The following is a 144,179-nucleotide window of genomic DNA, read 5'->3' as shown; positions in this document are numbered from 1 at the left end:
TTTATATTGATATTCATATTCATATACTCGTGGAATATCGTTTGGCTTTTTGATTCAGAACTGATTTCGAATGTTTACTCGACTTACAGACATGTTGATATACACACATAAGTATGTTTATATATATATATATATATATATATATATATATATATGTGTGTGTTTGTGTGTGTGTGTGTGTGTGTGTAGTAGCGTATATCAATAACAACATAAACATGCAGTTACAACAACAATAATAAAGCGGCCGACAGACAGGTATGTGTAAGCCGCTGCATATTTATATATTTACTTAACTTTTACTGCAATGCCCCTCTCTGTGTGTGTGTGTCTGTGTATTTGTTTTTCCCATACTTGCACAATACATTTGCATAATATTATGCACAACAGTTCACACACACACACACACACGAACAGGCACACACCCATCAATATTTGCATATGTCATACGCACAAACAGAGACATCAGCCATACGGGGTGTATGAGGAATGTCAGCCAGCCAGCGTTGCCTACACTTTTTGCTGTACCACAAACAGTTCAGATACAAGCTGCGATTACAAAAAAAAATTATGTATATATAATTATATCGACTTAATGCCAGACAAATGAGTGATAAACAATTGAATTAAAGTTTCTCAAATGAAAAATGTTTTTTAAATTAACCGCTTTCATATGTAAATGTATAAAAAATTCCATCTAAATGTAACTTTATGCAGGCAATAAATATTCATTGAATTAAGTCGTTAAATATATGCGTTCACAAACTCTTTCATGGACTTTGTGCATTCAAAAAGTTTTTAAACAACTTTGCCGCAATTTTTACATAAATCCAATTTCTTTATTATACCAACCAAAAGCCAATACCGATAGCTGTTAATTACTAGATTCATTGTCTAAGCTGGATCAGGAGTTATCAGGGCCTTATAAACTCAAATCAAATAGCCGCAGTGGCTGTCGTTCCACCTCAAATGAAATTAGTTATTATAAAAATTTTCGACGGGACTTTATTGAAACATCAGCATGTCCTGCGTTAGGTCAATGTGGGCGCCTTTGTAAATGTAAGAACAGAAGAACAAAGATGAGCATCGCAACTAGTGTACACCAGACGGGAAACAGTCCGGCACTATAGATATCGTTGTACATCTCCACAACTTGTCCTTGACGAGCGCCCGCGCCGACTCTAGTGTGGGCCATGCTGAAATCTTACTTTAGTTTCAACATACAATTTTGAAAATTTTCCCAATTTTTATTCAAGAGACAGAACACTGACAAAACTGTGTTTACTTACATTTAAGCAACCCACCTCTCCTCATACAAAGTGAAAGGTGCCAAATTTAACAATGATGAATCATCATTAGATGTCAACCAGCCGCTGACTGACTGACTTTCCGGCAGCCCAACTGGTAATTTAATTGAATTTAGTGCTAATGATGGCATTGACGATAATACATAATATTCAACATTAATTCAGGCAGACATTAATTGATTGATTGTTTGATTGCATTATTGTCATATCGCAATTGTAATTTGGCCAACCGAATGCCTGCCAACGTGTCCCGTCAACGAACCTCATCCCTTTGTCCCTGTTATTACTGCTGTCTATGTTCTTTTGACATGCTTCCACACATGTGAGTGCTGTTCGCTTATCGCTGCCAACAGTATTGATAATAATTTAGCAAAATTTACACGATGACAGGCTTAATTAATCGTTGCGCTTCTGCGACACTTGTTGGCGATCCAACAGATATAAATTAATTGGTTTAATATTACTTACATCGTTGCTAAAAGCATCTAAAGGACTCCAAAAAGTTTATATACATCCACAGACAAACTTTGTTTAGTACTTGCAATTCACAAAACTATTCTAATTGAATTATTTATATTCCACAACTTTGATTCAATTATTGGCGAAACTGTTTCAAGATATATCTCAGGTAAATCAAGAGAGATGAGAATTCTTTTCTAAAGTGCTGAATCTGACATACCCTGGCGGGAATTTTTCAGATTTTGCATAGAGTATTTAAAATGTTGAAAGTATTTAACAATTGTTGAAGGTATTCTCAAAAAACGATACATTTTCGACAGATTGTGAACCTTAGGCGCATGTGGTCCTTGGGATTTATTTGTTAGTTAAACTTTAATTCCAGTTGTATAAAAACTGCAATACCCTGCTTTAGTTGTCTTCTTCTTGTTCTAAGTTTTGTTACCTTGATTGATTAATTCTAATTTATAATTTGGATGCGCAAACTTTGTTTGCCGAGATATTTGCTAAATTATAGTTACTTTAATTGTATTTTATTGTTGGACTGGGAGTCAAGTGTCCCAGCTTACAACTGGCAATTTATATTCAAATATATATATTTACCACACACACACACACACACACATACACACAGAAGAGACCGACATTGAATGTCATGGCATGACATTTGTGTAAAGTTCTTAGTTGATGCAGGCAGCCAACCGTGCGTATGCTTAATCTTATGCACACACGTTGCGTATACGTCAAGCCACAAAAGTTGAGGAAACTAGGAAAATAGCAAAACAGGAAAATGGTGAAAACAGCAAACGGCAATATTTTCGTAAGCAACAACAATGCCAGCTAACAAAAACATATTTGCTGCAAATTTAACACAATTATGTTTCTGAAGCCTGACATGTTTTCGTTTTCTATTTCGCTTGCCAGCGTCTGCATCATCAGCAGCAGCAGCAGCAGCAGCAACAGCAGCGGCAAAAGTGTTGCAAGGCGAGCTGCGTGCCTCAAGCTGTTGTGCGGAATGCACATTAATTAAGCTCTGCTTCACTTGGCTCTTGTGTAGCTTAGTTTCCCACCATGTTGTTGTTGTTGCTGTTGTTGTTAGTCTATGTGTGTGCCGTGTAATGTTATATGCAATTTCCTGGCCGTAATGAGCTTTATGACTCGCAACTTAAGCAATAAAATCAGACAACAACAAGAAATTGTCGCCATGTCGACTTAACCGAAAGCTACAGCACTTGGCTTGCATCTTGTGGTCGGCTTGGTGTTGCATAAAAATCTCATTTACACTTCATTCGGCTGCTGCACAAGGACACATGACACTGAGCCGACCGGCGGCTGCTCAACAGCCTGCAACAGCGAGTGGCTGGATAAGGGGCATTTTACATGGGGGCATAGACTTGCGGTGGCCGCTGCGGCTATGACTTTTGCTATTGTGGTTTCAAGTGCAAATTAGTTTTGTGCACGCTACAAAACTGTCGACTGAGGCCACAGTCTGAAATTTCATTGCACACTAAAAATGACACATAAATTTGCATTTAATCTATCCTAGGGTGTCTGTCTGCGTGTCGTTAAAGGGCAACTTTTAAAACAGCTTAAAACTAATAAGCTCAAATAAAAAAACAAATTCATAAACTAAATAAAACTAATCCATAAGATTAGATATTACAGCCTGATAAATGCATAATATTTATCCAAACAAGATATATTAATTTTTTTAAGCGCAAACTTAAAGCACTTAAATTTATGGTCATATTAAGACCGAAAAGGCCAGACAAATTAAACTTATTGCGGGCTTTAATTTATTGTAATACAACTTCAATTGTTTTGCGGAGCATTAAACGAAACTCATTTCAGCGACAAATGCGGTTTCGAATTTCAATTAAATATAATTAAAAGGCCGTGAACAGGCGCCAAGTGCAACATGTGACGCCGACAATTTTTCGGCCAGAAGGCAACGCCAACTTTATGGCGACGACTTTCCAATGTCTTTGGCCCTGCCGCCTGCTGCAAATGTTGCCAATTTGTAGACAATTAAAAAACTTTACATGTTTTGGCATTAAACGAACAAATTGTTTTCAAATTACTTGACACACAGCCACACACTCCGCAACAGTTAGAGAAAGATATAAAAATTTGCTTTGTGTGTGTGTGTGTGTGTGTGTGTGTGTGTGTTAGAGAGACAAGGAGGTTGAGCTAGGGGGGAGACATGGGTGGAGGGGGGAAGGGCAACAAAGGGTGTGTGCGGCGACAAATTCAATTCGCCTGCCGCTGCCAAAACTGATTCCAATCGCGCACATGTGTCCTGGCAACAAGAACAAGAATTCCACAACAACCCCGTTCTCGTGCTTGGGCTTCCCTGCCAGAAACTTTGTTTTGGAAATTGTGTACATTAATTCAATTAGTAAGCAATGCCACAAAAGTAAAAGCATAACCAAACTCGGCACCTTTCACAGACACACACACACACGCACACACACGCCCTCACACGAATGCAGCCTAAATTTGTGCCACGTGACATGGCGGCGGCTTCTCTTGGTGCCAGCTTCTGTGGCAGCTTGTCTGAAATTTACACAAAGTGCCGCAAAATCGTTTAAGCTTTGAAAGCGTATTTGATTGCAGCTGACACATGTCATCGGTAACTAAGCCACAGCGCAAACGCAAACTGTTGCCACGATTATATGTGCGGCACAGTTTAGGCTATTCATTAAATCATTTTCGTTTCTTATTGCAGTTTTGCAAATAACTAGTTAATGATACAATGTATTTAAATATAACAACAGCAATCGATTGCACAAATGATTCATAATCAAAACAAAAGAGACTCGAGTCAAGCGCAGAGAATCATTTTAAATCGAGAAAAAGCTTCGAAGAAATTGTATTTCGAATCAATATAACTTAAAAGCAGAAATAATCTAGAATATGTGTAGCACAGCTTTGGCTATTCATTAAATAATTTTCGATTCGCATTGCAGTTTTTAAAATTTTATTGAAATATAACAACTGCAATCGATGATCGATACAGGCAAATTTATTTTAAAAAAACTTGGGAAATTACAAATGTCAACATTTTTATACCCTGAACCCATGAAAAATGGGTATGAGGGTATATTGTATTTGTGCAAAATCCAAATGTATGTAACAGGCAGAAGGAAGCATATCCGACCCCATAAAGTATATATATTCTTGATCAGCATCAATAGCCGAGTCGATCTAACCATGTCATTCTGTCTGTCTGTCCGTCCGTGTGTCTGTCTGTCTGTTTGTCTGTCCGTCCGTCCGTCCGACCGTCCGTCCGTATGTATGAACGCAAGGATCTCAGAACCTATTTGAGCTAGAGACTTAAAATTTTATATGTAGATGCTCCTAGTTCCCGCGCAGATCGAGTTTGTTTCCGATAATCAATAACTTACTCCGTTTCCAAGCCATCGATAAAAATCGATATCGATATCCTGTTTTTTGGGCAATTTTGGTAAATAATAAGAACGAGAGTCACCAAACTTGACATATAGCTTCTAAAATATAATATATGTATATAAGAAGAGGGTTCAGGGTATCCTCTAGTCGGGAGCTACCGACTAGAACCTCTTACTTGTTGTAATTTTTTACGTGAGGGTTCCTCCGAAACTCTTTATGGCAGCTATTGTCACTGGCTGGCAAGTTGTCAGCTTGTAATTCGAGTTGTTAACTAAATCAGAGACACGTGAAAATGTAATATAAATGTAAGTCGTAAAGGTGAACGTATGCAACAAGGAAACTTTTATTATGCAGCACTTGTCTGGCCGTAGGCACAAATAACATGACAATGGCAATGACCACAAGGACAGGACCGTGCCTTAAAGTGGGCTTAGAGTATTTGCGTTGGATAGTGGCAGAAGTAGAACAAGAAGAAGAGGGGCAGCCATAACAAGACCAACAACAATATTGGCCAAGAGCAGCTGAAAAATGTACTTCTAAAGTCAACAGCGAACTGAATTGCTGCTTGGCAGCACGAAATGAGCTGCCCTCGTCCCGAAGTGAGTTTTCATGCAACTGCTGGGGAATGTAATTTAAAAGAAAACGAGAAAGAACGGCTATCTACGGCACGCCGAAAATGTAATACCCTTGCAGACCTAACCTATTCATGCCCCGTTCATTGTGCTTTGCCGGTATCTAAGAAGCACAGGGAAAATAGTTATTGCCGAGTACGATTTAGAAAAACAAAAAAGTTTTTCATACAAAAGCTACTTTTCGACCGATCGTTCCTATGGCAGCTATATGATATTGTCGTCCAAAGTTTCATGACGATAGCTTTAAAGCTAAGAGACTAGTTCGCATTAAAACAAATAGTTGGACTATATCGACTGGACTGTTGATAATGATGATAATGGAGATGTGTCCTACTATGCGTTACATAAATCATGACAAAATTATAATACCCTCTGCAAGGGTATAATTAATTAAGTGTTCTGGCTTACGCATAAAGTGTCGAAGTGAGAGTCTGATTGCAACTTCCCAGAGACTAGCCAGCAGTAATTTTGGGTGCATTTTAATTGCATTGTGCTGGACTCTTTTGCATTTGCATAATGTCTGTGGGCGTGGCTAACGAAGGCAGGGAAAGCAACTCAAAGTCCAAGTCCATGCATCAGCCGTTTGTCTCAATAAGGGCGCGCACGCGTCAACTTTCATTTGTCATTGTGTGTGCGAGTGTGTGTGTGTGTGTGCAAGGGCGTAATGTCGCCAAAGCAAACAAAATGCATTAATGCAAGGCGTGGCAGCAGACAAGCATAAAGAACAGTCGAGTGCTCCGACTTGGCCTGTCTCACGCAGTTTCTTGGCAGCTGACCCGAACCGAAAAAAAGAAAAAATAACCCAAGCTAGACACAAACACAACACACACACACACACGCACGCACACATAGACAGGCTGCCTGCTTCGTACAAAATCCATTAGCAACTAAAGTGAAATTCATTGTTTCAAAAGTACATGTTGAAATAAATTGAGTTGTGGCAGCAGCAAAAACAACAGCAAAAAAATGCTGCTGCCTGCACCTGTTACACAGCCAAAAGGAGACAGACGAGGGGCAGGGACAGGGACAGGGGCAGGGACAGGGGCAGGGGGCAGTGGGCAGGGGGCGTAGCTAGAGCAAAAGGCACTCCAGCATGCATCTGCTGTCGACAAGCAGCCAACAACTGCTTGAAATGCATTGAAAATGGCCAAAATGGCTAAAATGGCTGAAATGGCATTGCGGCAGCATTTCAATGCGCTTCCATTGTCATTTACAGCCAAAATTGAAGAGCACATGCTAGTCGTAGCATATGACTTGTCAAATTAATCTAAGCATTTCTTTCAAGGGAAATAATTTTCCAAAACAAATCTGGAATGTGCCATGTAAATAATTTCTCTCAACAACAAGCTGTTGCAGCTGGTCTGCGTAATTGCGTATACGCTACGTGCGCCATATAAAAGTTCAATTGCGACAAGCTCTGCAAGTTCGGCCGCAAAATTGCAACAGTTTTTGGCCAGCGACGAGCTGAAGCTACACCAAAAAATGTTATTTTAATTTGCGTGGACATGAGCCGCTGTGTACGAGTGCAGCCTACTTAATTGGGCAAATACAGTTAGGCACACACACACACAGACACATTCGCCTGCCCCAAATTGTGTCATCTTTGGTTTTGGCTGTGTGCATATTTGAATTTAGCCGGCCATCTGAACAGCTGCTGGCGCGTGCAACTAGGCCTAAACAATTTGTGGCTAATTACACAGCATTGCCATCAATTGAACCCCGCCTTCTGTAGGACAGTGTATTGCTGCTGCTGCTGCTGTTGTGGCCCATACGTAATTCTTTTGCACATGCACAACACGGTCTGCGCCTGCAAAACTAGCCAAAGTTATTTTATAATTAGAAACTTGTTGACCAACGGCGGCCGAGTGCCAACACTCCTGAAAATCTTGCAGCTTTAACTTGCAAAAGTGAGGAAGAATTTAAAAGGGTAAAAGTGCATAAAATTAATAGAGTTCATTTATGTTTGAAGTTCCAAAGATATAAATACCAAGATTTATTTACTGCGAATAGATTAGGAAAGCTGCCTCTTCAGGCATAACAACATTTTGATGATGACAGATTTGTAAAGCTGCCTAAACAGGCTCTGGTCGGGTCTACAAAAGTTGAGTGCCTACAAATTGGGTAAAATTGTCACTACTCTATTCCCAAAGCATTTGTTTGCGCTCAAGAACTGAAGTAAATTCCATGAATTTTCCATGAATTAGCCACTCGCTTGACATTTCCTCAGCCGGAGAAGTTGTAATGTCTCTGCCCGCATGGAGTTCTTAATTTGCCTGGGTGCCAGGCCCTGAGAAATTAAGGCAACAACTTCCTGCCTCGCCAACAGCAATTCATATGAAGTTAAGCACATTTAGTTGCAGGCTGCCAGCGCACAAAAGTGCAGCCGGAAAGTTTAATCAGGCGCCTGCCATAAAATGCATAACTTTACAGGTGGAAAAAAAAAAGTTTTTTTTTTTTTTTTTGAAAACGGTTGAGATTTTTCTTGTGGCCGTCGCTTAATTAGCAATTTTCATTTCTCCTGTTGCACTTGAAATTTATGCCAGCAACTTTTTATCGCTACCCTGCCCCCAAAAACACTTTGAAAAGGAATGCACAGAAATTGCGTATTGTGTATAGCCAAAATGTAATCGGACCTTATCGACATGTTGGGCTGCTCACAGGCCAGACAAAAGTTGCGCTTTTAATGTACCTTTGTGGCATGTCATAAAATCAGCACAAAATTGCCAAATTATTTAGATTTACCAGCAGCAGCAACAGCAGCACAACGCAAAATCCGCAAGGGGTGCAGGCGAGCATATTGTCAAATGAGCAATAAAAGCGCTTTTATGGCCAGCATATACGCAAGCCCTGTCAAAGCTCTGGGCCTGCATAGAGCTACTCTGATATATAGCAGGTTGGCCTAGCTCTCCGCAGTCGACTGGATTGGGGGTTAGGAGAAATGGGCCGTTAAGGGTTGCCATTTCATTATATAACTGCCAGGTATACCTATGTTTTTTAAATTGCTTTTTTATTGAAATAAAAGACAAAATTAAAAATTATACTATGTAAACAAGTCAGATGATATGCTGGTAAATGCCCATATAACAAAAAACCTTTACAAGGTAGAAGCAATACAAGAAGCGCAGCGAGAAGCAGAGCTTAAAGGAAAATGAGATAAGTGAAATGAAATGGGAAGGGAAATCAAATGAAAGAAGATATGATAATAAGCAACACGAGAAGCAAAAAACCTTTCCAAGTGAGAAGCAAAGCAAGAAGCGAGTCCTGTGACGGAGCAGCGAAAAGCACAGCTCAAAGGAAAATATGAGAAGTGAAATGAAGTGAGCCTCAGATTGAAAGCAAATGTTAAGCAAAATACGAGAGAGAAGTGAAATCAAAATAAAGACCCAAAGCGAGAATCAGCAGGCATTAAAGAAGTTAAAGAGAAGTTGAAGAGAAGCTGTGCGGATAAAAGGACACAACCGAGCGAAAGGCAAACAAACGGATTGTAAAATGTTTTCGTCGTTTAAAAAAATAGACATGAAATTGAGTAGAAACTAGATGAAAAACAAAAACAACAACATTCCGCAACGAAAATCCAAGTCAGCATAAATAACAATTCAGCTGCAGAAGAAAACTTATGCTGCAAAAATAAATAATGCACGAAATTGCCGCTGGCTATCGGCAAGCGTGAAAGCGACGCCAAAGAACTTTACCGCATTGTTTTGTGGTTCGATAAATAAATATGACAAGGCACAACCATACAACCACACAACCACCCAGGCCAGATAGCAGAGCAGAGCAGAGAGTGTGAAGCAAGCGCAGCCGCTATAAACTTGGCATATTTGCATAAAAAATGCGATGCTCTGACACCGAAACATAAACAGGCAACGGCAACGGCAACGGCAACGAGCAGGTAAAATGCAAAACAACAAAAAGAAAAAAAAAAAGAGAAGCGAACCCCATATAAATATTGTCAACAGCAAAAGCGGGCCATAAACAATGCGAGGTGTGTGCGAGAAACACAATATTTTATTTAACAGATTTTACTGCACATAATTATATAGCAGGAGTTTTCTAAGCCCGAACTGCTCGCAGCTGCCAAAAACAACAACGGGCAATGCCACGACCAGGCACACCCTGTAAACTAGAGCTGGAAAAACATCGATATCTGAAAGCAAATAATTAGAAGATATCAGTTATATTAACAAGAAACAAATTAAGTAAAGATTTTGAAAGGAAAATAATTAACCCATCCTCATCATTATAGATTAGCAACAGGCCTATATACTCTGCTTGTAGAAACATGCTAACGTTTTGGAGCCGTATTCTAACCCATTTTATGGCTGCAGGGTATGGCAACAAGAATAAGAAGCAAAACAGCAATAACTGCAATCAAAATGAAAAGCCTCACAGCTTGGCAAGCATCAAATGCAATATTTACATGCTTTCGCATTGTGATCCATTGTTGTAAATGTTTTACATGCCAAATTATGCAAAAACACCAAATGCAATACATATTCAAATAAGTGCACAAATACACACACACACACACACACACACTTGCACAGCTGCCATAAACGGCATGATGCAAATTGTTGTTCAGAATCGTGTTCATGACGCGCCCTGTGGCCGAAACAATCCTTTTTCAGTTTTCGATTCTGCTGTCAAAACAATATAATGACATCTAACAGTCTATATATACATAAATACATATAAACATATATATACTTTTATATTTATGTTGGTATTTGGGAATTTGTGATATTTTTTTTGCGTTGACTTTCAGCGAACGATTTCGTTTAGTTTTTGCACACGGCGCAAGGTCATGATGCGGTTGATGTGAATTCAGTTGATTTGATAAGCTCGTTTGTTGTTTAATGCACTAACATTTAAATGTTTAATTAGAGGATTGACAAATCGCTTGAATTGCTAAGCGCAATCAAATAAAAGACTGAACGTTACACAGATAACTGAGTACATGCAAAAATCTATTTGTCGCGCGAACCGGAATAATCCGGTATACCTTGTTTCTTAAATAATAAATTAAAACCTTTTAACCCATTTTGCCATAGAAATTGGTTACTTGTGTTTATTAATTGAATTTAATTAAACTTTTAACATTTCGTATGCGTGTAACATGCATGCATGTTGATCTCATGTGCTGCATTTTGTTTTTACTTCGTCTCATGCAAATATTTGGGCTCTGCTAGAAAAAGTAAACCAATTTTATGATGCTGTCTGTGGCAATATTTGATATTCTACATGCAAAATATGCTTCTGGTCATGATTATTTTATTCAACAAAAGAATACAATTTCTGTAGCATACTTTTAGGCTTTTTGGGCAGCAAGGCTTTAAATAGCCGCACGATTTGTTGGCTCTCTAAACCAACGCATGACTTTGCTTTACATATCTACGCCTGGCCCAGCCCCTGCTCCTAAACACCCCTCCCTTCCCGAACCCTATCCCCCTCGTCCATCAATTCAGGCAACTGTCAACGTCTCTGCATCTGCCTCTGCCTCTGCCTCGGCTGTTGCTGTTGCTGCCCAAAGACCATTAAAAATATTTTTTCTGCCCATTCAGCATTCAATAGAAATTTACATCACGTCTGAGTTTTTACATATATGGCAGCTACTGCACACACAAACACACGCTCACACACACACACACACACACACTTATATGTATGCGTAAAAGGACATTTCTGATGGCAGAGTACCGCGCGCTGAGCATACTAACACTTTTTTGCATGTTGGCCAGCATGTTTGCTTAGCTTACGTTATACCTGACAAAAAAAAAAAGAAAAGAAAAACCAGCCTAGCAGACCCCAAGTAACAACAATAAATGCAGGGAAAAAAATATAAATGTGTGCTCCAAGGAGGGAGAAACTATTGCCACATAGGCAATTCGATTGTGCGTTTTATATGGCTGCCTGCCAAAATTGGTTACCCTTTTCACTTCATTTTATGCTGCCAACAAATTGTTGTTGACAATGGGGCAAATAGGAAGCTGCCACGCTGTGGCAAAAGGTGTGCAGATAGCAGGCGCCACGGGGCGTGGCTAGCCGAGGCGCCAATTTGCTAATTAGCACAATCAAAGTTTATGCGCATATTCCCTAAACAATGCGCCCAACTTCAAAGTCGAACTTTGGCCCACAGTCGATAAATTATAAATTAAAGTGAATATTTGAAAGTACGCCGCGCCACTTAAATGTTTAATACCCTGTTGTAACAAGCTAACTGAAAGGGGCATCGAGGGGCAACTTTATATAACCTAAATAAATAAAGAAATAAATTATAAAGCGATTTAATAAATTAAAGCTATTTTATTATATTTAAATATTTCAATATATAAATATTAAAAAAATATATATAATAATACATATTTCTTTATATAAATACAATAAATAAATAAATACATTTTTAAGCGATACAATAACTAAAAGGTATAATCCAATATATAAATATTCCGCATATAAATATAATAAATAAATTAATAAATAAACTTTATAGCGTTACAATAATACTATTTAAATATTATTTTATATAAATATACAAAATGACTTACAACAATATTATTATACCCTGAACCCATTAAAAATGGCTAAAAAAAGGTATGTCACCGGCAGAAGGAAGCATCTCCGACCCCATAAAGTATATATATTCTTGATCAGCACCAATAGCCGAGTCGTCAGTCTGTCTGTCTGTCCATCTGTCCGTCCGTCCGTATGTATGAACGCAAGGATCGTAAGAGCTAGAGACTTGAAATTTTAGATGTCCGTGCTCCTAGTGCCTGCGCAGGTCGAGTTTGTTTCCGATAATCGATAACTTAGTCCGCTGCCAAGCAATCGATAAAAATCGATATCGATATCCTGTTTTCTGGGCAATTTTGGTAAATAATAAGACTAGAGTCACCAAACTTAACATATAGCTTCTAATATAGAATATATATATGCATTTGATGTTGGAAGAAGAGGGTTCAGGGTATCGCCTAGTCGGGAGCTCCCGACTAGAACCTCTTACTTGTTCATTTAATATCAGCTCAGATAATTTGTTATATTGGGTTATTTTCGATAGCATTTATTACGCATCCTCAATATCCATTTGTTGAGCAACTGAACACCTGGTTGCAGGGCAGCTGCCCGTCGAGCACAGCCGAAGTGTACAACTTTTAATTGTTTTCTTTGCCTGCTGCTTGCATAATATAAAAATTCGGTCGACAGCCAGTCGCAACTGTCAATATTTCAATTACAGCCCTGCCTACACTTCCACATGACTTCAATTGTGCCACGTCGAGTGCTGAGAAGTGGGCGGATTTGTCTGGGGGCGAAATTAGTGGCCAAAATGTGGCAGATTACAGAGCGCCAAAAAGGTTGCTCAAATATTTATTAATGCTTTTAATTTACAGCCAGCAAGTCAAGTCAAACTCTCCAACGCCCTGCATTCGCTTTCATTTTCTCAGTTAGTCTCATGAATTATGCAGCACAGTGTCAAAAAGTGTCTTGCCTAATTGACTGGCACATAAATTGGTCAGCATCTGAAATGAGGCATTTGCTCGCTTTGAGTTTTCAACAATTTTTAGCTTAGACTAAGAGCCACTGCAATTAGAGGCAGAAATATGTGTGTGTGTGTGTGCAGCTTGTCATTATCCTTTATGCCGCATGAAATACTCAAAGTGCTCGCGTCGTGGCCTTCTCGCAGCTGCCACATGTCTTGGACTTGCCTCGAGCTTTGAGAGCGGAGCACAGCTGAGGCAAGTCCGCGTGGCATTGAGGCTGGCGTGTTGCATGTCCTTGGCAGGAACTTTTAAATTACAACATGCGGCAAGCTGCATGCTGTCTGGTTTTGTTTTTGATTTCATTTATTATGCAAATGCGCTTATGTGTGTGTGTGTGTGTGTGTGTGTGTGTGTGCGTATGTATATGTGAGCTTGCGTTTGACTTCTTCTCCTTTTAACAAAGACAGCTGTCATTATTCAAAGCGAGAGAGAGAGTGCTGCCTGTACAGCCTAGACTGCGTACAAATGACAGCCACGTCAAAGATTTCACACCTCGATTTTTCATTTCATTTGTGAGCGCTGCCCATCCTTGTGTGTGTGAGCCTTGCTCATTTTCTTGCGCTTATCAGTCACATAATGCCAACACGCTGACATCATAACTTATAACATGATAAATAACTAAACCTTTTAACCCTTTTTTTTTGGCGAGCCCGAAACGAGCGCTGATGAGACGCGCTCCGCATTCAGGCAGACAAATGACTCGACTACACATCCTTAAGAGCACGCATGTGTGTGAGTGTGTGTGTGTAAGTGTGTGTAGCTTTAGTCAGCTGCAGTGTGTGGAATTTCTCATTGTCTGGCATTGTCTGCGCAGTTTGTTTTGTGTCTGCCTCGCTGCGTCTTAGACACGCAGTGCGATAATTTTTTACCTTGGCTTTTTACAACCTACACAAGTTGTTGCTCCTTGAGTCCTTAAAGGCGTACATGGTACTGCTTCAGGATTTCAAATTAATTTAATGCATGTATTTTAAATATATAAATCTGACTACTGTTAAGCCCCGATAACTGGCCAGTTGGCAGCTCCTCAGACTTAACTTATGTCGCAGCTTTGAGGATCTTCATTAAGTCGGATGCTTGACATGTCATTTAAATATATATACAGCCATCTTTCTTTACAGAAAGGCGCTTTTAACATACAGTTAACAGTCACCTCTCGGCTTGCAAAGTCTGAGCCTTGCTTACCTACAAAACGTATATTTAAATCAAATGCCTCTATTCTTTTGACCTAATGAACTGCTCACATGCTTAGCCTGCGCTGGGGCAGCAGAGCAAATATATACATATTATTATTAGTTGCATTTTGGACTCATATGGTTTTTATTTATATAACCAGAGTAAAGTACCAAAGTGGGTGTGCCGTCTGTCTGGGCGCCGGGAGAGGGTAGCGTGAAGACGAGTGTTGCAAGTATTTGTGGGTCAGACAGAGCAGGGGAAGCGAAGTTTTAATGAGCTATGTTGACTGGAGAGCTGCTGGCTTCTCTAATATAGGCAGCAGCAAAAAGTAACCAAGAGCTGCCTTCGAACTTGGCTAATATGCCGCAACAGTCGGGCAGGAGGGCAAGCCGGGTTCCACACTCCGCTGTGAAATATGAAAAACATTAAAATGTTGTTTACTACTTTGGCAGCAGGAATCTCCAGTGTGGCGAATAAAAAACGAAACAAACATTTATTCATGCGCTGCAGCTGGGAACTAATGAAATGAACGTCGACATTATGCATAAACTATGAGTTAGTAATGCACAGGGAAATGTTCAACTCTCTCTCTCTCTCATAATTGCAATTGCACATTGCACATTGTGCAATGCGCATTAAACAAGTCAAAGACTACAACAACAATATCATGAAAGGGAAAAGTTTCTGTTACGCTCGTACTTTAAATGCGATACTTTTTAGAAGGAAGGGGCAAATAAACAGCATTAAAAGTTTCACACACACACACACAGCAAAAGGGTGTGTGTGGGAAAACACAAAATCCACTTAAATGTGTTTTCCAATTAAAAAAGTTTTTTCTACACTTGAAAATTGTGGAGCATGCGCGAAAATCTTTTATGCGAAAGCCATTCGCAACGGGCAATAGCCACAGTCAGAATCCGACTCAAAAGTCTCAGCCACAAAACCTAATGAAAAGTGATTACAAACATGATAGATAAACGCACACACACACACACACACACACACACACACACCAATATACACGTATATCATTTCGGTTCTTAAGTAAAACATCTTTGCTGGCTTTGGCCAGACGCCACTAAATGGCCAAATAAACTTTTGGCCAGTTGCCTCTTTGCTTGCCATCACTGTAATCAACTTCTTAAGAGCTTTCCATTCTCTGAGATTCCCTCGCCCTTCCTCTCAATCTTTTTACTTAATGAAAATCCATTAAAAACTACAACAATGTTGTGCACTGCAACGGTATCCCGGCCCTGATCTGAAATAGCGACTGCCAGCTTCTGGCATTGTCGCCGCGTGTGTGCAACCTGACGTATGCGTAATGTGCTTCTGCTTGACTTGAAGTACTTGGCTCGCAGGCAATTGCCAGCTTGTTACCAAAATTGTCTCAAGGGCAAAAAAAAAAACTTAAATAGCTCGGCTAAATATTTAAAATACGATTTCAAAATATTTCGCATATAATTCATATTTAAGTCTACGCTTATGTTATTCATGTTGCCGAAAATGACTGTACTCAAAGGCAAAAAACTTACATTTTTGATACAATTTAATTTTATTTCGCATGTTCTTTATATTTAAGTGTAAGTTTTTGATTCATTTTGAAATTTTTAACCATTTATTTACGGCGCAAATTGCTGTAAATAAAATTGCAAAATTAGCATAAAATTTCAGGTAGAAATAATTTATGTGTTGCCGCCTGAAACAAAATACTAAATTTTCGGCAGCAATAAAAGCAGAATAAAAAAAATGTTGGAACCAGCTTTTTACGCACCATTTCGATATATTTTAGACTCGCTTGAAGCGGCATTAAATTACGGGCGCCCACACAAAATGCCAGCATGCTCGAGAGCCTGCGCTGGATACACATGCTTACACGTGCTGTAAGGTGGGATCAAATATATAAAACAAAGCGGAATCGTTGTTGTCACTTTGAAGCCGTTTGAACTCTCAAAGTGTCCTTTTCACTCGCCATTATGAAATGTTGAGCGGGCAACCTTTTTTCCAAGCAGCTGGGGGGCAACGGGTCAGCGGGTCAGCGGGCGAAGGGCAAACAAATCGGAAAAGCACACACATCGAGCCAATAAAAGTTTAAAGACGTAAAAATGTCAACTGCATTTGTCCTGCTCTTTGAAATATGAATTTTATCCAAGCTCGGTGCAAAACTTGCCCAAAATAACATGGGACAAGAAAATCAGGAACAACAATTTATTGAAAAGGAGACACGCAAAAGTTTTGAGCACAGTTTCAAGAATTTGTCTCAAATTTTGAAGGGAAATAGTTCCACTTCAGATCATTTTCATAAAATATTTTCTATTTGCTTTCAATTTTTGCTTAGCTTAACTTAAGTATAGAAATTTCTATTTCGATTTGAGGTTTTTCCTAGAATACAGCACAATTCTGCGAGGAAATCGGGATATGTACTCGACTACTTAACGTTTTCTTTCCATTTCTATCTAGGATATATCTAGGACGCCTAAAATGTATTTAAGGTTCTTCAATATTGAAGAAGCTACTGAGCTGCCTAGCCAAAATGTCAATTTAGCCGCCCTCACGGCAGCCGCTAAGTAACCGATATTAGCAAACACACTTGGCACACACACACACACACAACACACACACGCACACACATAGAGAGAGTTATTTATAGTCGAGCTGATATCAGTTCTAGTGCCTTTTGGCATAATCGAGTGACAGTCAGTGCCAATATTGACGCTGATGCATTGCCAAGTGTCGCTTTGCTGTTGCATACTTTCGGGCGCGACAGACGGAAATGACAAACAACAACAACAGCAAGAACATGAACTGAACACACACACACAAACAAATATCAAGCACAACTATGCAATTTAATGTGACCTCAGCTGATTTTTGAGCTTAGAGCAGAGCCCGCGACCACGACCACGACCACGACCCCGACCAGGAGCATGACCACGACCACGACCACGACCCCAGCTGCTGCTCTGTTTGCCCAACCAGATTCTGTCAAACAATTAGACACTCTCTCATACATACACAAACACACTCAGGTGCTTCAGGTAAATTTACTTTAATCACTGTAAAGTGCAAAGCGGCAGGCAAAGAGCGCAACACTTAAAACTGGACTCGCTGCCTTTTGTCTTATGTTAATTACTGGTGTCAACTTGCGCCCCCCCACCACCCCGCCTGCCATCCTGCGCCATAAAATGCACAAAACGCAACTTTGAGTGCGCACTCGTATATCCTTTGAGCAGCCCCCAGCCCCCATCTCGTTTCTTTTGCCAGTTTCCGTGTTTGAAATTAAAAACCAACAGTGGCCAAGGCCCGAGCCACGCTTAACCTACAATAACAACAACATGGGCATAGCTTGTTGACATTTTTCCATAATTACCGTGCGCAAAGTGAAGCATAATTGTTGATTTTATTTTGCATTATGCTGTGCACTTTTCTTTTTTTACATTATTCTTTTCTTTTCAACATTCTTTTTTTTGTTGCTGCAAATTACTTATGGGTAAAGCTGCGAGCGGCCATTGCAATCTTTTTAACAGGAGCGGCGGCAGCGCTGATAATGCTTTAACGTTAACAGAACCTTTAACAGCTGCTGTTGCTACTGCTGCTGCTACTGCTGTTACCCCAGCCTGGAAGCGTAGCCCCTTAGCAGTGTTCATTTCTGGAAACCGCGCACTGTTACGCGTACAGTACGTGGCGCTGTTAACGTGCTGCTAACACGCACATGAGCTCTGCCAATACAGACGCAATTGTTCAACTTTAACAGTGGCTGTGCTGTTAAGCAGCTGCTGTCACGCACATGAGTTCTACCATTGTGCTGTTAAGCGGCGCACACACACACACGCACACACACGCACACACACTTGTTAAGCCAATTGCGGGCGTCTTTTGGCGCTTGCGGAACTGCATTTAAAAATTATGCGCAAAGTCGGCTGAAAATGAATATATATTCACTTATACTCATACTCATGCCCACACTCATTGAGTGTATCACTAGCAGCTCCTGCTATTTGCTGCCCGCCCATTGTCAGCCCACCCGTTGCGTCCTGCCCCCCTCCCCATCACCTTACCCCCACGCAGCCTTATGCATATTTGCATAATGGTTCCAGTGTTTCAAAAACTTGCTAAACACTCTTGATAGACAAGATAAAACACTGGCGCTGGTATTTTTCCGCATAATTTATGTTGTTGCTATGTAGATTTTTCATGCCACACGCAACGCAGTCGTCGCGTCGCCGTCGCGTCGCGTTGCGGGGGCATGCCCCACCTGCCCCAACAAGGTGTGCAGCTATTCACCTGCTCGTTCGGCATGCTACATATATTTTTGTCGCGCAGCTTGCAAATTATTTTAATTGTTTTAATTAACTAAACATTGTAGCTACTAGAGATTTGCGGCTTTAGCAAAGAAGCTGACTTTTCTTGGGGCTTAGCTAAAATACTTATTATAATATAAAAATGTGAAAAGATTTCAAAGACAAGTGCGAAACTCTCTTTAAATAAATATCAATTTATTGCTAAAGTCAAGGCAACAAGAATTTTTGAAGATCCGCTTGCAGCAAATTTCCTTGGTTTAGTTCAATTTCATGCTTTTTGCCATTGCGTTTCAATTGCGGCAATAATATCACATTTTTTTCCAAATATATCTTGAAACAATCAATAAAATAGATTTGCAAACGAAATCAACTAAATTTCATTCAAGTGCGCAGGCTACAAAAATGGGAATATTTATTTTGATTGAAAAATAAATCGAATTTATGAATTTATTATGATAACATAAGCACCAACAATGGCAAAACGACAGTGACGACCTGCTACCCCCCGTCACCCGCCCCCTCTCCACCCACCCCCACCCACCAGTTAAAAGCCCGCCCGCATGGCAGTGCAAATTTTCGCATATGTAGTTGATTTTCTTTTGGGACAACAAATTCTGCAGCCCAACCCAACTTGGCCCACTTGGCCAGAGTGAAATTTGGCATGTGAATTTTCATCTGCTTTCCTTTTTTTTCTGCCATGCTGTCTGACGTTGTCGTTAGGCTAAAGTAAGGCCAATGAATATTTACTTTAAGCAAAACATACGACAATTTACTTTTTCTTCTTTGTATATTTGCTGGGGCACACACACTCACACACACACACCTGTGCAGGTGTTTGGGCCCATAATAAACTGTTAGCTTGTACAACACTTGTAATTCCATTGAGTTTATTTGCCTAATCACAAATTCAATATGCCAAAGTGTATTGGAATAAATTGCATTTCCAGCCGCATTTGCACTTGAACTTTGAGTGCCAATGACACTTGTCGTTGTCGTTGTTGTTGTTGTTGTTGCTGTTCTTATTGTTATTAAAAATGTAACATGAAATTTATGTTTATTAACAATGGAGCTGCAAATTGTTGTCCATGGGCGACAATTTTTGCAGGTAAGTGCCTGCTGCATTTTAAAAGCCGAAACATTTGTTGTGCGATTTTATTTTCACGAATATTTAAATTTAATACCTGAAGTAGAATTGGAGTACTCCAAAATTCATTCTTATATTTATTTGTAGCCTAATTTTTCGGACCATGCCTGGATTTATTTAATGTAAAGAAACATGTTTCTTCTATTTAAAACATAAATACGTATATATGTATGCAAAGGTGCCTTAAGCAATATGTTATTAAATTAAAACCGAACTCAAGAGTCAAACAGAAAATACTTGTGGAAACAGTTGCCTAATAACCAGAGGCTGGCACGTGTGGCAAGTCAACAGCGCAGATGAAAGTGCATTTAAATTGTGGCAAAAAGAGAAAAGAAAAACTCGGACTTTTATTTGAAGTTGAAATATTTTCGACTATGTCTACTTTGATAAAAGATTAGATTGTTGTAAGCACATATTTTAGTAGAGTTCTCTCTATTTGCTGTTCGGCTCTGCTCTGGGCAAATGCCAGCGGCCCTTTAATTTGTTAAATTGCCAGAGCTTCTGCTTTTTTATGGCCTTCATCCGCAAGAGTAAATAGTGTTTGTGGCAAAGTGAATTGAAAATATTTGCAGCTTGGCCTATTTGCATATGCCACTGAAAAAGACAATGTTGCAATATAGAAACTGTGTCTATTAATCAGACAGTACAGAGATTTGTCATATCGAAAAACTGCTCGATATTGATGATAACATGATTTTCATGTGGATTCCTTTCACTTGTTGTGCATCGCTTATGCGATTGTTACATTTGCTGCTGGAGCTTGCTGATAGAATTTGCCAGTAAATGCGCTTAAAACCTTTACTTATGGCTTGCCAACACAGGCGGACAGACAAATAGAGACATATCCAGGGAGAATCCAGAATCTCGGTGAACAGTGCAGGCCAAAGCTTACAATGTATACAAAGTCGGGACAGACAGATGTGCATAAGCAAACATATTGCGCATACGCCATGTTAACCATACGCTTGGCTCCTTGTCAACAGCTGTTTCTTTGTTATTGTTGGACAACCTTCTCCCCTCCTTCGCGTCCTCCCCCACTGGGTTTAATGACAAATGACATGGGCCACTGCACAACAGCTTCTCTCAGTGGCATTTTGTACTATTCTGCTGTGTTGTGTGGAAAATGCACAGATGAGTGGCGAGAGGGCCCAAAAAATTTAATGAAACATAGAAGACAGTTCTGAAGATGCCAGGACTCGAGGGTGCCAGAGTACAATGCTGACCCCAAAGCTGGCAGCAGCATGCATACATTGTCTGGCTTCGGGTTGAGAGACAGCTGAGATTGATTTGCATGCGACAGTTTTTGCAAAATGTCTTCTCTCATCCAACAGCAGCAGCAGCAGCAGCAGCAGCAACAAAAGCAACAGCAACGCAATTAGAAAATTTTAAATTAAAATCTATAGAGCCATAAAATGTTGTTGGTCAAGTTATTTGTCAAAGAATTGCATTGCCAGCAATTTAAGCGCAATTCTTCTTCTCTCAATACACTTATATCAATTTAATTTTTTCTAACTAGTTATTTAGAGATAATAGAATAGTAGCTTTCTTCTCTTCAAACATATAAATTTCAATTTTTTTTTCTTTTTTCTGATTATCTGTGTTTCTCTTATGCATTGCACCAAAATTCAATTCTGTGTCTTCTACCACCTCTCGGAGAATATTGAAAAACGATTTTGTGGGAACGTCAGAAAGGCTTTTGCCACATCGTTGGGTTTTATGGTTTCGCGCACGCACAAAACTTTGGCCAACAGGCAACAGAATGAAAAACAACAAGAACAACAACAAGAACAACAACTAGGCCAACTTCTGGCTTGCAGTTTAGAGTTTATAGCGCCGAAAATGTTCATTTTCATTTTCATATTGCTGCTCCTTGAGGCGCGGCCGACCTGCAGCAACTGTTTCCTCTGTTTGCATTTGGCTGCTGCACAAAACTTTTCCGGGCAGCCAATCAAATTGCGGTTAAGCGTGCGTAACCAAGCACCTGCGCGGCCAGCCAGACGATAGGGTGTGGCTGGGGCTGAACGTTGTTTTACTAGTTGGCAATCAAAAATTTATGGCTAGCATAAAGCGGCGGATGCTTTAAATTACCGCAGCAGAGCCGCCTTCTGGGCCTGGTCCAGCATTAAGTGCCACATAATTGCTTAATCTCTGCGGCTTTTACACGACAGCGTAATAATTTATTTGACTGTCAGTTGCGAGCACAAAAATTAAGAGACAGCGACCGAGAGACATGAAAATTAAAACGAAAAATTGCCAGCGGAAAACGACAACGCAAATTATGCAGTCATGTCCCCTTGCGCCACAAAAAAAAACAGGGGTGGGGTTATTATTTTCGCCCCTTTTTTTTTGTTCTTTTGGTTCAGTAAAGGATTTATGGCCAGGCTGAACCAACCAGCCAGCCAGGCAGTTGGTAGGTCAGTCTATGAGTAACTGTTGCTGTTTGCCGGCCAATTGCACATTGTGCATACTTGAACTCAACAGCTGATGACTTTTATTCAATTACATTTGTTAACGCAAAAAAAGGACATGCTAGACGTGTTGTGCTTCGAAAGTATCGAAGCTTTGCTTGCCTTCTTTTTAGGCTTCGGAGAGAAGTGAAGAGCTGCAATTCTAATTGAATTAGTCTATTAATAAATAAATGCACATTTAATTAAATTGATTTAATCGATATGCTTCTTGTTTGCAGTTGAGTCGAGAATATATACCTTGAGGAAAATATGCATGAAAAGCGAGAGCACGGCATGTGCCAGAAATTGATGCACAACATACTTGGTATACCTCGAATTTTCAACAATATTTAACCAGGACAAAGTCAGGTAAGTTTTAATATATATAGATATATTTTTCCTATCAAAAACTATTTGACGACATTCGGCACAGACTATAGCTAGGATATGGTGCGGCATAGGTGAAGTGCAACAAGACCTTTAGATAAGTTCATTTGATAATTGATATATTTAAGCCAAACACACAACCCACAGAGTTAAGATATGACCACGACGTGAGCGGCACTTTAATATCTGGTTTATCAAATCTCCGCAATGTGCTGAAAACCAGGAAATTTACTCAACTGTTTAAACGGAAACAATGCACAGCAAAACAAAGCTATTTAGAGATTCGAGCTTAAGTTGAATGAGGGCTTGCTCTCACACTTAAGTATTCGCACGGCAAAGGAATCACAAATCAAGTTCTCTTAACCACAATTCTCGTAAAGTTCAGATAAAGGCACGTGCATAAATTAAGCGCAAATTGCTTCAAAACAACAAAAACAACAAGTGCAAGTGCGAGACATCATATGCACAGTGCATAAATTTACACCTAATCAAGGCAATGCTGAAAGGAATTCGACAGAGCGCCAGGAAGTAGGCAACAATAACTTGAAAATACGCAAGTGTGTGTGTGTGTATGCAACATAATAACGTGCATATTTTGAAGATTAATTGATTTTAATTAGTGCAGGAATAAATAGTAAGTCAAGTGGTCGGTGGCAATCGCAGCCTCCACACACACACACACGGAATCCTCTCAAATACGATTGATTGATCGCCACAAGGACTGAATTATACATGTGTATATCCTTTTAGGTTATGGCAGGCAGTCCGCCATGTTTGTTTATAACAGCATTTAATTACAAAATCATAAGCTGTCAGCAGACCCACACACACACACACACACACACACACTCACACACACACACACACGGTAAACTCCTTTTCAGCTCTCTGCACTTGACAGTTGCCTGCCTAAGGCGTTTATCTGTGCAACATAATGATGATGTCCTCCTGCCAGGAGGACCCAGCCCCCTACCCGATGGTGGGGTGGGCCGCATAAAATATGCACAACACTGCACTTTGATATATGCGATGCCACGCTGTCGCATTTATTTACCCAAGCATCGGGCTCTGCCCCAAACCAGTTGCAGCAACCAGCATCAGGCAACCGCCAGCAGCAGCGACAACAACAAAAACAACAACAACTTACACGCACGTCGAAAAGCGCAAAAAACTGCATATTTTCAATATGATGCCGTGTCAATAACAGTTATAGTGCCCCGCCCACAATCAAGTACATGCACATTTGGCGCGAATCGGGGTATATACGGATCGGGGTGCGGCTTGTTACTTTCATGCAGGCGTCCCAATGCGCTGCCATTTTGCATGAAGAGAAAACTTAAATAGGGACTTTTTTCTGTAAGATTAAACACAAATATCGAACTCAGGGCTTGTTCGTTACGTGACGCTTACAATTCTCAAATTGTTATAGCAGCAAAAGGCCAAGCTAAATATTAGTAATTTATTTCCGAATTTCCACCTCTTATTAATCTTAATATGTTTTATATGACAAACAACAATTATAGGCTAAAAATTGATATATTTTTTTAATTTGGATTGGTTGCAGATATTCGAAAGTAACTCTAATATATACCCTTAAATACGGAATACTAAGCCACTGAGTGATTTACCCCGGCTAAGTAACTTTATTCCATGAAAGCGAGAAAAACACTTCACATTAATCACATAAAACAGTTGCAGGTGCCATGATATTATCTTCATCTGGTGGATATCCAAGGAGTGCAGCGCATTCGAAGACAATCAGCACCTTACAAGATGAGCAGAGTTGGAAAATGCCAGCGGGGGTGTGGGGGAGTGAGTGGCGGGGACATCTGGCAAGTAATGCCAGCTGTTTGGTTTTCATGAGAACTTCCTTCAACTTCCGCTTTGATGGTAAGCAAAAGGTTCTCGCTTTCGGTTGCAGCCACAAAGTGAAAAACGCTACAAGCGCCAAATATTTCATGGCAGCTGCATGCACGACACGCCCCCACGCCCACAAGTGGGTGGCTTGGGTGGGTGTGGCGCATGTCTAGAGGCATGTTTGTTTATTTGCATCGGCTAAACATTGCCCGGCGGAGGAGGAGAGCTGCAAGATTTTGGATGGCAGCCAAAAGAAAAAGCGCAACACAAATACGCATATCAAATGTTTGTCAGCTAGCAGAAAAATTCCAGCTAAAAAAAGCAACACATTTTGCCAAAGTGAACGTATTTATGTGTGTGTGTGTGTGTGTGTGTGTGTGCTCAAAGAGACTTTTGACTTTGCATGCAACTGAGCATATGAGCGTGATTTCTGCATTTGAGCTTTTTGCCGGGGCATAAAACGAAACTGGAACTGAACGGAACAGAACGGAGCTGCGACTACGACCCCTAGGAAGAGGAGCATGAGGAAGAGACTGTCCAGTTTTGCCCCAGTTCTACTTGAACTCTCCTCCATTCCGCCCCTGGTGCGCCGCACTGTTCGTCTGTCTATCTGTAAAGCCTGCTGAAATTTCAAGCACTTTTGACACTTTTACACCGACTACACGCACACACACAGACACATGCAGAGCGAGAGAGAGAGAGAGATAGGCAGAGAGAGAGGGAGATAGCAACATGTAAGCTATACCACCCAGGCGGACAGTGTCCTAGTGTGCGACAGCCGAGGACACCCCTGAACCCGGGGCAAAGCGTTTGGCATAGTCTTACACAAAGATTTACGTACAACATGTTGACATAAAGTGCGCAAAAGTGGAATTGCATTTCGTATGAAACTTGAGTATGCTCTTTTGTTAACACGATGATGACACGCACACACACATACACACACACACGCACATCAACGCACACAAACAGATATGCACAACTTTCCGCTTCAGTCTTTGTGGTCCTTTCACTCTTTGGGCATTTTTAACAAGGCATAATGTGGCACACACAGATAACCCTCACCCATACACGCACACACACACACTCTTCACACTTTAAGTGTTGCGGCTTAAAATTGCTGGCATTATTGTGCGCAGCAGTTGGCATAGTTGAACTTGAATGCCGAATTGCTCATTCCTGATCGAAAACTCAATCACATAAGCTCCAATTAGGCATAAATGACGCACTAAACAATGCAACAACAATGAAATGGATTGTATTTAATTAAGGAACTTGCATTCTTATTTTATTTAAAGGTTTTTTTTTTAATTTATATTTTACTAGCAATAAATAAACTATAGATTCTATACAAATCTTATAATAGTGAGCTTATAAGGAACAAAGTATATAATAATACAGGTATTTTTAACAAGTGCATATAAGTATTTAATAACTGTGTGTGTATGCATGTGTGTGTGTGTGGGCGTTTGTGTGTGTTAGTGTATGCATGCATGTATGTGTGCATTTATGTATATATATACGCATGCATGTTGGTTTTCCAATACCAAACACAGACCAAGCTTATTTATTGCTGTGCTGCAAATTTAAATAAAACGAACTTCTACCAAGTGCTTTACTCCTCGATTCTCAAGAATTTAAGTAGGCTCTGCAGTTTTCGTGCTTGGGCTAGTAGTGTAGTGTTTTTTTTTGGTGCTTTTTTTTTGTTTTTTTTTTGTGTTTTTTTGTTTTTGGTGTTTTTTTTTGGTGTTTTTTTTTGGTGTTTTTTTTTTGGTGTTTTTTTTTTTGGTGTTTTTTTTTGGTGTTTTTTTTTTTTTTGTGTTTTTTCTTGTTTTTTTTTGGTGTTTTTTTTTGTTTTTTTTTTTTGTGTTTTTTTTTGGTGTGAATGTGTTTATATGTATGTATATTTACGTGTGTATAAATATGTATGTATGTATGCTTGCATGCATGCATGCGTGCATGTATGCATGTGTGCATGTATGTATGTATGCATGTATGCATGTATGCATGTATGCATGTATGTATGCATGTATGTATGTATGTATATATGCATGTTTGCAGTATGTATGCATGCATGTAAGCATGTATGCATGCATGTAAGCATGTATGCATGCATGTAAGCATGTATGCATGCATGTAAGCATGTATGCATGCATGTAAGCATGTATGGTGTATATATATATGTATACAAAACAAAAATGCATACAAGCATTATAAACAAATAGGCATGCATATGCTAACTTCAAACAAAACCAAAAAGTCTATTATTCGCATTTCCCACTGAGGAAGCTTGGAATCTGCAAACACATCTCAAGTGATTTCCACCAAGGAGGTATGGATCCAAAAACTGCGAAAAAACCCTTTAGATGAATTTTGACAAAAATGTTTGAAAATATCTTTGAAGCTGATCGCATGGTAAGTAAACCCTTTCATACCACCTTATTTCGCTAATTATATTATGACATGATATTTCCCAAATCTCTGAAACATATATAAAACATAACTGAAAAGTGAAAGTTTCAGGCACATGATATGAAAATTCTCAGCATTAGGAGTAAACAATACTGTGTTCGAGCTTTGACTCCATCTTTGCTCACACAAAGATGCTTGGCTCGCTTTGCTTTCCATTAAGCCTAAACTGATTTTGAACATTTTTTCGTATATTTCGTTAAAAAATAAAAGTGGTTTCAAGGCAGCCTGTGGTACACTCTAGATTCAATTTGTTTGTGCATTAACCTAGACACCTTCAACACTTTGGATAGCTCGAAATGGCGGGTAATTACGCCAGCTGGACCAGCCAGGTGGGTCCTGGCTGCTGGCTCCCAACATTTTTCAGCACTTAAGTGGCCTTTAACACCTGATGGTGGTGGGGCTGCTGCTGCTGCTGGTCGTCTAGGTAGTTTGTGTAGCTTGTTTGTGGCCATTAGGAAAAATCTAAAGCAAAATTGAAACGCTACGTGACCATAAATAAAATTGACAAATGTCGCTCGGGTTCTTCTCTGCACACTCTGCTCATATTTTCGTCATTTTTCAGGGCCAGGCGACGGCATTTGGCGCAAATTGAGTTTGCGGATTTGGAGCTGAGCATATTTGTTATGCAAAACTGTGCGTGATAGATATCAAAATATATGTATATACATATATAAAATTCAGTTATCGCGATGGCAATGTCTGCCCAGAGCAAAACTCTTAACTCAATTAGAAGAAACGCTCTCTCGCATATGCACACACAGACACGAATACAAAATGCAAATCACATAAAAGGCGTTGAGCATAAGATTTGCCATAATGATTGCATAATCATAATCACAAGCTTCTGGCTATGCCCGACGGACACAAAATTTTGATTTCATTGGCCACTTGATTGGCATAAGTAAGAATTACCAAATTGCCAATTCGCATTGTCGATGATCGGCCCCGGGAGCGGGTCTTCTTTGTTCGGGTAGGGTTCGGCTTCGGGTCCGTGTGAAGCAGCTCTTTAAAAGCGTACATAACATTTAATTTGATTGCCGCATACTTTCAGGCGCTCAAATGGCCATGAAAATACATATTGAGCTCAGCTCCATAAAAGGCAGTTTTATTAACTTCAGTACAAATAGAAGAGCGGGCAGGGGGCAATGACTGCAGCCACAGCAACAACAATAGCCACCAGCCACAACACAGCAACAACAAAGTGGCCTACAGGCACACACGCACACAGACACAAACGTCCCGATAGCGGGGTGTGCCAGCCGACAAAGCTGTCAGTGCTGGTATTAAAACAGGCGACAAAATTGGTATAATATTTTCATACAATATATTTTACTGGCATATATGGCATATATATTTTTAATGAGGAAGGATATTTTTCAACTTAATTTTACGTTCACATCTCCTTAGGGGCTATTACCCGGCTTAGTCCGGGCAGAGTATATTTAGGCGTATTGACATATATGTAAACATAAATAATGCATGTTTAATATTATGTTTGCTTTCTGGTTTACGCTTTAGGTATTGTTTTTAAAGCCAAAAATCAACAAATACAGTTTACCCATTTCCTAGACAATCCAAAATCCCGTACCTTACAAACATTCTGCCTCTATAAAAAATAGACCATTGCATCTAATGTCAACATTTTTGTCGGCTGCACGCGTATCTGGTTTAGGAAGCACATTGATATATACACACAAATACGTGCGCATGTGTGTGCATGCATGAAGGTATAAGCACATACAATTCAATTTCCTCAAATGTTGTATTTATTATTTCCTCATTGCACTGTTGACGACGACGTCCTTGTCGGAGTTAGTCCGTAAATCGCAACAGTTAAACAAGCGGGCGCACACAGACAGATAGTAATACAGGAATACAGACAAAAGCACACACACACACACACACACACACAATATATATACTTGTGTATGAAATTTGACAATATTGTCGGCGAGCACACACACAAAAAGGCAACATGAGGCACGCTTGCAGGCAGGTAATCGGTCCGTCTGTGTGGCTCAAATGGAGGCAGGATGGCAGCCAGCAGGCAAGCAGCACCCTGCCTCTGATCCCGGCTCCCCGTTTCTGCGCCTGCTGCTATTATATCCTGTGCACATTGCAGTGCTTCATGCTTTAAACAATGCGATAAAATGGTATTAGTCACGTTAAATTGAATTTATTTAAGCGCGCTTTTAGGCGCATACCCGGGCAAGACTCGGCATAAGCTTCTGTTGCCTGCATCCCAACCCCTCGTGCCTGAAACAACAACATTGCAGCCGCTTTATGACACACTCACTGTGTATGTGTGTGTGTGTGTGTGTGTGCGAGTTAAGCCTCATTGTCAGCATATCCTTTGAGTGTTTTATGTTGGGCGCACAGCAACAAAGCGATGCGACACGAGCCGCTGCCAGTGCTTGGGGTAGTGGGAGCTGGTGCCGGAGTGGGAGCTGCTGCCGGAGCCGGAGCCGGATCCAGAGGCTGACGATTACCAGCCACGACTGCGGCGGATTCAATTGCTTTGGCTACCTGTGCTGCGCTGCCTGCCACGCCTGTCTATTAAATACGAGAATTATGCAAATTATGCGGGCGTTATTAGATTTATTTGCGGCATTATGTGCCCGTCAAGTAGCTTGAATATGTGTGTGGGGGCGTGGGCGTGATTATGGGCGTGGCAAGACAATTGCTCGCTATAAGTAACTCGAAGGCAACTCACGCACCGGCCATGATTTACTCGTTCGCCTTCGCGACATTCTTATGGGACAGTAAATTATGGCAGTAGTCACATTCGCCGGCAAACTCGCTTGCCGACTATCTTAGTGAGAGAAAAGGAGAGCGAGAGCGGAAGGTGGAGAGCAAAAAGTTAAAGAAGTGAAAAGATGAGCGTACGTGAAACTTCGAATCAGTCAAGATCTGTGTTTTGTGGATGCAGTCACATAAACAGACGCAATAGAATACATTGCACCTGCTGAAAATTGGATGAGTTTTGACCGAGTCTATGTAGGATAGAAAAATGGAAATAAGACCAGGGAACGATTCCTCAATTAGTTGGCATAACTATCACAATATCGAAAATGGAAATAGCAAAAAATGAAGCAAAATAAATATGTTTTTATTGTTTTGCAGTATTGTGCACTCAATTCCGCACTCAATCATAAATAAATAATACAATTTGTTAGGTTTCGCAAACAAAGAACTATGCGAGTGTTTGTTATGCGGGCATTTGACTCGTAAGAATTGTAAATCCCATGTTATTTTCCCAATTGTTTTCTTCAACCATTCGAAACGGGCATTGTGCATGTGTTTCTTCCGCTTCTCCGACAGTCTTTGCACAATTACAATTTATTCCGGTTACTTTGTAGCCTGCGGCTAGTCCTATAAATACCACAGATGGATACAAAAGCTGATCAGCATGATATGCAGACCTTATGCTAATCCTTACACACACACACACACACACACACACACACACACACACACGCACACAATGGTGAATGGAAACAGAAGCGGATTAAACCATTTGGTTGGAATTGTTTTGTTGCAAGTGCTGGGGCAGCAACATTTTTGTGCTGTTGCTGCAGCTGCATAAATATTTAAAATTTAATTGAAATTGCATTTGCGAGAGGCGTGCGCCATGGAGGCGTGAAGGCGTGGCAGCGGGCCAGCGAGGCCATGGCAAGATCAAAAGACAAGCGTTTGGCACTTGTGGAAATCAACGCCTGAAAGCATGCAGCATACAGGCAGAAACGCACACACTCACACACACACACACATACATAGGAGCTGGAAAAGCACAAAAGCGCCGGCTGCCAGGCAGTGGACAGCGTTGACAGGCGCCAAAGCTGTCCCCCAGCGCAGAGGGCAGGGCCAAAGAGCAGGAGATGAGGTCATGCGGTAGTCTCTATCTCTGCGTGCTTGTTTACTGTTGTCCGGGCTTTGCGAGGCGATTGCGTTACTTGCACGCGCACACACACACACACACAAACTCGCGCACACATGCACATCGTTGAGGGCTGCGCTTCCTTTTTGCATAAGCAACGCACGGCATGCACTTTGGGCATACAGTGCGTATGCGTTATATGGCTTGTTATTTATCTTTAGCTCATTGCTCTCGGGCACTGTCACTGGCATGCCAATAAACTCCCAGGCACACACACATACACACACGCCCACCCAGAGGCGTGGCCGGCACTCAAGGGCGTTTAATTGAATGTACGTGCCCCGGAACATAGCCGTAGACGCATTAACAGTGCATCGCCGTCTGCCGCATGCCACCTTGACATCGTTTCAGTTGCAGGTTACCGTTGCAGGTTGCAATTGTGCACCTTTCAGCCGAGCATAAATCAATGCAAATTACGCAGCGCGAACTCTGACATCGCTTAAAGCTCAACACATGGCTGCCGAAAGGTAGACTCAAATGTGAGCGCGAGTGCCAGTTGCTATTGTGACAATCTCTTAGCCCCCCTCCTATCTGTTCCCATTTTGAATTTAACATTTGACATGCACGCATTTTAATCACTCACTCAAAGAATGCTTACAACGATAATCTTTGGGTTCGTTTTATTTTTGTTGCCAGGTTGTCTGTGGCCATTCTTATTTTATTATTTTTTTTTGTTGTACACGAACGAATGCAAATGCGTATTGCATATGCATCTGTCTGTGTGTGTATATGCAATTCCCATGCATGTTCAACATGATTAATTTCTGTAATAACTCGATTGGAATCACGCGCCAGCAGCAACTTTTCCATCATACATTACATGCACGCTGGCGCTGCGCTGCGAGGGCTGCTCCAAAACTATGCAAAGTAGAATTGAATTAAGCCATTAGCTAAGATTTAATAGATAAAAAGCACTTTAGTCACATTGTTTAGATATATGGAATAAAAATAATTGACTTAACTTACTAAGAAGAATATACACATATATACTTGAGCAACTGTTCAAGGCTTAGAACTTTTTAGGAAACCCTCGTATTTGATCTGTGAGTATATTTATATCTGTTTCTGCTGGCTGTCCCTGGTGCTGGGGCACGTCCCTGTTCCTGTTCTGCGTAGTACGTGAGTCCGGAATATCTGTGAAAGTGTGAGTATCTGAGTTTGGTTGTGTGTATGTATGTAAGCATGTATGGATGTGTGCGTGTGTGTGTTTGAGTGAAGCTGCCTCTGTGGCGGCGTTTAGCATTTGACTGTAGTCAACGAGGCGAACGACACAAATGCTCCGACGGGCAGACGCAGAGCCCGTGTGCTAGTTAAATAATTTTGCATCCAGCTGGCAAGTGCTGGCAAGTCCCTGGCACCATGTCCTGTTCCCAACTGCAGCTGCTGCTCTGTGTTGCAAACTCGATCCGACTCCTTTTTCATATAGTTCAATAAGTTTTAATGCACTTAATTAATTCCCGCTGCGTCTGAAGTATGTGTGTGTGTGTGTGTGTGTGAGGGGGGCCAGGAGCAACATTTGCCATTTCAAATTCGATTTTGAAAATACATTTTTTTTTCCTTTTAATTATTGTCAACAGCATTAGCATCGCTTCGCCTCGTTCTCCCTGCCGTATGTTTACCTAATTTAAGTTATTCGAATTCAATTAGTTCATCATCTAATTAATCGCGGTCGCGTTTTCTGTGGTCGCTTCTACTCGGCGCCGCGCCCAATCGCAAGTCAATTGGAAAATGCAATTTCGTTGAGTAAATATCAAATTCGTTAGTTTCAGATGCTGACACAACGCTCCACGAACGGCGTTTAAATGATTTGAAGGCTTCTATATATAATATGTGCTATTATCTTTATTTAAAGCACAGCGAGTACACTTTATTTTTTATAAAATGCGGCAGCAATCTAATCGACCCACAGTCTAGACAGCATACAAACATATAAGAGGTCATAAGGTTACAGTTGAAGAAAGGTTAAACCTAAACCTTAACCTAATTATAGTAGTTTTGCTTCACTTATATTTATATTATATATTTTTTCACGTTGTTCATATATTTTCGCGGGAGTACGAGGAATTCCGAGCGACTCTCCCTTACGACTCAAACTGACCAGTTCATTGGCTGTATATTTTTTACAGTTGTTGATATTATTATTGCGCTTCTTCTTGGGATCGTCAAAGTTGAGAGAAGCCAGATTGACTGTTATCAGGAGAAGCGCTCACCCGAATATTGTCAGATAAGAGTACATTGTTTGGCTGTTGAGCAGCAACTGAATGGATCTCTACGGAAATCAGTTATATATATTATATTCCAAAAAAAGGCGACAACAACATTCATATTCACAAATTGTATAATTCTCTTTCTATTGTCTTTCCATTCAATATTACAAACGGTAATACACCCAATATAATATGATAAAGTGTAATATTTAAATTATTATAAGTTGATTTCACACATGTTTTTATGAAGACTTAAATCATATGCGGCTTGTTATCTTTGTCTCACAAGTTGCCATATTTAAATACACGGAAATTGCGCCGATTCTGGCCAAAAGATATTCTCTCCTCAATGGAAACTGGTACTTGTGGCACGAAGCTTGTTTGATTCATTTGTGGGTCAGCTTTAAATTCACTTTTAAGTTTTGCTGTTGCCTCACGAGCTGCAGACTGATAGCACGCCGTTGTGCATCCCATTGCGGAAATACTTTCAGATGTCGCTGAGCAGCATTTCTTTAGGTGCTCGTCCTTAAGCTCGTTCCAGCGATGCACCAGATCCATACAGCGTTCCTTGTGCTGGCTGTCAACCTGATCGCAGTGCTTGACGGCTTCAATGCTTGTAAATACCAGGAGCAGATAAATGGCGCGGTATGAATATGTCGTCATCTTATCAGCTGTTGTTCTCGACTGAGTTACAACTAACTAGTGGAGCAACGTTTTAACTCTTATCAAAGTTTGCCAGCTTTAAGCCGGATTTTTCCCACTCTCATTCTCTCTCTCTCTCTCTCTCTCTCTTAATCTTTGCCACCCTTTTTCTCTGTTTAAAAACTGGTTCCAGAGAAACAAGCTTAAGTTTATAGTTCTCTTTTTATTTAATATTGTATATTACAGCGTGGATTACTCATATAAAAACATTAAAAAACTGCGTACAAATGATAATGCAACCCGATAAAGTACGATATATATATATATATAATTGGTATTAAAAGTGTGCATATGTTGTCTGAAATCGTGTTTAGTTTAAGTTGTTGAGTGGTTGATTCGTTTAAATATACGGAACTGGGAACGATTGGGGCCAAACGATACCCTATCCTCATTGGGAACTGGCATTTGTGGCTTTAGGTCCGTTTGACTCATTGTTTTGTCGGCTCTTAATTCACTTATAAGTTTTTCGGTTGCCTCGCGAATTGCTGATTTATTGCACACATTTTTGCAATCGTTATCAGAAATACTTGCAGCAATTTCTGAGCAGCATTTTTTCAGAAACTCATCCTTCAGCTCGTGCCAGCGCTGCATCGCAGCCAGACAGCGATCCTTGTCATGGCTTTTAACCTGATCGCAGCTCTTAAAACCGTTAATGCTCGCAATTAATAAGAGCAGGCAAATGCTCCGATACAAATATGCCTTCATCTTGGCAGCTGTTGTTTTGAACTGAATCCAATCAAAATTGTGAAGGTATTTTTTATTCTCAACGAAAGACAACACTCTGGCCTGATCTCTCTCTCTCAGTTTCCCTTATCTGACTAGGTCTCTTTCTCTCTCTCTCTCTCTCTCTGTTGAGATTTATTTTATATTTGCATTCAATATTTACCTTTTCTTCAATATAAATGTATTCTTAACCAGACTCTGGCCCATAAAAATACATACCGGAAATTCTTGCGTACTTTGCGAATAAATTTTCATTTGAGTATTCGATAAAGACGTTTCTATTATTAGAAAATGATTGCTAATACTTAATAAATTAATCTAGTTTAAGTTAACTGGTGGGCTAAAACCGCAAATAATTTTATAATTGCACGATCGTGAGTTGAGGCTTTGGTAAATACAAGTTTTCAGTTTGCGCTCACATCTGGCTTAACGCGTGCCAGCATGGGATTGTGCAATTTCTATTTATAATAAAAGCTACATCCACACTTGATGTCAAATAGGTCAGTCTAGATTAAGCAAATGGGCCTTGAGATTATTATAAAATTCACGTTCGATTGCAAACTATGAATGAATGTGTAAGCTGACAGAGTAAAAATAACGTATTTCTAGGGAAGACCCTATGTCAGAAACATAAACAATGTAAGGTTTATTGCAAATTCTGACGTTGAATGATTGAAACTAATTGGTAATCAAAGTCCTATAAGCCGCATTAGCTGAGCCTGTACTGTACTTTGATACGTTTTGCTCCATGATGCTGGACAAACACAATGTTCAACGAGGCGGCCATTCATACAACTTGCCCTTATACGTATTCCCTCCTTCGTACCCCCATATATGCACATCTGTAATTAATCATGATTTATACAATTTCTTTCTGTGATTGCAAAAGTCGCCTTGCAAGTGCAGCTCTAGCTAACTTACTCATTCTTCATTCATTCTTCTCCTACTATTGGATGATTGACTTACGTCCAAACCCGACACGAACCTCAAATATGCCCATTTCCAACTGACCACAGAGAATTTTTTCGATGTTTTCTATAAACCTTCATTTCGATTGTGAATTTGCGTATATCGATTTCCCCCATAGAGATCTCAAAGATCTGCATACCTCGAGCGCTCACAAAGAATTTGTTTCATGGACCTTCTTTTCGATTCTGAATTTGTTGCCCAGACAGTTCGCCAGCCAGTTCGAAAAATCGCAGTTCTCTTAAATTGAAAGCAAAGTTACAACTGCAGCAACAAATTGCTGAAGAAGCGTTTATTTGTCATAGGATTTGGCCGGCCAGAGCCGGCAGTGACCAAAGCAGCAGAACAAACAAATGCATTGACAAGCAACAAAAGGGTTGCAACTGCAGCAGCACAAAAAAAAAGAAGTCGACACCAGGCAACGGCCACAGCGGTTGGCAGTGGCGATGACTTAACGGATTTCCAATCTCAGCCGGCTGCTGGCCAACCGTTGGGTGTGGCATGGTGGGCGGTGGGCATGGTGGGCAGCTGTGGGCAGCTGTGGGCTGCGGTTGCCGCTTCCTCAACGTGTCCCTGCCTCTGTCCCTGTTGCTGCCACGGCCACTTTGCAGCCGATATTTATTTATATTTATTTTATTTTTATATTTACACTGGCATACATGTTTGCTTGTCCGTCTGTCTGTCTGTCTGTCTGTTGCTCTGTTTGTTTGCAGCGTCAACTTTTGCCAGCCAAAGAGCGGGGCTTGGTGCTTCGGGGGCTCGGTGTGAGGTTTTGGGGCGTTACATCCGCAATGCATTTCCTTGCGGAGTTGAAATAAATTGCGAATAGTAAAAACCACCAATAAATTGTCATTTCCGTAAGAGGGATATTACATTTTTTAAATTTATGATCGCGTGTGTGTGTGTGTGTATGTGTGCGGCGTTTTTAACAACAAGTAACAAGCTGCCCATTTTGGAATTTACGTATTGTTGCGTTTTTTGCTTCTTCGATGCAAAGCGAAAGTTAAATTGAAACGGATGTTCGAAAATTTTTGCAACAAAATTTTTGTCATTTCCGGCCGTAACAGACAACTTAAATTTGCAAATACTCACCGCACAAATTCTAATTAACTGATAAATTCAAATACGAAAACTTTAATGCCAGAAATTGAATATGAATTATTATATGCATGCCAATGAGTTGACGTGGCCAGCAGCCAGACAGGCCAACATGGCGTATACGTAATATGCCGTAAATGTCTACAAAACCGGACAAAAAACCCCGAATGCGCGGCCACAACAAATTATAATAAAGTTTATCGATTAATAGCCCGGCGGGGGGACAGAGTCTGCGGGAATGTCGTGTAATGACCAACAGCCATGGCTTTGCAATATATTTCAATATGTTACCTCTGCCAAATGCCCTAAGCGAACAACCGAACAACCGAACAGGCAGCACACACACACACACACACACGCAGTCGCAGTGGCAGCCAGGCGACACGACGCGCTTTTCAGCAAAATTTATGTTTAACCAATCCGCTTTCTCTATATAAGTACATAAATATCTACTTTGAAAAGAATTGTTAGCAAATTGGGTTCAGCTTGACTTGCGATGCAATTTAAATGCATAATATTATAATATAATATTGTAATATAATATTTTGTTTAATTTCATGTCCAGTTGTATATCGAAATACTATAAAATTGCAATTGCACACTTTTAATTACAAGCCAATTGCGGCTTGGCTGCAATAGCTATGCCTTACAATTTCCCTTTGTGCTGCGCAACTTTAAATTGAAAATATGTTTTTATTTATTTATTTCTTCAAATCGCAAAAGAGCATGCATTATTCGTCTGTTCAAACAAAAAATAACGCAACATCCTTTGATCCAGTTATCAGTTTTTTGTTGTTGTTGTGCATTGCTGCGGTTTGCAGCAATTTGCGTTTTGACATTCCTATCCCAAGCAAACTCTTTTGCTGGCGCGTAGATTATTATTTGTAAATTTTCCAATGTGCACATGTGTGTGTGTGTGTGTGTGTGATGTGGGTTGGCAATTTGCATGTGGTTATGCGCAAATTTCATTGTTAAGCGCACTGAAAAGCTATGCAAAGGGCAGGGCTGCCCATTCAGGTCCAGGTCCAGGTCCAGAATTCAGTATCCAGATCCAAGCAAATAAACAAACAAAACAACAATACAAAAACCTTTGAAAAAAATTCAGCTGCATGCAGATTTTGTATTTGAGCCAAACCAGGCAAACAACAACAACAACAACAATTACAATTACAACAAGCAGCAGGAAATGCAAAATAATGAAAAACTACCGGCTTTCATTTGCAATAAGCTGCAACGACGATTGCGGCAAACTCTGCTGTTGCTGATGCTGCCACCGATGCTGCTGCACAAATATGAATATTCATTTTGTAATTTGTGCATTAGGTGTGGCTACAGTTACTACAGTAATTAGGTGCGAATGCTTGCGCGGATATTAGGTAATTGGATGCGCCAGCCATCCAGCTAATTATAGTCGAAACCCTCAAAACCAACTCAAACCAACGGCCAACTGAAAGCCATGCCACCCACGCATCGCACTAAACCAAATACGTAACAACAATTTGGCGTTTTTTTATCCAGACTAATAGCTGCATATAAATCGCCGGCATAGAACAAGAATAAAGACAACAATGGCAAAAAGGGATGGCAGCTAAAATGCCTTAAGCCAAAGAATACGGATAACATTTTCCACGATAAATTTCACAAACAAACACCTGAGATACATCATTAGATTAAATAGCATGATACAGCGCTCTAAAGACAAAGTCAGAGCCGCAGCAGCAACTCAAGGGTAGCACATTGCACAGTGGCACCACGTGAATGATTCAGGCTGAACTACTTTCAGCTAAAAGAATTATAAATTACTTAATTATTTTAATTACTTTTTAATTCCCTACAATAATTTGTTGTAAGCCAAAGCAAACGATTGATTCGTGTTATGGCTAATAATATAAAATGTTTGAAATATATTGTTTATACTTTTTACCAAGCTTCAGCCTAGTGTGCAGCGGCTGACCTGGTAGCCAAAGGTTAAAGGTTTAAGGTTATTCCCTCCAATAGTTTGCTGTAAATTAAAGTAAGAATTTGAATCGTGTCATGGTTAATAATATATTATATTGTTTATACTTTCTAACTGGCTTCGGCCCACTGTGCAGCAGTTTACCTGGTACCTGGTGGCTGGCAAGCTCATTAGTGAAAAATTACTTTTGCGGTGACTTATGTCATTCCGCATGAATTTGTATTTGTGCCTTTTATTTGGAATGCGGCTGCCTTGTGGCTGGTCTTAGCTAAGAAAATCTCAGCGCATAGATCATCCAGCCAGCTGCATGGGATGGACAGGCGACAGTTTATTTGTCTACAAAAATATGACATTTTGTTGTTGACGTTCCTCTTTGGCAACTTTAATAGCAAAAGGATTTGTTCATGCTGCGTTTTTTTTTTGTTTGTTTGTTTTTGTTAAACATCATCTGCTGAGCCACGCAATTTCCTGTGTAGCTACGTGCTGCAATTGCAGCCATGTCAAATGTGTCAAACGTTTCGCTGGCTTTTGGCTTCAGCGTTGGCATGTAAATCATTTAATGCCACGGCTGGAGCACAAAGATTGCTTAATAAAGCCAAAGGCAGAGCTCATAAAATATATTAACGCGGCGGTTTGTTAATTAAAAAATTGCGCATACGTCACAAAAAATGTTTTTAATACGAGCAAATGTTGCGCATACGCCAGAATATGTCAGCAGTAAATGCTTAAATTAAAAAAAAATAAATTTAAAAAATTGTAGAAATAAAATGGAAAATGTGGCATGCTCCAAATTTACTTTAAAGGAAGACAAGTGTGTGGAAAAGGTCGAAAGGAATATCCGAAACATTTCGAGATTTCAGACATAGTTATAATTATAAGCTAGGTACAGATTATACCTCTTAAGCTAGGTATATCTTTCTTAGGGGGATTTTTCATCCGGTTTTTTATGCACTTAAAATTCGCCCAACTGGTTCATCTTGTTGATGAAGCAAACGGAAATGAGGGAAAGTTAAATGTTACAGGATAATCGGGAAAAGCAAATTGCTCACAGCAATTGGCGCCTTCATATTTTATTTGCTTGGCCCGCTGCAATGTTGGCAAATTAAATTAAAATGCCAACACGCAGTGCTTCGCGGCCCATTGAAATGTTTTTCAAATGTTTGCCCCGGCTAGAGTTCCTGTTGCCTCGCCTTCTTCGTCATGCTTCCTTGCTGCAGCTGCTCCTGTTTCTGCTGCTGCAGGAACTTCTGCTTGGCTGGCATGCTTCATATTGCTTACGAGCAGCTCTCTGTGCGCCATTTTCATCAGCCCTCCGCGGTGTCATTTATCAAAAAAGCTAAAAGAATATATTTGCATTTTGAAATATGGCATTTTTATGCATTGGTGTGTTGCATTTTGCGCTGCGACGCGTTTCTCGGCAAAAATTACCCATGCCACAGACCCCATACCTCGTGCCCGCAAGCAAAAATTCATATAAAATACGAATTCATAAGGCGAAAAATATGCGCGTTGCATGTTGTGCGTTGTGTATACGCCACGTTGGCCGCAATTTATGCATACATGCCCGGCTACGTATTCGCATTCGCATTCACATTCACATTCGCATTCGTCTTGCCTCTTGCTATTTGTAACATATTTCTGCTTAATACGCGTATGAAATGTGTTTGTTGTCATGAGTGCATTGGCCGTCCCGTCCCACAAAACCGATTGCCATCGCACCTGCTGCACCTGAGAGCGGGCAGTGGAGTGTGCAGATTAAATAAGTATGTTTGTTTTCTAATGAAGTGGTTTGAATCGAATTTGTAGTCTACAATTTTTTGCGGCATCTATCTCTATATTCCAACAAGTCCATAAAGAACGAATGCTCATCGAATCGCTGAGGCAAAAAGTGAAATACGCCAATTTATGCAACTTATGAAGAGCACAAATGAGCCAAGAGAGCCAAACTGCTCGCATAAAACACCATGTTTAATGCCTTAATAAAATCCCCTCGTGGCACACATGTTATTCAATTGCCAGCAGGCCGGAGGCATAGAGATATCCGGGGAAGCGCCGGGCACAGCTTTACCAACAAATTAGGAGTTGACTCTTTTGGCCTGCTCCAGAGCCTACACCACGAGCCAGGGTCAAGTATGGCTCTGGCTCAACACTCGCTTCCTTATGTTTTGTCGCTTCTCTTGTTCCCCAACTGTCAATATGGCTTTTAGTGCTGTTTTGTTGTCATATATACCCTGCAGTAACACTAAAGTATGGGGTATGAGATGTAAGAAATGTGGTTGGAATAATGTACATTTAATATGGGTCAATAAGTACATAGGCTATTCGGATATCCAATATAATATGCGATGTCATATCATCAGGCTTATAATATGTCTAAAGCATATAGTATAGTCGAGAACTTCTCTATGTTTTACAGGGTATTATGTAGTCATTATTTTTGATCTATTCGTTACTCCTTTTACTATTTGAAGCTCGTTCATTTATTTTTCTCTTCTTTTTTGTTGTTGCTGTGTTTACTAATTAACCGAAACATGCGCTCCTTGTAGTTACGTCTTCCTTTGCCACTTTCTTTGTTGGTGCCTCTTGTCGGTGTCTATATGTATGACGGTGTGTGCATGTGTGTGTTGCTGTGTGTGTGGCATTGATGAAAGGCCCAACCCTGCTCTCAGAACTGTGTATATTATTTTGCAATTAGACTGCCGGCCGTTGGGCCTGTGAGCACACACACACACACACAAACGCGCGCGCGCCAGTTGTTGCCACGCCCACCCGCTTTGCTATGTGAAAATTGAATGGCTTTAAGGCTTTTCACATGCCCAGCAAACGGCTGTTGAACTTTTCCGCTTACGCGTATTATTAATTTGCTGTGTGCTGTCGTGTCAGCATTTCGGCTTTAATTGCGCTGCATTGCAATATTGCGCATACGCCCCATACGCAAGCTCGTTGTTAATGAGCTGATAATGAATTTATTAAATTTACTACACGTTGCTTTTTCCGTTTTTTTTTATTTAACTGGACAGCCCATAGATAAATTAACCGACCCTGTAATAATAATATTGGTTTCTGCTTCGAGAGGAGCCCGGCTCGGCCTTGGGTTTGAGCATAATTTATTATTTATGCGGGTGCAACATATCCACATCTCATTCCATTTTTTTTTTAATGTTTATTTATGCACTTTGTTAAATAAGTTAAATGCTCTTGCTACTAATAGCGGAAAAAAAGATGAATACAACGCAGCCAACTTTGCGATAATTTATCAGCATTAACAGCGCCATCCAAACCGCAATTTAAAAATCATGTATATATGTATAAAATAAAACATTAAAATATACACAAATTAGTCGAATAATAAATGGACTCGCTGCACACACACTCAAATGTGCCACAAAATTTGTAAACATTTAATGCTAATTTCATTTAAATGCAATTAAGTCGAGTGCTTGATTTGTGCGTTATTATTATTGTATTATTCTTGTTGTTGTTGTTGTTGCTCTTTGCATGACAAATTTATTTATTTTTCGACAACCAAAGTGTATTATAATTATGTTAGGGCAACCGTAATGTAATCTAAATCAAATTTAGCCTATATTACCGCCAAATACGTCCAGGTTTTTAATCAAACTATCATCAAACAAACTTTACTCTGCTTTATATAAATTCATTAAATTAAAAAAAATTTTTTTTTTTGTAAATATGACTAAAAGAGTATTAGCTATTCGCTGCTCCAAGGCTATATTTTGCTATTGTTTGTTTGTTCAATAAAAATACGTTTATTTTAGAAAACTAAATATAAACAATATAATTATGCATGTTGTGCGCATTTGAATGCGGGCTGAGTTCTGAATTTTGTCGCGTAATTGAAATGTTGATTCAATTAGCCGAATTGCCTCGGCTGTCATATTTTGGCCAAAACTGTGGCAGAGGCCAAGCGCTGGTATATGTAGAAAATATAATGCACTTAATTATATGCTATGAAAAGCTCCCCAATATATATCAGTTTCTTCTGTTGTCAGGTCCCAATTTGAAAGCCCAAGCAATGCTGCAGCTAATTTAATAAATTGGAATTATGAATAGTCCTGCATGTGAGTCACTATTCTGCTCGAACAAAGCGAGAGCTCCACCCTAAAGTCTTACTAGCATAACAATTGAAACACGGGCCCCAACCCTTGGCACACATTCGAAAAATATACCAAAAGTAAAATAGAAATTACACCCTACACTCCATTCATTCGAAATGACCGGGTGTGTGTATGGTTCTATTGTTTTCCATACAGAAAATATAAAAAAAGAAATCGATATAGCAGAAAATGGCAGAAATTCGTATACGCATTATCAGCCGCATAATAAGCGACTCCCATAGCCACGTGCATTATATATTTATTTAAAAATGCCGCCTGGCCACAGCTCAATTATGCTGCAACCGGACTGGGATCGAGCAGGGCTGTGAAACTGCCAGATAGCCGGTCAGCCGGGCAGCCGGGCAGCCGGGCAACCTTTTTAGCCACTTTCGTTTTAATGTAATCAAATGAACGTGCCTGGCATTATTCCACTGCCAATAAATTCCACGGCCAATACTCATCCCTGGCCAAGGCAGCCCGCGGGATCGCGCTCCCAGCCCAGAGGCAACAGCACAACAAAACATAACAATGAGCCTCACTCTTCGACGGCTACGTGTAAAATTGAAAAATGCTCAAGTAGCCAAAAAAAAAAACCGCAGGACCAAGACGAAGTGGTTCGACACTCTCTCCGCACTGCCCGGTCTGAGCATAATTGAAAGGGACAACACGTCGAGGCGAGGCTATTAGGTTCGCAGCTATCATTGCTCCTGGGACACGGGCAGAAGCTCTCGAGCTAATGGATTTCGATCCATTCGCCAACACTCGCTGCCGCACTTGCCGCATATTTACTATATTTATTTATATTCATTTATTTATTTTTACTCAACGCAAGTACCTTAAAATGTTGCCCATGCAAACAATGTAAAAAACATCAAAACATTTAACCCCAACCCCTGGCACTGGCCACCGTGTCCACCTTGTTGAATTCAGTATGAAAATATGCAAAAATAACTGTGAGAAATATTTCTATTATTTATTTAGTCGCACTTGTATGTGTTGCCGGGCTCATACGTACGAGTACAGCCCAATGATGCGAATGGAATGTGCCCGGAGAATAATTCGTATTGTATATTTTTCACATTTTGCGCAGGGCACAGAGCGGGGCTCCAAAGGACCTTTGTCCATTGTTCAGCCCACAACAAAAATTCAAATGTATATGAATATATATATATATATATATATATATATATATATATATATATATATATATGCATCGTTTAAAGAACTTTATGATTTTGCGCTACAAATTTGAGCAGAGCATTAGAAGATTGTTGCAAACTTCATTATTGATGCATTGGGCGACGAAAAGCATAGAATATTTGTTCATCATGATCTCAGCCACCTCCACAAAATATATACACAAAATTTAATTCATTGATAAGCATATAGAATATTTTAAGAAATATAAATATAGTTATAGTATGTATATTTCTTAGTAAAGCACGCTTGCTTCAGCTCGAGTTGCTCGAACTCGGCATCTAGAATGCTTTTAATCATCAAGCATTCTGATTTCGCTCAAAAATTGTAAAAAACACATTTTGTAAGTATTGTCTGGATTTTTGTATTCATTCACAACTAGTTTGAATTGGCGCTGCGTTCAGGGTATCTACTAGTCGAGAGCGTCAGACTTGAGCACTCTTACTTTGTTTTTATTTGATTTTTTTTTAAATGTTTTGTTTGTCTTTCCAATGATTCATTTTTTGACATTTTCCGAACCGCCTTGTACAACCAGATCTTAACCCCGTCCTATCAATCAGTTGGAAACTAGTTGGTTTCCCTACCAATACATCTGTTGCTTTCTGACCCGCCTCTGTTTCGCATTGTTCGCACTGATCCTCGAATCCTTCTGAACGGAGATCTCTGCAGCACTCCTCAACGAATTGGTTCCTTAGTTCGTACCAGCGGCGCATCTCCAACTTGCATCTCTTGAAATCTGATCCACTTACATGCTCGCAAGTCGGCGCTGCTAAAATTCCAGCAATCAATGTTATTAAGCATAAGCCCAGGTCAAGTTTCATCTTTGACGCGATCGTTGTGCGACGGACCCTGCTTAAAATCGAACTGTTGAGCTGAACAGAACTGAACAGAGAAACTCAACTGAAGCTCACGTTAAAAATGTAAGCATTCGTTAAGTTTCTCTGGATTGTGCAGAGCAGAGAGCACAGAGAGCATATGTTCGTTAAGTTCTCGGCGATCGTTTAGGTTCCACAGAATTGAAGAGTGAGTATTTATGATATTGAAGAATGATGCAAAGTTAATGACAACGCATAATATTGACTTTAATCGCTTTGTTTACTTCGAAAGCATTTATAGTACATACCACTTCAGAGATTATGCGACATTCATTCAATCTTTTATTTATATTCCTATTAAAATAGAAGTATTGGGTTGCGGTCCTTAATTAAAGCTAAGGTGAATTTGACTTTGTTATACCTAGAGCGCATTGAAATTGGGTAAAAGGGGTATATAGGTGCAAATGTAACTGGCATACCGTATAGATTATAGAGTCATCTAGAATTGTCTGGATCTAGAATTTTCTGTCTATCGGTTCGTATGTGTGAAATAATCGATCTCGAATATTAATCTCGATCTACATAGGCTGAAGACTTGCAGTTTCGAGCAAGTTTGTTTTGTATCATCGAAAATCCTGTTTTTTGAGCACATCTAGGATCGTAATAGAACTAAAAACACAAAGCCACCCACAAATTTTAAAATACATACATATTTATTAAGTATGGTCTTGATTGTTTGTATTCATACACATTTGAAGTTTAGATCGGCGCTTCGTACAGGGTATCTCATAGTCGTACTTAGTTTTAATTTGATTTATTTATATTTTTTTTTATTCCAATCAATTTTTTGACAACTGCCGAACCACATTGTACACCTAGAGTTTAAAGCCCTATCAATCGGCTCGACAGTTGTTGGTTTCGATAGCAAAGCGTCTGTTGCATTTTGACGCGCCTGTGTTTCGCATTGTTCGCACTGACCGTCAAGTCCTTTTGAAATCAGATCTCTGCAGCAGTCGTCAATGAATTGATTTCTTAGCTCGTACCAGCGGCGCATCTGGGTCTTGCATATTGCCAAATCTGATCCTTTAACATGATCGCAAGTCGGCAGTGGCAGAGCCAAGAGTCCAGCAATCAATATTATTATGCACATTCCCGTGAAGAGTTTCATCCTTGATGCGTTCGTTGTGCGACGGCCCGTGCTTATTATCGAACTGTTGACTGTAAACTGACAAGTTCAAGTTATTTATATTTACATTGTAAAGTGTAAACACGCTCGCTTAATTACAGAACAGAGACCTCTTTTTTTTTGAGTTCTCCTATCGCAGCACTACACATAACTTATCGCTATTATTATGGAAGATTGCGTTTGCGAGTCTTGAAGCTGTAAAAAAACATAGCTCTATTATTTCTTGGAAAAAGAAATTTCGCGATGCCACAAATGAACTATTTATTTGTTCTGAAATCCAGAGACGAGAATTGATTTTCACTTCCAGAACGCCCGGCTAGTTTATCTATATACTTATGTGTATGTGCGTGCTATATAGAAATATAGGTATATATATTTTTCATTTTCGGTTCGTAGCTCTCAATTGAATCTTGATGCACGTACCCTGGCACAAAGCCCAATACAATTCGGCAGCAACATTGTCGAGTCGAGCACGGCCAACTCCCAAAGGGTGCCAGTCGTTGCCATCCACAAATTCCCAATTCATGGGCTCAAGGCCATAGGCCAGGGGGAGCCCAATGGGTTTTTCTTGTTCTTCTACATTCATAATAATTTTTATTATGGGTCATCGGCCATTTGTTTAACGCACAAATGCGAACAGTGCCTGCAGGGTTGGGGTCCAAGCCCATTTCATTCGGCACATCTATTAGGCCAAATGTATTCTGGCTCTGGACCCTTTTATACCCCAAAGACATGGACTAGGTAAAAGCGGGTTTGATGGAGACTTCATCTCAGTATCTGACAGTGGGAATTGGCACTTAATTCTCAATGTGAATATTTCTCTAAGCTGTATTGTTGCAATAATCCGAAAATTCTATAGAATTTGGCAGACAACAAAAAGTTAGATACAGAATATCTTCTAGTCGAGCATTCTCCACGTTTTTCGCTTACTTGGTTTTTTTTCTAAGGAGCTTATATTTCGATGCTTTTAATACATTTTATTTTGCATATTTTTGTATTATTTGTTTTATTTATGGGACTTGGGCGCTGATAAATGGCTCGGCCCTGTCCCGTGTCCGTTCTATCAACGTGTTGATGTGATTTTTTCTATGCAAATTATTTAAAGGAGGAGCCTGAGAGATCGATGTGGGTACCAAATTGATAGATGGTCTGTCCCACAGCAGCTGCCTGATGCTGTGCAGAATTATTAGACCTAATGGCTTGGCTAAGTGTTTACTTATTTTATATGTGGCAAGTGGAACATCACAGCTGCCAACTAATGCACTTCATTAAAACACGCTGCTTAAATGCAATCGATTGGCGCCTCTCGGCTATGCCAACACCCTATAAATGCCGCATACACAGCTTGATTTCTTAATCCCCAAAGCATTTTTCAATGTATAATCGCCAGCGGTACACAAAACATACGTTGCATGCAAAATTGCTCTTCAAAATTGTTGAACTAATTTAGCCAAATTTTGTCGGTCGACTGTTTAATGTTTGTTTTTGTGTAATTCGAAATGTTAAAGTGACGCCCGGTCGCCTGTTTACATTTGTTTTTCGGCTAACTTTCTGTGAAATGCAATTAAATTCAACTTGTTGGAACGCAGCATAATCCAGCCCCAGCTAGCGAACTTTTACGCCACGCTTCTGCCGCTCTCCCCTCTCCTTTTGCTTATTGGCCTTCTCGTCAGGCTCGACTACATTTCCATTTCGACTGCACAACTTTCGCAGTGTTTTATTTAATTGGCTGCAGCTTTCAATTGCATTTCAAATTGAACTCTAAAAGAAATGTATTTAGGCATACTTTAAAGCTCTCAATGAAACAGGCATCTTATTCTTATATTTCATTAGAAAATGTTGATATATTTGTGATTAAAGTTTAAAATTCTCATTTCTTTATTGGTTCTCTGACAATTGTTAAGCTTATTGTTTAACAAAGGGTTTAAAAAGTCTTCTCGCCTTTGCCATTAATATTTGCTTAAGGCAAGCTACTAAAATGGTCTGTTATGTGATTGACCCAGATAGCTACTTAAATGTGTCGCCATTCATCACTGTCTGCAATAAGCTATTGTGTTTTAGAGTCCATAATGCCTGCACTCAGGCAACTCTTCTCTTAACTCCTTGCTTTCAGCTTGCTAATGTTTCCAGGCTTTAAGCTCGCAGTAAGCACAGCATTATGTGCATCGGCTTTCCGATCATTTTCAATTACTTGTACCTCGCTGGCAAGTGCCTTGGATACCCTGCACTTATCAAATTTAAATCAAAGGGCATTCCAAAGATGTCCATGTGTGTGTAATTAACTAAAGGATCGAATTCCTAAAAGTATTTAAGTGTTCCAAAGAAATATTCAATGAGTTCCCAATAGAGATTCCCAGAGAAAGAAATCATAGCTAAATTTTCTTTATTAAGGTGCTAAACAACCTGATCACAGAGCAACTTATAGTCGTGATTTCCTGAATCATTCGAGCAATAGTCTTTGTCGTTAATTGCTTTATAATAGAATATATAAGTAAGAATGCAAAAGACGACTACGAAATACTCTGGTGGTTGAATGGAATATAATGCCAAGAATATTTTTTAACTCATTTTTAAGATGATTATTATTTCGATTAGTAATATTTGATGACAACATGACACAGGCTTATCTATTGAGTTCTCTGTTCGATTTGAATAGGTGAAGAGGCACACATGCTGACATCAGGCATACCCTGTTTGCCTGCAAAAATATGTTATAAGCGCTAATAGAAATAAAAGCTAATGTAATTACAAGCCGTGTTACACACTGTTGTCGCGAGTAGTTGCTTTGGCAAATGCGGCAGCTCTGCTCGAAATTAAATTCAACAGCTTGTTGCAAGCCCTGCTGCTGCATTGCGCATACGACGCGTTGGCCAACAGCAGGCTGGCTACCAACTGGCAACTGCCCGCGGCTGCTTAAAAGCTTTGCATTAACTATTAAACGCAACTCATATTGCATAATCTGCGGGAGGGGACGGTGGTGGTGCCTGCAGCAAATCCGAAACAAATAAAACTTTAAGTGTGCACGGGAAATTGGTGTCAGCATAGGAAGGCCCGCGGCCAGACACAGAACAACAAAAGCGAAATGCAAATAAACCTGCAACTAGTTTAGGGGCATGCACATTCCACATGCTTTTATGATTTGTGTCAATAAATTGAAGCCAATAAGGGCAAGGTTTTCGCTAAATAAAATTTCATTTATTTCAGCCCTCACACATTTAGCCAAAAGCAGCAGCGGCTCTCACCATGTCATGTTTGCCGTGCGCCATTTTAAAAAATTCATTCGTCGCACAAAACAAACAGCTTAGAAAGCAAACAAGCCATGGAAAGTTGCCTGCCAGCGGGACAGAGCTGTGGCAGTTGCCAAGCGCAATGCTATAAAATGCAATCAGCTGCAAAGAAAATGGGTTTTGCTTCACCTGCTACCAGGAAGCAGCCAACGTGCAACATGGAGAGACTGTCGGCAGCTCCTATGCGGATCCTTTGCCACTTGCATGGCATAAATTAGAGTGCAACAACAGGGCGCTGGCACGGGGCATATGCCTTGCCCGGGTCGGGCATATTGCGCAGCTCAGGATGCCAACTGTCCTTACGAATGCAGTCAAGCGCATCCATTAGATGCTCAAAAAAAAACTGACAACTTGTTGAAAATCATGATTATAAGCCACTTAATAGCGCTTATTGCCCACTTACCAGAACGGTTTCTTTTAAGCTTAAGAATATAGGTTTGGCCTCCAGAGGTCAAGCCGTCTCTAAATTGTCATCAATAATGAAATCAAATTCGATTCAGTTTTGGCCAGGTTATTTTAGTTTGAAGGCAATTGTTCGGTTTTTGGAAACCTTACATGTCAAGATTTTTGTCATATTGATATGATTTTTGACAAACCGTCGCTAAAATATATTTATTTGTCAGAATGGTTTTTAGTCATTCCATGACTTTGATTATTGATTATTATAGTTTATATTTGATATATATACATATATATACTTCAACTTTATTCTTTCTTTCAATGATTCTTGATTTTGCGGTTTTCTTCATGCTATCCGCTCTGCTCAACAAAGGATTAACTATCGATAATTCCTTATTCCTAGTAATCAACAAGTTTCTTATACTTCTATCTTATACTACTCTCCATCTGTATTTCAAGCAACATAATAAATTCCTCAATAAATGCTATTTTATTGAAAATGACCATCAAAACATTTAAACGTGCCCAAAAAGCCATCGATCATAAATATCAATTCATTTTAGCCAAAATGTTGACAATTTCTGGGATATCACTTAAAAACTTAAAGAAATATTTCATATCAAAATGTATGTCAATATTGAATTGATTTTATGACACAACATTTTTTGACGACCGCAAGCGATTAATAATAAAACTTTTAAAACGGATGCGCCTATAATTTTCGATAAAAATCTGTATATCTATGTCAATCAATCTCAATTTGCATTAATTACTAGACGATATCGACAAGCTTATGCTCATTCAAATCTAATATACTTTTCATTAGACTTGTTGTCAATGGAATCAGAGCAGGTTAATCAATTGATTTGGCTGCAAAATGCATTTAAATAAAAAAAAAGGAATTGGCATTTGAAATTGCATTTCATTTGATTTTTCATCAAAATCGGCACTGTTGTGCATAAAAGAATATTTGAAGTGAAACTTTCAATTGGCTCGGCAGTTTTCAAACTGTGCCTGGCCAACTATTGTTATATGAAATGCAATTGCTTTTCATGCGCTCAATTTTTGTGCATTTTGTGAATTGATAACGAAAGAATTTGATAAAGTCGCCTTTGTCATAGCGAACTTTATTAAAAACTCGAGGGTGTCGTGTGTCAGCCAGCTAATATTTTATTCATTTCGATTTTTCACACGAACCAATCAAAAATATTCACGCAAAATCCGCAATTTTAGCTATTGTATAAAATCGTTAAAGTGTGAAAATGGCTCAAAGTTATGCTATTGGCTTTCCACTTTTCTCGCTAAAAAGTCACAAAAAAATTGCATTCAATGCAGTCAAAAAAAACGTTTAGAATTTTATGTTTGCTTTAGCTACTTGCAAAAATTATGTTGAAATTAAAGATCTGTACTACACTGCGATATAGGCAAAAGAAAGTGTATTGCAGCTATTAGTTGGATTTCTTTTATTTATGTGGGGTTTTCATTTGATATAAAGTTATAAAAGCGATTCTTGTAATATTTAAAGGTACAAGATATCGGTTTAAATTATACGATCTAACGACATAGTTTCGCCATTTCAAAGCGATATAACTTCGCTAGAATAAAAGCGACATAATTCCGAAGGTAAATAAACTGGGCGGAGATAAGTCCGACGAATTGGTGTCAGGTCGTTCACATAAAATACAGCTAAGATCTTAAAAATAAAATATTAAATATATATATAAGACAGTCTCAAATAAAGTGTGTTCTGTCTCTTTTCTTCCATAGCAAATAAACAAACTTTATTTGTAATAATAACAGCTTATAATTAAAATAACTATTTTAAAAAATTATGTATCTTTAATATAAACACATATCTTAAATATGATGTATATGTGTGGATGCTAAAGGCCAAAAGTTACCTTGGCTTAATAGCTAACCAAAATTTCCACGATTTTCCCTGTGGCTGTCAACTGCCTTGCCATAGGCAGCTGCCAGTCAGAAGAAGTTTGTTAGCATCGTCAACGCTATCGTCTTTGGCTCTGCATACGATTATTACACCCACACGCACACGCACACGCACACACACCCATATCTGCATGCATAGACAAATAGTTAGACAGATAGACAGACCTCAAAGTTTTGGCCCGAAAAAGTTGCCAGCAAACGGCAAAAAGTTTTTAAGTAAACGCGCAGCGCAGTTGGCGAAAATGACGGCGGCTCGAATCCAGCCGCAGATCACAGACCACAAAAACTGAAAATCAAACTTTAACTTAATGAAAATGCAATATTTGGCTTAACAAGAATGAGCAACTATCTTTGACTTGCCGAAGATTTATTACTCTTGCAGACTTTTCATTAATATCTATTGGCATATTAATCGAGTTTTTATTAAATTGTGTAAAGCTTGTGTAAGCCTTTTGATAGGATTTGTTTCGAACTCATCCGATTATTTGGCTTTCAACATACGTTTATAATGCCATTTTTCATTTCATTTAAACATAGTCTTCATATCCCTTAGAAGAGTATCAAAACTTTTAAGGGCCTGCCGAAAATTTATGCATTGTGCAACAAATCAGACCAGAATATGGCATGTTGACACTGGAATTGAAACGAAGCAAGCCAAGGACTGATTATTTTACTTTATACCCCTATTTCAAATTCAGCATTAAATTAACGCAACCAAATTCTGATGGCGACCAAGCGCAGAAAACCTAGCAAGATTATAACTAAGAAGGCAAGTCAACATAAAGGCACAGCCCTTAAAGCTCCCAAACTATCCAAGTGCAAGCCACGCAGTCTTCACGAACTGAGCAGCTGGGAACTGCTTCGCTTCAGATCCGCGCTAAATGCAGCTGCCAACTTATGCGATCTGGATGAAAATCATATTACGAGCCGCAGCAAATCCAAATCGGCCAGGCTTCTGCGTTCCCAGAAGAGCCTCATCGATGATCCTGTTGGCTGCCGTTGCCTGGCTGTGGCATTGATTCTGCTCAACTTGCTGCACGGCAGCGAGTCCAATGGTGAACTAGAGCCACAATCAGACAATTTTGGGAGTGGGAAGGGTTCGTCAGAGGTACAAACTAAAGTGCAGTCGCCCAAACGCCGCAGAAGCTGTGCCAAACGCGCATCCGCTCATTCAGCGCACAGCAGAAAGAAAATTGGCGGCCATTTAAATGTTGATATCAATGAATAAATTCTTAAGAATTTAACTTATCCATGTTTTTCTTTAGCTTTATTATTTCTTTAAAATTATTTCAGTTTTTTCTTGCGTACCAACTTCAGGTATTTTCTGTTAGCTATATGAGGAAATTTAACAAAAGAAACAGTTGCTGCCATATCTAAATCATATACCCACGCTTTGTAAGCTTTATATATATACAAATATTTCAGAAATTTGCTTTGTGTTTATATTTTATTTATTTATTTTTTTTTTATGTATACTAGCAATAAATAAAGTATAAAGTATATTCAAATCTTATAATAGCATCAAACAATATAATAATACAACTATTTGGTATGAAGGCATATAATTATTATATAGGTGTGTGGGTAATTGTGTGTGTGTGTGTGTGTGTGTATGTGTTATGATCGTGTGTGTTAATGTTTGCTGTATGTATGTATGCATTTATGAATATATATTTTTTAATACCAAACGCAGACTTGTTTGTCGCTGTGCTGCAAATTTAAATAAAACGAATTTCTATTAAGTGCTCTCCTCCTCGATTCTCAAAAAATTAAGTAGGCCCTGCTGAAATTCAGCAAGGCAACGGCTAGTGGAGGAGCAACTTGAGGCGGTGGAGCAGGAGGAGGCGGATCGGTATGTAGTATGTATGTATGCCTGTGTGCATGTATGCATGTGTGTATGTATGTATGTATGCATGTATGCATGCATGTATGTAAGCATGAATGCATGCATGTATGTATGCATGTATGCATGAATGTATGCTTTTTTGCTTGCATACATGTTTGCTTGCATGTATGCTTGCATGTATGCTTGCATGTTTGCTTGCATGTATGCTTGCATGTATGCTTGCATGTTTGAATGCATTAATGTAAGGTTATATGTATATGTCTATATAGGATATTTAAGGGTACACTCTTCACATAAATTTCGACAAAAAATCGGGTTGCCAGATTTGGATGCCAAACTGTTCTATGCGCCAAAGCATTAACAAACAGACAATCCTTTTTAAAATCTGATAAGATTTGGTCGAGTTATGGAGGTGGGAAATTATGATCTATGTCTATATACTATTTTTGAGGGTACAATTTTCACATGAATTTCGACCAAAAATCAGTTTGCCAGATTTGGATGCCAAATTGTTCTGGAGGCCAAACAATTAACAAAAAGACAAACCTTTTGAAAATCTGAGGATTTTTGACCGAGTCATAGGGGTGGCAATTTTGACCTATGTCTATATTAGATATTTGATGGTACAATGTTCACATGAATTTCGACCCGGAATCGGGTCGCCAGATTTAGATGCCATATTGATCTAGAGGCCAAACCATTCACAAAAAGACAAACCTTTTGAAAATCGGTTGAGTTTTGACCGAGTTATGGGGGTGGGATAATTGGCCTATGTCTATATAGGATATTTGAGGGTACAAATTTAGCATGAATTTTGACCAAAAATTATGTTGCCAGATTTGGATGCAGAATTGATCTAGAGGCCAAACCATTCACAAAAAGACAAACCTTTTGAAAATCGGTTGAGTTTTGACCGAGTTATGGGGGTGGGATATTTGGCCTATGTCTATATAGGATATTTAAGGGTACCAATTTAGCATGAATTTTGACCAAAAATTATGTTGCCAAACTTGGATGCAGAATTGATCTAGAGGCCAAACTATTCACAAAAAGACAAACCTTTTGAAAATCGGTTGAGTTTTGACCGAGTTATGGGGGTGGGATATTTGGCCTATGTCTATATAGGATGTTTGAGGGTACCAATTGAGCATGAATTTTGACCAAAAATTATGTTGCCAGATTTGGATGCAGAATTGATCTAGGGGCCAAACCATTCACAAAAAGACAAACCTTTTGAAAATCGGTTGAGTTTTGACCGAGTTATGGGGGTGGGATATTTGGCCTATGTCTATATAGGATATTTGAGGGTACCAATTTAGCATGAATTTTGACCAAAAATTATGTTGCCAGATTTGGATGCAGAATTGATGTAGGGGCCAAACCATTCACAAAAAGACAAACCTTTTGAAAATCGGTTGAGTTTTGACCGAGTTATGGGGGTGGGATATTTGGCCTATGTCTATATAGGATGTTTGAGGGTACCAATTGAGCATGAATTTTGACCAAAAATTATGTTGCCAAATTTGGATGCAGAATTGATCTAGAGGCCAAACTATTCACAAAAAGACAAACCTTTTGAAAATCGGTTGAGTTTTGACCGAGTTATGGGGGTGGGATAATTGGCCTATGTCTATATAGGATATTTGAGGGTACAAATTTAGCATGAATTTTGACCAAAAATTATGTTGCCAGATTTGGATGCAGAATTGATCTAGAGGCCAAACCATTCACAAAAAGACAAACCTTTTGAAAATCGGTTGAGTTTTGACCGAGTTATGGGGGTGGGATATTTGGCCTATGTCTATATAGGATATTTAAGGGTACCAATTTAGCATGAATTTTGACCAAAAATTATGTTGCCAAACTTGGATGCAGAATTGATCTAGAGGCCAAACTATTCACAAAAAGACAAACCTTTTGAAAATCGGTTGAGTTTTGACCGAGTTATGGGGGTGGGATATTTGGCCTATGTCTATATGGGATGTTTGAGGGTACCAATTGAGCATGAATTTTGACCAAAAATTATGTTGCCAGATTTGGATGCAGAATTGATGTAGGGGCCAAACCATTCACAAAAAGACAAACCTTTTGAAAATCGGTTGAGTTTTGACCGAGTTATGGGGGTGGGATATTTGGCCTATGTCTATATAGGATGTTTGAGGGTACCAATTGAGCATGAATTTTGACCAAAAATTATGTTGCCAAATTTGGATGCAGAATTGATCTAGAGGCCAAACTATTCACAAAAAGACAAACCTTTTGAAAATCGGTTGAGTTTTGACCGAGTTATGGGGGTGGGATATTTGGCCTATGTCTATATAGGATGTTTGAGGGTACCAATTGAGCATGAATTTTGACCAAAAATTATGTTGCCAGATTTGGATGCAGAATTGATGTAGGGGCCAAACCATTCACAAAAAGACAAACCTTTTGAAAATCGGTTGAGTTTTGACCGAGTTATGGGGGTGGGATATTTGGCCTATGTCTATATAGGATGTTTGAGGGTACCAATTGAGCATGAATTTTGACCAAAAATTATGTTGCCAAATTTGGATGCAGAATTGATGTAGGGGCCAAACCATTCACAAAAAGACAAACCTTTTGAAAATCGGTTGACTTTTGACCGAGTTATGGGGGTGGGATATTTGGCCTATGTCTATATAGGATATTTGAGGGTACCAATTAAGCATGAATTTTTACCAAAAATGATGTTTCCAGATTTGGATGCAGAATTGATCTAGGGGCCAAGCCATTCACAAAAAGACAAACCTTTTGAAAATCGGTTGAGTTTTGATCGAGTTATGGGGGTGGGATATTTGGCCTATGTCTATATAGGATATTTGAGGGTACCAATTTAGCATGAATTTTGACCAAAAATTATGTTGTCAGATTTGAATGCAGAATTGATCTAGAGGCCAAACCATTCACAAAAAGACAAACCTTTTGAAAATCGGTTGAGTTTTGACCGAGTTATGGGGGTGGGATATTTGGCCTATGTCTATATAAGATATTTGAGGAAGAAAAATAATGTTGCTTCCTAGCTCTTACGGTTTGAGCTATACGTTGATCACCAATCACTCAGTCTATATAGAGATATTTATTTATATAGGTGCCCGCTCTACTGAAAATATTGCAAGCTGTAGATATTTTTATATAGAATTTGCGGGCAAGATTAGATCTGAACTTGGCATGGACCAAGTATGTTTAGATAAACCCAAAGCTTAGGCCTCAAGCTATTTATGCTCTTGGCCGAGCCTTTCAAAAATGAAAATTTTATAAATAAATTGTTGTTTTCTGGTTTTGGGCAACTGGTTTATTTTAAGCTTCGACTCTTGGGTTAAATATAAATTGGAGTTCCGAGTACAAGCCGTATTCTTTAGTATCTCTTTGCTTTTGTTAATGGCCTTTGTCGGCGACGTCAAATATATACGAAATGAAAATAATTTATAAAGATTCACCTCTGACATTCGGGTATGAACCCAGCTAAACTGTAATACACAAAAGCCCGACGTATTAAAGCCTTTTCGAAATTCGTACACGCACCCCAATTGCAGAGTCTGCATAATTTAGCCGCCGAAACTTTTCTGAGAGATTTTTTATGCGACGTGTTGCACGTAAATTTGGGGGTTTGCTCGTTAGGTGTGCAGATCTCTATGTGTGTTTGTGTGCGTGTGTTTGTGTGTGAGGCAGGGCTGCGCAGATAATCCAAATCTCATTACGCGAAAGTCGTACTTAAGATTAAAAATAATTATTGCAATTTTTGTGCCGCGTCGCGCCATCACGTAGCCGCCGTGTGTGCCCGGCTCCGGGCCCCTAGCCTGCAACAGGGTGTGCGGAAAAAAAGTGAAAATTCAATTAGAATGCGGCAACTTCATGCGAGCGAACGAGCTGGGCTCTAACTGTCTGCCTCCTGTCCTGCCCTCTCTTTTGCCTCCCTTCCAGCCCGCGGATGCAATGGCGACAAGTTACAGGTAGCAAGCGGTGGGGCAACAGGAATTCCAGCAAAGGGTACGGCGTAATCCTTTTGCCAGTCGGGCCCGGCAGGCAACGGGGCCGAGCTGAGCCCAACCACAATAATTTGATTTTACTTTGCTTCAAGTTTCAAGTTTTTTCACAGACACACACAGATACACACTCACACATAGATATACATATATATGTATCACACACGTGTGAAAGCTTTTTTTTTTTTGCCTTCACACTGATAAAGTTTTTAATTTTGCAGCTGAAACTCATTTAGCGCAATGAAAGTTCTCTTCAGCTCTGAAATCTGATACGTGTTTTAGAATGTCTGCCGCATATTAAATATGCTTTAAAGAGCACAGCTCCGCTCTCCGTACAGTGTAGTACAGTATTGACTGGCTTGGGGCGACCGAAGCCAAGTTAAAACAGAAGCTCAAACTTTGGCCAAACAATTTTCCAAAAAATGTGCCGCGAACTGGAAAAATACACAATCTCCAAATTCATCTTCATTACGAAAATGCATTCAAATGAGTTTCAGTAAGCGGCAGAAACTTTTACAAATTTTGTTGGGCGGCACGGCGCTGGGCGGGGCACGGCCCGGGCAACAAAACTGACGGCAATGGAAAAGAATGCGCCAGGAAATTTGCACAACGGCTTTGGCCAAATTAAATAACATTTTCATATATTTTGAATATAATAACATTTGAAAAGCTACCCCAAAACGGCTCTATGCAAATATTTTGTCTACATTAAAAGGATTGCATTTAATAAGATGCTTAACAGAAATGTTGTTCTAAACATTTATTGACATCCCTTCCGCTTGTGCTCGCAGATCTCTATTAATGCTATATAATGTGTATATACTTTAGAATATCTATAAAGATTACCTCACCTAGCAGACATTTTTTGCGATGCAGTTGGATCGAACAAGTCGTAAGTGCTCTGTTTTAATTAACTAACCGCAGACAGGTGACAAGCTTTAGCCAATATATCTGCCACATTCCAATTGGCATTAGTCAGCCGAAACATGCCATAATAGAGCTACGCCCTATAAACTAAACGCTGGTGACACATAAACTACGCCCAATTGCGACTTAGTACCTAAACTAGGTACTTGGAGGCAGTCATCAATTAGACAGCTCGTGTATTTGGTCCTGCCACAGGCAATGGCAATGGCTTATTAATAATTCAGGCCAACAAGCCGAATGGGCCAAATGGCAAGAAGCGTCAGACAAAGCGGCCGATCCGAGTAACCAGCTCATTTGTCACACTGAAATTTATTAAAATGATTATCTCGTACATACATTTCGCACGGAATGCGTAATTTCTGTCAGCTGATGGGCGGACACGCCCCGCCCCCCTTTTTTTTCTTGGCCACAAATTGCACTTGCCTTGTTATAAGGGGCAACCACTTCTCCCCACCCACCCTGCTGAAAAGACAACAGCTTCTGGCATTGCCTGCCCGATAAGCCTGTGTGTGGTTTTTATGCCCTGTAACCATTAAAGTAGTAAAAGAGGGTATACTGCACTGCAAGGGTAAATAACTGGCTAAATGAGCTACTTCCGAGGAGGTTAGCTAATTTATTATTAATTATTTTATTAATTATATATTTTTAGACACCTGGATAGCAGCATATATCAAGACTTGTCTGTGACTCTAAGCTATTTACTGGGTATCTTTAGGTTCCCCAAACTTAAATTACGTATAAAGCTATAAGTTGAAACAATGTAGAGAGTATCTTTAGGTTCAGCACTGCCAACTTTTAAGTTGAAACTATAGGGTATCTTTACGTACAGCAAACCTAAATTAAGTGTTCTCACTTGGGGTGCTTTGTCTTTTGGTCCTTTGCTTGGGCATAGTTTAATTGTAGCGCGTGTCGGACCTGGTTGACTGTGCCTAGGGGGAGAGGGGTGGGGTCGAGGTAAGGGCAATTAGTTGAACTACGCCCTGGGGAATTGCGATAATTAAAATGCTGCTGTATATGCCGCAATATTTTTTAGCTGCCACATCAGACTAATCAGATGCTCCTATTTCAAAAAAGAGCCAACCGCTTCTTTGGCATGTCGCACACACACACACACACACACACACACGCACACACAGATACTCACTCTTGGTAAATCATTATTTGCGTTTAATTTTATGGTAAAAAGCACTTTAATTTAGTTGCCAAAGTCATCGAGCAGCCATCAACAGCCATTCCTCTAATCCTATTAATTCAAATTCAATGCGAATACCAAATTGGATGCTTTTCGTTTTTGCCTTTGCCACTCAAACTGTGTTTTTTGTATAAAAAAAAAGGAAGAGAAAAAAATTGGAATGCATTGTTTTCATTGGAAAATATTTTTTGCAACTATTTTATGAAGGTTTCGTGCGTCTTTAAGCTCTCCCTTCAACCCTCCCGACTTCCGACTGGCACCTGACGCAATCAGTTGGACCTTGGACAGTGCACTCTTACTTGAATGACTTTTGCGAGTGTTTGATTTCGATTATTACGAATCACTTTCAATTTCAATTTTCTATGAACACAGTGAAAGCAGCAGCAGAAGCAGGCAATAAAAGTTTTGCCAAATTGCTTCGATTTGAATTGTGGCCACGAAGAAGTTAATTTAGAATCATTCAAAGCGCTCGAATTGGCAGACGACATATTTTCAATATGCTCATAATGCTTTGCCCGTATCTAAGAAGCACAGGGAACATAGTTGTTGTCTAGTATGATTAAGATATCTTGAAAAACAAAACGTTTTCATACAACTTAGTCTTAGACCGATCGTTCGTATGGCAGCTATATAATATAATACATGGTGCAACTTATAAATGCCGAGTTTGGTCAAGATATCTGCAAAAACATAAAAGTTTTCCATACAACAACTTAATTTTACTTACTCACGAAGTAGTTAGGCTGATAATTGGAAAATATCGAAATTTTCTTAATACACAAGTAAAACATTTTCTTTAATTTCCATTTATGTATTTGCTATGTTTTGCGCTTTATAAGAATAACCTTCATCAATTGCTTGCTTTGCGCATTATGCAAATTTGCCAACTATGTGTGGAAGGCAAGTTGTGTTTTCTTTTTTTATATTCTCGATCCGCAGCTGGCATCATGTTGCAATTTGGCGGGCGGGCGGGCGGTTGGGCGGCAAATGTCGTAGGCCTGTCGTCGTAAAATGCGAAAAATGAAAATCCCCGGCAAAAGTCAGCAAAGAAAATGTTAGCTTTTGGTAACAACGAAAAAAGTGTTTGGCGAATTGCGACTGCACGGGTTTGTTATTGCAGGAAGGGCCTCGAGCTTGGGGCACATGTGTGCGCACATCTTGAAGCCTTTGGCAAACAGTTAGGGAGAGGCAAGGCGAGAGTAACAGAAGTTGAAATAAAAGCAGAGCATCGGGCAACATACGTATGACAATTTCCATTTTATTTGATATATTCGAAGACTTACAGTTTAGTGCATAATTCGCTTCGTATAAAGTGTAGAAAAGTGAGCACAGCTATCGTTAGAACTAAGCTACATAATCATAATATTATAAAATTAGTCATATATGCATATATATAGATATATGACAAATGATTTATATGCATGCATGTAAGTTATGTATGTATATATAGACTGATTGATTCATACTTAAAACAGTATTCATTTAGTACGCTATTCAAATTTTGGCCAAACAGCAATAGATATATATATATAACAGAAACAAATGGCAAAATAGTTTGGGATACATGTGGGAGAACCTTTTGCCAGTTTACAAACTAATAATATACAACTGTGTGTATGCAGAATTCAAATGACAAATTTAATAAATACTTTTCTTTGTGACTAACTCAAATTCGTTGGTATGTGTGTGTGTGTGTGTGTGAGTGTGTATGTGTGGGCTTTTTGGTTTCATTGCGTGTTTTGTTTATGTTGTGTGTATTTACATAAATAAATAAACTAACAAAGCATTTGACATAATGTGCACGCATCATATCTAAACTAACTTGGTTACAAATACAACAAAAAGGCGGCCAACTTTCAAATTCTGTCAGGAAACCCGTGTGTGTTCATCAAATAGTTGCTCCAAAAGTATTATCCATTTGCTGCACGTGTCTCAGCATCAAAAGAAACTCCTCCTCCTTCTGCTCTTCCTCCTAACACTAGACTAGGGGCGTGGGCGACAATGTGGCACGTGTTGTTCTGGTCGGTGATTTTGTGGGCGTGGCTGCGCCGCTGCTGCTGCCACTGCCGCCACAGACCAGGCCGCTGCCATGCAGCCGGAAGAGTTCACCCACCGTGATGGACACCTGGACGGCACCTTTGCCCTCGAGCACATCGGCAGCGCAGCAAATTAGATTCTGTGTGAAAATAAGTTAACAAGATTAATTTAATAAAGTAAAATCCAAACAGCAGCAATAGAATATAAGCTTTACAATTCAATTCTGTTTTAGTCTTGCGCCAAAGTTTGACAGTCACTGTGACACTGGGTGCGTGTCTCGGCTACGCAACAGTCGCCATCAAACTGTGGCAATAAATACTAGTCTTCAAATGCTTATTGTTTATATGAGTGTATTATATATTTCTTTGACATTTTCGCATAGTTCTCCTTAATGCTTACAATAAATGCATTAGTTTTTGTTTGGCTTGAAGAATAAATGACTGCAAATATTGGAAGTTTTGCTCCACTGTGCAACGTTCTATAATAAATGCTTGTTGTTTTGGCTTCAAATGTTACTGCGGCTCATAAATATATAATTTTCTTATATTTTTGATTGTTTTTCATAATTTTCTTAGTACATATAGAGCATAAATAGCTTGTCTTTGTTAAAGGTCGTTTATAAAAATTAATGACTATAATTAAATTTATATTCTTATGCATTTCTTATAGCTGCCTGAATGTTTATATGTTTCTCTTTTTTGTTAGACAAAATATATGAATATGTGTATACAAGTTATCTTTTTTTAAGTACTTGGATCAATTATACATAACTATGTAAGTTTTCCAGTTGTGTTTTTCTTTTAGAAATTTGATTAGCTTTTCATCGAGAGTTCGTTAAGTACTTATTTGCATTATATAAGCATATATATAAATTTAAATTAAATTATATGATATAGTTAGGAATGGAATATATAGTTTTTTTTTCTCAAATTTATAGTTATATAAATAATACAATTATGGTCATTGGGAGAAAAAGCGCTCAGTAAGTTGTACACATAAAATACAAATGATGTTTTCAATTGTTCGAAAGTCTTGGCAACGAAATCGAGAAATATTGCTTGAAGATGTGTACTATATATATATATCAAGATTTATAGCTGATTCAGACTGTCTAAACTGTACAGTCAAAGGCACTATTTTTGTCATATATTTTTTTCTGATGAGAACTGTGTGCGTTGAAAATTGATTGTTCACGTGTTGTGCGCTCGAGTATATAGTATATATAGTTTGTTGATCTCTTTTGGATTTTTTTTAGATATAATTTATAACTATTTCGCGCTATTTTCTATAACTATTTTGTGTCCCTGCTTCGCCTACCTCTTAGTCCCAGCCGACCCATTGGTCAATAACAACAACCCATACGTAAATCTAAACCTTTCATTGTCCTTTACAGCACTGGTAACTGCTAATCGTGTCCTTTACAGCACTGGTAACTGGTCATCCTGTCCTTAACAGCACTGTTAAACTTGTTTCTACTTTCTACTTAGTTCAACTAACAATCGGAACGCAATTCAAATGTTTTTTTTTTTCGTTGCATTAGGAATAGGTATAGCTATTTTATGCTATGTATAGTTTTTTTCAAAATATAAAATAAAAATGTTATTTGCGATGAATTGTATATAAGTGTGTGTGTGTGTGTGGTATATAGTCAAGAATGTGTGTATAAATCTCACATGAGAGCAAATACAATTTGGGGGAATACCCTCAATATGTTTTGCACTACAAAGTCTTTGGGTTTTTAGGGTTTTACATCTAGATTTTAGCGTAATACTTGGTAGCACTTAACGTAAAAGCAGCCTCAAGAAGTCAAATAAATTAGTACAAGCGCCATGAAAGCTGCGTGAGCTCCATCTTAAAACTATTGGCAATACGTAAAGGCGGTAGAAGATGCAGGGAGGGGCGTGCCATTGCTAGCCGGGCAACGGGAAGAAGACCAGCCACAGGAATGTGGCTATGAACACGCACGACAGGATGATCGTCAGCGTGTGGGAGTCATGCTTGAGCAACAAAGTGCCAGCTTCGTGTTGCTTCAGCTGCTCCAGCTTGTGCGGCGCCTGCTGCAGCTGCGGCTCATCTATGCGATAGATGCTAAAGACCTCCAGTTTGGGGTGCTGCTCGAAGAACTCAATACGCTTGGCGAGCGGCTTAACTGTTGGCTGTTCCTTTTCCTTCTCCTCCTTCTGCTGCTCCCGTTGCTGCTGTTGTTGCTTCTCGTCGATTAGATGATAGTGACCAGCCGGTCCAGCGGCGGCTACATCGTGTTCGCTTTCGATTATCGTTTGCAGCGTGCGATTGTTGTTGTTCAATTGAAAACTGTGCTGGCCGTGTGCGCTCAACAGATTGTGCTTGATCTTCTCGTAGGTCTTCAGCTTGGCCGTGCGCAGCAGCTGACCCACTGCACCCAGTTGCTGCTGCTGCTGCTGCAGTGGCTCGTAGAGCATGCATGTTGCCGTTGCATCATCAGACATATGCGCTTCCTTGCCATTCCCAAACTCACAATTCTCATATAATACATTATCTAGCTGCTGTTGTTGTTGTTTTTGTTGCTGCAACATCTGTACTGGCTGTTTGGTGCAGGAGTTCTGTGCAGTTAATTGCTCTTGTTGCTGTTGCAGCTGCTGCAGCTTCAGCTGCAACTCTTCCTGCTGCTGCAGGTAGCGCATATGCTGATGATGTGGATTCGCATCCAGGGCAATCAAAGCGGCAACCGTGCGCAGCAGGGCAACTGCGTTTGGCACTTGCCAGCGCTTGCGGCCAGCATTTGTATCAATGTTATTGTTGTTGCTGCTGCTGCTGCTGCCGCTGCAACTGTTGCTGTTGTCTTTATCAGCGACATACACATCAGCGTCATAGTCGTCATCCGCGCGTGGATGTTCGCTTTGTTGCTGTGGCACAACATCTGCACAGGAGCAAATCAACTCCTGCAACCAACACCAATAACAGATTTTATGCATCATATTTCAAAAGTATGTGTAGAGTTGTGTGTGTGTGTGTGTAAGGGTGTGGGGGGTAGGTGTAAGGGTAGGTATTTGGACAAAAGGCTGTCTCTGACTACAAAGCGGCAAGGCGTTAAGCGCATTAAGCATTTGACTTGCCCCACAACCGACAATTAAGCTAGTTATCAACTGTTGTCTAACTTAGAAGTAGGACTGTAAAAAAACGGGTTGAAATACGCACCTCATCCACGCCAATGCGACGACAGGCCTCCAAGAAGTTGTCCACATTGCGTCGACAGCGCGCCATTGACAATTTGTTCTGCAGAAAACGTCACATTATTTATATATCTTATTATTTACATATCTCCATTTGGCAGAGATAAACAAAAGCAATGTGGCACGTGAGAAGCTACAGAATATGATCTTTAATTAACCAATTAGATTTAATTTATATTATTTCCCTTCTTGAAGTTGCAAGCTAAACTGATTTGCAGCCGTATTTCCAATTCTCTTAACAATGAACTGAACTTCATTCTTGATGTAACCACAGTTTTGTATTTTATCTAAGTTTTGAAAAAATGCTTTTGAAATTTGTCTTAAGAAGCAAGATCAACAAATTAACAGATAGTTTTCGATTGAAAATATGCCGCGATGGAAAACGGAATAGAGCTGGAAATAAAAACGGACAATCTATAGCCTAATACAAACTAGCTAATCCTGAAGATTGATTTCTTATAAGATCTCTGTGCTGTGTATCACATTGCCTTTGTTTCCACTGGAGTTCAGCCACAACACTCACCACACCGGGCGACGGCACATGGATACTGGCCACAGACCGCGGACGCACATAGTTGGCCAAATGGCAGAGTATGACGCCGTCTGTGAGTGCCGATGCGATATCCTCGGGCAGCGTCATCTTCAGGCGTGTCTCAATGATCTGCAAGCAAAGATAAACAGCTGAGCAAAGACTCATTCAAAACGATTCCAGCACTCACGCTACGCAGCTGGGACATGAGCTCCGTCTCCTCGCGCTGACGATCGAACTCGCGTCGCATGGTGAAGCTCAACTTCTCGGCAGGTATATCATGGTTCCAAGTAACACTGCGATGCGTCTTCACATTGCCCAGTTTGCTAGTGGCGCTCACGGGCGACTTAACCAGCCCGGCAGAGCTGCCGGTGGCACCACCATTGGACGTACTGAATTTGGCGGTGCAGCCGTTGTTGTTGCTGTTGCTGTTGGTGAGCACTCCAAGGCCATTCTTCATGGGACTGTGGGGCTTCACATAGCCCGCACAATTGGCCTCGTTTGGGTCTGTGGATGAGGTTGGGGGCGCAGACTTCAATGCCAGCGATGACATCAGCTCCGTGTTGCGTGATGGAATCACCTTCTGTATGGGTTTCTTTGGTATAACCACATCGTCAATGCCATTCCCGTTGCCGTTGTGGCCGTTGCTGCTGGGCTGCTTCATGATAGACTTTGGCAGCGTGGCGGTGGCCGTGGCCGATTGGCCGTTGGTTAGGCGCGGCAGCTCCTCCTCGTTGGGACTGGAATTGGCATTGGGATGCCTCTGCTTGTAGACGCTGCTAATCTCCTGATTGCGCTGCTGCTTCAGCGCGTCCTTGTACTCCCTGCCGAAGAAAGAAAAATATAGATTAAATGGTTGACACTCTTGGATACTCTGGAATCTGCGACTCACTTGTACGTCTGTATGTTGCTGAGACTCTTGTTCAGCTTGCCATTGCTGCCATTTACGCTGCGCTCCTGATGGTCCAGCATCAGATCATCGTCCTGGTCCGGCGACGAGCCATTGCTGGAGCTGTTCGAGTGCGCGTAGCTGATGTGCTCCGTGACGGACGACGTCGATCGCTTGCAGGGCGAGGCCATCGGCGAGACACCCGCACTGAGCGTCAGACTCTCGTCCACAATCGTGCTAGTGCTGGAGGTGAGCGATGCATCCATCAGATCCGCGCTTAGCTGCTGCTGCGACTGTGGCTGACCGCTGCCCGCGGAGGGCAGCGTGCGCGGCAGCGTCGCACAGTGCAGCGGCGAGTCCGTCTTGGACTTGCCGGGCGCATCGTGGGACCAGCGCTTGTCCAGCCCATCGCTGGTGCTGTAGCCTGAGTCGATCTGATGGCGCCCGGCATGCCGTTGGCTGGTCGCCGTTTCCAGCATGTTGCCGCTGGAATTGTGACGGGGAGCACGTCGCAGCGTCGTGTACCCATCATAATTGCCGCCTGCTCGAGCACCCTTCTCCTCCTTGGTCGCCTGCGTCTCCAGAAACTTGAACACGTGCACCAGGCCGCGCATGCAGAGCTGAAAGTACAGCAAAGAACATGAATTACGATATGTACGCACTCTTAGCTTTACATACAAAACTGTTACTGACTGATTGACCGATTGATTGACTGACTGATTGGTGACCAACACACAGCCCAAGCCGTAAGAGCTAGGTATCTGAAATTTTCACTGTAGTAAGGTAACTGTGATGAAGGTGCCCGTTAAGACGGGGTTTTGGGAAATCCTACCCGTAAGTGTGGTAAAATCGCGAAAAACGTTTGTATTCAACTTTTTTGTTTACCTTTATCTTTGTTCAAATTCATTTGAGGGGTATTTCACACTTATTCGAAAAATGCATTCCTCCTTGCTGGAAATCGGGGTCAAAGATTTTGCGGCTGACGTTTCGCGCTGAAACCTTTTGAAACCTTTGAAACCTCTGATTCCAAAATTTAATTCTTTATTTGCTGCACTTAAAAAACAATGTTTTAAATAAAAGTGCAGATCAAGATGGGTAGATTTCAATTTTCCACGGGCGTGTACTTATTGGAAAGGTGTTATCTAAAAGGACGGACAATACCCTAGTAGTATAAAAATTTAATAAAGATCGGACTCTAAACACCGAAGTTACTCAAGAATGCATTTACCCATTATCGCAAAACTATATATAGACCATGAATATTACTTAATAGTTGCGATTGTGACAATGGCAGGGGCTACAGGGGAACTGCGATAGCTTTCAGCTGAGTTAAATTATAAACAAATATGGCATTGATATCCTCTATCTAATCAGTTCATATAGTTTACATATGGACAGTCATTCTCTTGTGCACTTACGCTTGCCGGCGGCGAGGTGAGTGGATTATTCTCCAGCTGCAGCTCCACCAATGTGCTCATGTGCCGTATCTCCAGGGGCAGGCTGGCGATGCGATTGTTGCTCACGTCCAGCGAGACGAGGCTCAGGCAGGTGACCTCGCGCGGCAGATACAGCAGCTGGTTGCTGCGCAGCGAGAGGGAGCGCAGGGTGCGCAGCTCGCCGAGACGGACGGGCAGCGCGGTCAGCTGATTGTAGGAGGCATCCAGATCGGTCAGCGTCTGATCCAAGCGGCCCAGCTCATCGGGCAGCGCGGCCAGCCGATTGTGGGAGACCAGTAGCACTTGCAGCGGCAGGAAGCAGATCTCACGCGGCAGCGAGCCCAGCTGATTGCTGCGCAGATCCAGATACGTCAGCGAGGAGAGCTGTTTCACGGACTCCGGTATGCTGCGTATCGCATTGTGGTAGAGCATCAGCGTCTCCAGAAACGCAAACGTTGTGATCTCCTCGGGCAGCTCACAGAATCTATTTCGGGACAGATCTGTAAATGACAACCAGGGGGAGAGACGTTTATTATTGGGACGACCAGGCAGGAGATGCGACTCCCTCCTCCATGTAGTTTATTTTAGGGTGCATGGAAAGAAGGGTAGGAGGAGTTGCTTGCCTTATCACGCCACACTGGAGCGCATGACCTCAATGTGCCGGCAATTTACAATTTGCCCGCAGCCCGATTCTGGCCACAGTGGGAAAGTGCCGTGGAATGGCCAATTAATTTACTAAATGAATTTGCATGCAAAATGAGAGCGCAAACAACAGGCGCAGCTCGTCGAGCAGCGAGGGTTGAGGGGAGGGCTGGCATGGAATACAATGGGGTCCGGCCAGATAGTAAAAAGGCAAACAACCAAATTTATTGTATACACGAAATTGTGCGTTAGGCTTTCGAGTGGGCGTAGTTTGGGGTTTTGAAGCTATGCCAGATTGGAGAATGTGTAGGTGCAGCCGCATGAAATATAGTTATGCCAGTGTTGTAAAGTGCTTTACGGCTGAATAATTCCCTGACCAAATATTGATCAGACTTTTGTTTGCTTTTAGTGGACAATTTTTTTATATAATACATCTATTACATTTAATGAATAAGTAGCCTAGAATACTTTTACTATTATTTAAAGTCTAAAATTTGACTTAAGTGTTGGTTAACTTTATGTTCAAGTGCGTGAAGTCCAATGCGTGACCTTTTAAACTAGTTTGCAGTCCATTAAATATCTAAGAGCTGTCATTAAAACAATATTGTGATGATATCATATGTAAAAAAAGACTTAACCGACATTTTAAGCGTGGCTTAAAGTGTTTGTTATATTAGAAAACCCACATTTAATTTGACGAAAACCCCAAGTGCTTATTAAACCTAAAGCTTATATTTCAGAGTTGTGAAAGTTAAAAAATGAAATTTTAAAGCTGCTCTAAACTAGCTCAAAGACTGCAGATAGTAGCTGAAACCAGTTGCTCAACACTGGTTGTTGAGAATACTACTTATGTTATCATTAAATGTTTCTTAAATCATGAGAAAGCCTTTTCAATTCATTTGCAAGAGTTGTAAAACTTAAAAAAATTCAATTTTAAAGCTTCGCTTAACTAGTTCAAAGACTGCAGCTCGTATCTCAAACCAGTTGCTCAACACTGGTTGTTGCGAACACTACTTATGTGTTCCGTTCGGCTTATGCAATGCTCTTGAGGAAGAAAAAAACCAGAAATGCGAATCCATCAGCCACTTTCAAGTACTCAGAAAACTCAACGCTAAAACTGGCTGACGACAAACGATGCCATTTGACTGGTTGTTGTTGTTGTTGTCGTTGTTGTTGTTGATTTACGCACAGCCAGTGGCTCCCCAACCTACGTTGTTTATAGGCCATCGAAGATTGCTTTATGCTTCGCTTGCACCTCTCCTCCCCCCCTTTTGGGAGCAACAGAAAGGCAGCACTTGGGGCGCGGCTTGGGTAGGTTCTCGCTATGGCTTCACATTAGCGTAATCTCCTACATGACCTGCCCCTTCCCAGCCCCCGCGCTGAATACAAATGCACAAAAGGCAGACGCTTGTGATGCACTGTGCTGCACCCACATTCAGCCCGAGTCGGTTGAATAAACTTTGCCTGGCAACAGGATGTGCCAAGGACAGGCAAATGACATCATCAGCTGAGCTTATGGAATCCGCCGCAACGTGCGGAAATTGAATCCACGCATATTTCCCGCGCAGCATCCGCGATAGGCTAACTGGGGCGAGTCGGGAACCTGCCAACCGCCACCTGGTCACTTGGCTGTTGGCCAAAACAAATTGCGATACACACAGACAAAAAACAGCCAAAATGATGACAACAAAATAGAATGTTCGCACACCTGCAGCAGAATCTACTCCCAGAAATTGGACACGGAATAAATCATAAAATAAGGGTGCAGCTGTCCACGTTGAAGGGCGTCAACGGAAGCAACAAGAAATTAAATTGATGGCGCCACATTCCAGACAAGAAGCCAACACATGGACTCACATTTGGGGGAGCTGGGCTCCAAGTCTAATATGGAACCATTTGCCACTTGTGACGGGCAATTCCGGCAGTGCGGGTCTTCTATTGATGGATTTATTGAAATTAATTTACTCAATTTTATTGCTGCCTTTCGCCGACAATCATGATGATGATGATGATGAAGTTGGGCACACGCTTCGAATTATGATTCATAATGGAATAAATGGGCAAAGCATACGAGTTTTCCTCTGAGAGACTTTTACGGTGTAATGTTGGGCTGGAAGTTTGCCTACTATAAACATGGTCACACTGAGTAATCAGACTTTTTATGGAATAAAAGCACAATCTAATAAGCGAGGACTTGGTGTGGTTAACCTCAAAAAGCTTATCGTGTATGGAACCGGTTCATATGTGGTACATGTTTAGATGCCGCATAGGCTGGACTAATAATATATGAACCGAACTTGGAACCAGTTTGAAGTTCACTTAAGAATGATCCAGAAATTAATAAAATTTGGTGTCAAAGTGAGAAAATATGAAATTTATTGTCTCTCTTAAAGAAGGCTTCTAAAAGTGTTTAATCTGAAAAATTCTTGAAAGAACCAAAATCCTATCGATCATTGTACCGGTTCTTATGTGTTTCATGAACTACTTATATACGAAACGGACTCGGAACCTATCGTGTATGGAACCAGTTCATATTTGATTCATATTTAGATACCGCAAAGACTGAACTACTTATATATGAATCGAAACCAGTTAAAAGTTCACCCAAAAATTATCCATACATAACTTAAAATTTGGTGTCATAGTAGAACATATGAAATAGGTTGTCTATCTCGCCCCTGTCTCTCTCTCTCTCTCTTTCTCTTAAGGAAGTTTACTGTTTAATGTGGAACATTCTTGAAGGAGGCCTGTTTCTACATAACTGACATGTTTTCAAATCTATTAATAAAATGCTTTTGCTATACTCAAATAATGATTCCCACACTTTGGACTCGTTTGCTTATCGCTGAGAAAACGCGATTTGTAAATACGCAGCTGGGAATACAAACAACAAAACAGTTTCCATATGGTTTACCCTCTTCAATCAATCTTCCACACTATCCTCCAATCAAAACAGCAGCAACAACAACTGCAAAAACAACAACAACAACAACAACACAAACAACTGCAACAGCAATTATAACTCCCGTTCGATGTGTGTCTCATGATGAAATCGCATCGAAGTTTGCTGCTTCGATTCGATTGGTTCGATTTCATGTGGAAAGTGCTGGCCGCTCCACTGCCTCCTGCACCCACACCCTCAGCCCCTTAACGGCACTTAACAGGCACTCAATACACGCAGACACACACACACACAGACAGACACGCACACATAGCCAAGCACAGTTGTGTTTGTTTAGTGCTCTGCAATTTCGCGAGTATTTCACATTTGGTCACATTGTAAACTTAAAGATAAACAACAACAACAACAACAACCACTTTTTGTTTGCCAACAGTAAACAAATAATAAAATAAATATTGAAACATTTGAAGCGTACACATTTCGAATTTTTGTTGTTGCTGTTGATGAATTTTCCGTTTTTAAAGCGAGTACCCGTTCAGCTGAGGTAGCATTTTTCAGCTGCAAGAGCATAGTTTTTCTTATACACACATACATACGCATACACACACACATACGCATGCACACACAGACACATATACACATAGGCAAACGCATACACTAGAAACACAATGGCTAGCAAATGTCTGGCGTGTGTTTAATTTGTTTCTGTTGTTGTTGTTGTTGTTGTTGTGTTGTTGCTGTGGCTATTGCCCTTAATTTATTTGCAGTTGTTGTAAGCTGATAGCAGCTGCTGTTCCAGTAGCTGTTGTCCAGTTAAGCTGTTATTGTCGATGCAATGTTTACACGATGATTGATTGCTGAAAAACGCTTATCGCGATGTCAAATGTATAAATTAAATATGCTTCAACAGATAAGCCTATATTTAAGCCGAAATCGTTCACAATGGGCAAATCATGCATTCCTTAACATAATTCCCAATTATTGCCTATTTCTATTAAGATATTTTAATGATAATTGATATTTTAGCTCAACTTATTGGTATACCACGATTTGCAGCGCATAAACATAGTTCTTGTGCCGAGGCGGTTTGTGCTTGTGTTGGTGAACGCGTGCTACGCTCACCAATTAACAACGTAAATTGTTTATGCCTCAGAATTGCCCCTGCCACACATCGTGGAGCCATTAAATATTGCTTACAATTCTGAATTAATAGATACACTCAATGAATGCTCGTTTCTGTGTCAAGTTTGCAGCCGACTGGCCTCAATTTGATGATTTTTTCAAAGACTTATCTATAGAAAGACTATGAAATTTAGCTAAAAGAATATTCAGTTTCGCGCATTTATTAATATGGCCAAGAGAGGCAACGAAAATACCTAATAATAAATGCATTTAGAGAGAATTTTGCTTCACATACGATATTTTGCATTATTCGTGAGCAGCGTGCCCTTGAAATACTTTTTTCATATCAATCGCGCACCACGATCGTCACAATGTGTCATCTCTAGTTGCGCAGCGCTTCCCATTTGTCGCGCATGCAAAGCACGCAGCACAGTTTAACAACCACTGAGCGTACGCGACGTGCCTAGCCCGACCGAGCGCATCTGACAGCGTCGCTTCCTCTGGTGCGAGTTCTGCTGAGTGTTTGGAGCAACAAATAATAATAAAAAGATACAAAGCTGTCGGCTTCAGATTTACACATTACAACAACAACGACAACGGGAACTATGACAGACAGACAGACACACACACACACAAAACAAACGACAGTTGTCGCTCTTCTCTCCCTTCGGTTTTAAAATTGTTTTGTTTGCCAACAACAACTTTATTTCTTGTTCAGTTGGGGACCTTTTGTGCATGGCACAGCAACACTGGCAGCAGCTTCAATTGCAGTGCACACTGCGCAGCTGCCATCGTCGTTTCTACTACCTAAATCTGCTGCACTTCCATCCTCTGCTACCTTTCTCTCATCTCTTCTAATAACGTCAACAGTTGCCTTTTTCTGCTCTGCTTAAATGTTATATAGAAATACGTTCTGTACCTCAGCTTCTTTATCTTCAGCTACCTTTATCAGCTTCCTTTTTTTCAGCTCCTTTTTTGCTATTTTTTTATATGCTCCTTTTTGCTCAACTTCTGCTGCCTTTGTCTGCTGCATTTCATGCAGCTGCTGCAAATATTTATTTTCTTTCTTTTGCAGCTCGCAATTATTTTAAGCAATTTCCTGCACGTCGTCCAGTTGAGTTTCTCTGCTTTGCAGTTGCATTTGTTTATTTTCTACGTTTATTGTTCGTTGTTTGATTTACGTGACATTCAACTTAATCACGTGCTGCGCTTGCAGTGAAAACGAAATGACTTTTGCATGGAGAGAGGGGGGGGTCATGGGCGACTGGGGTCTAGACCACAACAACAAATGAGTTTGAGGAAGCGTTGCCACCTACGATAACCCCCTCCTCTCCACTCTGACATCCTTGAGGGTTGCTGGCAAAAGAAATGAAAAGGAAAGAAAGGAAAACCAAGAAGAAAAAACGTCCTAATGCCTCTCATTGATTTCTTAGTTCCAAGTGGTTATTCGAAACCCGCCCGGTCTGAGCCGGTGGTTAGCACAAATGATGTTGCCACCTTTCGCCAGTTTTTCTCCCTTCAATGTGGGGTTGCTCTTCTGCTTCTTCCTCTTCTTCACCTTTATTGGCACAAAATTTTTATAAATATTTGAGCAACAAAAGAACTTAATTGTGTCTTCACACAAAAAGGCCGAGGGGGGGGTGGGGGGGATGGAAAGGGTAGATCTTATGATGTTGTTCACACCAAAAGGGGCCAATGATTTAAATTGCTAATTAGTCACGCCTACGCACACGCACACACACACAGTCACACTCAGACACACACACACATAAATCTGCAAGCGATGAGTCAATCGTGAAGCCGGCAAAAGGCATCGAACCACAAACGAAACTTAATTGGAAAATGCCGGAAGCAAAACTCAAGAAAGTTCAACCGAAACGTTTATTTATTTATTACAAAAATAAAGACTACGAATCGATACTTGAACCGGGAAATAGAGACTCTTATATCATATTCAATTCAATTACAACTTCTATTAAACGTTTTCTGCAGTTCATAGAACTATCGAGTTCTTGTGTTAAATAAATACTAACAGTTTTTTTGGCATTTCCGATCGCCTTGCTTGCGATTCGTGATCTTGGGCACACTTAAGATAATAAAGGAACACTCAAAATAATAAAAGAGTTTAAACCGGTTTTAAAAAGTATTCTAAATATTTGTTAAGAAAATAAAAAATATATATATATATATATTGCTGCGATGCTGATAACATTTCTTGAACATAAAAATTGTTCCAAGAACTAATCCTTGATAGACTTGATCTATTTATCTATTACAATAATTTATAAAAATATTGCAACAATTGTTTTTTTTTAAGACCTCTCTACAACTCTATCAAAGGAAAAGCGAAAGATGGGCAGAGCGAAAGGTCGACAGGCTGTTCACTTATTAAAACAGATGGTTCGCTCCTCGGGGTAGTTAGTTGGTTGGTTGTGTGGGTGTGTGCGTGCATGTGTGTGTGCCTGTGTGTGTATTGAGTGCAGTTTTGGGCACAACAAAATTGAAAGTTGGCTGAACTTGAAACAGGCAGAAAAAAAAAACCCACCCGAAATGCGAATAGTGCAGAATGCAGCAAATGGGAAAAAACGGCAAAACTCAAAAAACAGCTGCAATAATTACTGTCCTTGTAGGAGAGACAGAGAGAGCGAGAGAGAGAGAGGGAGTGAGAGAGGCGAGCAGCGGAGAGCAAGTGCGTGCGAAAGCAATAAAAAGACATAAAACGACTGCAGATGGACAGGCCCCTTGGCAAAGCAAGCGAAGGGAGCAAGACACAAGGAGAGGCAGATAAGGATAGAGAGAGAACGAGGGAGAGAGAGAGAGCGGGCTGCTGCAAATTATTGATTTTCAAGCGGAACAAAAGGAGATTTTAGCATAAATGTGAATGGCAGCCGCGCCCAGTATAGGTGAGAGGCATGCAGGGTTAAAGGGGGGGCGCAATTAAATGTTGAATACGCACCTGCAATAACGGTATCCGTGAGACTGTATTTGGTGCCCGTTTTGGGAAAGTCCTTCAGCTTGCGATTGGTCAGTATCAGCTCCCCGCTGAAGTGCGCTTCCTCGAGGATGCGCTCCAGCGAGCGCGTCAGCTGCGAGTGGCCCAGCATGGGCGAGGAGCCGCCCATGGTGCCGGGTGAAGTGGTGGAAGCAATGAGGCTGCTGACGACGCCGCCGCCGCCGCCAATGCTGGCGCTGTGTAGGCGTTTGTACACCGTGGCTGCCATGCTGTGTGTGTGTGTGCGCGCCTGTGTGTCTGTGTGTGTGGGCGTGGTAGCAGTAATAACAAACGACAGACGCGCCGACAACAACAACAGCAGCAAGCTACAAATGTGCAAGATTTGTTGAATGCGTTGGCATTTTCCAACTGTGGCAGCACCTAAAAACTCATTGATAAGATTTCCAAGAATCGTATTTTCCTCTGCGGCTTCTTTCTTTTCACACACGCACACACGCGCGCGCTCGCACAAACACAAAAACACCCAAAAATCAAGCGGAACAGCGGCTAAACCCAAACGCACGCCACGAAATAAAAAAAAATACTGAACCGTCTGTCAGACAGTGTGACCAAATGTGCTAAGCACAAATTTACCAAAATCCAGCTAATACCACAATGTGGTATTTTAGCAGCAATGAAATTGTACAGTTTGTCGAACGCTTAATCTGCACAACAAAAAATACAAGTAACCATTTGCTTAAATTGCTTATTTAAATATATTTGAATAATATACCATTCCTGTCAGTTAGCGGACCTTAGCCTTTATATCGATATGTTGACACTTATCGATAGAAACATTGCAGCGACTTCTTACCATCACTAGTGCAACAACAAAAATTCCAACGCAGCCAAAAAAATTATTAAAACCAACACCGAAAGTGTGCGAAAAAATTTCGAAGTAAATTAGTTGAAAATTAAGTAAATGTAAACGTGTGTCGTATAGCAACGTCCCCGTTAACTGCGGTGCATTGTGCAACGTTATCTTATCAACGCCCGTCGCTTCCCACGTCGTCGCGTCCGAATCTGTGTCAAGCAAAACGGTGGCAACAACAACAAACCGTTTATGCTCTCAATCCCCTGTGCACAACCGTGTGATCATACAACAACCCCAACAAGTATTTGATTCAATAAATGGTCCATTTGTGTATGTGTGTGTGCGCGTGTGCCTCAGTGTAAGTGAACACCTCTGCGAGAAGTATACATAATTAATTCAAGGTGTCAACGAGCTGGCAGCATCAGTTCCGCATATTTCAAATTATAACGAAAAAGGCGGTCACACCGAAACCAAAAATCAAAAGCAGCGGTTATTTTGTTTGTTTTTCAAGGTGAATAAAAAAGAACAAAAAAAAAACCAGCTTCAATCAGCTGTTTGGCTGTGTACGCGCAAGCCGTCGAGCGTGCGAGCGAGATAGCCTGCGTGCGCGCCAAAACGTCACTCGGCCGCACAGTGTGTCCACATACTGAGAAAAATATATGAAAATTAAAAATACAATATTTTGGTTTTAGCCAATTCGAAAAAGGTAAGTAAGCAGCGTTCAAGCCACTTTAATTAATTTTGTACACATTTCTGGCAGTTTTCCATAGCCAGCTTTTATATCGTTTTACATTTTAATACGCGTGTGTCCTATAAAAGTTAAAAAAAAAAAACAACCAAGTGCAAAATGAGTGAAACAACAGCAAAGGAAATAAATGTGAACGCGCCAGCGCAAATAACTCCGGCAGCAGAAACGGAAGCGGAAACGGAAACGCCGGCCATGGCGGCTAAAATAAAGCCGCCCAGCCGATCAAATATACCCACGCCCGCCTCCTCCGTGACCGGGATACCAACAAAGATGAAGCCGCCTTCCAATTTCGCTTCGACTGGATCCGTATCGAAAATCGGGAGACCCTGCTGCACGCACACAACCCCCAAATCGGGCCCACCGCCCAGAGGTAAGTCTTAAGAGATATAGATTGATATTTATAAATTTATATTTATCCGTGGTTTAGTAAGTATTTCGGCGAAACCAATTTTCGAAAACTTGTGTTCAGTTCTGGTCTTGTGTAATTTTGGTCTTGTCCAAGTACAGCTCTGTAACACCCCCTCACCACTCTGTAACTGCCAAGCCATCAATTGAATAGACGTAATCCAAAATAATGATACACCCACACTCTGCGATTCTCACCCTAATATTAAATAGATAAATTGCACAACAACAAAGCCAACAAATTGCCATTAAACTTGGTTGACATTGTAAAAGTGTTGCCAAATCCATTTGTTTTCCGTCAAATCCAGTGGAAAAGGCGTGAAAACGACAGCCAGCGGAATTTATAAGAACTTCTTTTGGGTTTTCCGCTTACAATATTTCGAGGTACAAGAAAATAACAACCATTATCATAATACTCAGTTAAATTTGCAGCAAGTGTTGCCAAATCCATTTGTTTTCCGTCAAATCCAGCGGAAAAGGCGTGAAAATGTATGCCAGCGGAATTTATAAGAACTTCTTTTAGGTTTTCCGTTTACTTTAATTATTTTAGAGTGCTTTTACTGGAGTTTAGTTCTGTTTGTTTTGAATATGTCAAAGATAGAATACAAAAATATAACAAATATAAATAAAATCATTAGAGGAGCGGAAAAAGCGTGAAAACTACCCCCAGCGGAATTTCTGAGAACTTCGTTTTTCGTTTTTTTGCAAAATAATTGTAAAGTGCTTTTACCGAGTTATAAAGTTTAGTTTGTTTTGGATATGTTAAGGATAGAAACCTTGCAACATTTTCAGGCACAACATCATAACAACACGACACTTTACGCTTGTCAACTTCATCTGAAACGTAAAGCTGCCAGTGCAATTGTTTTGATTCGTAAACAAATGAATCGTTAATTTACTCATTAAACAGCCCGCAGCAAAACAAACCTCGAATTGTTTACCCCCCGACAGACTGACAGCCGCCCACACTGGCGCTCGACTCATAATTATGGAGCTCAACTCTTTTTGAAAAAGAGTCTTTTACGGCCAATTTAATGAAACGCGGCTACTATTTAATTGAGTCGTGCTCTGAGCTGTGTGTTGGAGGCGTCTGCGACACAATTCATTCACGTAATTGTGCCAAACCGCAGCCCCGTATCGCACGTCGATCAACCCGACCCATTAGCCCATATATGCGGGGGTATCGTGTATATATTTATTTGTGTTCATATTTCTAATGGGAAGTTCGCGCGATCCTCATCCTCTTCCAATTACAAGCGATGCAACCGCAGCTCGGACAGCTTTCGTAAGCTCTCTAATTGCAACTGTAATCGTTCTAGAAGGTACTGGTCGACTAGCAGATACCCTGTGCCCAGCTGCAAAAGGTGCTGGCAGTGCTTTTAATACTTATCCCCAACTTAAGCTCTCTAATTGCAACAGCAACAACTTTTCTAGAAGGTACTGGTCGTCTTGCAGATACCCTGCTCATCGCCATTTCAAGAAAATTTCACTCTTAAATAACATTTGTATTTATTATCGAATCTGAATTGAAATTTCAGGAAATAAATTTGGCATTCTAGTGTCTGCACATACCAAAAATCAAGACCTTCTTCATAACATTTTTGTTTTTTTTTTTTCAATTTTAAGCAAGCTCTTGTACTCTTAACAGAGGTTACGTCAGAAAGTCCTCCTCTATAGCTACAAAAGCAATATACCCTTTATTTTGAACAATATTCTTTAGTTTATACGAACTATTTGACTTTGATAAATTAAGAAATGTTTTGAACTGTCTTTAGGTATTTTTATGCCCTGAACTCATTGAAAATGGATAAAAGGGGTATAATTTATTTGTGCAAATGTATGTAATTGGCAGAAGAAAGCATCTCCCCGGCCCCATAAAGTATATATATATATATACTTGATCAGCATCAAAAGTCGTCTGTTCGTCTGTCTGTCCGTCCGTCTGAGAACCTATAAGAGCTAGAGGCTTGAAATGGGGAAAGTAGGTCCTCATAGCGCCCGTGCAGAAAGCGTTTGTTTCCGATATTCCATGTAATCGATTAAAGTCGCCCCCGCCAACACATCATAGCTATAAATCAACTAAATAAAGCAATTGCACTACCCAGCAATTTAAGCCACAATTTTTATTGCAATTGCCATTTTTCAAATATACGAATATTGCATAGCAAAATAAGATCTACTGTAGAAAATTTGATCAAGATCAGTTGAGAAACACAGAAGTTGAAGAAGAATTTCTGTAGTGCTGCGATCTGTTACGAGTTCAATTCCCAGCGAGGGAATACTGGCTGCATTTGTTGCTGCTCGAAAAGGGTGCAGGGTATTCCCTAGTCGAGCACTCCCGACTAGAGTCTCCTGCTTATAATTGAATACATTCAAGCGAGCATTCAAAGGGCGCATCCAAAGCACTTAGAACTGAATCACTTTCGTGTACCTGTCATTCATCTCTCAGCACTCGAATGTCAAACCCACAACCGGCACCCCGAATCCCCGATGCCCTATCTCCGAGCACTTGCTCTGCTGTGTGGGGCAGCCGACTGTTTATAAATTGTGGCACTTATAATTGAATTTTGTGTCTGTCTGTCTGTCACGCGAGACGAACTGTTGTTGCCTTCTATTTATTTTTCTCTCTATATATTTTTGTCAATTTTTGCACTGCGCATTTGACACACACACACACACACACACACAGATACAGACATACATATCTGTCATCTTCCCGTGTTTTGCACTTTCTCGTTAGCGTTTTTTTTTGTTTTTTTCTAGTCGAGCTTATGTCATTTTATTGATCTTGATCGGAAACAAGCGCGCTCTCTATAAAAAAAATATGAAAAAAATGTGACTTCAGATTGGATCGTCTAATTTGGGCCGGGCACATCCGTGATCCGTGATTGGATTAGAGTACTACTCTGCTTTTAGCTCGAATGACCTTTTACTGATTCATCATTTCTTGACTTCATTTATGGTACTTGCCCGCATATCCTCCATAGAATCTCTGGCCGGAGACTACATTCAATTTGTTATTGCTGCGATAAGTGCTAAAAGCCAAACGCAATTCAGTTTCAGACTCGGCGGGCATTATATAGGCGCCACGATCATCAATCAGTGCACGCGCCCATTTCCAATACGAATCTTCAAGTGGAGACTGTTCGACTATCAAATACACTAAGTTTCTTTCGCATTTGAATTAAAATCCCTTGAAGTTTGGAAAAGTTAATTCAGCTCACAAAAAAGTACGTAAACGATTTATGACCTGCACTACTTTGAAAAGTGTGGCAACCCTTGCGCAGCTTTGCCGCCCAATAAAAAGACGATCAGCGCTTCGCTTTTGTTTGCAAAATCTTGAACGTACGCGTCCGTGTTACGAGCTAAATAAAAAAAGTCAAATAACTTTACGGTTTTTCGTGTCGTCGTTTATTCAATAAAAACACAGTTGCTCCATGCACACACACACACATGCACGCAGACGAAAGCAACACTGTGCTACAAAGCTTGGTTCGTTCATTCGCTCTTTTGCGCTCTCTCTCTCTCTACGTTTGGCCAGCTCTCACGCTCTCTGGCTCTCTTGCGCTCGCAAAGCTCGCAAATGATGGCTTCTCGCAAGTTCGCAAAACTTGCGCTTTTCAGTAACTTCAGCGACTTTTTGCGAGACGGACGTGTTATCTTGGGAACTACTTAATAGATGCGGGCATCAGCTCTGGCCAGCATATCAGGCTTCAACTGAACAATACAGCTATATACTGCAATATAGTGGAATACGCCGTAGACATTAAACCGATATCCATTGGTCTGTCGAATCTCAACTAATTCGCTGTTACAAATCTAAAAAAAAGGTGAATTTCTGATAAAAACAAACAATACAAAAATGAAAAATCCAGAAAGTAAAAGTTGTGACCCTTTTGATACGAGTTGTTGTTGTCCTCTGTGCTGCCCTATAAGGAATATCCGAACTTGTGCTCTAAATGTGCTCCGAAAATGTTTTCATTATTGTTGCTTATAATATCTGCCGGTCGTTTCTTAACATATTTATGTGTGTATTAACATTCATGTATTCCGGCTGAACTTTAACTGTTTCTGTTGTGTTTTGTTCGATGCTTTCCATATACATATGTTAACCTTGAGTTGGTTCTGTTATTAGCAGCTGTCTTTACATAGCCTATTCTTAACATATTGCTCTCGTAAGAAAAGCTAATTAGTCGGCGATTGTCAACATTTTACATTTTATTGCCCTATTATATACATGTTAACCTTGTGTTCTGTTATTAACAGCTGTCTTTACATAAAATATTACTCTAATAGGAAAAGTTAAAAAGGATTCGATAGGCTTATAATTTTCTTATGTTTCATGAGGCTTGACAACATTTTACTTTGATTTCGCGTTTTTTTATTGGCCTATTGATAAGATAATTATAATTGCCAACACTTAGTTACTGTTTTTTTTTGCTTTCTGTAGTCAAGTTTTTTAAAACACATTTCTTATCATTGCTTCAGATATTGTCTTTTTGTTTAACGCCAAATTTAATTTTATGTCACATTGATAGGAACCGTTAAGGGCGCGGCCCGTCGCATTTACACCTCAGTTAGGAATTATGACTAACTCTCTTAGTGCGGAATTATACCCTGAAGGTTAGCTGTATTTCCCCAGATTCTATTAACTTGCTGTTAAAACAAGTTACACCTAGTTTTGGGCCCTGAACTCGGTTACACTGTAATTTGGTCAAAAGCGCTTAGTCAGAGTCTGTCTCCAGCATTGAGAATCACATGTATTTCGCTTGGCCCACAATATCAACCTTACTTTAAACACAAAACTACAACAAAGTTGTAGTCGCCGCATGTCAAGTAAAAGCGCAGCAACAACAAAAACAATAATAAATAAATAGCACCAAACGGATTTTGCTGTATTGAAATTTGCGGTTAACCGCTAATTAGGTATAAAAATATATTATTGTCTATTTAAGATTCGACTGCAGCCACAATAGACATGAAATAACAAAAGTTACTGTCCCTTTTGATAACCCATGAAAAAACGTCGTCAAAGCCTTATAATCTCGCACCTAAAATGCCGTATTTTTTCATATGTTAACTACTGAAATTTGCTAATGGAATCGCAGAATGTGCAGTTTGTAAATTTTACATATTTTGAGCTTGGAATCAGGCATTTCATATGAACAAATGTAGAAATATAGAAAAGTGCAATCAGTTATTTGTGCAACTGTCCGTTTGTTCATGATTTTTACAGTACAGTAAAACCTTGAACGGGCTGCTTTGGACTGCCTTGGGCGAACATCTGAGTTGGCCAAGTTTTTCCAGTGCAAAATTGTTCCCCATTTCTCGAAGGGATGTATTTTTTTGGGAGCTATCTTGTATTTGTGTTAACATTTCCTCCTTTAGAAGGCTTTACTGTACATTGACTCAACCATATGTTTCTATGTGCAACTAAATAACTTTCGCGTTTAGTTTTAACATTAAACACAAATAATTTTAACATATTGCGCAAACGTTTTTTTTTTTTTGCATTTGTTGATTGGCCAATTTTTGGCCTGGGCTGTGACGTGTTTTGGCCAAAACGCTTCACTCGCTAATACCCTATGCAAATTTGCCGGCTAGCCGCAAAACTTTCTACACTTCGTGCGGGCTTTCTTTTCGGCCGGACGCGACTTGGTTGAGGGTCGAAGAAGAGACCTGCTCTGGAGCCAAGCACATTTGGCAATTGTTTAAAGCATAAGCATTAGACGAGACAATTGCCATTGTATGTTTCTTTCTTTGTTTTTGTCAATGGCATTTTATCAGCACAATATTTTTGTGTATTTCGTTTATTTGCTTTTTGTTACTATCGCCTCTTGGCTGCTGCTTTTTGACAACTGATAACGAGTCGGGTGTAGCAGGCACCTATTTTATGTAAGGCATTGCCAGTCCAAAATTTACCAGCTCTGCGCGCTATCTGGAAAACCCAATGGGGTAGGTAAACATGGCCGAATTTAACAAACAGCTGTATTTTCCGCCAGTTGCTGATAAAAATAAAAACAAAAGACAAGAAAACATTTAAGAATATGTAAACTCTTATGAGTTTTTGCTACTTGTGGTAGAGCCTCATTCCGGCTAGGAGATTTGTCATTTATTATAAACTTATGTAAAAACAAGTAAGAGGTTCTAGTCGGAAGCTCCCGACTAAGGGATACCCTGAACCCTCTACTTCCAACATCAAATGCATTCTATTTTAGAAGTCAAGTTTGGTGACTCTTGCTCTTATTATTTACCAAAATTGCCCAAAAAACAGGATATCGATATCGATTTTATCGATTATCGATGGAAACGAGGTAATTTATTGATTATCGAAAACAAACTCGATCTGCGCAGGCACTAGAAGCACCTACATCTAAAATTTCAACAGACGGACGGACAGACAGACGGACATGGCTAGATCGACTCGGCTCTTGGTGCTGATCAAGAATATATATACTTTGTGGGGTCGGAGATGCTTCCTTCTGCTTGTTACATACATTCGGATTTTGCACAAATACAATATACCCTTATACCCATTTTTAATGGGCTCAGTGCATAAAAAAAAAATGATAAAAATGTTTATGAACTGGTTGTGTAGCTGGTTCAAACCCAATTTGATCCATTAATATGCAAACACAGTTTGTTTGCCTTTGGAATTGTTTACAAATTCAAGTTTAAAACTGAAATCAAACTTTTTTAAATTATGGCTATTAACAATTGACAGCATAGAATTAGGGAGCTTCAAATAGTTAAAGCCAATGCGGCATTAAGATAAACAAAAAGATATCAAAAGTTTGTGTTTGCTTTCAATTGTTAAATATATTTTATATAACTAGCCTTACGATGACGGAGCGTACTGGCCATGCCCCCCGTCACCTGCCGCCCGCTTACACAACTGCAAGCGAACCAATTAGATATTTATTTGACAAAAATTGAAAAGGCAGCTGTGCGGCAAGTTGTGGGCGCAGATGTTACAAGGCATTCGCCATATTTGTGAGCGTTCGATAAACCCATCCCCGGACTGGACTATGTGAAACCATATCATATATTGGTAGCATCATCATTTATTTGGCGTGTTCTTTATGGGTTAGTCGTTAAATTGTGTGAAATACAACAATAGAATCTGGCGTCATTTCGAGCAGTTTGTTTACATATTTGTTTATTATTGTTGTTATTTAGTTTTCTGTAGCCATTTTGGCGCAATGAGCTCAGCTCAGCTTAGCTCAGTTTGTATTTGTTCTAGAATTCCATTGCGCATCCGCGTAGGTGGCGTATGAGTAATATATCTGCTGCCCATTGCGCATACGCACCATTCGCCTGCATTGCTGCATATTGCTTGCCATAAATAACTGACGACTGTTTAATTGCCACCTGGGCTGGCACATTATGGCAATCAAGTCGCTTGCTAATTGCACTTTACACACACCAATCTTTTTTTTGTTGCCTTTTCCGCCGGCAGCTTTTACTTATTTTTCTCAGCACCTGTACTTCAATTACAGTTGCTTTTTGGCAGCATATTCGGCTTCTGCCGCATTTGGTTAATTAATTTTTATGAGCCGCCGCGTTTGGACGTTCGGGATTTAGTTTGCATAAGTGCGGCTCATGAAATGGCATTTAATTATTTCGGCTCGCATGTTGTCATAACTTTTGCCCAAAACTGAAATATCATTCGTACAAGATTTTTTACTTATTTATTTGGTTTTTTCGCTTCGCTGCCTTTCTGGCCAAAAAGTTCTAAGCGGCGCAAACAAACCCATTAAGGCCACTAACTTTGTTTTCCACGCCGATTCGACAAAGAGTTGGCCATCCACCTGTCTACTAATCAGTTATAAACCTCTGAGCTTGTATGTAATACGCGTTCGTTATGCTTTGGACCAACCGGCCAAAGCTGTTGGCAGTCTACAAAACTAAAACTTAGAGTATGGAAGTTGGAAGCAGTGAGTCGGGAGTTGGGAGTAGGGGCGTTGGGAGTATGGAGTAGGAAGAAGAGAGTGGGGATTTGGGAGTAGGCAGTGGTGAGTAGGGGAGTAGGGGAGTAGGGAGTAGGCAGTAGGTAGCAAGAAGTTGGGAGTAGGGGTGTTGGGAGTTGGAAAGCAGACCCAACAGTCTTTTTGTAACACTTGCTTTAACATTGGTGGAGATAGGGAGTGTGGGAGTAGGGAGTAGAGGGTAGGGAGTAGGGAGTAGTGGGTAGGGGGTAGGGAAGTATGGGAGTAGGGAAATTGGGAGTAGGAAGGCAGACCCAGCAGTATTTTTGTAACACTTGCTTAGACATTGGTAGACATTGGTAGAGATATCTCTCCCATTTACTTCCTTTACCTGTTTCATGCTCCAGCTACTTCGCCGGCTTAAAAGAGCCTCAGGTGCGTACCCCGTGCAAATAGTGTCCATTAAACAAGCATTTTAATCGCTTGCAAATGGTTTTATTTTTTCATTCGTGCACACTTGAGTGCTTTTAATTATTTCGAATGCGAATGCGATATTGTTCTAAGGCACAGACAGACAGACAAATAAATTAACGTGTCACTTACCGAAACACAAACAAAAGGCCCTGTCGCAGCTTTTTGCAATAATCAAATGTGGCACTCCAAAGTTCCATTTAACATGCTGCTAAGTGCTGCCAGCCCCGGGCAACTTCTAAGTACATCTCTGTTTAATAATAAACAAATAGATGTACGAGAGAAAAAGCTGAAAAAATTGTAATTTAATTTCTACAGCAACTTTCCTAGCCGTTTAGCTTTATAATGTGAGAGTTTATAGTTCACAGTTCAATTTGCACGTGCTCAATCAATTACAAAATTCAGCTAATACTTTGCCCCGAGATACTCCAATAACAGTTAAAAACAACATGCCGAACGCCCACAGATAGTTAATCGAATGCCCAACCCAAAAGCGACTTTCAATTGCGTGTAGGTTGCATAATTTGTAACACAATTTAAGCAACAAAAATAAAAAAAATAATTATATATTTTTTTGCGATTATTTATGGCTACCGGGCCAAAAGAAGCAAATTACTGCGACTCTTAATTGTATTTGGCCAAATTTGAAGGCTCTTTTCATAATTTTGGCATAAAACGCAAAGCGTAATTAAGTTGTTTTTTGTTTCTCTCTCAATCCGGAGAGACACGCGGCAACTGTTGGCCCATCTATTGAGCCGTACATTCATTATTATTATTATTATTAATGTTCGATCAGTTAAGCAAAGCAAAAAGCCAAAAACCAAACATCTTGAATTCTATATTCAGCGCTTGTTTTGCTGCTTTAGCTCATTTGTTTACTCTGCAAACTGTCGTGCCGCATTTTGTTGTTAATTATTCAGCTTGAAAATTATGAGGAATGCTGCAAGCGAACAGTGCACGACTAGCGGATACCCAGTAAACAGTTTTCCATAAAAGAGTTGCAAAAGGTAAACAGTTTACTGAAAATTAGGTCGAAAGAGTTCTTTATTAATGTGAAAATCACTTGTTTTTCCCTAGTTGAGGTGAATTTGCATTGATCTTCAACCTGTCATGCAGCAGATACCCAGTATTCCATAGGAAAGTTGGATTAAATTAACTAGATATAAAAGGTAGACAACTTTCTAGTTAATATCAATGCATGTTACAAAATATTAGGGCTAAGAATCACTGATTGCAATCTGTCAATCAGTCAGCAACAATGTCATGCACCTTTCATCTGCAAATACTAAGTACAACTCAATTGTGTACATCTTCAATTTGCAATTTGCCGGCATCTTTCGAGTGTCCATTTTTTCAGTACACGTAACGAATTCACGCCGTAAATTGCCGGCAAATGTCAAAAGCCGGGCAACGTTTTGCTGACGCGCTGTGATTTTAGTTGATTTTGGAGATTCGCACTGACGTTTTTAATAGGTCATTAAAATTGTGGCTAGTATCGATCGCTGAAACGAGTTTCAGTTAAAGGTGATGGATCACCCCACAGACAGATGCAAAAGACGGGACGGGGCAGAGTGTCACGACTAGCTTTAAGTATCTATAAGATACATATATCAGTACCTTTAATTGAGTAGTGCTCCCTGTCGCCTAACTAGGATTTTGAAAGTTATTTTGGTATCTTCAATAGCATTTCGTTGGCCGTAGACCTAGCTTGAATATCTGAAAGATATTTAAGTATCTTAGACCCACTTTGAGTATCTATAGGATACATATTTAGGTATCTTCAATTGACTTTTGCTGGCTGTCGTCGCCTAACTGAGTATCTGAGGAATGTTTCAGCATCCTTGATTTACTTTCGTTGCCTGTAGATCTACCTGAGTATCTGCAAGATATTTAACTCGTCTTTAGTATCTCTAAGATGCATCCCAAAGTATCTTCAATTGACTATCGCTGGCTGTCACCTGAGTATATGAAAGATATTTCAGCTGTTGGCTGTAAATCAACTTGAGTATCTAAAAGGTATAAAGTATATTTGCTTAAGGGAGTTAAGTGAGTATCTATAAGATACATATATAAGTATCATAAATTGACTATTGCTCTCTGTTGTTTAACTGAGTATTTTTCAGAATCTTTGATTTTCGTTGTAGACCTACCTTGACTATCTGCAAGATCTTGAAGTATCTTTGACTCAGTTTGAGTATATTTAAGATGTTTCTTTATCTTCGATTGACATGCATAATAAGTATATTTTTAGCTGCGCTACATTCACCTGTTTAACGCTGGCTGGTTATCTCAGCGAGCGCGTTGTTTATATAACTTAACTGCGCTTAACTGTGCAATTTGTTAACTGCGCTTGTCCCAGCCCACACTCAAACAAACACACACACACACACACACATACTCTCGACGAACAACAATATGTATCGAGTTGGAGTCAGTAATTTTACCGGCTACTAATTGCTATTTGCACATTTTGGCTTTTTGTTGTTGTGCCGCCGCCGCCGTTTGCTTTCTTGGCCAATTAGCTGGCAGCTGGGCAGTTGCTTTGGCCTGAATATCGCATGAAACTCTGAAATATTGGCTGCCTTTAGCTCCCTTTTGTGGGTCGTAAGTAGCTTTAATTTCAATATAATTTGCCTTTTGTTATTCTCGTGGTCAGCATGTGCTCTTCATATATCATTTATTGTTATTTGTTATATTGTTATTTTATTATGTTCATTTGCCTGACTTTTGTATTTTCTTTCTTTTTTTTCTGCTTCCGTTATACGTTATTCGGTTTTATTTTTAGATACAAACATTATGAGTCGTGAAAGCGATGACAATTTGAGTTCGATCAATTCAGCGTACACAGGTAAATATATATATATTTTAATTACCAAATTTCTTTGCATTTTACATTATTTCTACACTTGGTGCGTTTCATAAAATGTCTAATGCCATGACATATTAAAACGTTTTTACTGCTTTTAATGGTTTAATTAACACAGCTAAACTCTTGTTCATAAACTGGCAATAAAAGAGCGTTAAAAATTGCATTTGACAAATTACTTGCTCCATTCATTAAAAATAATTCAAAGTTGAATCTTTTTCTTGTAACCTTAATTTATGACCCAATTATCAAAGTTAAATATTAAACTAAACAATTCGGCACACAGATTTCTATTTAAATTACAATTTATTGCATTTTTGCAAATTCAAAATGAACTAGTTCAAAAATTAAACCAATAATTTAAATTGCAACATTTTTCCTGATAATCTTAATTTAAGCTACGTTTATTTGGGTTCTAGATAAACTAAAACTAAATTCAAATTTGTATTTTTGCATAATTTGGAACTAGTTCAAAAATGAACCCAAAATATGCACACATCTTTTCCCCAGACTTTCTCCAATTCAACTTGACCTCAATCAGTTGATTGATCTATCCCAATAATTGTTGCCTATTTACGTATGCATCAACTGAATCTGATCTACAAATGATCACCTTGAACGCCTTGGCAACAATTTTACGACTTCCCCCGAGCAATTAAATTAACTATTATTTCAGTTACAATTTTAATCGTCTATTCGTCTATATTCCTCTGGGAATAGTTAGCGCTAGGCAAACAATTTTCATTAGGCAAATGTGTTCAAGTATTTATACTTATAATTGTTTTTAGATATATGTTGGGGTTTTTCGAGTGCCCTTCTCAGCTCAGGTCTTTCCAGTTTTTGAAATGCCAAACACGTTCTATGCATATGCGTATAAAATTATACAATTTCAATTGTAATGTGAAATACGCGACACACAAAAAAAAAAAAAAAAAAACAAGTTAGAGGTACTAGTCGGGAGCTCCCGACTAGGGAATACCCTGAACCCTCTTCTTCCAACATCAAATGCATATATATATACTATTCTAGAAGCTATATGTCAAGTTTGGTGACTCTAGCTCTTATTATTTACCAAAATTGCCCAAAAAACATAATATCGATATCGATTATCGATTTATCGGTTGCTTGGAAACGGAGTAAGTTATCGATTCTCGGAACTCGATCTGCGCAGGCACTAGGAGCACCTACATCTAAAATTTCAACAGACAGACGGACGAGTTATGGGGATGGGAAATTTTGACCCATGCCCATATACGAATGTTGGGGTGAGATTTGGACATGAATTTCGACCAAAAAATGGGTGTTCAGGTTTTAATGCAAGATTAATCTAGAGGGAAAACCATGAATAAAAAGCCAAACCTCATGGAAATCGGATGAGTTTTGACCGAGTTATGGGGATGGCAAATTTTGACCCATGCCCATATACCAATGTTGGGGTGAGATTTGGACATGAATTTCGACCAAAAAATGGGTGTTCAGGTTTTAACGCCAGATTATTTTAGAGGGAAAACCATGAATAAAAAGCCAAACCTCGTGGAAATCGGATGAGTTTTGACCGAGTTATGGGGATGGGAAATTTTGACCCATGTCTATATACGAATGTTGGGGTAAGATTTGGACATGAATTTCGACCAAAAAATGGGTGTTCAGGTTTTAATGCCAGATTATTTAAGAGGGAAAACCATGAATAAAAAGCCAAACCTCGTGGAAATCGGATGAGTTTTGACCGAGTTATGGGGATGGGAAATTTTGACCCATGCCCATATACCAATGTTGGGGTGAGATTTGGACATGAATTTCGACCAAAAAATGGGTGTTCAGGTTTTAATGCCAGATTATTTTAGAGGGAAAACCATGAATAAAAAGCCAAACCTCGTGGAAATCGGATGAGTTTTGACCGAGTTATGGGGATGGGAAATTTTGACCCATGCCCATATACGAATGTTGGGGTGAGATTTGGACATGAATTTCGACCAAAAAATGGGTGTTCAGGTTTTAATGCAAGATTAATCTAGAGGGAAAACCATGAATAAAAAGCCAAACCTCATGGAAATCGGATGAGTTTTGACCGAGTTATGGGGATGAGAAATTTTGACCCATGTCTATATACGAATGTTGGGATAAGATTTGGACATGAATTTCGACCAAAAAATGGGTGTTCAAGTTTTAATGCTAGATTATTTTAGAGGGAAAACCATGAATAAAAAGCCAAGCCTCGTGGAAATCGGATGAGTTTTGACCGAGTTATGGGGATGGGAAATTTTGACCCATGCCCATATACGAATGTTGGGGTGAGATTTGGACATGAATTTCGACCAAAAAATGGGTGTTCAGGTTTTAATGCAAGATTAATCTAGAGGGAAAACCATGAATAAAAAGCCAAACCACATGGAAATCGGATGAGTTTTGACCGAGTTATGGGGATGGGAAATTTTGACCCATGCCCATATACCAATGTTGGGGTTAGATTTGGACATGAATTTCGACCAAAAAATGGGTGTTCAGGTTTTAATGCAAGATTAATCTAGAGGGAAAACCATGAATAAAAAGCCAAACCTCATGGAAATCGGATGAGTTTTGACCGAGTTATGGGGATGGGAAATTTTGACCCATGTCTATATACGAATGTTGGGGTAAGATTTGGACATGAATTTCGACCAAAAAATGGGTGTTCAGGTTTTAACGCCAGATTATTTTAGAGGGAAAACCATGAATAAAAAGCCAAACCTCGTGGAAATCAGATGAGTTTTGACCGAGTTATGGGGATGGGAAATTTTGACCCATGTCTATATACGAATGTTGGGGTAAGATTTGGACATGAATTTCGACCAAAAAATGGGTGTTCAGGTTTTAATGCCAGATTATTTAAGAGGGAAAACCATGAATAAAAAGCCAAACCTCGTGGAAATCGGATGAGTTTTGACCGAGTTATGGGGATGGGAAATTTTGACCCATGCCCATATACCAATGTTGGGGTGAGATTTGGACATGAATTTCGACCAAAAAATGGGTGTTCAGGTTTTAATGCCAGATTATTTTAGAGGGAAAGCCATGAATAAAAAGCCAAACCTCGTGAAAATCGGATGAGTTTTGACCGAGTTATGGGGATGGGAAATTTTGACCCATGCCCATATACCAATGTTGGGGTGAGATTTGGACATGAATTTCGACCAAAAAATGGGTGTTCAGGTTTTAATGCAAGATTAATCTAGAGGGAAAACCATGAATAAAAAGCCAAACCTCATGGAAATCGGATGAGTTTTGACCGAGTTATGGGGATGGGAAATTTTGACCCATGCCCATATACGAATGTTGGGGTGAGATTTGGACATGAATTTCGACCAAAAAATGGGTGTTCAGGTTTTAATGCAAGATTAATCTAGAGGGAAAACCATGAATAAAAAGCCAAACCTCATGGAAATCGGATGAGTTTTGACCGAGTTATGGGGATGAGAAATTTTGACCCATGTCTATATACGAATGTTGGGATAAGATTTGGACATGAATTTCGACCAAAAAATGGGTGTTCAAGTTTTAATGCTAGATTATTTTAGAGGGAAAACCATGAATAAAAAGCCAAGCCTCGTGGAAATCGGATGAGTTTTGACCGAGTTATGGGGATGGGAAATTTTGACCCATGCCCATATACGAATGTTGGGGTGAGATTTGGACATGAATTTCGACCAAAAAATGGGTGTTCAAGTTTTAATGCTAGATTATTTTAGAGGGAAAACCATGAATAAAAAGCCAAGCCTCGTGGAAATCGGATGAGTTTTGACCGAGTTATGGGGATGGGAAATTTTGACCCATGCCCATATACCAATGTTGGGGTGAGATTTGGACATGAATTTCGACCAAAAAATGGGTGTTCAGGTTTTAATGCAAGATTAATCTAGAGGGAAAACCATGAATAAAAAGCCAAACCTCATGGAAATCGGATGAGTTTTGACCGAGTTATGGGGATGGGAAATTTTGACCCATGTCTATATACGAATGTTGGGGTAAGATTTGGACATGAATTTCGACCAAAAAATGTGTGTTCAGGTTTTAACGCCAGATTATTTTAGAGGGAAAACCATGAATAAAAAGCCAAACCTCGTGGAAATCGGATGAGTTTTGACCGAGTTATGGGGATGGGAAATTTTGACCCATGTCTATATACGAATGTTGGGGTAAGATTTGGACATGAATTTCGACCAAAAAATGGGTGTTCAGGTTTTAATGCCAGATTATTTAAGAGGGAAAACCATGAATAAAAAGCCAAACCTCGTGGAAATCGGATGAGCTTTGACCGAGTTATGGGGATGGGAAATTTTGACCCATGCCCATATACCAATGTTGGGGTGAGATTTGGACATGAATTTCGACCAAAAAATGGGTGTTCAGGTTTTAATGCCAGATTATTTTAGAGGGAAAGCCATGAATAAAAAGCCAAACCTCGTGGAAATCGGATGAGTTTTGACCGAGTTATGGGGATGGGAAATTTTGACCCATGTCTATGTACGAATGTTGGGGTAAGATTTGAACATGAATTTCGACCAAAAAATGGGTGTTCAGGTTTTAATGCCAGATTGTTTTAGAGGGAACACCATGAATAAAAAGCCAAACCTCGTGGAAATCGGATGAGTTTTGACCGAGTTATGGGGATGGGAAATTTTGACCCATGTCTATGTACGAATGTTGGGGTAAGATTTGAACATGAATTTCAACCAAAAAATGGGTGTTCAGGTTTTAATGCCAGATTAATCTAGAGGGAAAACCATGAATAAAAAGCCAAACCTCATGGAAATCGGATGAGTTTTGACCGAGTTATGGGGATGGGAAATTTTGACCCATGTCTATATACGAATGTTGGGGTAAGATTTGGACATGAATTTCGACCAAAAAATGGGTGTTCAGGTTTTAATGCCAGATTATTTAAGAGGGAAAACCATGAATAAAAAGCCAAACCTCGTGGAAATCGGATGAGTTTTGACCGAGTTATGGGGATGGGAAATTTTGACCCATGTCTATGTACGAATGTTGGGGTAAGATTTGAACATGAATTTCGACCAAAAAATGGGTGTTCAGGTTTTAATGCCAGATTGTTTTAGAGGGAAAACCATGAATAAAAAGCCAAACCTCGTGGAAATTGGATGAGTTTTGACCGAGTTATGGGGATGGGAAATTTTGACCCATGCCCATATACCAATGTTGGGGTGAGATTTGAACATGAATTTCGACCAAAAAATGGGTGTTCAGGTTTTAATGCAAGATTAATCTAGAGGGAAAACCATGAATAAAAAGCCAAACCTCATGGAAATCGGATGAGTTTTGACCGAGTTATGGGGATGGGAAATTTTGACCCATGTCTATATACGAATGTTGGGGTAAGATTTGGACATGAATTTCGACCAAAAAATGGGTGTTCAGGTTTTAATGCCAGATTATTTAAGAGGGAAAACCATGAATAAAAAGCCAAACCTCGTGGAAATCGGATGAGTTTTGACCGAGTTATGGGGATGGGAAATTTTGACCCATGCCCATATACCAATGTTGGGGTGAGATTTGGACATGAATTTCGACCAAAAAATGGGTGTTCAGGTTTTAATGCTAGATTATTTTAGAGGGAAAACCATGAATAAAAAGCCAAGCCTCGTGGAAATCGGATGAGTTTTGACCGAGTTATGGGGATGGGAAATTTTGACCCATGCCCATATACGAATGTTGGGGTGAGATTTGGACATGAATTTCGACCAAAAAATGGGTGTTCAGGTTTTAATGCCAGATTATTTTAGAGGGAAAACCATGAATAAAAAGCCAAACCTCGTGGAAATCGGATGAGTTTTGACCGAGTTATGGGGATGGGAAATTTTGACCCATGCCCATATACCAATGTTGGGGTGAGATTTGGACATGAATTTCGACCAAAAAATGGGTGTTCAGGTTTTAACGCCAGATTATTTTAGAGGGAAAACCATGAATAAAAAGCCAAACCTCGTGGAAATCGGATGAGTTTTGACCGAGTTATGGGGATGGGAAATTTTGACCCATGTCTATATACGAATGTTGGGGTAAGATTTGGACATGAATTTCGACCAAAAAATGGGTGTTCAGGTTTTAATGCCAGATTATTAAAGAGGGAAAACCATGAATAAAAAGCCAAACCTCGTGGAAATCGGATGAGTTTTGACCGAGTTATGGGGATGGGAAATTTTGACCCATGCCCATATACGAATGTTGGGGTGAGATTTGGACATGAATTTCGACCAAAAAATGGGTGTTCAGGTTTTAATGCAAGATTAATCTAGAGGGAAAACCATGAATAAAAAGCCAAACCTCGTGGAAATCGGATGAGTTTTGACCGAGTTATGGGGATGGGAAATTTTGACCCATGTCTATGTACGAATGTTGGGGTAAGATTTGAACATGAATTTCAACCAAAAAATGGGTGTTCAGGTTTTAATGCCAGATTGTTTTAGAGGGAAAACCATGAATAAAAAGCCAAACCTCGTGAATATCGGATGAGTTTTGACCGAGTTATGGGGATGGGAAATTTTGACCCATGCCCATATACGAATGTTGGGGTGAGATTTGGACATGAATTTCGACCAAAAAATGGGTGTTCAGGTTTTAATGCAAGATTAATCTAGAGGGAAAACCATGAATAAAAAGCCAAACCTCGTGGAAATCGGATGAGTTTTGACCGAGTTATGGGGATGGGAAATTTTGACCCATGTCTATGTACGAATGTTGGGGTAAGATTTGAACATGAATTTCAACCAAAAAATGGGTGTTCAGGTTTTAATGCCAGATTGTTTTAGAGGGAAAACCATGAATAAAAAGCCAAACCTCGTGAATATCGGATGAGTTTTGGCCGAGTTATGGGGATGGGAAATTTTGACCCATGCCCATATACCAATGTTGGGGTGAGATTTGGACATGAATTTCGACCAAAAAATGGGTGTTCAGGTTTTAATGCAAGATTAATCTAGAGGGAAAACCATGAATGAAAAGCCAAACCTCATGGAAATCGGATGAGATTTGACCGAGTTATGGGGATGGGAAATTTTGACCCATGTCTATATACGAATGTTGGGGTAAGATTTGGACATGAATTTCGACCAAAAAATGGGTGTTCAGGTTTTAATGCCAGATTATTTTAGAGGGAAAACCATGAATAAAAAGGCAAACCTCGTGGAAATCGGATGAGTTTTGACCGAGTTATGGGGATGGGAAATTTTGACCCATGTCTATGTACGAATGTTGGGGTAAGATTTGAACATGAATTTCGACCAAAAAATGGGTGTTCAGGTTTTAATGCCAGATTGTTTTAGAGGGAAAACCATGAATAAAAAGCCAAACCTCGTGGAAATTGGATGAGTTTTGACCGAGTTATGGGGATGGGAAATTTTGACCCATGCCCATATACCAATGTTGGGGTGAGATTTGAACATGAATTTCGACCAAAAAATGGGTGTTCAGGTTTTAATGCAAGATTAATCTAGAGGGAAAACCATGAATAAAAAGCCAAACCTCATGGAAATCGGATGAGTTTTGACCGAGTTATGGGGATGGGAAATTTTGACCCATGTCTATATACGAATGTTGGGGTAAGATTTGGACATGAATTTCGACCAAAAAATGGGTGTTCAGGTTTTAACGCCAGATTATTTTAGAGGGAAAACCATGAATAAAAAGCCAAACCTCGTGGAAATCGGATGAGTTTTGACCGAGTTATGGGGATGGGAAATTTTGACCCATGTCTATATACAAATGTTGGGGTGAGATTTGGACATGAATTTCGACCAAAAAATGGGTGTTCAGGTTTTAATGCAAGATTAATCTAGAGGGAAAATCATGAATGAAAAGCCAAACCTCATGGAAATCGGATGAGTTTTGACCGAGTTATGGGGATGGGAAATTTTGACCCATGCCCATATACGAATGTTGGGGTGACATTTGGACATGAATTTCGACCAAAAAATGGGTGTTCAGGTTTTAATGCAAGATTAATCTAGAGGGAAAACCATGAATAAAAAGCCAAACCTCGTGGAAATCGGATGAGTTTTGACCGAGTTATGGGGATGGGAAATTTTGACCCATGCCCATATACGAATGTTGGGGTGAGATTTGGACATGAATTTCGACCAAAAAATGGGTGTTCAGGTTTTAATGCAAGATTAATCTAGAGGGAAAACCATGAATAAAAAGCCAAACCTCGTGGAAATCGGATGAGTTTTGACCGAGTTATGGGGATGGGAAATTTTGACCCATGTCTATGTACGAATGTTGGGGTAAGATTTGAACATGAATTTCAACCAAAAAATGGGTGTTCAGGTTTTAATGCCAGATTGTTTTAGAGGGAAAACCATGAATAAAAAGCCAAACCTCGTGAATATCGGATGAGTTTTGACCGAGTTATGGGGATGGGAAATTTTGACCCATGCCCATATACGAATGTTGGGGTGAGATTTGGACATGAATTTCGACCAAAAAATGGGTGTTCAGGTTTTAATGCAAGATTAATCTAGAGGGAAAACCATGAATAAAAAGCCAAACCTCGTGGAAATCGGATGAGTTTTGACCGAGTTATGGGGATGGGAAATTTTGACCCATGTCTATGTACGAATGTTGGGGTAAGATTTGAACATGAATTTCAACCAAAAAATGGGTGTTCAGGTTTTAATGCCAGATTGTTTTAGAGGGAAAACCATGAATAAAAAGCCAAACCTCGTGAATATCGGATGAGTTTTGGCCGAGTTATGGGGATGGGAAATTTTGACCCATGCCCATATACCAATGTTGGGGTGAGATTTGGACATGAATTTCGACCAAAAAATGGGTGTTCAGGTTTTAATGCAAGATTAATCTAGAGGGAAAACCATGAATGAAAAGCCAAACCTCATGGAAATCGGATGAGATTTGACCGAGTTATGGGGATGGGAAATTTTGACCCATGTCTATATACGAATGTTGGGGTAAGATTTGGACATGAATTTCGACCAAAAAATGGGTGTTCAGGTTTTAATGCCAGATTATTTTAGAGGGAAAACCATGAATAAAAAGGCAAACCTCGTGGAAATCGGATGAGTTTTGACCGAGTTATGGGGATGGGAAATTTTGACCCATGTCTATGTACGAATGTTGGGGTAAGATTTGAACATGAATTTCGACCAAAAAATGGGTGTTCAGGTTTTAATGCCAGATTGTTTTAGAGGGAAAACCATGAATAAAAAGCCAAACCTCGTGGAAATTGGATGAGTTTTGACCGAGTTATGGGGATGGGAAATTTTGACCCATGCCCATATACCAATGTTGGGGTGAGATTTGAACATGAATTTCGACCAAAAAATGGGTGTTCAGGTTTTAATGCAAGATTAATCTAGAGGGAAAACCATGAATAAAAAGCCAAACCTCATGGAAATCGGATGAGTTTTGACCGAGTTATGGGGATGGGAAATTTTGACCCATGTCTATATACGAATGTTGGGGTAAGATTTGGACATGAATTTCGACCAAAAAATGGGTGTTCAGGTTTTAACGCCAGATTATTTTAGAGGGAAAACCATGAATAAAAAGCCAAACCTCGTGGAAATCGGATGAGTTTTGACCGAGTTATGGGGATGGGAAATTTTGACCCATGTCTATATACGAATGTTGGGATAAGATTTGGACATGAATTTCGACCAAAAAATGGGTGTTCAGGTTTTAATGCTAGATTATTTTAGAGGGAAAACCATGAATAAAAAGCCAAACCTCGTGAATATCGGATGAGTTTTGGCCGAGTTATGGGGATGGGAAATTTTGACCCATGCCCATATACCAATGTTGGGGTGAGATTTGGACATGAATTTCGACCAAAAAATGGGTGTTCAGGTTTTAATGCAAGATTAATCTAGAGGGAAAACCATGAATGAAAAGCCAAACCTCATGGAAATCGGATGAGTTTTGACCGAGTTATGGGGATGGGAAATTTTGACCCATGTCTATATACGAATGTTGGGGTAAGATTTGGACATGAATTTCGACCAAAAAATGGGTGTTCAGGTTTTAATGCCAGATTATTTTAGAGGGAAAACCATGAATAAAAAGGCAAACCTCGTGGAAATCGGATGAGTTTTGACCGAGTTATGGGGATGGGAAATTTTGACCCATGTCTATATACAAATGTTGGGGTGAGATTTGGACATGAATTTCGACCAAAAAATGGGTGTTCAGGTTTTAATGCAAGATTAATCTAGAGGGAAAATCATGAATGAAAAGCCAAACCTCATGGAAATCGGATGAGTTTTGACCGAGTTATGGGGATGGGAAATTTTGACCCATGTCTATATACGAATGTTGGGGTAAGATTTGGACATGAATTTCGACCAAAAAATGGGTGTTCAGGTTTTAACGCCAGATTATTTTAGAGGGAAAACCATGAATAAAAAGCCAAACCTCGTGGAAATCGGATGAGTTTTGACCGAGTTATGGGGATGGGAAATTTTGACCCATGTCTATATACAAATGTTGGGGTGAGATTTGGACATGAATTTCGACCAAAAAATGGGTGTTCAGGTTTTAATGCAAGATTAATCTAGAGGGAAAATCATGAATGAAAAGCCAAACCTCATGGAAATCGGATGAGTTTTGACCGAGTTATGGGGATGGGAAATTTTGACCCATGCCCATATACGAATGTTGGGGTGAGATTTGGACATGAATTTCGACCAAAAAATGGGTGTTCAGGTTTTAATGCAAGATTAATCTAGAGGGAAAACCATGAATAAAAAGCCAAACCTCGTGGAAATCGGATGAGTTTTGACCGAGTTATGGGGATGGGAAATTTTGACCCATGCCCATATACGAATGTTGGGGTGAGATTTGGACATGAATTTCGACCAAAAAATGGGTGTTCAGGTTTTAATGCAAGATTAATCTAGAGGGAAAACCATGAATAAAAAGCCAAACCTCGTGGAAATCGGATGAGTTTTGACCGAGTTATGGGGATGGGAAATTTTGACCCATGTCTATGTACGAATGTTGGGGTAAGATTTGAACATGAATTTCAACCAAAAAATGGGTGTTCAGGTTTTAATGCCAGATTGTTTTAGAGGGAAAACCATGAATAAAAAGCCAAACCTCGTGAATATCGGATGAGTTTTGACCGAGTTATGGGGATGGGAAATTTTGACCCATGCCCATATACGAATGTTGGGGTGAGATTTGGACATGAATTTCGACCAAAAAATGGGTGTTCAGGTTTTAATGCAAGATTAATCTAGAGGGAAAACCATGAATAAAAAGCCAAACCTCGTGGAAATCGGATGAGTTTTGACCGAGTTATGGGGATGGGAAATTTTGACCCATGTCTATGTACGAATGTTGGGGTAAGATTTGAACATGAATTTCAACCAAAAAATGGGTGTTCAGGTTTTAATGCCAGATTGTTTTAGAGGGAAAACCATGAATAAAAAGCCAAACCTCGTGAATATCGGATGAGTTTTGGCCGAGTTATGGGGATGGGAAATTTTGACCCATGCCCATATACCAATGTTGGGGTGAGATTTGGACATGAATTTCGACCAAAAAATGGGTGTTCAGGTTTTAATGCAAGATTAATCTAGAGGGAAAACCATTAATGAAAAGCCAAACCTCATGGAAATCGGATGAGTTTTGACCGAGTTATGGGGATGGGAAATTTTGACCCATGTCTATATACGAATGTTGGGGTAAGATTTGGACATGAATTTCGACCAAAAAATGGGTGTTCAGGTTTTAATGCCAGATTATTTTAGAGGGAAAACCATGAATAAAAAGCCAAACCTCGTGGAAATCGGATGAGTTTTGACCGAGTTATGGGGATGGGAAATTTTGACCCATGTCTATGTACGAATGTTAGGGTAAGATTTGAACATGAATTTCGACCAAAAAATGGGTGTTCAGGTTTTAATGCCAGATTGTTTTAGAGGGAAAACCATGAATAAAAAGCCAAACCTCGTGGAAATCGGATGAGTTTTGGCCGAGTTATGGGGATGGGAAATTTTGACCCATGTCTATATACGAATGTTGGGGTAAGATTTGGACACGAATTTCGACCAAAAAATGGGTGTTCAGGTTTTAATGCCAGATTATTTTAGAGGGAAAACCATGAATAAAAAGCCAAACCTCGTGGAAATCGGATGAGTTTTGACCGAGTTATAGGGATGGGAAATTTTGACCCATGTCTATGTACGAATGTTGGGGTAAGATTTGAGCATGAATTTCGACCAAAAAATGGGTGTTCAGGTTTTAATGCCAGATTGTTTTAGAGGGAAAACCATGAATAAAAAGCCAAACCTCGTGGAAATCGGATGAGTTTTGGCCGAGTTATGGTGATGGGAAATTTTGACCCATGCCCATATACCAATGTTGGGGTGAGATTTGGACATGAATTTCGACCAAAAAATGGGTGTTCAGGTTTTAATGCTAGATTATTTTAGATGGAAAACCATGAATAAAAAGCCAAGCCTCTTGGAAATCGGATGAGTTTTGACCGAGTTATGGGGATGGGAAATTTTGACCCATGTCTATATACGAATGTTGGGGTAAGATTTGGACACGAATTTCGACCAAAAAATGGGTGTTCAGGTTTTAATGCCAGATTATTTTAGAGGGAAAACCATGAATAAAAAGCCAAACCTCGTGGAAATCGGATGAGTTTTGACCGAGTTATAGGGATGGGAAATTTTGACCCATGTCTATGTACGAATGTTGGGGTAAGATTTGAACATGAATTTCGACCAAAAAATGGGTGTTCAGCTTCCTTCTGCCTATTACATACATTTGGATTTTGCACAAATACAATATACCCTTATACCCATTTTTAATGGGTTCACGGTATACAAAGCGTTGCAAATATGTGGGTAAGGGGATTGTTGGGGGTTTCTATAGATTGTTGCCGGTATATCAATAAATTTTGGAGTCACATGTTTTTTGTTGTTGAATTCTTGGCTGTTGGCTACAGTCAAAAATAATATTTATATTATTGACATTTTACGAATACGCCTTCGAAAAGGCGGGTTTGTGAAAACCTGAAAGCCAACAACTACGCAGCACCCGCGTCACGTAAGCATCTAAATACGAAAATCAAGCCCGACATCAAACCAGTTTTCCATTTGGTGAAATTCTCAGTACAAGCGCCTGGGCGTTGTTCTAAGCGCAAAGCACAAAAGCTGGTGTTGAAAATATCAACGAATATTATCATAGAAAATTAAATGCAATTATTGTTGTGCACAGAAATTAAATTAATTGCGATAAAAATTCTGCATTTTAGATGAGCGCACAGTGAAGATTAACTAAGTGCGATGTACATTAAAAAAAAAAAACAAAAAGAAAATAGAGGACAGATCCAATAATCGAAATTGTTGCTCGGATACTCCGACTTTACACTTGAATCTAATATATTATAAAATATTATATTAAATGGTCTAGTCATAATCTGACTCCAACTTGTCCCTTACCAAGGCTTACTTATTATTACTTAGTTCTTTCTAAGGAAACATCACTGTAGCTGTTGCTCAAGCCATGCGGCGGCACTTGGCTGCCGTGTGGAATGTGTTGGTAGCAACTGTTGGCGGCAACTGTTGTCGGCATTTGCGGCAAAAAGAGATTTGCATCTAGTTACCTGCCGAAAAGTCATGTAAGTCGTGACCAGTGTGACCAGGCTATCGACTAGCTGCCCCATGTGGGACGAGCACAGCCCGAGCAACAGCACCCACTTGGACGTGTATCTGTATCTGTAACTGTAACTGTATCTGTATCTGTATCGGCGTCTAAAATCTGTAGCTGAGAGTTCGATTTGAGATAGCGGCAACCTACATGCCTCGGAGACATGCACTTGCACACAGTTTAGCTTAATTAAATGTTGTTTAATCATTTCAATAGATAATGAGCCCATGACATGTTCGCTGTGCGCGCTGTGATTTATCGGGCGAACATGCAAGGCGCACGCCCGATCCGATCCGAACCAAACCGATCAGATCCATTTATGGACGCGTCCATCCATTTGGCCAGAGTCGTGCGCAAAGTGGGTCGGCGTTTTGTTTTTATTTTGTTATTTTTTTTTTTTTTTTTTTTGGCCAAAACAACATTAGGCCGCATTACGTAGACGTCGTAGGCCATAGACTCGGGGCGCCACACTCATTGGACGCAGCGGCCGCTTTGATGATTCATTGCGTATCTGTCAGATACATGAGTTCATTAGTGTAGACACCGAATGTCAACTGCACGGAAATGTATTTTTAGCATGCATGCACAAAGACTCGCGCACACACGTTTAACAGTTAAACGCTAAAAATCAACAATGCAGATTTCCATCACTGGCCCAGCTGAGTTGAGCTGCACTTAATGAAGGTTCCAGCGAATGGCATATGACTGATCTATTAGCACGAAACGATAATCTGGCCTTGAATTCGATTGCTTCTGCCTGCATGCATATATTCTTGATCGGAGCAGCTTTAGCTTGATATCTTGTGAGTGTCCATATTGCTGTCAACACCCAGGTCAAATATTACTATAAAGTTCCCAACTCAAACATAAATTTAGCCAATTTTCAAGACCAATTATATTATTTTTATATTTTCTACAAAAATTTCCTTGCAGACGTAGAACTTTCAAGTGCTTGTCTTTCATTAAAAACTGTCTAAAAGCCAATTGAAAAGAGTTTCGCCCGCTTGGACACAGTGAAAGTCTTAGCTTTATAGTTGAATTGAAGGGCGTCCATATGTGTAGATACAGATACAGATACATTTGCCAGACACAATAGATTGTGGGCATAATTAAAAAATAGCAAGCGTCACGGAATATAATAGCAAATAATAACAAATTGTCTTGACTGACCAGACACATGTATATAGACAAATAGGGCGCGGAGGTGGATAGGGGATGGGAGGGGGAGGGGCTTTTTTCAATGTATCTTTTGAGCAACAATTGAACCTTGAAGTTGTTGCTGCAGTGCGTTTTTGGCCACGTCATGCTTGGCTACCGTTCGGGCAGCTTGATTAGCTGGCAAAGACTGTTCGCGCATCTTCAAGATACATTTTTTTGTATTGCAGACAGGCAACAACACGGCAAGAAAAAGCCAATTTGAGCTGACAAAAACACAATTAACTACACGGCCGTAAATTAAGCGGAAACCAAAATCGTGCAATCGCACAAAATGATTATATTTGCTTTCTGTCTGCATCTTTTGCTCCGGCTCTGGCTCTGGCCGCTGCAATTTGTTACAAAAAAAAAAAAACGTTACCAAACTGTCGACAATTTAATTGATTTATGCTTTTTTATTTTGACGCTTGCAAATTTACGACAATTGATTTCGAAAGTCAGCAGCAACAGGCAGGAGAATGCCGCCTAACGGAGTTCACTTTATGATTAGCCATAAAACTCATTTCTCTAGCAGCTACTTTTTAAGGTTTCCTATTTTTTATCTAAGCAGTGAAAACAGAAAGCTTTATGAGAACAAGACAATATTTAGAAACCTTGGCAGATATAAATGAAATTTCGAGACACAAAACTTGACTCTTAGGTTTAATAATACCATAATTCTTACATTCCGGCTTTCGATTGAAGAGTCTAACCCTTCTGTTTCCTTTCCGACTTGTAACCTTCGAAAACCAGCTCGTTATACTTTTAAGATAAAGTTCAGCAGGTGCAACTGAAATCAGAAAGCTTTTTAGAAACTTTGGCAGATATAAATAAAATAGTAAATGTTCCTTTTCAAGACACAAAATGTGACTTTTAGGCTTAATCAAAACAAAAGTTCTTTCTGAAGACATTTTATTGGACTTTTAACACCCACCACAATAATTAGAAACGTTTTGAGACCTAAATAAATAGTAATTGTTTCCTTATAAGACATAAAATTTAATTTTATGCTTTATAACACCCTAATTCTTACACTCCGTCATGTCACCCATAGCAAAGTTCTTTCTAAAGATACGACTCTTAATACCCTGCATTTTACCTTCTTTTCCATTCTCTCTTAATTTCTTCAAGTAAAGTTCAGCAGATGCACCTTTCCAAATCGCAAATGCCTCACCCTTCGCACACCTATTTTTTTCTCACAGTTCAGAATTTGACTTTAAGCACCTGCGCTCACTCTGGAAAGTTCTTTCCGTTAACCTGCCAACTGCTTGCGGCTAATAACTGATTAAACAACAACAAAAGAACTGACAACTTTCACATAATAATAATTAACCGGCCCCGGCTACGAAACATGGCTCCGTTGTATGTGATTAACACAAATTCGCTAATTATTAACTAACCACGGGCGAAACGTAAACAGACCTCGAATGAACTCCGATCTGTGCGCAACCACAAACAGAAAGAGACGCCCAAAAGCTTAACATTTAACATTTATGTAAATCGCGTCTATATAGTACTTATATCCGATACTCGTAGATCTCTATCAAGAGACTGTCAAGCGCTTTACGCGCTCCTCGCTCTCGCCCTCGTCCGACTGGGAACGCTTCTCGCCCGGCCGCGGATCGGTCAAGTCTCGCTCCGACAATGGACGTCGCACATCTTGTAAGTCTGTCCAGCTGAGATCCCCCCATCCCAAGCACACCTGCATGCTGTAAATGTATCTGTAACTGTGCTTTGTTTACGTTTTCGTTTTTGTTTTCGTTTCGATTTAACCATAGACGATTATTATCTTGAGGCCACGGGTCGGCGTCGCAGCTCAGGTAAGCAAAAGAGCAGCTCACGAACTGTTCTATCTGTCTATATCTAAATAGATACATGCATAAATATATCTCTATCTTGCTCGAGACGTGCTAAAACACACACACACACATGCACAATATGTCAGTTAGATATTTGCGCAGGTGGTTTATTTAAGTTGAAGCCAGTTGCTCGCACCTTAAACGGACGCCACCACGATTTATGGCCCTCGCTGGCATCTACCTGATACCTGTTGATCTAACCCGCTTTATAAGATCCAAAAATTGTCAAATTAACAAAGCCTAATGAGCCGTCGTCATGTGGGTGTTCACTGTACAGCTAAGCCAGCTAATCTGTGGATATTACAACTAAAGCCCCATCAGCTTTAAAGCGTGACATGGGTCAGATAATAGCAGGGGGTATTATAATTGTGCCTCGAAATGTGAGACATCCACGAGTCCATAAAAGTATATATATTCTTGATCAGCATCAATAGCCGACTCGATATAGCCATGTCCGTCCTTCTCAGTTTTGAATCTATCGTCATGACACTGTGCAGTACATACATATGCCGGAACCAGGGGGAACGGATCACTATATCATATAGCTGCCATACACAAGAATTGGTCGAAAAGTTGGTTATATGGAACATATTTTTGTTTATCCAGATATCTTTAACATACTCGGGGCATTATATATTCTTCCTGTGCTCCTTAGATAAGAGCAAAATATTATGAGCAATATAAGAAGGTTGGGTCTGCAAGTGTATTATATCTTCGGCGTGCCGCAGATAGCTTTTCCTTTTCGTTAAAATTGTTAAAGACAGATACAAGTTGTAAAGTACGTTATTTGTGTGATGTACCGACCTTCAAGTTATTCCCCGTTAAACTTACATGCGAAGCTAGAAGCAAAAGCCTTGCTTAGATTTTGCTAAGCTATTAAGTTAGTCCAGAGTATGACACATATGTGACTCAGTCGAATAACATCAATGCAAACTAATAATTATTTAATTTAGTATATTTAACAAAGTAGCGCAACTAAAGTGCGATTAACCCGAACCCCGACAAAGTATATGCAGTTGTTTGGCTAATGCATATGCATAAGTTTATATTTATATAATTTTTTTTTTTTTTTTTTGCAAACTCAAACTTGACACCTTTATGCAGGCAAGCAAAGAGCATGTCTTGCGTATCGCAGCGGCAAAAATTTGAAAACCTAATGATGAAAAATTTAACCAAATTATCATATTAGATGTGGGCGAAGCGTTTGACGTTGCAGCTTTAAAATAAAAATAAAAAAAGAATGAGTGGAGGAGCCAAACAATAACAAATTATGACATAGGTTGCATGCAATATGGTTTTTTTTTCTTTGTTGCGTAATTTTCCACTTAATTATATTTTGATTTAAAAGCCATTTATCAAGTATCAACAAGTAATTTGTTAAATTAAAGCCAACTTTTTAAGGCGTTGTCTGTTTGGGTAAATGACGCCAAGTCAAGTCGGTTCTAGTCCAGAGAAGATCTATCAAGTGCATATGGATTAATGCTATATATATATATATAATAGCCAATATCCGTTCTACACACGCTCTGCGGGGGATCGTGTTGTAGTCATTTTTTATATGACAGCTTCAAATGGTTTTCATTGACTGCAAGCGACATATGCAAATTGCACTAGAACAATTTGCATATGACATCATATTCGACTATATTATACAATAAATGTCTACGTATATAGAAAAGTGACTTGAACAGAGTTTCGATCGTGTGTGTGAAACATTATGAAACGCAGCCAAAACATTGAGAGTTCTTTGCTGATTGATGATAATAATAAATGCTCATCTCCTCGATACCTCCCCTCCTCCCAATTGACAGATCACAACAGCACCGTGCTGACAGCCAACACGGAGCAGTTCATAATTGGCCAACGTGTGTGGGTGGGCGGACTGCGTTCCGGCCAGATAGCCTACATAGGCGAGACACACTTTGCGCCCGGCGACTGGGCAGGCATTGTGCTCGACGAACCAAATGGTAAGCGACAGACAGACAGGTGACACTCGCTATAAAGACAGCTAAAACCTTGATTTGTTGCAGGCAAAAATGATGGCTGCGTCTCGGGCAAGCGTTACTTCCAGTGCGAGCCAAAGCGCGGCATCTTCTCGCGCCTCACACGGCTCACAACATATCCGCTGTCGGGCGCAATGACGCCCACCTCGCCGCTGGCGAAGAACTCGCCGGAACGTTCGCGCACGGTCTCCCCAACGGCCAGCCTGCGCAGCTCCATGCTGCGCAGCCCGGGCACGGGCAGTAAGTGCAGCTGATCTGCTGAGATTTAACTGAGATTACATTTTGTCTATGGCTCTTTGCAGAGAATGGTCTGACGGTGGGTGATCGTGTGATTGTCTCCTCGGGCTTTGGCAGTCGGCCGGGCATTTTGCGCTATCTGGGCGAGACACAGTTCGCACCTGGCAACTGGTGCGGCGTTGAGCTGGACGAGGCCAGCGGCAAAAACGACGGCGCCGTCGACGGCATCAGGTAAAGCTGTAACACTGTAACTCTTTAATTGTCGTTTTTTTTTGGTCTACTTTAAATTCTGTCTAATTGATTTACTTTACTTTTAGATATTTTGAGTGCAAGCCGAAATTTGGGGTCTTTGTGCCGATTGCCAAGGTGTCGCTATCGCCGTCCACAAAGAAGACGCGTTTGTCGCGCGCCGGCTCGCGCGAATCTCTCACCTCGATCGGCACCATGAACAGCATAGCCACAACAAACACATCGCGTATACGCATGAATGCACAGGTATAAGCCGGGCCTGCAACATGCCATACACACACGTTATCAGTTATCAGTTATCAGTTATCAGTTAGCTGTTACTCTTTTACCAGTTACCTGCCACAGTTTTGCTGTTATCTATGCCTAATACTGTTAATATTAACCGTTAACTGTGCTCGAGTTTTTTTTTACTAACGCGTTTACAATTCTTTAATTTTAATCCCCACCCACGCAGCGCAAATCGAGCACGCCCATTCGGCCAATTGTAACGACGCCAAAAAGTCAATTTTCCATGCAGGTATGCAAAAACAACATCTGTTCGCCCACGCGCGCGCTGTTAGTTAACATGCACGCCTACTGTACCCGCTGTTAAAGTCGCTTGAGCGTCTCTTTGTCTGTCTTTTGACTAAACAATCAGCTAACCTAGCCTCTAAGCCTGCCACTAATCCACCCCAATTAACTTGCCACCTGACACATTGCCAAAATGAGCCCAACTAAACATGTACAAAAATATATTTATAAAATATACGACTTTACCTGCACCCTTTTTGGCTTATCTTATTATCCGTATCTTCGTGTATATATGTTTTTTTTTTGCTGTATTACCTATTTTATTTTATTTTCGTACACCTTCTGCATAATAAATAGCTACGATACAAATTTCTAGTTTAGTGCACGCTTTTGTGTGTTTCTTACCTTATATTTTTTGTCTATTTTTGTTACGCATGCGCACAGAATTTGTCTCCCGTTTTATATTTAACTTGTTTGTTGGGTTGTCAAAGGTTTGCTCTCAATACGTTTGCTTTGCTATACAGCTGCAAGACTATCGATAGTTGTAAATTTCTTTCCTATTACTTAAGATAAAGTACGTTAAAATGTGTCTTTTGTAATCAAAAGCCTGATTCCACTCTGCTCCAAAAATGTTACATTTAGAAACTGCACATTCTGCGATTCCGTTAATTTTATTTGATTTAACTAAGTTTTTCTTCAAAAAAAATATGGCCTCTTTGTAGGGTCACAATTTAATGGACTCTTTGCGTTCGGAAAATGTTAAAAACTTTTGTATTAGTATAATTCAAAATTAGAATTATAAGTTAACGATAACGTTCTTTGTTATATAAGCTGTTAATGGTAATGTTACATTCATATTTTCCATAACATCAATGCGACATTCGATAAATCATCATTCAAATGTGAAAACTGTGGTTTCTTATGGGCAAACGTACAGGCCAAAAATGTAACATTCGGAAAAAATGTAAGAAGTTATGGGCAACATACTTCACATTCACAAAAGTTAAACATTCGCCAAAAATGTAACATTCAGAAAAAATGTATAAATGTTGACAGTGGAATTAGGTTATAAGAATTTATTTTCAAATATTTAATCCGTATGCGTAAGTTAAAATATTTAAATATAGATTGGATTAGACATTTTCAATAGTCTTGCAACTATAAGCTGCACCCTGTATATACACACACATACACACACACACACACACACTTGAACACACTATTTGTTGTGCAACTCTTCCTCTTATTTTGGGCATTCAGTTGTAACTCATGCGCTTGTTGTGCGACACACAAACGAACACACACACACACACATTCTCTCTCCCACACAGGACCTGCTGCGCGAGAAGCAACAGCACGTGGAGCAGCTGATGGTGGAACGTGATCTGGACCGCGAGGATGCACAGAATCAGGCGCTGCAGCTACAGAAGAACATCAATGAGGTAATTATCTTCACCGATACTATGTACATGCCGCTGCCCTATGCGGATCGCAGTCGGCCCTTCCGCCTGCGGCCCACGAGCCACAGCAGCAGCCGCACAACAACAACGAGGCCAACAACAAGGCAGCCGCTGCAGCAGCAACAACAGCAACAACAACAGCTACAACAACTACAACTACAACAAGAACAACTACAACAACAGCTACAAAAATCGCGATCCGATAAACCAAAGAAAGTTTGGTTTTGCGATAAAAAGAAATTATTTCCAGTTGGCTAAAGTCCAGACAAAGAGAAACACTCGAATGTTTATTCAGCTCAGCTTTAAATTGGTTTTTTTTTTTGATAATTTTCAAAAGCTGTTGCAATTGCAAAAGAAAAGGAGTGTAACCCACACACATACACGCATGCACACACACACAGGCACTCACCTGTGCTGAATTGTTTAAAGTTTAAACAATTTGTTTATGCTCACTTGGTTGGTTTTCTTGTCTTGTGTTAACATTTTTGTGTGTTCTCTTCGTTTTCTTATTTTTTTATTTATTTTTTGCTCTCTCATTTTTCTGTTTTGTTTGTCAATTTTACACACTTAACTTGCGCACGTTACATTTGTATAATTTAATTGAATTTAAATGATTTTTGGGCCACGCATGAAATGCGCTAACTGCACGCACTGCAAAAAAAAGAGTACAAATTAGTCGGTTGGAAAACCTTTTAAAACTTCTCCATGCTCCAACTCGGCCAAGGTTCAGGCGGGTTCATCATCTTAACAAGTCGCTAACGAGCCTAACAAAAGAATTGGAATTCTGCTTAAAATTTGGTTAAATCATATCACGACACGGTGCTAATAAACTTGCACAACATGGGCTCCAGCTGAAGTACATTAGAGTCTATAGAATAAATATCTTAATTTCTGCATCAAATTTGTTGGAATGAAATCTTTTAGTTGAGATAACGTGTTCTGTTTAGCAACTAAAGGCTTAAACATGATCTTAATATTCAGTATTCCTGCAACTAGTTGAGAAATATTTTCAAGACAATTAATTTAGTATAACTCAAGTTAATCACTTTCATGGTGTTAGCATAATCGACTTTTCAAAAATTTGCTCCATTATCATACACGGTTCGGGGTCATATTTAATTTCTTTTTTGGAATTTTCACACCTGTTCCAAAAATATATATTTGCCGTACTTTAGCACAATTGCACAGCTTGACTGGAAATATATTTTCTTTTATATTGGATTCTTGTCTCTTTGAGTCGGAGGTTGCGTCTTGCTTTCACATTTGTTTATTTGTTTTTCTTTTTTTATTTTAAAAAGTTTTGCGGTTTGTTTTTGAATAAATTTGAGTTACGTTTTATGCGTGGTTATATATTTTTTATCTGCCCTCATCACATGCTCCATAAATGTCGTGCGCACTATGAGTTGTGTTTTTTTTTTTTTTTTTGTTAATTGGCAACATTTCACAATCCACCAAAAAATCCAACCACAGTTCTAATACCCTGTCGCTCTTTTTAACGCAAAACCAAAAAACCGAAATTCTCAAAATGTACAACGACTTTTACGCACCACTGTTTGTACCTGTTCATTTGTTATAGCAACTGCTGATCGAGGCCGATCGCTGGAGGCGCCTGATAGCCCGGCATAGCATTCGTCTGGCCGATCTGCGACGCGAGTTCCGCGGCTGGTCCGGCAAGCACGAGAGGCACTGCATCCTGCACAGTGTCCTGACACCGTTGCGCATCAAATAGAGGACCGTGCTTACCTGTGTGCCGGGGCTCAAATAATTGTTTACGAAATACCTTTGATGAATGCGTTTTGTGAAGAAACCTGAAATTGAAGTTCATTGCGGAAGTCTGGACAGCGTTTTATGCTGAAAACCAACCAAAAACTATTTACGATATCCTCTTATCACAAAGAAAAAAAAAAACAAACAAACATGAGCCACAAATTGAGCCCAATTGAATTGAATGTTCTGAATGTTTTTTTTTTTATATTTTGGAATACGAATGAAAAATATGCATATATTATACATATATATATATATATATAAAGATATATATACTTAAAAATGGAAATTGGAAAACCTGTATAAAATTGATTTTATGAAAGCGAATTTTCTTGCTGTTGGTCTAGTTGTACGATCTACGATATAAAAAAACCAACCTACTTACGATATAACAAAAATTCAAAATACTTTAACCGATATCAAATATACGATATACAAATATTATTGCCAGGCATTTTGCCAATTAGCGTTGTGTTTTATTTGCCTTTTACTTGGAATTTAATTTAATTTAATCTCTTCCTGCTCCACGCTCTCCTCTCCCCCCGCAGCTAAAGGCACGGATAATGCAATTGGAGTCGCAATTGGGCGACGAGCGCAAGAAATCGGAGGAGTTGCAATTTACCATAGATGAGGCACAATTCTGCGGCGATGAATTAAATGTAAGACAGAGAGAGAGACAGAGAGAGTGAGAGAGAGAGCTGTAAATAAAGATGTGCATTAACTGGGAGAGTGCAGCATATATTAGAGTTAGGCTTATGGTTTTTTTAATCAAAGCCTTTGTGATAATTCCACCTGTAGTGAAAAACTTTTAGCTAGCAATAGCTAATAGATCCTATCAAACAAGCTAGAAGCACAATTAAAACTACACGAACAATGTTTTTCATTTCTATATATATGATTATTCATATGATTATATATAAATTATATATTATAATTATATATAATATATTATTATATATATAATTGTATAATTTACATGTTACTCACTCTGTCTTAAGGCAATAGGTGAATATAGTTTACTTTAATTAAAATTACCAGCAATAGAAAGTTTCCAATGAAACCTAATATAGTTTGATTATTTTGTATGTTAGTTTGAAGTTGTGCTTATTTAATTTATCTATCAGCGAGATCTAGAATAATTTTTAAATTTTAAACTTATCTGATTTATAGCTAGGTTATTTTGGGGGTTGTGACGCCTATCAAAGTATTTTGTACTACTTTTATTTATTTATTCTTTTACAAGAGGCATTTTTAGATCTTTCTGTAGGCTTGCATTAGAGTTGTATAAAGGAGCATTTACCAGGGATCGCTATAGTTTTGATTGATATATATATATTTTTTTTATGAATTATTTGATTGAAACAAATATTTTAGTATCATAAACAATTCGATTATGATTCGAATTTCGCTAGGTAAACTTTTCCATTTTGGTTTTGAATTGTTTTTACTGAGATTTATTTAGCCCGAATATGAAAAACTTTTTCCAGGATAATTTTAATGAAATGATTAGTACATTTTTCAGCAGCTAAGGCTTTTTTTAACGTTTATTGTATTGGATCAAAAATAGCATACATTTTTATTACAAGGCAGTTGACTTGGGTTATGTTTCACCTGGTTTGGGGTCCTTATGCGTAATGTTAATTAATTTCTGTAGATTCCTCCACATCATCATGACTGAGAGCAAATGCTTAAAGGCCATCGAGCACTTTAGCTTGTGTAGTATATTAATTTGTAGAACTTATATCAAACTAGTTGAGAAAATCCTGTGCCATGGGCCTTTAAGGCGCTAGTATTAGAATAGATCGATTTAGTATAGATTTAAGTTTAAATGCAGTACAAGAAAGTTGACTTTTAATTTGCTTAAAATATTAGAAAAAAAAACCATACCAATCTCTGCACAAAACCAGTCATTGCACATCTTTTAAAATGCCCCCTCAATTGCTTTGATTAGCCACTAATTCACCCCTTTGTACCCCGACGCAGGCTCAGTCTCAGGTCTATAAGGAAAAGATTCATGATTTGGAAAAGAAAATTACGAACCTAGTCTCAGGTATAAAAGTTTCCCACAAATCTCTTGGGCATTGTTGCTATAAAGTCTTGTTCCGCAGCCACGCCCAGTTTACAGAGCGTGCCGCCTGTAGAGGAGAAAGGCGTCGATCAGTCGGAGATCGCCGCGTTGCAGGAGAAGCTTAGCGTGCAGGAGAAGCTGAGTGAGGCACGGCACACGGAGTCCCTGGAGGAGGAGCAGCGTTTGCGCGAGAACATAAACTACCTGCAGAATCAGATCACAACACTTCAAGCGGAGCTGGTGGCCAAGGATGAGAGCCTGGAGAAGTTCTCTCTGTCGCAGTGCGGCATCGAGAATCTGCGCCGCGAGCTGGCGCTGCTCAAGGAGGAGAACGAGAAACAGGCGCAGCAAGTCAAGGCCGACTTTGAGCGGCAGCTGGCGGAGAAGGCAGAGCAACTGCAGCAGGTCAGCGAAGAGCTACACAAACTGAAATCCAGCTCCGATACGCTGGAGAGCCAACGCTCGAGTGTCACAGACGAGTGCGAGATTCTGCAGACTGAGATTCGCTTGCGGGACGAGCAGATCCGAGAGCTAAGCCAACAGCTGGACGAGCTAACGACGCAGCTGAACGTACAACTGGCCGACAGCTCCGCACTGGACGAGATGCTCAACCGCAATAGCAGCGACAGCAAAGCGCAGCTGGACCAGCTCAGGGCGGAGCAGCAGCTGCTGAAGGAAGCGAACGAATCATTGGCCAAGGAGAAGCGAGAACTGGAACAGCAGTTGGACAGCTTCAAGGAACAGTTGCAGGCCAGCGGCGATAGTAAGACGCACCTGCAGCAGCAGCTGGCGGATAATGTGCAGCTGAAGGAGGCGAAGGAAGCGGCGGAGCAGAAGCTGCGCAGCGTGCAACAGGATATGGAGCTGCTGCAGCAATCGACCCAGTCGCAACTGGAGGCTAGCCAAGCAGCAACAGTCGACAAGGAACTGAAGCTGGAGCAGCTGCAGCAGCAGCTGGAGGCGAAAACAAAACTAGTAAGCAGCCAGGAGCAGCTGCAGCAGAACCAGGTCAAGGAACGCGCCGAACAAGCCGCACAGCTGAGCCAAGCGAATGCCCGGATAGCGGAATTGGAAGCCACGCTCACAGCGACGCAAACGCAGCTGGAACAACTGCAGCAACAGGCCACATCGAGCGACAAGGCGGGCGCCCAACAGCTGGCCACGCTGCAGGCGGAACTTAGTCAGCTGCAGATCAGGCAGAGCGCCGAGCTGCAGACGGCCAAGCTGCTGGAGCAGACGACGCGAGCCGCATACGACAAGCAGACGGAGGATCTGGAGGCGGCCAGGCTGCAACAGCAGCAAATGGAGACGCAGCTGAAGGCCAGCGCGGATGCCTGTGCCCAGCACGAGCTAGAACTGGGCGACGTGAGGCGCCAGCACGCGGCGCTGCTGGCCAAGTGCGAGACACAGCAGCAGCAGGCGCAGACGGTGCAGGCGGAGCTGCTGGCCGCACGCTCGGGCGCAGCACAGCTGCAGGAGACGCTGAAGCAGCTGAACGACGAGCTCCTGGTCAAGCAGCAAAGCTACGCCTCGCTGGAGAGCGCGAGCAGCGGCCAGCGCCTGGAGCTGGCCAGCGACAATGAGTTGCTGCGGCAGACGAACGTTCGGCTGGAGCGGGAGCTGAAGGAGCTGCAGCAGAGCCTGGACAAGCTGCGAGCCGAGGCGGAGCAGAAGCAGATGCAGCTCGGCGAACAGGAGCAGCTGGCCATAGAGCGCGACCTGGCGCTGGGCGATGCGGGCAGGCAGCACGAGCAGCTGGAGGCGCGCTGTCAGGCGCTGCTACAGCAGAACGAGACGCTGCAGCAACAGCTGTCGAATCTGCACAGCAGCTCCACCGACTCCAATGCCGAGCTACTGAAGCTGTCACAGCAGCTGCTGGAGCACCAGCAGGCCAACGAGCAACAGGCCACGAAGAGCAGCGAGGAGCGCGCCGGACTGGAGCGCCAATTGCAGGCGAGTCAGCAGCGTCTCGATGCGCTGTGTGGCCAGGTGGAGCTGCTGACGCAGGAGCTGGCCGGCAGCACGGAGCAGAGTGCGCAGCTCAGTGGCAAACTCAAGGCGGAGCAAGAGCTGGCCGCCAAGCAGGCGCTGGACCTAAGCGACGCCCAGCGCAAGCTGGAGGCGTCTACGGCCAAGTGCGTGCAGCTGGAACAGCAACAGGAGAAGCAGCAGCAGGAGCTGGCTAGCGTGAGAGCTGACAACGGCCAGCTGAACGCCAAGCTGAATCAGCTAAACGAGCAGCTGACCACGGCCCAAAAGGAGCTCAGCACGCAGCAGGATGCGAGCAGTGCGAAGGTCCTGAAGCTGGAACGAGAGCTGGAAGAGACGCGCCAGCAGCTGCAGGCCAGCCAAGCGAGCCAGGTCAGCGAGTCGGCTGCGCGGGAAAAACTCAAAGCGGAGGCAGGAGAAAGTGAGTCAAAATTGTTGGAGCAAGTAAAGCAGCTGCAGGAGCAGCTAGCCCGGGAGCAGGCCGAGCAGCAGCAGAAGAGCAGCGAGAACGAGCAGGCCATCAAGGAGCTGCTGGAGCGACTGGACATAACGAACGCTGAGCTGCAGCACAAGGAGCAGCTGGCGCGCGAGGATGCACAGAAGATAGCGGACCTCAAGACCCTCGTCGAGGCCATCCAGGTGGCCAATGCGAACATATCGGCGACCAATGCGGAGCTCTCGACGGTGCTGGAGGTGCTGCAGGCCGAGAAGAGCGAGACGGCGCACATCTTTGAGCTGTTCGAAATGGAGGCGGACATGAATGCGGAACGACTGATCGAGAAGTTGCAGGGCATGAAGCAGGAGCTCCAGGAGACCCACAGCCAACTCGACTCCCAGTTGAACAGCAACAAAGCGCTGGAGCAAAAGCTGCAGGAACTGCAGAAGAGCGAGGAGGTCTTGCAGGGCACAGCAGTTGAGGCGGCCGAGCAGCTGCGCCAGCTGCAGCAGTCCAAGGCAGAGCTGCAGGATGCACTGCAGCAAAGCCAGGCAAAGCTGGCCGAGACGCAACAGCAGCTGCAAGCCCATCAAAGCCAATTTGAGCTGCAGCAGAGCAGCATCCAGGAGCTGCAACAACAACTGCAGCGCGTGCAGCAAAGTGAGAAGGATTTACAGGCAGCTGCCGCCAAAGCCGACGAGCAGCTGCGTCAACTGCAAGCCATCTCGGCGGAGCAACGGCAGGCGCTGCAGCAAAAGCAGCAGCTGCTGGACAAAGGCAACGAATTTGATGCCCAGCTGGTGGAGTACCAAAAGGTCATCGACGAAATGGACGAGGCTTCCAGTGACAAGTCTGCGCGGCTAGAACAGCTGCAGAGTCGCGTTCACGAACTGGAGATGGCACTGCACGAGGCCAAGGAATCGGAGCAGCTGGCACACATGGAATGCCAGCAGATGGCACGCAAACTGCAGTCCCTGGAGCTGGACGAGGCACGCGAGATTATGGCGATGCGTGCCCAGGCCAATGGCGCCTCCGCCAGCAGCCCCATAGCCGGCGCGGAGGTGAGTCCTGATTGGAAAGACAAGGAGCGAGTTGTAATTATTAATTTTCTATTTCAGCAGCTGGATACGGAGACCAGCCTGGCAAAGATTAACTTTCTCAACTCGATCATTGCGGATATGCAGCAGAAAAACGATGCTCTCAAGGCCAAGGTGCAGACGCTGGAAACGCTGCCCATGGATTTCACCAAGTAACCTACTTGAAAGCTATATAACTTAGCTATATACTAGACTGATCACCTGAATGTTTCCTAATCTTGGCCCTCAATGTGGCTACACATTGTCTTCCGCGCTTCACGCTTTTCAATGCCTCGCCCTTTTACTCAAAAGACAACTCCTGTCAAAATATCTGCTACCTATTCCTTATCCTTTAACATTCAGTCAGTCAGTCTAGGACTCGCTCTCTTATGTACACATCTTAATTTGTAATCCTTTGCTTGCAGGCCGCATGCTTTTGATATGCTGAGCAAGCGCAAGCCGGCACCGCGTCTCTTCTGCGATATCTGTGATGAGTTCGACAAGCACGAGACGGAGGATTGTCCTTTGCAGGCGGGAGATGAGCGCGACTATTCGCCGCCGCCGCCCGCCGAGGCCAACAACAACGAGAAGCAGCGCAAGTTGCCCACCCCGCGCAAATACTGCGATTCCTGTGAAGGTAAGTAGTTCGATCCTTTGATTAGAATATGTCAAGATTCCATTCTCCATTCGATTTCAGTTTTTGGACACGATACGAGCGAGTGCGCCGACGATGAGACCTATTAGAGCTAAGATATTTTTGTTGGTTGTTTATACACAGATATTTTGTACGACAGTTGTTCTTGTAATCGTAAAGCAAATCAATTGTTTGGGAACATACTTTACCTCTTCCACCGGTTTTTCGAGTGGGATTATGTTTCGCACTAACATTCTCCGTTTAAATTTTGTGTTAACGCGCGATTGGATATTTTAAAGTGTTTTATTTTTAAAGTAATTTATTAACACAAATAGTGAAAATTTTTCCGTTTCGTAAATTTTTTGTATAAATAAAGTGTAATTACAATTAGTCGCCGCCCTCCTTCTTCTCCTTGATGGCATCCTGCAAAGAAATAGGACTTTATCTGGTGACTACTCAAAAATGAAACAAAAAACCTGCTTACTTTAAAGCGCTCCTCGAAGAGCGACAATTCAGCGAGCAGATCTGTGATGGCATTCATGAACGCTTCCTGCGGCGAGTAATCCGCCGTGGTCTGTATCCGGATGACGAACTTGTGCTCCAGCGGATGCGGTACTTTGTAGCCGGCGAACAGTACATTGGGATCCTTCAGCAGCTGACTGTGACAAAATAAGTAAATAATACTACTAAATTTCTTGGTAACTGGCTAACTTACTTGCGGATCATGTTGCCCAGCGTGTGATCTTCCTTGTTTATGGTAAATATTGCTGCATTTGTTACCTTCGTGTCCAATTCCTTGATGATTCTGTACAGAGAGGCAAGACAAAGTCGAATGTGGTCTGCAAATGTTTCTAACAGGGGTTACTCACTTTTTTTCGCCTTCGTAGAGCAAAAACGACTCAAAAGTGGGTGGTGCATTCATTTTGACGTTTTAATTATGAACAACAGAAGGAACAAACACAATTGTTTATAAAAATGAGCCGCAAACGAGAAAATGGAAATCGCGTGTGTTGGAAAATATATGAAACACATTTACCAGCACTACAACTATCGATAATTCATCGCATTGCTTGCGCATTTATTTTGCCCATCTCTGTTGGTGTTGGAAAACTTCATTTCATCGTCAAGAACCATTAGTTCATGCAAAACAAAAATCTAATTTTGTGTTTATTTTGTTAAATGAAATGTGAAATACTCAGCAACAAACGATAGCCAAATTTTTTACCAAAGTTTTAATTATCCATATATAGTGTAGACTTTAGTGCATTTTGTGCGTCGACAAAATCCGAGAGAACCGCTCAAATGAACCTCAGCTGATGCACTCTCAGCTTCGGTTTTACGAACACCGCAAAACTAGTTCGCAGTTTTTCTTTTTTGTGCGCCTAACAAGAGCGTTCTCGTATATTGTCCGTGGAAAAGAAGTTTTACAAAATAAATTTCATTGAATAAACTAAGATTTCAATCAAGATGAGCGACGCAAACAGCACGGCGCACGCTGCAGACGTGGATGAGGCGAATCTATTGGAGCAATCGACCATTACAATGCTCGATGTACTCGAAGAGGAGAAGGAAATGGAGGAGGAATACGCCGCAGTGCTCGGGGGCTCCGATGAAAAGGCCTGCACATATGCCAAGGGCGCCATACAACGCCAGGCGCTCTATTCTTGCCTCACCTGCTGCCCGGAGGCGCGCGAAGATCTGACAAAGAGCGCCGGCGTCTGCCTTGCCTGTTCCTACCGCTGTCACGAGAATCACGAGCTCATCGAGCTGTACACGAAACGCAATTTTCGTTGCGATTGCCCCACTCTGCGTCTGGGCAGCGAGAAGCATTGCGCTCTGAATCCACAGCTGGAGGGAGTTCAGCCGCCAAATGCCGGCAATCTTTACAATCAGAATTTCCAGGGCTTGTACTGCAAATGCAAGCGGCCCTATCCCGATCCCGAACGCACCACGGATGAGGTAATGCTGCAGTGCGCCATCTGCGAGGACTGGTTCCATCTGCAGCACATGCAGGCGCCGACCGTCTCCGAGAAATGGCTAGATGCGTGCAGCGAAATGATCTGCGACGCCTGCATGGAACGTCACGAGTTCCTGCGCGACTACACGGGCCTGGCACTGCAGCCACACAGCGATAAGAAGGAGTCCACAGCCGAGGTCAATGTAGCTGACAGCCAGCCGGCTGCGAGCGAGCAGCAGTCCGAGGAGCCGGCTGAGAAACGCATCAAATTGTCAGCCGACGAGAATTGTCGTCGACCCAAAACCCCAACGGGACATACAGGTGAGTGCATGCTAGACTAAAAGCTAGTCCCTACTCAATAGTTGGTTTATGCCAGCAACTGAAAAATATATATTGGTATTTCAATACATAAAGAGCAAATCAAAGTTCTTGCGCCCGTCGCCCAGATAGAGGAAGCCATGCTTGCGTGAGTTGAGCTTGTGGAAGAAGGTCATGCCCAGCCAGACGCAGGACTTGATAATTGCGATGCGCTCGTTGCGCTGCATGTTCAGCGAAAAGGCCTGGCTGAGCGGTATAACGCCATCGATGGTATCCAGAAAATCAATGGCATAGTTGTAATCGCTGCGCTTTGACAGATTTGTCTTTAGATCGTTGCGCGGCAGTCGATACAGCTGGTAGTAGGATAGATTGTCGATTTGCAAATCGTTTAGGCCGCGGAACATTTGATTTGGTATGACACGACCATCGACCATCTTGTAGAGTGCACCGCGTGGACAAATTGCGCTCTCCTCGCTTATGATAAACACTATGGCAGCCAGGCGTTCCTCTTCCTTGAGCTTGATCACCTCCGGGCGACTGATGCTGACCACCTGATTGTCCACAATATTAAATGTCGGATCCTGAAACAGTCGATATTAGTACTCAAGGCAGAAATGTTATCTTCGGTTGAATACTCACCAGCTTGACATAGGTCTGCAGACTGGGATCCCCGACAAATGGATCGGGCGCTAGGATCGTGGCCTGAAAGATTTTCGGGCTCTGCACAAAGGGCAATAGCTGCCATTGATACTGATCCAAACTGTAGAAGTACTTGCGATCCTTTAAGCAATCGTTTGTATAACCAAAGGCAATATAGTAATCGTTCTTGGTGGCCGTAATGCGTCCCCAGAAATACATGCCCGAGAAACGATTCTCCTGCAACAGCACAATCAGCGAATTCTCAATGAGTATACGCTGCTCCGGCGACAACTTGCGGCCGCAATACATTAGGCATTCCAGCCCTTCCGAAAAGTACTCAACGTTCATGTTAGCTGCTCAATTTAAACCGTACTCAAAATATTCTAGTTTTATGGATTTGTGTGGCCCCGTCGACTAGGCTAGGACTTTATCAGGAATCCAACACGTATATAAACCTGAACTAAAGTGATTTCTCTAAACAGGCACCGCCTTCTGGGCCAATGACTGGCGCAAATCTCTGTGCAAGTGCGACAAGTGCTTGGAGATGTACAAACGGCAGTCTGTGGAGTTTCTGCTGGATGCCGAGGACTCAGTCAAGGATTACGAGGAGCGCGGCATGAAGCGCGTCCAGGAGAACTCCAGCTATGAGCAGGGCATACGCGCCCTTGCCTCCATTGATCGCACTAAGCAAATTGACGTGATCACCGAATACAATCGCATGGGAGACAAGCTAAAGGAGTTCCTGCAATCGTTTGCCGCCAACAAAACAGTTGTCACCGAGGAGGACATCAAACGTTTCTTTGCCGGCATGCGCAACGAGAACCATACGAATCTCGGCCAGCCCTATTTCTGTCGTTAAACGTACACATATTTACCTATTGAGTATTCCTGGTAGTTATATATACGTATAAACATTCCCCAAATAATGGAATTTATTTTATTGTACAATCTTAAAATTTATGGTCTTCATATATTTAACAACAACAATTCGCAACATTTTCGGAGCATACGAAATGAGATTCAAGCATGTGGCAACTATATCTAAATAGCCAAATATCTATGTACAACTGGCTCTGCGAATATACACGTAACATATATATATATATATATACTATACATATGTATTATCATTTCTATTCTGATTGTTCGCCATCTCCAGATTGCTGAGCGTCGCCTGCAAGTCCCTGATTATATCATTCGGATCGATGTGCTCTATGGCTGTATAATCCATAAATGTGCTGCTCAGTATCAGATCGCTAAAGGACTGATTCTCCTCCAGCTGAGGTTGAGGCGCAGGCGGCGGCGGCGGCGGCGGCGGATGCACCAGGAGCTGAGGCGAAGCCTGAACTTTGACTTCCTGCTGAAAGGGCAGGCAATTCGTTGCATATGCTGGACTCGTGGCACCAAACACATTTTGGTTATTGTTGTAACCATTGTTGTGGTTGTTGCTGTTGAAGCTGGTTGGCGTTATGCTGCCGCCGTTGAACATCGTGGTCGTGTTCCAATTTCCGGATCCGTTGTTGACGCTTATCGTGATGTTCAAGTTCTCCTGCTGTGTCTGCTGATTGAGCAGCTGCTCCTGCTGCTGGCCCGGACTGGGCAGCTTGTGCAATTGTTGCTGCAGCGCCGTCGCCGGCGCAATGCTGTCCGCTGTGCTGCAGCTGGAGGTGGGCGAGGCGGGAAAGTTGTATGCGTTATTATACGAACTGGCCGCCGAGGGGCAGTTCCGTGTGCTGTCCATTTCATAGAGCAGCTGTTCGGCCTTGATCTCTGGCACATAGCTGCCAGTCGGGCTGGGACTGTGCCCATTGTAGCTGCTTATGGGCGTCATAAGCAGAGACTGTCCTGGTGCCACGCCCAGCGGCTGGGTTGCTGCAAGGTATCGGAAAATGTTCATTAGGAAAACTGTCAATAACAAGGCAAAACTTTCGCTTACAATCGAGTTAATGAGCGCTATAGAAACTATGCATTTAAATGTGAACAGGCATTACAACAACAACTATGCGAAAATATAAGGACAACCAAGCAACTTGTGGCAGAACTTAAAAGGTCACACAACAACAACTTCAACAACAACGATAATTTCATCGATTTGACAACTTACGTGACCAAAGACTTGAGTCAGACGCAGCTGTTGCGATTCTTTGGCTAGCTATAATTGGAGCTAAACTGAACGGGAGACAATATAATATCACATCTTCGGCTAGCCGAAGTCATTTAGCAATTCTAAATGGCTGAAGGTATATAGATATATTGTCAAGACTCGATTCGTATTATGTTAAAAACAAACCAGTTTTTTTTTGAGGAGACAAACGTACATTTGTACGTTTCGTGTCAGTGAATTAGATTACCTTTGTGCATATTACCCATGTCTTTATAGGATATTTCTCTTGCATTTTGACTAAGAATATTGTTGCCAGATCTAGAGGCCAAACCATGAACAAATACCTAAACCTCGTAAAAATCGGATGAGATTTGACCACGTTATGGGGGTGGGTATATGATAGCTATTATATATATATGTGTGTGTGTGCGTGTATGTGTGTGGGCGCGTGTGTGTTAGTGTATGCATGCATGTATGTGTGTATTCAATTACGAAACGCAGACAAAGCTTCTTTGTCGCTGTGCTGCAAATTTAAATATAAAGAATTTCTGTCAAGTGCTCTCCTCCTCGATTCTCAAAAATTAAAGTAGGCTCCTCAGTTTTTGATGCAATTTTAGTTAGTGCCTGGGAAGTGTGTTGGCGATGAAGTCAGGGGTGAGTATGTTTTGTATGTATGTATGTATGTATGTATGTATGTATGTATGTATGTATGTATGTATGTATGTATGTATGTATGTATGTATGTATGTATGTATGTATGTATGTATGTAGACGCAGACAAAGCTTATTTGTCGCTGTGCTGCAAATTTAAATGTAAAGAATTTCTGCCAAGTGCTCTCCTCCTCGATTCTCAAGAATTAAAGTAGGCTCGGTAGTTTTTGATGCACTTTTAGTTAGTGCCTGGCAAGTGGGTTGGCGATGAAGTCAGGTGTGAGTATGTTTTGTATGTATGTTTGTATGTATGTATGTATGTATGTATGTATGTATGTATGTATGTATGTATGCATGTATGTGTGTGTGTGTGTGTGTGTATGTGTGTGTGTATGTATGTATGTATGTATGCATGTGTGTGTGTATGTATGTATGTATGTATGTATGAAACAGTTCTTACGCTATGGCTGTGGGTTGATCACCAATCAGTTAGGACAAATAGTTTTATATATAAAGAAGATGAAGGGCTATACAATTTGGGTAATTATTTGTTATTCTTAGTATTAGATAGTTTAAACTTAACGGACAATTACAAGTTAAGTAAAATATTGACAATTTATGATCTTCGCTCATTTTAGAAAAGCTGTGATAAACATTCACGACTCAGTTCGACAGCTCTTTGGAGATTTTAGCAAAAACTTTATTTATTCAATTCAATAACACACAGGTATTAAGGTGTTGTTTATATTTATATATATATATAGATATATATATATATATATATAGTATATATTTGTATAATACGAGGCAACAACAAATCAACAGATTACCATAATAGGCATCCGCATTCTACAAATTTCAAAAACAATTGGTCCACCAAGGGGTTTTGTGTCTGCTACTAAACGAAGAGACTAGCATATGAATATGTTTATGTTTATATAGAACTTTCAACGTTGAGGGACAAATTCGTGTGATTTGCAAATGTGTGAGTGTGTGTGAGCATAGGAACTTTGCTTCAGCTGGATGTTATGTTTTTTTTTGGTACATGTATTAATGGAAGTTCGTGGAGTACTTGGAACCCAACACCGCATATCAAAAGCTGACTTACATAACATTTTCGACTGTTTGTGATTCTGAGTCTGCTGCATAATGCCGGACAGCTTGCGCTTGACACTTTCGGTGGCTTTGCGCGCATCGAGACGGCATTTCTGGGCCAAAGCATCTACAAAGACAATTGGGAGGCGGTTGTGAGATTAACTGTGCATAGACTAGAGGTACACGCATATATGTCATATATATAATACTGAAAGAAAAGACGACTAGACAAAAGTTGTATTTAACGTTTAAATTGTGTGTGCATCCGGACTCCCGGCTCACTGCAGCCCGTTGGCCTCGGCCAGACGGCGTGCAATCTCATCAGCACTCAGAAAGTCCGCGACTTCCGGCTCCCCTCCGCCGCCGCCGCCCCCAACAATCTCGCGCTCCGGCTCCGGCGATTTGCTCGTGTAAAGCGCAAAATGCTCTGCCTCGGAGAGGTCGACGCTGGGATCGAGCACGACGCCGTAAGCGCCCTCGCACAGATTTCTGATGCTCTGGCGATCGGCAATGGCCACCAACTCCATGTTGCCATCACTGATGGGTATATCCGCCAGTTGGAGCGTGCTCAGCGTCTTGCGATCCAGCGGTCGGCCGTAGGTCAGTGTGCTGGCATTCGAGTAGCTCTCCGGGCGCAACAAACTGTTCTCGCTGTCGCCGCCTTTTAGTGGTATGTGAATGACATCCGCATCCAAGTGGGCGGGCCGCTTGCCCGAGACGCTGCTCGAGCTGCGACCCACCGGGCGGCCACCGCGCTGGGGACTCGAGCCGGGCGGCTGCAGAGATCGAACTGAGCTGCGATTTGGATCGCCCAAAGCAAACTGGGCCAGGCTTGGCTCACGGCTGCCCGTGGGCGTGGTTGCCCGTGAACTGAGCTCCTGCTGTTTGGTCGTGAGCGTCGCCTCGTCCTCGGTCCGGCTGCGACGGCGCGAAAACAAGCGCGAGAAGAAGCCCTGGCGTTTCTTCGGCGAAGCGGATGCCGATGTCGAGCTGCTGGGCGTGGCCGTGGGCAGCCGCTTGGTGGGGCTCTGGTCAGGTGTGCGCATAATAATAATGGGCGAGGGCGTGGTGCGCGTGGAGCTGACGCTGCCGTTGCGCGACCGACTCAACGACACGGAATTGGAGACGCTATGCTCGCTGACGCTCAAATCTTGGGAGTTGCGCGGCTTGGGCGGCAGCGGGGGCAACCGCTGTTCCGGATCCGGCGACGGGGTGCGCGGTGGCAGCGGCAAAGGCGGTGAGGGCGGCGTAGCTGGCGTTTGAGCGGCGTTTACTCTAATCCTGGGCGCTGGCGGATTGGTTAGCACCACGAGCTCCGCCTCGTCCAGCTGGCTAAACGGATTGGAGGCATGATAAATCTGGCTCTGGGGCATCTCGACGGGATGGTTGTATGCGATCTGCAGACTCGTATATGTCGCTGTCTCATCGAAATTCTCGTCAATGTCCACCGAGGCCTGGGCACTGGCACTCATCGGCTCAGCGGCCGCACCACCCTCTGGCGGCATCTCCTCGCCCACGGGTAGCTCCTTGAGCGCAGCATTTTCCAGCGTGTCGCGGCGCGAGGCGCTGCCATCGCCCGGCAGGAGCTTGTCTTCGTCATCGATCAGTTGGTTCGTAATGGTCGTGTTGGCGGTCAGGCTGCTCACATTGGTGAAGGCTGTCTGGGCCGTGCTGTGGGAGAGCGTGGGCGTGTCGCCATTCTCGACGGTGAGGCTATCGGTGCGCTCAAACTCGCTACTGCGCATCCACTCGTTAATCTTGTCCACGTTGCTCAACGGGCGCGACTGCAGCTGCGGCTGCTGCAGTATTTCCTCCATGGGCGTGGATGTCTGGGTGCAGTCGTCGGCCAGCTGGGGCAGAAGCTGTGGAACTTCCAGCTCGATCTCCATGTCCGGCTCCTGATCGTTGTCATTATCCAGGCCATCGGTGTATTCGGTAACTGTGGCATCCGCCTCGTTGGCCTCGGACTCGACGCGTTGCCGCAGCTGCAGCTTTTTGACCGCAATCTCGAAATCGTTGAGCGTGCCCGAGCTCTGCTGTTCGTCCGAAGAGACGGTGTTCTCGTCCTCGTTGAGATCCAACGGCGGGCACGAATATTTCGTGGCCGTGGTCTCGCTATCTAGAGAAAGTATCTGCTGGAAGACGTCCAGCTCCTGTTTGCGTTTCAGCTTGCGCTGTAGACGCGCAAAGGTTAGCATACCTGGATTGGGATAGTACTCGAAGGGTAACGCGGCGCTCGTCGCCCGATCCGATGGTCGCTCCAGTTGTAACTCCACCTGCAAAACGTTCCATAAATACCAAGTGTTGCCAAGGGATCTACGCATAAACCCACCTGCACGCTGTGTTGGATCTCGGGATTGCGATAACGCGGCGTCCTGAAGACTATGGCCGTCTGTTTGTAGATGTCCGTGGGCTGGAAATCGGCGTAGGCTTCCCAGATTTCGACGCCCGCCTCGTTGGTCTCGAAGAAGCGTATCCTTATGTCATCCTTAGATATCTTCTCGCACAACATTATGATCTGATCGCCGCCACTCAACTTGGACGAGCAGCTGCACAACCGATTAATGGTCAGCTCATTGCTCTTGCCGTAGATCGGCGAGGAGACGACCGGATCGAGCGGCACATTGTTGTTGCCCACCTTGATGAAGGCCTGGTAGCACAGACGCAGCTCGTACAGATTGATGCTGCTTATATTGTCTTTATGATCGAATTTGGCTGCAAGGGAATCAAATGTCAAATGAGTTGCATTTAAGCTTCCCTTGTTAATTGTGCTACTCACCGTGATACGGATCAATGTTCTTCTGCTCGCGTGCCAACAGGGACTCGCGCACATCCGTCTTCTTGACGCACTGGATGCCCACTTTCTGCAGCTCCAGGCGGCGCTCCTCGGGCGGCAGGCGCTTGCTGTAGACGCCGCTCTTGCAGTTATCGACCTCCTCCTTGCTGACCAGCCAGTGCGGGTGCTGGCGATAGGGCTTGTCCCGGGTGACGCAAGAGACGACGACAACAACGGGTCCGCTGTAGTCGACAATCTCGATGGTGGGAAAGGTTTTTGCCTCCGGCGTTGAGTTCATACCGGCTATGGATCCAGCCGTGCGACCCTCACACTTATAGCGAAAGCGTATGATTTTGTTGGTGGGCTCCTCGACAATGCGAATATAGGGTCGCCGTTGGGCAGCCGGCGCCGCCGGCACGGACAACGGTATGTGGGACGGCATTACGGGCAGCGAGGCGGACTGTGGGAAGGTCTGCGGCATGGGCGACGCGTTCTGTTCACAGCCGGCATTAAGAATCTCCTCTATACGGGTGGGGGTATCAAGTTAAAAGAGTTGTCATTAGCAAAAAATCAATACGGCAAATTGTTGTAGCAATTTTCCGGAATGCCAGAAACAATCCAGCAAAAAGTCCGAGTACATAGAACGTCTGTAGTATGTATCTAAAGCATACGTGTCAGCTTTATCTATGAATTATGCATATGTACGGCATTAAAGTGCGGTGTGCCATCCATCAGAGCTATTGTTATGCTCCTCCAAGAGGAGGAGGACTGTGCTATGGCATGGTATTCCAGCCCCGGCCAGATGTTAACGTCTGACGTCAAATGTGGCGCAACAAAAACAGGGCACGACTCATTTTTGCCACATATTATTATTTTTTATACCTCTGCAGAGGTTGTTATAATTTTGTTGTACAATATGTAACGCATAGAAGGAGACATCTCCGACCCCATAAAGCATATATATTCTTGATCAGTATCAACTGCCGAGTTGACATGTCCGTCTATCCCACTGTCTGTTTATTATGTGAACTAGTCGCTCAGCTTAAAAGCTGTCGACATGAAGCTAGATCCGTCTTTCTGTTACACGCAGTCGTATAACTCAGAACCAGCTGGATCGGACCACTATATCATATAGCTGACATGGGAACGGTCGGACAAATGGTATATTCTTGTATGAAAAACTTTCTTGCTTATCAATATATCTTGACCAAACTCGGCATTTATTAGTTTTACTATGTTCCTCATATATCTGCAAAATCCTATCAACATCGGACCACTATATCATATAGCTGCCATAGGAACAATCGGTTAAAAGCTAGGTTTTTGCATAGAAGTTTTTTTTGTTTTTCAAGATATCGTAACCATACCCGGCATTAACTTCCCTGTGCTTCTTAGATACGGGCAAACCCCTATTAGCATTATGACAAGGTTGGGTCTGCAAGGGTATTGAATCTTCGGCGTGCCAAAGATAGCTCTTCTTCTGGTTTTGCTTTCTTGTTTGTTTCCACCACGAACAACAACTAGAACTACAATTATGTACAAGTACAACTACAATTGGCTTCTGGCAGGGATTTAATGTGGCCACTAAAAATGCCAGACGCAAAACTGGCCAACCAATTGAAAGGCTAATGAAGCCTGCTGCCGATTGAGTTATTGTGGCAAATTATTCATCAGCAGCCCACATTTATGCTAAATCCGCATGTTTATACTTATTCAGGCCATAATCATAGCTGTAGTTGGTTATAAGCAGATCTCAGCCACGTTTATACATACGCAAATCGCCAAAGAGTTCGTCCTCAGCCATTTGATGTTGATTGCCTGCAAATTAAAATAATGATGGATTATCATAAACTGTGTATCTGTATATGGCTAGCATAGTATATTCAAAGACAAGCACTTTATTGGGCCTCAGGATTGATTACATTCACATCTGTGTACATTGTATACTTTTATCTTGAATACATTTATTTAATAATACTTGTGCTAGGATAGGTAAAAGCTTAAATGTTTTTCTATGTCTTCTATATTTATGGCCATATTTACATATTTCTATAAATATATTTCGGGAAAAAGTTTGTGAGATAGACTTTTCTATGATTGATTGCTTTGCAAAGTGAAGTAAAACAGCCAAAGCCCAAATAATTATTTCTTATTAGAAATCAATAAAAAGTTTTCGCCGGTATTTCCCCTCAGCAGAATACTTATATATTTACATGGCAAACAACTTTTAGAGTATCTCGAAATTTATTTAAATTAAGTATGTTAGAGGCATCTTTTTAAAATTATCTGTAAACAATTTCGTAAATATGCCCCATCAAATTAGTGTATTTATTATGTGATTCGTCTCAATCTATTTGATATTTGGAAAACTAAGTTCTCTTCTCTCCAATGTACTTAACTTTTTATTTTATTTATATATACAGACACCCACATTAGAATTAGCACAGCAAACATTTTTTACTTTGCATCACTTTTGTGTGCTTTGCACACGGGCTTTCTGCCACCATTTGAGTAGATTTTTCAAATATTAATATTATCTGAAAGAGACGAAGTATATTATATAATGCTGAAAGCTCATAACTCAAATGCCGTCAGTTGCCGTAGTTTATTAGCCGTAGTCCTTGCATCTTGTAAAATATGCTAAGCATATGCAGCACAGCGCCAGTTTCCGCTTCTGCACACGTTTTCCCGTTCATATTTATTGTATCTGTCTGTGAATAGACACACTATGAAACCGGTTGCTTATATGGTTATCAAGGTTATTATTTTGTTGCATAATAATGCATATTAAATAGCACTTGGTATGGCTGACAATGGCAAAACAGGACGCCCAATGCAGCACATGCCCCGACGACATTTGCATTTGCTGCACATAATTCAACACTTTCCGAACTGTGGAGAAGTCAACTGAGGCTCCGGAGAAGGAGGAGTACTCGAACAGGCAACTTGTCCATATGCCCACCACACGCATGGCTCGAACTGAGTGAGATATTTGCAAATGTTAATTTTGTTTACATTTTGAAAGATTGCAACAACAATTTGTACACGAGACTTGTTTTCAACGCTTGCAATTCACACCCCGGCGATTGTGTCCGGCGTGTTTACGTAGAACACGTTTCACGGGTCTGCATTTCGTGACAGTCCAGCCCGAATGTGGGCCGACTAGGTGGGGTGGGTTGGGTCGAGTGACATCAGGAAGTTTTTAGCAAGTGATTCGTCGGGTGGTTCTTTGTCCTTTGTCCTTTGTCCTTTGCTCGGTCGCTGTCAATAACACTGAGCAACAGGATGTAGGAGAAGAGTTTTTGCGTTTTATTCTGCTCTCGTAATCAGCTACCTGACCTAACTATATATATATATATATACTATTGACGCATTGACGTAGGAGCGCAGCTTGAGCAGGATTTGGATTTCATGCGCGAATTACGCCCAGGTAGGATAGCACAGGTAACTGCGCCTGTTGTTAAATCGATACGAGAAAGCGTAACAATAATATATTTATATAATCTATAACCTTCTAAGAATGTCAACGCAGCATAGACTGGCATAAACTCTCGCTTAATGCCAGATTTCGTAAGAGCTCAACATTTTAAATTTCAATTAAAAATTTGCGCTTTCCTGTAGCTGTTAGTCAGTGTACATTTTTTATTTAATTAAACGCCCAATTGCTGCGCTCATCCAGGCAGACAGAGACAGCAGCTCCTGCTGCCAGCCCCCATTTCCCGCATCCTCTCGCCTATTCTGAGCTGCTAATACTTTAAGACAGCCCGCGTGGCGCTTGGTGAGTGAAACAAAATTTAATTCGCATTTAGGCAAAGCTTTTTTCGGTTTTGCATACCCTGTAGCTACAAGCTGCTCGTAAAAGGGCATATTGAATATATTTTTTATTTATTTTATATTTTTTTTATCAATTGTAATTTACATTTTTGTTAAATACGCGTTTAAATTTGATTTATTATGCATGTGTACGCATGCAGGACCTGTAGAAAATTATAGGGTATAGCCAGTTCGAGCAGTCTTGACTAGAGCTTTGTCTTGGGCAAATTTAATTCACATTAAGGCAAAGATTTTTTCGGTCTTGCATACTCTGTAACTACAAGCTGCTCGTAAAGGGGAGTATTAAATATTTTTAATTTATTTTCGGTTATTTATTTTAATAAATTTTTTTGGGTTTCCATACCCTGTAAATACAAGCTGCTCGTAACGGGGCATATGGAATATTTTTAAATTATTTTAAAGCAGAGTAAATTTGTTCAGTTTGCATTTAGAAATTTATAGGGTATATCCTGTTCGAGTAATCTAGACTGGAGCCCTCTCAGTGCTTTGTCTTTGGTTTTTCCTATCGTTGGGGGCCGGCGACATAAATCAGTGCTACAAATTGATGCGTAAATAAATGCAGAAGTGAAGGCACCAACAAAAAGGATGTCGCCCCGAAAAGAAAGAAAAAACAACAACAACAACAACAACAAGAACAAAATAGAAAAGCTGAATAAAATGGTAATTAAATACGATCAAAAATAGAATAGAAATCAACGCCAGACGTATTTGTCATGCAAAAGTAGATAAAAGAAGGCTGTTTCCATTTACCGCAGAGTTTTGAATTACAAGCCCCAAAATAACATTTGGTCTGTGGATCCCAGGCTCCAGCCGTTGCCATATGTGAGAGCCTTTTGTGGGGCACTAGGCTATAACCGCATGCATACATATATATATATATATATGGATAGGTATATGTATGTGTGCATATATATGTACTCAGACTACAGTAGCTGCGGCTTGTCATGTGTTCAATCGATTGGAAAATCGCGTTCTGAAGCGAAAATAAACACAGCTAAATAGAGAAAATGAAAGCATTCGACCCGAGCCATGCTGGCAATGGACCTGGGCCAGAGCAGCGCCCCAAAAATTACCAAATCCACACGCTCCACTCCACTTCACTCGAAATGATGGCCTAATCACACCCAGGCACACACACACAGGCACACACACACACACACCGGTTGCGCTTTATAAGCTCTACATCAAACACAGAGACACGATGACGAGAACGGGCACGAACTTGAGGAGGAGCACATGGAGAAGGAAGTGGAGGACATGGAGGACATTGCCATTCCCATTCGCACCTCAAGTACTTAAACGAAAGTTTGCCATAAGCCGACATATGTGTGCGTGCATGCGCGCCGGCATGTGTGTACGTGTGAGCAAATTTAAGGCTACTTTTCGTTTCGAATATATATATATATATATATTGGGATATATAAATTCAAAATAAAAATCAAGCAGCCAAAAATCTGTGCGGGAATACTTTGCAACAGCCTGTCACAAAATCATTTAGCTGGACTCTTTTTAAGTGCTGTCTAGCATGTTGTGTGTTGTGTGTGTGTTTGTGTGTTTGTTTGGTTTTGTGTGTGAAAATCAATAGATTCCGAATTTATGATATTGTTCGGCTGACTATATCGATGACACAGCTAGTTGATAGTTGCCATTGGCCTTCAGTTCTCAGCTTACAGCAAAAACCATTTAAAACTTTTCAATTTTATTGCATTCAATTATTGTTGATATTAGTTCAAGGCATTGGCAACATTTTGCGACGTTAAAAGATAGATAATACGCAGATAAAACTTTAATAAAAAAAGCGTATTAATCAATAAACTAATTTGTCAACATATTTTGATTCTTTTCACCCAGCACTTAACTTCAGGTTCTAAAAATGTAAATATTTTGTTTGTTGATTTCAATTTAATTTGAAATTTAATTGACACGAGCCGCGCCAAAAACAAATTTACGTGCAGCCCAAACCTAACGAAATGTTGTCAAAAAATTCAATTTTAATATGATTATGATTGTTAAGAAAAAGCAGGCTGATATGCGCCTGGCCAGCTTTTGATTATGCTGTGGGAAAGTCCAAGCTGTTGTCAAAGAATGAACACAAGCACAAGTTCGTATCAGTTCGCCTGTTTGAGATAAGCCTGGGTGAGAGCTGGACATGAGGCATGAGGTTGGGTAAATGCTACAGATTTTGGAATAGCCCAATTCGATGGGCTTTGAACTTGGCTATCTATGAGTCAGTTTGGCTGAGTTGGGCAACAACTGGAACAGTTGCTATAAATAACTACACCTGTTGCCGATATTATCGTCAAGTTTTTGTGGAATTTTTTTATAAACATATTCGCACATATTTTTTTGCCGTGCGCAAAACTAATTAAAAAGCAATTAATTCAATTACCAGCATGTATGTAAAATGCAATTTCCAGCATGGCCCCAACGTTCAATTACAAAGGCCAAATAGTGCCAAGTGCCAACGTCTAAAATGTACATCAAATACAATTAACACGAAATCGATTTTCATTTTCATTTTCATTTCTTTGCCGGGACAATCAAACGAAAATGTGTTCTGGCAAACAGAACGCCTTACAAGTTCGCAGTCGCAGTCTAGCGCCTATAACGCCCAGAAAAAAGAAAAAACAGATACCAAAAGCATTTACAATCTGCCAAAAACCAGACAGAGGCAAACACAAATTTGTATCGCTAGAAAAATTTCATTCTAATGGCAAAAACGACAAAAAAAAACGAAGGAAATTCTCACGCGATGCCCACAAGCCGCAGCGTTTGATTATATTGCGATAAAACTTTTCACAATTCAATCAATTCAACTTTGCTAGCTCGCTCTCTCTCTTTCTCTCCCCCTCTCTCTCTCTCTCTCGCTGTCTCTGACAATGCTTCGAGCTCTATTCGGCGTATGCGTGACTTGAGGCACGTCCGTCCAGTCGATCGATTGATAAGCTCTTGGTTAGAGATACAATTTAAAAACCGTTTTGAAAGTATCTCAAACATTATTTAAAATCTGAGTAAGGGCAATGCACAGTCGTATATACCCGACAGCTTTATTCTATTTCTGGTTCTAACTACTTTCCACTAAAAAAAAAAAAAACAATGTTCATTTTCTTCTGTTCATACTTTAATTACCAAAAGATATACTTTATCTATTATTTTAATTTAATTTGAATCCCAAAGCTTAGCTGATGGAGGGCAATGCACAGTCGTATATACCCAAACGTTTTTCTCTTTCTGGTTCTAACTGCTTTTCACTAAAAAAAACAATGTTTATTTTTCTTATAGCTGCTGTTCTTTTGCTCATAAAAGATAAACTTTGTGTATTATTTTAGTTAAATTGAAATCTGCAAATACATTTATGAGTCTACACCTCGATCTGATTGTATACACATACATCTTTATATTCATATTGCGTGCAAAAGGTGCGAGATTCATGTGTTTGTTTGTTTGTTTGTTTGCTTTCGTCAATTGCTGAAATCGGTTTCGAATCGTATGCATAGTTCCCAAACGGGTTGATCTGGTACAAGGGGTAGGGTATCTGCGGGGTGGGCAGATAAATCGATATTCGAGTAGTTTTGACCCTGAGTGTCCATTGGCAGCGCCAACATGGAACTATTTTACGTCTATAAATACACGAGCATTAGCCATGGCTAAAAGCCTTAAAGACCTTATTGGCTTTTGCTCCCAAGTTCTTTTCAATTGCGAGACCCAAACAGAACCCGCTTTGATTGCAAATGAAATAAACGAAATGTTCCAGATGCCAGCGCACAATTTTTATAAACTTTTTTCACTTGTAAAAATATTTACAAACTGCTTATCTAAATATTTGCGTATTGCCCATGGCCCAACCTTGGAAATGTTTGTCGAATCGTTTCGCATCGATCCAATGCGGATATAGCCACATCTTGGAACAGTTCAAATTCAGCCATAATTGTACTCATAAGGTTCCTCAACTTACCGTTGCCAGTCGCATGTGCCATGTTCAGCATTCAGCACGGATTTGCCTTTCCTTAAAACTTTGACTAAAACTTTTTGTATATTTTTAGAAATTATGCTTGGTTCGGGTGTGACTTGTTAGCTGCTTATCGAAGAAAGGCTGCAATATGTAAATATTACATTTTTTTATTGTAGTAAGAGCAGCATTCCACAAATCTTGGGCACCCCCTAGGGGCTATATTAATCACTCGAAAGCCTAAACTCCCAATATATGGGTCTACGCAACAATTCCTGCTACCTATTATACCATAATAACAAATGTTATAGAGAGAAAATCAAACGAAACAAAACCCCACCCAAACGCATTGCATTTACAATAAAAACTGTGATAAATACATTAATTGGCATGAGTGCGGGATGTGAATAAATTATACTCACGCTATGCTGGGTATGCTTCTCGTTAGACTCGCATTTATAAAATAGTTGATTCTCTTTGAGGAGACTTTACGGAATGTGTGAGTTCTACAAATTCTTATATCCAGATCGGCGGATCCAAGGGAAAATCAAAGGCCCGTAAAAACGAGAGAAAAACATTAAATAATTCCGAGTCTGCAGCTTTAAATTAAACTAAGCTCATAGATAATATACTATATTATCCCTCTTAAATTTTAGCCAAGTACTATATTTTCCCTCTTAAATCTTAGCGGAGTACTATATTTTCCCTCTTAAATCTTAGCTGAGTACTATATTTTCCCTCTAAAATCGTAGCTGAGTACTATATTTTCCCTCTACAATCTTAGCTGAGTACTATATTATCCCTCTTAAATTTTAGCCAAGTACTCTGTTTTCCCTCTTAAATCATAGCTAAGTACTATATTTTCCCTCTCAAATCTTAGCTGAGTACTATATTTTCCCTCTAAAATCTTAGCTGCGTACTATATTTTCCCGCTAAAATCTTAGCTGAGTGCTATATTCTGCCCCTAAATTCGAAAACACTTGAATTCCATTACAATCAAAATTGAGTGGGAATACACAAAGTTAAAATCTTATCAAATGAATAGAAACTGTTGCTCAAGCTATTGATAGCGAATACTGTTAGTTGATATTCCCTAATAAATTGGAGCCGACCAGCAAGGTTATCAGCAAGTTGTCAGTTATCGAGTAGCCTTATCAGACATAAGTATGTATGTATATAGAATGCAACGGAATAGTATGGAAATGCATTCTCTTTAAAAAGTTGTAGCAATAAATTCAGAAGACAGCTTTTGATTAAATATTAATAAAATTGCACCTAGAATTGTATTGCATTTAAAGCTATTAAGCTGATTTATCAGTTTTGCTGTTTACAATCTTGAGATTAAAGTTGAAATCTGGAGGCTGCTGAATGCACACACATGCACATATATAAATATATATATGTATCGAAGTGTGTGTGTATGTGTGTAATACAGCTAACTTTGGTTTGTTGGCATAAACTGCGCGTTAGATTTGTTTATTTAATTTATTGCTGCTAACCTTAATAGAGATGTGTTTTGTTGTTGTTTTCTGTTTGGTTATTTGTTGAAAACTTGATTAAAACGTGCGGCGGCGAGACAATGTTGTTCGTTGTTATTATTTGTTTTGCGTTGTGATTGAGTTTTGATTTTCCATATGAGTGCACTTTTCTCCAGCCACATATATTATATAATTATACATTTATTGCAAGAATTTAAACAGAAACCACTCGCTTATCGCCTGGCCTGAGTCACGCCAAAAGACCAAAAACCAAAAACAACGCGCCAAATTATCTTGTTTTGTTTTTTTTTTTTTTTGATGTGAAATAACGAACACAAAGCGAATTAATAGATAGATCGAAGCGGTTTATAAGAGGCTCATGCTATTGCCGTTTTATTGCAGTGCATTTATACATATAACACTGTTTATTGATGTGAGTGTGTGTGTGTGTGTGTGTAGATATGAGCAGACTGTTGTTTTATAAAAGTTGTCTGTCCGGCTGTTGTGTCGCGTATAAATATCAAATCTAAGCTTTCGTACAGTCGCGAGTGTGCCTTCGATTTAAAAAAAATTGTAGTTCAACTGTAAATCACAACCCTCGCCGACGAAGTTCACTCTCAAACTGAGCGTTGAGTTTTGTCAGCGCTTAACAGATCGACTCGCACTCACACTCACACTCACAATAGCGCCAGTGTTGCCAATACAGTTTTTTTTTAAAGCTAAATTTGCTTGCACAAGAAACCTAGCCAGTTTGGCAGCTCAACGACAAGTATGGACAATTTGCTTTTTTAGCTTTTTTTGTTTTAATTTGGAGTTAGCTACTTTTGTTGAAGCGCAAGTTGGCAGCACTGACTCGCACTCTCGGCTTCGGCAAATGGCTTCGGCTAATGGCTTCGGCTAATGGCTTCGGCTAACAGGCGGGTGGCGAATGTCAGCGTCTGCCTCTCGTCTACTTGTCGTATTCTCGATACCGTATACTTGATGACGGCGCCATCGACGCCGCGATCAGCCGGCGGCCATTGAATTCCACTCGCCGCCTGCTGCACACTTTTGTTTTCATCTTCACTCGCATTCGCACTCGGGAACTGGGCTCTCTTTTTGTTTACTTTATGTTGGCGGCGTGTGTTTTCCTTCTTGTTTTTTTCTTTTCTCTAATTAATGACGTTACATGCGAATTATTGAAATATTGTTGAAGATTTATAAGTGGCTGAGGGTGGGTGTTGAGATTTTTATAATACGCTGCAGGTGTTTCAGGTGCTACAATTTGTTTAGACTGATGTGTAGTGATATCGCTTGGTAAGCACTTGGCAACTGCAGACAATATTTTGAAAATTTAGTTCAATTTTAAAAATATGTATCAGTTAGGAAGTAGGAAAATAAATAAATCTTTCCCAAACAAACAAGAGGTAGCAAGTAAAGATACGTTTTATTTTAGGAATTTCCCTTGCACACCTTTAATAACCAGCTTTTTTTACCCATAAGGCCACAAAGTCATGCATATATCCTATTGACACCTGTATTATGGTCCATTTCCCAGAATTCAACTTGTCTCTGACCCACGGCGAAGCGCAAATTATGAAAACGTTAAACTGGCGCTAATTTAAACACAAAAATTCCATATTTATATGCATACATATGTATTTGTGTGTTTGGCTAAAAGCAGACACATCGTCATCTAAGGTCATGTATCTGAACAGTTATTGACTTCATTTTGCTTGCCATTCCATCAAAGTTGATTTTCAGTCCGTTTAGCAAATAGCCAAAATGCCAAAATGCCAAAATCTGTACACAAAAAGAAAATAAAACAATATTTTCTAGCAACGGCAAATTTGTTGTTCGAATATTGCAAATGGTGCAGAAAATTCGTGCACACATATATGTATATTGTTCATATATATATATAATTCGAATATTTATTTGCTAGTGTTTATGGTGCTGTAACTAAAAACATAGTTTAAACAACATCAAGTATACGCAGCGTGGGCAACAAATGCATTTTGCATTCTGCTTGCCAAGTGCATGCCTGGAAAATTGCTGGCAATTACGTAAAACAAAGGCAAGATCGTAACAAAAATAGCCGCAAATCAATTTTGATTGCAGCTCAGTTGAATAAAGATGTTGAATACCACATCTGTGGATCTTACTAGCCGGCGGTCGCTGCTAATCGAATATATGCAGCAAGGGATTGATTGAGTTTGTGACGTCACACAACAAAACGCACCTTAAACAAAACAAAACAAAATTTTGTGGACTACGTCAGAGTCAATAAAACTCGTTTGGCGACTTTTAACAAACTTCAAAGTCCAACGCGAAGAAAGTCGAAGAGCAAATACTCTCAATTTATTAAACAACATTTTATTGAATTATTACAATTAACTAAATAACATTCATAACAAAAGAACGCTCTGCTCTAATTGATTAATATACTAGATATATAAACTTCTTCACATTTGGCTTTTAAAGCTTAAATTTGAATGCATTTTATGTACAGCTCATATCCGCTATAAGACAAAATACTCTCTCTCTCTCTCTCTCTCTCTCTCTCTCTCTCTCTCTCTCTTTCTAAAATTTGACTGCATATTGTGTACAGCATATATTGGCTGCATGATATGTTTAATTATAAAGTCATAATACTCTCTCTACCTAGCTCTCCCTCTCTCTCAGAGGCGATAAGAAACACGCACCGCAAGCAACACCTCAGCTTCCCCTAGAACGCATTTCTGCAATTCTGGCACATGTGCCACTCCAAGGTCACGACTCACTCAAGAGTCGCTAACAAAGCCTGAGCTTCAGGCGGGGAGGGGGGGAGCGAAAGACGTGGTGAAACGTCATACGAAGAGGCCGAGCAAAAAGTAGTAGCAATTGAGCTGCTAGTTGGGCAACCACTTGTTGTTGTTGTTGTTGTAATTGTTTTTGTCTCCTTTGGCTTTAAAAGCGAAGCAAAATAAAGGCCATAGACTCTCACTCACACACACACATGCATGCAGGCAACATAAAAGAGCCAAGCTAAAGGTCGCTGTCGACGCCCTCAAGACAAAGACTTGCTGCGTATAGCATTAAAATTCAAGACACTCGCAAAGCAGAGCAGCGACTGCGACTGAGACTGCGGCTGAGGCCCAAAGAGCGTATCGATAACCGAAAAAAAGATGAGCAAATTACAAATGAAAATGAACTCAAATGTTGGCCAGCTGACGAAAACGAAGAGTTTAACCAACTAGTCGATTCCCTTCTTGGTTTCCAAAGATAATGTTAAGACAAAAGTAGCTTGTGTGGAAAAGGAAGTATACAAGGGATATTAGTGAAAAAAAAATTGCCTGATAATACAAATTATTCTTTAAAACATAGAAATTTAAATTAATATTAAGCCTTCTATGAGCAAATGGTTTTTCTGCTCAGCTCAGATTGGGACTTCATCAGGCAAAGTAGCGCGGACCTTCAACAGGCAGGTCGAGCAAATCTTGCCCAGTAAAATGTCCCTTTTTATTTTTGCTACTACTATTATCATAATTAGTAGGCCTTTTTTTAATATAATGCCAAATCTATGGTAAACTCGGCATACCCAAGGCAAAAAGTTGCTTTCAGACGGAAAGACAAGCTCTTGACTAGGAATACAAATGCGGCTAAAATATGTATAAAGACAAAAACCAGTCGCTTTGACGTTGCTTCAGCTTGCAGCACTTGATTGGGTTCGGTTTCGGATTCCCCGAATTATGTATGAATCATCAGCGCAGACGCAATTGCGCTACATGTATCTCACAGCTACTTGTATCTCACAGATACACGAGCTACACATGAGAGCGAGTGTGCCCATGCGGAAACTGGCGATGCTCTCGACTCGGCTCGATCGTTGAGTTGCGTTGCTTTTCCAGTTGCGCATAACTTTCCAGTCACTGTCTCTTTTTTTTTTTTTTTTGACCGACTCTGGTTACATCACAAGCTGCACTGAGATCGGCCGCTTGGGGCAGCTGGAACGTGAGTTCCGCATGCAATGGCAGTTGCTGCGACCGCTGCGACTGCTGCCATCAAGGTTGTCCGGATCTGGATCGATGTATTCAGTAGACAATTTCACAATTTGTTAGAAAAGACGGAGGGGGACAGACTGACCAACACACGTCGACGGACTCGAAGTCAACTTTTAGTTGGAATAGCAAATCGACAACAACAACAGCAACAACAACAACAACAATGGCAACCGCAACGACAACATCGAGTCGAGCCATTTACTCGCACATGTATTTGAGTATACTCGCATAGAGACTCGCCTTTATTCGAGTATAGCTGACTATTAATTAATTAATGCGCCAGCGATTTGTGGATGCACAACCAACTATTGCTGCAGACGTGGTCGGTTGTGTGTGGTGTGTGGGAAAAATGGAAAGGGGGGGGGGGGGGGGGGGGGGGACAAAATTGTAGAACTGGATATAAAGCTTGCAGATAACTTGCAATATTTGCATGACAATTGTGACTGCAGTTTATTTAACATAAGTGTGTTTGTTGGGCTATCCTCCAGCTTAGTTTGAACTATGTACCATATTTATTATTTCTATCTGAGAGAATACTTGTTCTACAAATTTATTTTCTATCGGACATCTCACATTTATTAGATTTTCCTTATATTTAACACAGAAGAGCCTTAGCTTAAACTATGTATCATATTTATTATTTCTTTCTGAGAGAATACCTGTTCTACAAATTAATTTTCTATCGGACATTTCACATTTATTAGATTTTCTTTATATTTATTATTATTTCTATTAGAAGTTTACACGTGCATGATATCTGAGAGAATACTTGTTCTGCAAATTTATTTTCTATCGAACATCTCACATTTATTAGATTTTCCTTATATTTAACACAGAAGAGCTTTAAATGCATTCCACATTTAAAATCTCGATTCCTTTGAACATTCAAGTTGGGACCTGTTTTTTGCATTAATTGATTGCAGTTATTACATTTGGTTTCGTGTGAATCCGTAAGTAAATGTTCCTAGAACTGGGGGCCCGCGACAGACACGTATCTTAATTTACAGATAATATCTTTAACAATATAATATCTTTAATGATGACGTGTAACCTGTTCGGAGTGCGACAATCTGGAGATGACGTCTTTCCAAACCATTTCGCCTAATTACTTTTTCCCAAGACGCAAAACTGGAGACAAAATCAACAAAGGGACAGGTAAGAGGCATATGATTAAGCTAGTTAGAATTCAGATTTCGATTTGATATTCGATTGGGTTAAGCCCATTTCATTGATAAACGTGCCGAACTGCAGTAGTAAGATTTTCGATTTTATTTATAAAGCAATTATTTGTACTAATTCGAGGCGGTTTTGTTGCTGAGGGGCGGGGCTGATTTTGTAATAAACCGCACACAAATCACAAGCCCCAAGGCATAAGACATTATTTATAGTGCTTTTTCAAAACTCACCCAAATGGACTTCTCGTTTGTTTACTCAAGTTATGTTTTTCCAAAATGTTCGATTCGATTTTCGTAATAGCCGCAAACACACACACTCACACACACACACTCAAACCACACTGAACACAATAAATGCACGTTTTGTTGTATTTTTTGTTTTTGCTTAAATGATTTTTGAAATTTTTAACTGCATTTGATTTTTTCGAAAATTGTATTCGTTACGTTCAATTTCGCACCTGTCGATTTTCTGGATTTTGACGTGCCAATGAACCGTTGCCCAGCAGCGCCGCGACGATAATGAAACCGCCAACGGCCGCCGTTGGCCACCACAAAAAGCGGCCCAAGTAAAATTCACTTCAACTTTTTTTTCAGCCCATTTCAAAACTTGCCGCAGCCCCACAAAAGCTTTTCGCTCTGCGCAAACGTGGTGTGGTGAACTACCTGGAGAAAAGCTCCCTTTTGCGGTCAAAATGCCTTTTTTGAATGGCCAAATGCCGAAACCGTTGCTGGCCAACGGGCCGTGGAAATGTACAAAGGCGGAAAAAGGATGTAGTATCTGAAATTGTCAAATGACCCGCAATCAATGAACGGATGCTGTGCGTAAAAGTTTGCCGGATGTGTAAACGGAAAGTACCCGTAAGGAAAGCAGCTACAATAAGAATTAAATAACCCGAAGGTTTTAGTTCTTCTAGACATGCAAAGGGTCACGATTTGTCATCATCTGTGTCCGATTGTTTCCTTCTGTTTTAAGCAAAATGGGAAATTTTTACCTATATAGTGTATTTGAGAATACCATGACCATGAATCAGGTTGCCAGACTTAAATGCCAATTTCATCTAGAGGCAAAACAATAAGCAAAAAGCCAAACCTCGTGAAAATCGAAAGAGATTTGACCAAGTTATGGGGGTGGGAAATGTTTATCTATGTCTACATAGGATCTTTGAGGGTATAATTTTCACATGAAATTCGACCAAAAAATGGGTGTTCAGGTTTTAATGCCAGATTATTTTAGAGGGAAAACCATGAATAAAAAGCCAAACCTCATGGAAATCGGATGAGATTTGACCGAGTTATGGGGGTGGTAATTTTTAACCCATGTCTATATACGAATCTTGGGGTAAGATTTGGAGATGAATTTCGACCAAAAAATGGGTGTTCAGGTTTTAATGCCAGATTAATCTAGATGGAAAACCATGAATAAAAAGCCAAACCTCATGGAAATCGGATGAGTTTTGACCGAGTTATGGGGATGGGAAATTTTGACCCATGCCCATATACCATTGTTGGGGTGAGATTTGGACATGAATTTCGACCAAAAAATGGGTGTTCAGGTTTTAATGCAAGATTAATCTAGATGGAAAACCATGAATAAAAAGCCAAACCTCATGGAAATCGGATGAGATTTGACCGAGTTATGGGGGTGGGATATTTGACCTATGTCTATATAGGATATTTGAGGGTACCAATTTAGCATGAATTTTGACCAAAAATTATGTTGCCAGATTTGTATGCAGAATTGATCTAGAGGCCAAACCATTCACAAAAAGACAAACCTTTTGAAAATCGGTTGAGTTTTGACCGAGTTATGGGGGTGGGATATTTGGCCTATGTCTATGTAGGATATTTGGGGATACCATTTCCACATGAATTTTGACCAAAAATTATGTTGCCAGATTTGGATGCAGAATTGATCTAGAGGCCAAACCATTCACAAAAAGACAAACCTTTTGAAAATCGGTTGAGTTTTGACCGAGTTATGGGGGTGGGATATTTGGCCTATGTCTATATAGGATTTTTGAGGGTACCAATTTAGCATGAATTTTGACCAAAAATTATGTTGCCAGATTTGGATGCAGAATTGATCTAGAGGCCAAACCATTCACAAAAAGACAAACCTTTTGAAAATCGGTTCAGTTTTGACCGAGTTATGGGGGTGGGATATTTGGCCTATGTCTATATAGGATATTTGGGGATACCATTTCCACATGAATTTTGACCAAAAATTATGTTGCCAGATTTGGATGCAGAATTGATCTAGAGGCCAAACCATTCACAAAAAGACAAACCTTTTGCAAATCGGTTCAGATTTGACCGAGTTATGGGGGTGGGATATTTGGCCTATGTCTATATAGGATATTTGAGGTTACCATTTTCACATGAATTTCGACCAAAAATAATGTTGCCAG

The 144,179-nt window shown here is 40.7% G+C and overlaps 7 protein-coding genes and 2 long non-coding RNA genes across 23 annotated transcripts; 3 read left to right on the top strand and 6 right to left on the bottom strand.

Annotated features, from left to right (window-relative positions):
- Positions 1–22,705: 22,705 nt before the first annotated feature.
- LOC115765526 lies at positions 22,706–25,903 on the top strand. The gene is made up of 3 exons (XR_004018126.1): positions 22,706–22,769; positions 24,352–24,424; positions 24,480–25,903. It is a non-coding gene; the product is annotated as an uncharacterized LOC115765526 (long non-coding RNA).
- Positions 25,904–48,614: 22,711 nt separating this feature from the next.
- LOC115765553 lies at positions 48,615–49,845 on the bottom strand. The gene is made up of 3 exons (XR_004018127.1): positions 49,713–49,845; positions 49,439–49,659; positions 48,615–48,720 (listed from the first exon to the last, which is right to left on the bottom strand). It is a non-coding gene; the product is annotated as an uncharacterized LOC115765553 (long non-coding RNA).
- An 11,065-nt stretch (positions 49,846–60,910) lies between these two features.
- LOC115765506 (leucine-rich repeat and calponin homology domain-containing protein 4) lies at positions 60,911–75,904 on the bottom strand. Of its 3 annotated transcripts, XM_030709123.1 has the most exons (8): positions 75,350–75,904; positions 67,710–68,227; positions 66,295–66,911; positions 65,593–66,226; positions 65,397–65,534; positions 64,839–64,916; positions 63,596–64,582; positions 60,911–61,800 (listed from the first exon to the last, which is right to left on the bottom strand). In XM_030709123.1, the coding sequence occupies exons 1-8, from the start codon at positions 75,612–75,614 to the stop codon at positions 61,603–61,605; spliced, it is 3,435 nt and encodes a 1,144-aa protein (XP_030564983.1). In that variant the 5' UTR covers positions 75,615–75,904; the 3' UTR covers positions 60,911–61,602. The 3 variants fall into 3 exon arrangements, with proteins under 3 accessions (XP_030564983.1, XP_030564982.1, XP_030564981.1); XM_030709122.1 differs by lacking the exon at positions 63,596–64,582 and having other exon boundaries at positions 60,912–61,800; XM_030709121.1 differs by lacking the exon at positions 60,911–61,800 and having other exon boundaries at positions 61,830–64,582.
- Positions 75,905–76,233: 329 nt separating this feature from the next.
- Positions 76,234–117,919, top strand: LOC115765462 (restin homolog). 10 transcript variants are annotated; one of them, XM_030709028.1, is made up of 17 exons: positions 76,235–76,905; positions 76,960–77,317; positions 88,537–88,599; positions 105,022–105,147; positions 105,264–105,305; positions 107,156–107,311; positions 107,375–107,587; positions 107,650–107,815; positions 107,902–108,079; positions 108,288–108,350; positions 109,675–109,785; positions 112,119–112,229; positions 113,554–113,620; positions 113,679–117,124; positions 117,185–117,312; positions 117,565–117,776; positions 117,837–117,919. In XM_030709028.1, exons 2-17 carry the CDS (start codon positions 77,047–77,049, stop codon positions 117,881–117,883), a joined length of 5,400 nt encoding a protein of 1,799 aa, XP_030564888.1. In that variant the 5' UTR covers positions 76,235–76,905; positions 76,960–77,046; the 3' UTR covers positions 117,884–117,919. The 10 variants fall into 10 exon arrangements, with proteins under 10 accessions (XP_030564889.1, XP_030564891.1, XP_030564888.1 ...); XM_030709027.1 differs by having other exon boundaries at positions 117,182–117,312; XM_030709029.1 differs by lacking the exon at positions 108,288–108,350 and having other exon boundaries at positions 76,234–76,905; positions 117,182–117,312.
- A 164-nt stretch (positions 117,920–118,083) lies between these two features.
- Positions 118,084–118,781, bottom strand: LOC115765466 (DNA-directed RNA polymerase II subunit RPB11). The gene is made up of 4 exons (XM_030709044.1): positions 118,643–118,781; positions 118,489–118,578; positions 118,258–118,432; positions 118,084–118,196 (listed from the first exon to the last, which is right to left on the bottom strand). Exons 1-4 carry the CDS (start codon positions 118,693–118,695, stop codon positions 118,161–118,163), a joined length of 354 nt encoding a protein of 117 aa, XP_030564904.1. The 5' UTR covers positions 118,696–118,781; the 3' UTR covers positions 118,084–118,160.
- A 116-nt stretch (positions 118,782–118,897) lies between these two features.
- Positions 118,898–121,561, top strand: LOC115765464 (putative E3 ubiquitin-protein ligase UBR7). The gene is made up of 2 exons (XM_030709042.1): positions 118,898–120,051; positions 121,170–121,561. The coding sequence occupies exons 1-2, from the start codon at positions 119,241–119,243 to the stop codon at positions 121,544–121,546; spliced, it is 1,188 nt and encodes a 395-aa protein (XP_030564902.1). The 5' UTR covers positions 118,898–119,240; the 3' UTR covers positions 121,547–121,561.
- On the bottom strand, positions 120,101–121,132 carry LOC115765465 (radial spoke head protein 9 homolog). The gene is made up of 2 exons (XM_030709043.1): positions 120,688–121,132; positions 120,101–120,629 (listed from the first exon to the last, which is right to left on the bottom strand). Exons 1-2 carry the CDS (start codon positions 121,033–121,035, stop codon positions 120,132–120,134), a joined length of 846 nt encoding a protein of 281 aa, XP_030564903.1. The 5' UTR covers positions 121,036–121,132; the 3' UTR covers positions 120,101–120,131.
- A 210-nt stretch (positions 121,562–121,771) lies between the features above and the next one.
- On the bottom strand, positions 121,772–124,694 carry LOC115765467 (dorsal-related immunity factor Dif-like). Its single transcript, XM_030709046.1, has 2 exons — positions 124,551–124,694; positions 121,772–122,559 (listed from the first exon to the last, which is right to left on the bottom strand). The coding sequence occupies exons 1-2, from the start codon at positions 124,588–124,590 to the stop codon at positions 121,799–121,801; spliced, it is 801 nt and encodes a 266-aa protein (XP_030564906.1). The 5' UTR covers positions 124,591–124,694; the 3' UTR covers positions 121,772–121,798.
- LOC115765463 (embryonic polarity protein dorsal) lies at positions 124,694–142,264 on the bottom strand. Of its 4 annotated transcripts, XM_030709038.1 has the most exons (6): positions 136,596–137,159; positions 135,103–135,240; positions 129,087–129,131; positions 127,317–127,835; positions 126,870–127,252; positions 124,694–126,813 (listed from the first exon to the last, which is right to left on the bottom strand). In XM_030709038.1, exons 2-6 carry the CDS (start codon positions 135,131–135,133, stop codon positions 124,816–124,818), a joined length of 2,976 nt encoding a protein of 991 aa, XP_030564898.1. In that variant the 5' UTR covers positions 135,134–135,240; positions 136,596–137,159; the 3' UTR covers positions 124,694–124,815. The 4 variants fall into 4 exon arrangements, with proteins under 4 accessions (XP_030564898.1, XP_030564900.1, XP_030564899.1 ...); XM_030709040.1 differs by lacking the exons at positions 135,103–135,240; positions 136,596–137,159 and adding an exon at positions 142,003–142,264; XM_030709039.1 differs by lacking the exon at positions 135,103–135,240.
- Between the last annotated feature and the right edge of the window lie 1,915 nt (positions 142,265–144,179).

The sequence above is a fragment of the Drosophila novamexicana genome, unplaced genomic scaffold (genome assembly GCF_003285875.2).
Source record: "Drosophila novamexicana strain 15010-1031.04,08,12 unplaced genomic scaffold, DnovRS2.1 tig00000974-arrow-arrow-pilon, whole genome shotgun sequence".
NCBI classification, from domain to species: domain Eukaryota; kingdom Metazoa; phylum Arthropoda; class Insecta; order Diptera; family Drosophilidae; genus Drosophila; species Drosophila novamexicana.
Note: the sequence above shows the minus strand (reverse complement) of the source record. Positions and strands in the feature narration are given on the sequence as shown.

What these genes read in the sequence shown, in the direction of transcription:
- LOC115765506 (XM_030709123.1), bottom strand. Translation starts at nt 75,614, where the DNA reads ATGGCAGCCACGGTGTACAAACGCCTACACAGCGCCAGCATTGGCGGC. An exon ending in TCACCTCGCCGCCGGCAAGC is followed by an intron (nt 66,912 to 67,709) that starts GTAAGTGCACAA and finishes CTGTACTTTCAG; the next exon opens with CTCTGCATGCGCGGCCTGGT. An exon ending in TAGCCACATTCCTGTGGCTG is followed by an intron (nt 61,801 to 63,595) that starts GTCTTCTTCCCG and finishes ATTTTCACACAG; the next exon opens with AATCTAATTTGCTGCGCTGC.
- LOC115765462 (XM_030709027.1), top strand. Translation starts at nt 77,047, where the DNA reads ATGAGTGAAACAACAGCAAAGGAAATAAATGTGAACGCGCCAGCGCAA. An exon ending in GTATACGCATGAATGCACAG is followed by an intron (nt 108,080 to 108,287) that starts GTATAAGCCGGG and finishes CCACCCACGCAG; the next exon opens with CGCAAATCGAGCACGCCCAT. An exon ending in ATACTGCGATTCCTGTGAAG is followed by an intron (nt 117,777 to 117,836) that starts GTAAGTAGTTCG and finishes ATTCGATTTCAG; the next exon opens with TTTTTGGACACGATACGAGC.
- LOC115765466 (XM_030709044.1), bottom strand. Translation starts at nt 118,695, where the DNA reads ATGAATGCACCACCCACTTTTGAGTCGTTTTTGCTCTACGAAGGCGAA. An exon ending in CTCTACGAAGGCGAAAAAAA is followed by an intron (nt 118,579 to 118,642) that starts GTGAGTAACCCC and finishes CTCTCTGTACAG; the next exon opens with AATCATCAAGGAATTGGACA. An exon ending in TCTTCGAGGAGCGCTTTAAA is followed by an intron (nt 118,197 to 118,257) that starts GTAAGCAGGTTT and finishes ATTTCTTTGCAG; the next exon opens with GATGCCATCAAGGAGAAGAA.
- LOC115765464 (XM_030709042.1), top strand. Translation starts at nt 119,241, where the DNA reads ATGAGCGACGCAAACAGCACGGCGCACGCTGCAGACGTGGATGAGGCG. An exon ending in AACCCCAACGGGACATACAG is followed by an intron (nt 120,052 to 121,169) that starts GTGAGTGCATGC and finishes TTCTCTAAACAG; the next exon opens with GCACCGCCTTCTGGGCCAAT.
- LOC115765465 (XM_030709043.1), bottom strand. Translation starts at nt 121,035, where the DNA reads ATGAACGTTGAGTACTTTTCGGAAGGGCTGGAATGCCTAATGTATTGC. An exon ending in TGCAGACCTATGTCAAGCTG is followed by an intron (nt 120,630 to 120,687) that starts GTGAGTATTCAA and finishes CGACTGTTTCAG; the next exon opens with GATCCGACATTTAATATTGT.
- LOC115765467 (XM_030709046.1), bottom strand. Translation starts at nt 124,590, where the DNA reads ATGCAGCAGACTCAGAATCACAAACAGTCGAAAATGTTAT. An exon ending in CAAACAGTCGAAAATGTTAT is followed by an intron (nt 122,560 to 124,550) that starts GTAAGTCAGCTT and finishes GATACCTTGCAG; the next exon opens with CAACCCAGCCGCTGGGCGTG.
- LOC115765463 (XM_030709038.1), bottom strand. Translation starts at nt 135,133, where the DNA reads ATGCTGAACATGGCACATGCGACTGGCAACG. An exon ending in GGCACATGCGACTGGCAACG is followed by an intron (nt 129,132 to 135,102) that starts GTAAGTTGAGGA and finishes TTTAATTTGCAG; the next exon opens with GCAATCAACATCAAATGGCT. An exon ending in GAACATTGATCCGTATCACG is followed by an intron (nt 127,253 to 127,316) that starts GTGAGTAGCACA and finishes ATTCCCTTGCAG; the next exon opens with CCAAATTCGATCATAAAGAC.